Source organism: Schistocerca serialis, chromosome 9, assembly GCF_023864345.2.
Source record: "Schistocerca serialis cubense isolate TAMUIC-IGC-003099 chromosome 9, iqSchSeri2.2, whole genome shotgun sequence".
NCBI classification, from domain to species: domain Eukaryota; kingdom Metazoa; phylum Arthropoda; class Insecta; order Orthoptera; family Acrididae; genus Schistocerca; species Schistocerca serialis.
In genome coordinates, this window is record NC_064646.1 from 70271637 (window position 1) to 70415815 (window position 144179).

General features: G+C 43.9%; 1 protein-coding gene across 1 annotated transcript; it reads left to right on the top strand.

Moving 5' to 3' along the window:
- Positions 1 to 60290: 60290 nt before the first annotated feature.
- Positions 60291 to 120862, top strand: LOC126419374 (UDP-glycosyltransferase UGT5-like). The gene is made up of 5 exons (XM_050086562.1): positions 60291 to 60294; positions 62041 to 62453; positions 99950 to 100172; positions 107449 to 107683; positions 120775 to 120862. The coding sequence occupies exons 1-5, from the start codon at positions 60291 to 60293 to the stop codon at positions 120860 to 120862; spliced, it is 963 nt and encodes a 320-aa protein (XP_049942519.1).
- The last annotated feature ends 23317 nt before the right edge of the window (positions 120863 to 144179 follow it).

Below are 144179 nucleotides of genomic sequence, written 5' to 3' on the forward strand. Positions count from 1 at the left end.
CATATCTCTGTCTTTGTTCACATATTTACAGATATATTTGATGGATTTCACTGTATTCTACGTTTATGTGTGCTTGGAACATTTTGGAATGTAGTGTGTTATATGGTACTAGATTATCTATTTACAGTTCGTCGCTGCCTCGTATTCGCAGTTTTGCTGTGAAGCCACCATTTTTGGGTGATCATCTTCTGTATTTGGGCTAGCCATCAACTCCGGTTTGTGTGTCGTCCAAGTATGGTTTTGGGTACTTTTTTGTACATTTTCCACCACTCATACATGGCGAGTTGGCGTTTAACGTCCCGCATGGGCAGTGAATCATGTTTTTCATTATTACGAGGCTTGTTTTTTAAGTAAGTATCGTTTTCAAATTAAAAAAAGACGTGCTAAGATATCTCAATAATTTTATTTTTACATGAAAGCCTGTACCTTAATCTACTATTCTACATAATTTCCGTCAATATTGAGGCACTTGTCATGACGTTGTACTAGTCTTTGAATACCATCCTCCTAGAAGTCTGCCGCCTGACTTGTTTAACCACTCCATCACCACTGTTTTGACTTCGTCATCGTCTTGAAGACGCTGACCGCCCAGGTGTTTCTTCAAGTGCAGGAACAGATAGTAGTCACTGGGCGCAAGATCGGGGCTGTACGGAGGATAATCTAGAGCTTCCCATCGAAAAGATGTGATGAGATCTTTGGTCTGATTCGTCACGTGCGGACGGGCATTGTCTTGCAGCAAAACGTTGCCCTCGCTCAACTTACATGGACTGTTGCTTTGATTCTGGTGTGATTTAGTCCACCCATGTTTCATCGCCCGTAACAATTTGGCTTAAGAAATCATCACCGTTGTTATGGTACCGCTCAAGGAAAGACAATGCACTGTCTAAACGTTTGGATTTGTGCACATCCGTCAAAATTTTCGGTACCCAACGTGCGCACAATTTTCGGTAATTCAAATGCTCGGTCACAGTGCCATACAAAACACTACGAGAAACATTAGGAAAGTCATCCCGCAAGGAGGAAATCGTAAAGCGTTTGTTTTCTCTCACCTTATTATCCACTTCCTGCACCAAACTTTTATTAACGACCGAAGGACGCCCACTCTGTTGTTCATCATGTAAAGTTTGGAAGGTAGGAGACGAGATACTGCAGAAGTAAAGCTGTGAGGACCGGGCGTGAGTCGTGCTTCGGTAGCTCAGTTGGTAGAGCACTTGCCTGCGAAAGGCAAAGGTCCCGAGTTCGAGTCTCGGTTGGGCACACAGTTTTAATCTGCCAGGAAGTTTCATATCAGCGCACACTCCGCTGCAGAGTGAAAATCTCATTCTGGAAACATCCCCCAGGCTGTGGCTAAGCCATGTCTCCGCAATATCCTTTCTTTCAGGAGTGCTAGTTCTGCATGGTTCGCAGGAGAGCTTCTGTAAAGTTTGGAAGGTAGGAGACGAGATACCGGCAGAAGTAAAGCTGTGAGGACCGGGCGTGAGTCGTGCTTCGGTAGCTCAGTTGGTAGAGCACTTGCCCGCGAAAGGCAAAGGTCCCGAGTTCGAGTCTCGGTTGGGCACACAATTTTAATCTGCCAGGAAGTTTCATATCAGCGCACACTCCCCTGCAGAGTGAAAATCTCATTCTGAATAAATAAATAAATAAATACCCCCACACACAGACACTCACTCGTGCTTCCTACAGCCAAAGGAGCGACTGTGAAATGGGTCAAATTGTCGCCTTCCAAGTGGTGGTATGGTCCTTTCAGAGAATTGCCACGCAGTTGTGTAACGATACCGGTATGAGTTGTCACATGAACGCACTCACATCTCTTGATGTCCACGCAGCACAGACGCCCCCCAGGATCGTGCTATTGTAAGGGCAGCAGTGGCAGATTGTAAAGCTACCACAACTCAGACGAAAGGACTAGTGTGCCCAAAAGTGTCAACACGAACTGCCGCGAACCGGGTATTAGCATCTCTAGCCCTTCTTCCACTAAAGCCGCAGCATCGACATGCACAGCTCGAGTGATGCCATCAGACAATCCCTTGGAGAATGGAATGGCACGCTGTGATTTTCAGCTATGAAATCAGATTCTGCCTGCATGCAGGTGATGGTCATTTGCGCATACGATGTAGACCTGGTGAGCGCTGTCTTGTAGAGCACATTCATCCAAGACACAGTGGCCCCACCCCTGGCCTCATGATCTGTGTTGCTATGAGCTACAACTCTTGTTCACATTTGGTGTTTCTGGAGGGGAATACGAGGGGCGTTCAGAAAGTAAGCTCCGATCGGTCGCGAAATGGAAACGACTATGAAAATCCGATAAAGCTTTGCACAGATGTGTTGGGTAGTGTCTCTAGTATAACCCCAGTTAGCATCACGTCGCTCTTCTCATTTCTGAGCTCGCAGTGAGTGCGTAAAGATGTCTAGAAAATAGTGTCTGCCGCCAAGTACGAGGGCCTGGTGAGAAATTTCGCCTGAAGCTATGCAGCTAACATTACATAACTGTCGTGCTGTTTCGTCTTCACGACAATTCTCAGCCGCATTCTGCAGGGGCAATGAAGATGCTCCTGCATCGTTTTCAAATGGAAATGTTAGATTACCCACAATACAGTCCGCAATTGTCTCCCCCTGAGTTTCATCTCTGGTCACATGAACCGCTGTCTTTGAAGATAACATTTTGACACAGACAACGAGGTGTAGGCCAGCGTGGATAATTGGCGGAAAGCACTGGCGGCTGCCTTCTATGATGAGGCTACTGAAAAGTTGGTACAACGCTATGACAAAAGTCTAAGTCAGAACGGCGACTACGTAGAGAAGTAGCTGAAAGGTGTAGCTAATTGTTACAAGTAAAACATTTCTGATGTTCACTGTGGTTTCAATTTGGCAATCAATCGGAGCTTACTTTCTGAACAGGCCTCGTATAATCAGTTGTTGGTACGTGCAGAATGTTGTTTGACTCGTTCTTTTGCTGTTTTTGCAGCGGGAAGGTGATGTGTTGTTCCAACGGGATAATGCTCGCCCTCACATTGCCCGTGAAACTCAACGTGCTCTGCAGAACGTGTAGCAGATTCCCTGGGGAGCAGGATCTCTGAATTTGTCTCCAATCGAACACATATGGGATATGATGGGACTCATCAACCAACGACTCTTACAGAGCTACGTGAACAGGTCGAGCAGACGTGGCATAACGTACTTAAGGACAATATTCATCGTCTGTACGATCGACTGGATGCGAGAGTCAGCGCCTGCATAGCCGCCTAAGGAGGCTACACCACACACTAATATGGGTGTTTCATCTTGGGTCGATACCTGGCACCTCAGAACGGCTTTTGCTATTGATCTGGAAATGCAATCATTTCATGCACTCCATGTGCATTGTTGCAACATTAAGTCTTGATTGAAATGGAGATCTCTAAAAGGGTGTAACATTTTCTTGCAGCAATGTGTGTGTGTGTATGTGTGTGTGTGTGTGTGTGTGTGTGTGTGTGTGTGTGTGTGTGTGTGTTCCAACGGATCTTTTACGTTGGAATAAATTTATTTTATTTTTTATTAGATGTTTTCGTTAAATAGCTGAATAAATTGTAACTAGGAATAATTTAATTAAGCAGAGTAGAGAAGATAAAGTCAAAGAGATGTTCATTGGGCGGACATTGTCGTAATGTAACATCATTGCGTTGTTCGGTTGTCAAAACAAGTCGTTTGTGTTCCGTTCTGCTGTTTGGTCGTGCGCGTATCTGAAAAGAATTAATTCGGGAACTAGAATAAACGTTCACAAAATAGTTACGATTCGATGTTCCGACAAAAGGGGTTAACGTCAGTGTTAATTTGAATTGTGGGTGACAGGATTAGTTTTGACAGATACGTGAAAACGGACGTAACGAAAGTTGTTCGCATATCATCCTTGAACGTGACTTTTTATTTAATTAACGATTGCGGGCTCATTAAAAGCTATTATCTCATGATTGGGATCAATCCCTCGTTCCTCCTAGATAGAGATCATTCATTAATATTTACGTCATAAGAAAAAGGATTATTAATAAAAAGTGATGTTAAATGACAACTACGTGTTATTCCGTTAGCGTGGAACCGACGTAATATCTCTCAAATGACATTGATATACACTCCTGGAAATGGAAAAAAGAACACATTGACACCGGTGTGTCAGCCCCACCATACTTGCTCCGGACACTGCGAGAGGGCTGTACAAGCAATGATCACACGCACGGCACAGCGGACACACCAGGAACCGCGGTGTTGGCCGTCGAATGGCGCTAGCTGCACAGCATTTGTCCACCGCCGCCGTCAGTGTCAGCCAGTTTGCCGTGGCATACGGAGCTCCATCGCAGTCTTTAACACTGGTAGCATGCCGCGACAGCGTGGACGTGAACCGTATGTGCAGTTGACGGACTTTGAGCGAGGGCGTATAGTGGGCATGCGGGAGGCCGGGTGGACGTACCGCCGAATTGTTCAACACGTGGGGCGTGAGGTCTCCACAGTACATCGATGTTGTCGCCAGTGGTCGGCGGAAGGTGCACGTGCCCGTCGACCTGGGACCGGACCGCAGCGACGCACGGATGCACGCCAAGACCGTAGGATCCTACGCAGTGCCGTAGGGGACCGCACCGCCACTTCCCAGCAAATTAGGGACACTGTTGCTCCTGGGGTATCGGCGAGGACCATTCGCAACCGTCTCCATGAAGCTGGGCTACGGTCCCGCACACCGTTAGGCCGTCTTCCGCTCACGCCCCAACATCGTGCAGCCCCCCTCCAGTGGTGTCGCGACAGGCGTGAATGGAGGGACGAATGGAGACGTGTCGTCTTCAGCGATGAGAGTCGCTTCTGCCTTGGTGCCAATGATGGTCGTGTGCGTGTTTGGCGCCGTGCAGGTGAGCGCCACAATCAGGACTGCATACGACCGAGGCACACAGGGCCAACACCCGGCATCATGGTGTGGGGAGCGATCTCCTACACTGGCCGTACGCCACTGGTGATCGTCGAGGGAACACTGAATAGTGCACGGTACATCCAAACCGTCATCGAACCCATCGTTCTACCATTCCTAGACCGGCAAGGGAACTTGCTGTTCCAACAGGACAATGCACGTCCGCATGTATCCCGTGCCACCCAACGTGCTCTAGAAGGTGTAAGTCAACTACCCTGGCCAGCAAGATCTCCGGATCTGTCCCCCATTGAGCATATTTGGGACTGGATGAAGCGTCGTCTCACGCGGTCTGCACGTCCAGCACGAACGCTGGTCCAACTGAGGCGCCAGGTGGAAATGGCATGGCAAGCCGTTCCACAGGACTACATCCAGCATCTCTACGATCGTCTCCATGGGAGAATAGCAGCCTGCATTGCTGCGAAAGGTGGATATACACTGTACTAGTGCCGACATTGTGCATGCTCTGTTGCCTGTGTCTATGTGCCTGTGGTTCTGTCAGTGTGATCATGTGATGTATCTGACCCCAGGAATGTGTCAATAAAGTTTCCCCTTCCTGGGACAATGAATTCACGGTGTTCTTATTTCAATTTCCAGGAGTGTATAATTTGTGTTCAATACCGAACTGAGATAGGAAGTAAATTGAAATTAGTGAACATTTGATACTGAGACTATAGAAGCAGAAACGCTTAAGGTTTCTCTTCTCTAAAATGGCAAAATTGGTACGAACTTTAACTCAATAGTCGACATTAAGTATTGCAAAGACATTAGCATTTCATACTTATTTTGACTACGCGCTATTAAACAAAGGAACGTTGAGTCTCGGTACGAGTAATAAAATTAAATCTAAAAACATAATTGTTGGTTGTTTTTGGGGAAGGAGACCAGACAGCGAGGTCATCGCTCTCATCGGATTAGGGAAGGACGGGGAAGGAAGTCGGCCGTGCCCTTTGAAAGGAACCATCCCGGCATTTGCCTGGAGCGATTTAGGGAAATCATGGAACACCTAAATCAGGATGGCCGGACGCGGGAATGAACCGTCGTCCTCCCGAATGCGAGTCCAGTGTCTAACCACTGCGCCACCTCGCTCGGTCTAAGAACATAATTAATAACCGCGAACTCCGCTTTAACAAACTGTATTGCGTGTCGTCATCGGGCAATAGCTGCTCAATCCTGGAGATTTGTCTGGTGAAATTAGAAGTCGGGCACATAAAACAAACTTAAAAATCCATTCAAGCTACAGTGGAGTCGGCACAACACGACGTGGGCAGTTATAGTGTGTGTGTGTGTGTGTGTGTGTGTGTGTGTGTGTGAGAGAGAGAGAGAGAGAGAGAGAGAGAGAGAGAGAGAGAGAGAGAGAGCAAGGTAACAAAAGGGATAGTGACAGTTATTTCTTACCGCATGCCTGCCACTCTGATTTGGCCGAGGCAGGATACAGTCCTGCTCACTGAGTAAAAATAGACCCACCTGACATGAATGACAATGAGATGTTTTGCTCAATGTAATGGGCAGGCAGCTGTATCTAGCTGCAAGACAGCAAGTACGAAGTGCGTTTGTGTTGGAGTTCCCTCAACCACTACCAGTCATGATGTAATACGCAAGGACTACCAATGTAATATTTCTTACAGAAAGACTGAGATTATCGCTTTTAACAGAAAGATCCAAAACAGAACTAAATGATCATTTTTTAGAACTAGTTTCACATTTTAATTTCTGAAGTTGTGATCCAAGCTACCAGCCTGAAAATGATGTAAAAAATTAATTAAATAAATATGCAGATGACATGTGGCACAATACATAGAATGCTCTTCATTCAAGTGCAGGAAAGAACAAAAACAAATCTCAATCCTAATGTGTTCAGTCGTGTACTGTATGTGAAACAAGGAGCCACCCCAATATCCCAAAACCAAATCTGCAATCAGTAATATGGGTTGGCAAAGTTGGAATCTGCACCGAAAAACAAAAAAAAAAAGAGCCACAGTATCGTGACAATACCATATTTTGGCATATGGCGAAACTGCCTGTTTCTCACAGCTGCTCACACGTCAGTATTTCGTTATGTAGAGTGATGAAGCTGCGTCCATCCCGTCCGCCCGAAACATCGGCATCCCGCATGACAGAACAGAGATGTGGGATGCCTTCATCACAGCGAGTGAAACCAAAGCAGGTGTTTACGGTACGACCGAGATCGCTGCCGGTGACGAAAATACTGCAACGTAACGTTCCAGTACTGGTGGTGGTAAAACTCTGCCTAAGTAGGAAAATTACCGTCGTTTTGTCTTGTCTACAACTCCTGCAAGCTACCGTCTGTAGTAAATGGTTTCTTAAATTCTTGTGGTCCACGAAATTACAGGCCCCTGCGAGTTACTGTCGGGCATTAATAATTCCTAGCGGAAGGTTTTACCCAACCGGTAAAAATTTCAACCCAACGGATTAAAGCAATATTTTTTTAACCACTACAGAAGGGCTTAATAGGCAGTGTATAGCTTTTTATTTGCTTTCATGACCCAGAATTCGACTGTAGTACAGACTTTCACTTATTCTTTATGATGGAGGGAACAAATAATCAGTCGAGGGTAGAGATTAATTGATATTTATTCAGTACCGATGGTAATTCAACAACTAGTCGTGTTTCTCTTGCAATATACATCATCAAAACTGGTCTCTCTACTTAACATGGTTCAGTTTCGCCACGTAATCATGGAATGGGACAGGGGAGCGCAGACCTGGCTTCAATGTAATTTTATACAAACACACAATTATACCTAAACCCATGCTTATTACATTCAATTGCTGTAGGTACTCAGAACAAGTTCAGCAAAGACACTACAAGAAAAACTAGGTCAGGGTCGAAAGGTATTAGATTGTCTGAAATCTGCTCGGTAATGAAGTCCAGATGTTGAAATAAGGTGTGAGATGACCACTAAACCCCATAAGGAAATTTATTTTCATAATTTATTCGAACTTCAATAGAACTTTGCGTTTGTGCCTTGGTCGGGCCACGCACCATGGACCTTAAACTCACGGGCACATTATTGCTCTGTGCTTAACGGAAATTCGCTCATTCAATGTATTTTAATCTGATCATTCATTTATAGTAATATTTTGGGGGATTTTTATTTATTTTCCATATTGATGAAGGTTTCTCGGGTCTCCAGCCGGGTGGTAGCGTTGATATCTCGCGACGTTTCGGGAAGTGTCATACTACCCATCTTCTAGCGAAATGTCGAGATTCGCGGAGAGCGGGCTATTTATATGCGCGGTCACCCCCCCCCCCCCCCCCCCCCACTAGACCACGGGTGGCTGCGGTTGACCAGCGGCGTGCGCGCGGTGGTGGGGATGGCGGTCGCCCCCAGCGCCCGCGTTCGGTTCTCGGTGTAAGCTAGTGATGGGCTAAACTGCGATTTTCCGATATCAGTGATTTCTGTGAATGCTACTTTTCAGTATCTGTTATTCTTAACTGTGATTTGTCGCAGTTAAGGAACATGGGTCGTGTATCCTTCCGCCACTGCTATTTCTGCGATTTCTGCTACTTCTTCCGCGATTTCTGCGACTTCTGCTACTTGTGCGACTTCTGCGATATCTGCTACTTCTGCGATTTCTGCTACTTCTGCGATTTCTGTGACTCCTGCGATTTCTGCGACTTACCACCGTATGAAAAAGTTACATCTGTCAATACAGAAAATTGCATCTCAACAAACCTGTCATTGGCAAGTATGTTTTACGTTTTTTCTTCCGTTGGCTTTAATTTTGTATTAAAGAAACAACTGTGTAAATATTAATAGTGTAATTAACATGTAAGTAGCCGTACAGTACCGTAATAGTTCGTGTTTAGAAAATGAATTCTAACATATTGTTATGTTCACAGGTACCTGAACTACATTTCAGTCACTCAGTAAAGTGATAACTCAAAATATCATTGTCAACAGATCTGAGGAAATTGCCACTGCGTCTTTAGACCGTTTTCGTCAGACGAGAGGTTAGTTCCTAAGCGTTTCGATGGACTTAATTACTTCAGTGAGATTGTTCTTGCGAATGTGACATTCATTATAGCAAATATTAGCAATCTACTCTGTCAATTATATTGCTAGTAATTAGTGACAGCAAAAATTGTTTAATAATCCTTGTGTTTTTGCTGACGCAGTTCTGACTCTGATTACTGGTTGCTGTACGTATCTATCCATACCAAGGCTGTTGAGAGAGACTCGTGAATATTCAAGACAGCTCTTAGAGGATTTGTAGTTTAAAAGTGAAATAATTGTGAAATAAGTGTGTGAATGATTAAACTGTGTTTTATTGAAGTTGTTGTGGGATTTTAAAGGAATGATAAATGTTAAATACAGTGAGTGAATAATAAAAATCTCATTTTCCACATGTTAAGCCGTCCAGTACCCGTAATTGTCCGCCACTTACTTATTGGTAAACACTTGTTGCAGAGTGACATGCCGCCCCCCCCCCTTTCTCCACAATCTTGGTGTGACACTGACCTGTAACATATCCCGAAGTCTACAATATGCATTTTGAGGCTGTTGATATGAAAGTGGGAAGTACAGATCTTCCAGTTACATCAGGAATAGCTTAAGTGCATTACTTGAAAGTAACACAGGAAAAGCTTACTTATGTAGGTGGTAGTAGTGTCGGCAAAAAGTTCTTGTGTGTGAAGTTGCCATGTAGATCACCAGGTGTAAAACTTTTCTCCCGAGGCTTGAGCTGTGTCCGAACAAAAGTGAGACATTCATATGACTGTTTTCATTTCACTACACTTATACAGATGTCTGAGTTCTGATGTGTTAACATTGCAAAGTCCTGTAGGCACGTGGAATATTAACCAAAACTGTCATATTGGAAGCAGAATCAAACACATTTGTTACGTTACTTGATATTTTCAGGAGAAAAAGGCAATGTTGCTTCTTATTAATATAATACATTCAGAGTCACAGCAGTATTTGACCAACCATAACTGATGCTGAATGTGCATGTCGTCATATAATATGAAGGGCTTATTTCAATAGTGGTACAAGTCCATTAGCTCCACTTTTCTGTCTATAATGCTTCTGAAATTGTAGCGCCGGCAATGCACATCCTCCTATTTCCATCTATTGCACTGCAAATTTTTTTCCTTATTTTGTTACCTGAAAATACAACATTTCTGTGTCTTTGAATATTGTAATTGTTTTACTATTTGTATATATATGCATTTATGTCGATGTATAATTGGTTTGTTTTGTGAATATTATTTGTATTTATGCGCTGGGTCTGGCCTAGGCAAACTATACTATCGAACGAATACATCGATAGGTCGTGTGGAGAACAAAAGTGTTTAGGATCTTTGGTAGTGTTAACTCTGCCGCGTGGAGCGCGGGCTGAGCAGAAAGAGTCTGGCTGGAATAGTGAATGGAGCAGGTGTGTTGTGTGACGCTCCCGCGAGTTGCCGCGCGTTCGGGGTTTGGCAGCATGTAATTGCGCTCGACTTGCTATGTTAGTTTCTGACACGTTGTCACGGACGGGAAGCATTAGCTGGCGCACATCAAGAGCCCGTTTCGCTTGGTGACCGTGTCGAGAAAAAGGCGCGCCAACATCCAGCTTCTGCAACAGCGACGGCCGACAATGAGTGACTGTCGCCACCTCCTCGATCGACGGCTTCAATCAACCAACAAGGAAGACTGGAAGCACGTAAAGTTTCAGAACTGTATGGCAGACCTCAGCTTTTAAAATTGTTGCATCACAAAATTACAGCAACTTAGCATGAACCTTTGTTGCTCATTGTCCCAATTGCATTACCAAGCAGGGTCCCTTCCTTTTCCGAAATGAACCCGAGTGCCGTTGAAATTCAAACGCCAGCATTAAAATAATATAATTCGATTTCACTGCTTTAATTTCAAAGTTCAGTTAAAGTATTCATAGCTGGCTACAATATTTAGATTACACGAGCACAAATTAAGACTGCGAGTTTTGTTAGCATATTTTAGCTTACCTGTGACTGCAGCTCAGCTTGGTACGTACTAAATTTTACTATTGCTAATTGTTCAGAATCATTTATTTCAAGTTCGAAGTTATATCTCTTATTTCTAAATTGCGTAGATTCAAGTAGCTTTTGAAATGATTGTTGAGGTAGCCCAAGACTAACTGTATTTTACTGAATTTCGATATGCTTCAGAAACAAAGTTCACTATTAATTTCAGTCACTAAATTAACTTTCAATTTTCCGGTTTTATTAATTCTTTTGCTAAATTAAGTCAGAGTGTAGCGAAATTTATTACTTCTGACAAACTTTCAGTTTTCACACTACACGTGTCAACCTTCAGTGGCCACGCTTCTAGTGCTAATTATATGTGTAATAACCTTTCTTTTTCAGTTACTTTTTCAGTTACTACTGGCGACCGTGATTTCCCCCAGATCTCAAATATCTAATTACCGCTAGTTAATTGTTGACGTAACGGCCGCACATGTACTTTCTTTATTAACTTTACCCCTTTTCAAAATTAATTTCCACCAGTTTCATTTGCATTTTTCCTTTCATTTAGATGTAACCCTTTCCTCCCTCTTTACGGACAGATTAACTTCGGTGACGATTGCTTTTCCCAAATTTCCATTAGGTACACGCGGTTTAATTTTTCACTGTCATTAAGGTCGATAAGTGAGGGGGAGGTTACAAAATGATCCAAACAAACATAAATAAAGGTTCATCTCTAGCAAGAAGCCATATGCTTGAATATTTCCGGCATCTCAACTGCAGATTTTTCAGCGCTCAATTAACTTTACGACTCTGTATCTCAAAATGAACAAAAATGGACTTGTACCACTATTGAAATAAGCCCTTCATATGCACACATAGCACATCGATCTCGTGAGGCACAAGGCTCTCATAACGAAGTACGTACGTCGGTCAACAGATGGCACTAGGAAAAGTATGTTAACTGTGCTGTGTTGGCAGAAGAGCCAACACCGTATTGCTAGAGGAGACAGAAATGCACGCGTTTAATTACACGCAGACTGGCGTGAGGTCTGGAACAGGTCAGAGAAATGAGAATTTAGAAAAACGGACGCAGTTGCTGTAATACTTAACTTTAATCCATAATTGTAGAACATCGCTCTTGATGATACATGCTTCACAATATAATATCAATTGAATACGGCACCTTGCTAGGTCGTAGCAAATGACGAAGCTGAAGGCTATGCTAACTATCGTCTCGGCAAATGAGAGCGTAATTTGTCAGTGAACCATTGCTATGAACGTCGGCTGTACAACTGGGGCGAGTGCTGGGAAGTCTCTCTAGACCTGCCGTGTGGTGGCGCTCGGTCTGCAATCACTGACAGTGGCGACACGCGGGTCCGACGTATACTAGCGGACCGCGGCCGATTTAAAGGCTACCACCTAGCAAGTGTGGTGTCTGGCGGTGACACCACAAACTGCGCTTTTTAGTTTCTACTTGCGACTCTTAGTTGCGATTTGTCACAGAAATCGCAGTTTGACTCGGTAGCGAATAGCGTAGTATGAACTTTGCTCAACAGATGGCAGTGCTAACTGCGCTTTTTAGTTGCTACTTGCGACTAGTCACGGAAATCGCAGTTTGACTCGATAGCGTGTCGCAGAGATGAGCGTAGTACTAACTTTGGCGTACAGATGGCACTGTTAACTGCGCTTTTTAGTTGCTACTTGCGACTCTTAGTTGCGACTTGTCACAGAAATCGCAGTTGGACTCGATAGCGTGTCGCAGAGATGAGCGTAGTACGAACTTTGGCCAACAGATGGCACTGCTAACTGCGCTTTTTAGTTGCTACTTGCGACTTCTAGCCGCGACTTGTCACTGAAATCGCAGAAAGGAGTATGGAATTCGGCCCACAGATGGCTCACGGCGTTGAATGTGAAATGCTACTTCCGACTGCTAACTGTGACTGAAATAGCAGTTAGACTTTGTAAAGTTGTTATTGTGATATCTGTGACTTCTCAATCACTGTGATTTCTAACAGATACGCGATTTCCTGCCCACCACTAGTGTAAGCATTCTGTCTGCGTCCGCGGCGGAGGACGTTGACGGGCGCGCTCCCGACGGATTGCCGCCATCCCAGCGTTCCATGCTGCGCTGAGTTGGTACCCCTCGTCTCTGTTGACCAGATTCTCGTGAATCCTTATTTCTATGGATTCTTTGATAACGCTTTCCCAAAAACCAGATGCTCGGCACAGTACCTTCGTGTTTTCAAAGTTGAAGGTGTGTTCTTCCTTTATGCTGTGTGGCCTAGTCGCACACATCTGATATGTTCTTTGCAGCGTTTAGATATGCACCGCTGTGTTTGCCCAATGTATTGCTTTCCGCATTCGCACGGTATACTGTATACTCCTGGTGTGTTAAGGTTCAGTGCGTCTTTGGTAGAACTTAGGAGCTCCCTCGTCTTCGGTGGTGGTCGGAGAATGGTTTTGATCTTGTATTTTCCCAGAAGTCGTGCAGTTTTGGCCGAGAGCGGACTCACGTACGGAAGGAACGCGAGTCGTTTATCTTCTTCTTCTCCTTCATTATTTTCTTCTGGGGTTCTCACTGCTCCCTTCTTCCTTTTAAGCGCCCTGTTGATCTGCGTTTAACTGTAGCCATTTTGTTGGAAGACTTCCCTCAGGTGTTGCAGCTCGGATGGTAGGCTGCCATTGTCGCAGACGGCGGGTGCCCTATGTACCAGGGTGGTCAGTACTGTTTGTCTTCGTGCTGGATGGTGGCAGCTTGTTGCATGAAGGGGTAGGTCTGTGTGTGTCTTCTTCCTATGTACTGCATGGCCTAGTGATCCATTTGCCTTCCTCTTAATTAAAATACCAAGGAAGGGGAGGCATCCATTTTCCTCCATTTCCATTATAAATTTGATGTTCGGATGGATGCTGTCGAGGTGTTCAATAAACTCATCTAGCGCCTGTTTGCCATGTCCCCACACGACAAAAGTGTCGTCGACATAGCGGAAGAAGTGCTTCGGTTTCTGTCTGGCAGTTTGAAGGGCCCCCTCCTCGAAATGTTCCATATAGAGGTTTGCAATCGCAGGAGCCAATGGGGAGCCCATCGCCACACCGTCGATCTGCTCGAAGAATTCCCCGTTGCACTGAAAGTAGGTGGTTGTTAGTGCGTGTTCGACGAGGCTGACTGTTCGTGGTTCAAAATGCTGGGTTAAAAGTTCCAAGGAGTCTTGAAGAGGCACTTTCGTGAAAAGCGACGTCACGTCGAAGCTCACGAGTAGGTCCTCCCTTTGTAGTCGCATGTCCCTGAGTATTTTTACGAATTCGGCTGAGTTTCTCACATGGTGGCTGCAGTGTCCCACAAGGGGTTTGAGCAGTGTCGCTAGATATTTAGCAAGTTCGTAACGGTGAGAGTTGATGGAGTCCACAATCGGTCTCAGAGGTACCCCTTCCTTATGGATCTTGTGGAGTCCATAGAGGCGTGGTATCGCTGGAGCTCTGCGGTACAGTCGCTTCTTCATTTGCTCTGCTAAGTCCGACTTCTTCAGCAGAGCTATCGTCTTTCTACTCATCGTCGGGGTTGGATCCTTCTTCAGCTTCTTGTAGGTCTCGTCTTGTAGCAGAAGGTTTATTTTCTGCCGGTTCTCGGCAGTACTTAACAGCACTGTCGCGTTCCCTTTGTCCGCTGGTAGGATCGTTATATCAGGGTCATCTCTAAGGGACCAGAGAGCTGCACGTTCTTCCGCAGATATGTTATTTTTAGGCAATCGAGATTGTCGATTACTCTGCAGGTTTGGCGATGGGCTCCCCATTGGCTCAAAAAATGGCGTCTACTGAACGAAGGCCCAAACCATCTGACGCCTTAAGGGCAAAACAACCTTAATCTAAAAATCGGCTAGAAGCCATACAAGTAAAAACAACAAGAACAAACAAGAAAAGTCAGTACACCCAAGGGCGCTCAGAAGTTCCGAGGGTCGGCCTGGAATTCAAACACTAACGGTCGCTTAGGTGAGACAGGCAGTCGACCCAACCATTGTCGATCTGACAATAACCCAACCGACAGACAGTAACGGACCCACCAACAACATAACCTCCGCTTCACCTGACCAGCAAACAACAGGGATTTCAATGGAACAATGTAGAAGGTACTGGCGCCCACAACCAATTATACATTGAGCTGTCAAACTACACACAGTGCTGGACAGCGACAACAAGATGCTGGACAGCGACAACAAGATGATGAGCATACACTGCCTGAATCTATGTCAATGGCCAGGGCAGGTAACCGGAACGTTAACGGCCACAAGGCAGAAGATTCCGCTGCTGCACTTCAATTCAAATAACCAAGTACACCGGAGAGTGGCTAAAACTAGCCAACTTGAAAACACCCGTTGTTGCTCCCGGGAAAATCCCAACAGCCGACAACGAACTCCAAACGACACAATGTAAAAAGTCGTGACCTGCTGGTAGATTCAGTCAAAACTCAACTTTCATGTCCAAGATCAGTGAGCCACGAACCTCGTAGCAATGGGAACAGCACCACACACTACGAAACCGCATAGAGACCGCCAGCGGGCCGGCCAAACTACGCGCCGTGGAGATTTCCTCGCTACTCCCTGCCAACCGACCAACTGCCCAGGCCCAGAAACGGTGAAAGGACCAAGTATATGTCGGCCGATCACACGAACAACCAACCAACCAATGTTCGCCATGAAAACCACACAATGTAGCACCATACAGCGAGGCAGTCAGAGGTGGTGGTCCAGACTGTTGTACACACCGGTACCTCAAATACCCAGTAGCACGTCCTCTTGCATTGATGCATGCCTGTACTCGTCGTGGCATACCATCCACAAGTTCATCAAGGTACTGTTGGTCCAGATTGTCCCACTCCCCAATGGCGATTCGGCGTAGATCCCTCGGAGTGGTTGGTTGGTCACATCGTCCATAAACAGCCTTCTTCAACCTAATCCCACGCATGTATCGAGAATACGCTGGCCACTCTAGTCGAGCAATGTCGTTATCCTGAAGGAAGTCATTCGCCATATGTGCACGATGGGAGCGCAAATTGTCGCCCATGGAGACGAATGCCTCGCCAATATGTTGCCGATATCGTTACACTATCGGTCGGAGGATGGCATTGACGTATCGTACAGCCGTTACGGCCCCTTCCATGACCACCAGAACCGAAAGTCGACCCCACATAATGCCACCCCAAAACATCAGGGAACCTCCACCTTACTGCACTCGCTGGACAGTGTGTCTAAGGCATTCAGCCTGACCGGGTTGCCTCCAAACAAGGCCACGACGATTTTCTGGTTGTAGGCATATGCGACACTCATCGGTGAAGAGAACGTGATGCCAATCCTGAGCGGTCCAATTGGCGCGTTGTTGGGCCCATCTGTACCGCGCTGCACGGTGTCGTGGTTGCAAAGATGGACCTCACCATGGACGTCGGAACTGAAACTGCGCATCATACGGCCTATTGTGTACAGTTCGAGTCGTAACACGACGTCCTGCGGCTGGATGAAAAGCATTATTTAACAATGTGGCGTTGGTGTCAGATTTCCTCCGAGACATAATCTGTAGGTAGCGGTCATCCACTGCCGCAGTAGCCCTTGGGCGGCCTGAGCGAGGCATGTCATCGACATTCCTGCCTCTCTGTATCTCCTCTATGTCCGAATAACATCGATTTGGTTCACTCTGAGACGCCTGGACACTTCCCTTGTTGAGAGCCCTTCCTGGCAGAAAGTAACAATGCGGGAGCGATCGAACCACGGTATTGACCGTCTAGGCATGGTTGAACTACAGACAACACGAGCCGTGCACCTCCTTCCTGGTGGAATGACTGGAAGTGATCGGCTGTCGGACCCCCTCCGTCTAATAGGCGCTGCTCTTGCATAGTTGTTTACATCTTTGGGAGGGTTCAAATGGTTCAAATGGCTCTGAGCACTATGGGACTTAACTTCTGAGGTCATCAGTCCCCTAGAATTTAGAACTACTTAAACCTAACTAACCTAAGGACATCACAAACATCCATGCCCGAGGCAGGATTCGAACCTGCGACCGTAGCAGTCGCGCGGTTCCAGACTGCGCGCCTAGAACCGCTAGACCACCGCAGCCGGCTCACTCGGGAGGGTTTAGTGACTTCTCTGAACAGTCAAAGAAACTGTGTCTGTGATACAGTACCCACAGTCAACGTCTATACTCAGGAGTTCTGGGAACCGGGGTGATGCAAAACTTTTTTTGATGTGTGTATATGGCTGAAAGGTGTTTGATTTGACATCCTCCAATTGTCAATCAGTTCAGAAGACACCTGAAATGTGCACAAGGATTAGCAGCTGTGTCAAAATTTGGGAAACGTACACTCTCTCAAACAACAGTAAGAACAAGTGTTTCAATTTAATAAAGATAAAATTCTTCCACAATGTGAGCTAAACCTCGAACAACTTGCATGACAAGGCAGTAAACAAGAAACGGGCTGCGTCCGCCCGTTTCGTCGTATTAAGAACAAGTGGATCGTACGGTAGCTTAAGCTACGGAGCCAAGAAAGGATGACAGCTCTCATCAACACGCGCAGAAAGGGAGCAGAATTTATTTACCCTGTTTCAGAAGTTACCAGGATTAAATAGTCCATATAGACGAAACACAAGCGGTGAGTGAATTAGAGAATTCTTTTATAAACCACAAAATTTAAAAGGGAACAGTTCTCAAAAAAACATAATTATTACAGAAACCAGAAATACACTTAAAGCGAGGCTGAACTGTACCATATGCAAATTTGGCAGTCTAAAACATACTTGTCCGGTACCATAAAACCAAAATTATACCAGAATACTTAGCATTTCGGTTCAAGCCACGGAAAGAGTATGGATGTAGATAGTTTGAACACTAAAGTGCTTTATTAAACACTGCCCTACTGGGTGTGGTACGCTGATGGTTGAAAGAATTGGTCGTGCACAGAACTGTGTTGGTCCAATGCTACAACATGCCACACAACAAAGTTAATCACAACTGAAGTTCCAATATATGCACACCCGCAACAAGCGTCTGACAAGTTGCTGGAGAACACAGGTTGACGCCTTCCCCCAGTGGTAGAACTCCTTCGCTGCTAGTTGCTGCCCACAAGGACACTGTCAATGTGATGAACACCAGGCAGCTTGCTCCACTCAGCTGGTCCCATTCCCGTGTGTCCAAGTTGCCACGGCCAGCATGTCGTGCGTGCTCCAGGAAAGTCTTTGGCGACGAACCACGGACCCATACTGACTCGAGTCAGAATGAAATTGTCACCCACTCCTGGCTCTGCTCCTTAGCGAACCTCGCTATTCGACGGCTGATCTTCAAGACAGCGAGCCCCCTTAACGCTCATATCAGTTCACCAGCCACACTCTCTGACCAAAGATGAATGCACTTGAGATCCTAGTGCGACCTATCGATTAGTGTCACCGCTCGCTCTCCTTGCGGAGCATAGATGCGGATGGTTTGAACTAAATACAGTCGTACTGGATGTGGTACGCCAGTGATGAAAGGACTGGTTGCACAGCAATATGTCTTGCCCCAAGACCACAATGTGCACACAACGAACTTAACCACAGGGAAAATTCCACAACGTACTCACATTTAATAAGTGTCTGACAAAGTGGTAGAGAACACAGATTGACGTGGTTATAGGAGCCACCTCCTCCCAGTGGTAGAATTCTTTCGCTGCCAGCTGCTGCCCGCAAGCACGCTGTTAAGCTGGTGAACACCAGGCGGATTGCTCAACTACGCAGACCCCGTTCTCGCCAAGGCCACCACGCCCTGTATGCACCAGGAAAGACTTTGGCGACGAACCACGGACCCAGAGTACGAGGCCACTTGAGGCAACATGGAGTAAAACTGTGACTCACTCCTGGCTCTGCTCCTTAGCAAACCTCACTGTCCTACAGCCGAAATTCAAGAGAGCGAGCCCCATTACATCGTGGCATATCAGTTCACCAGGCATGAACTCTGGCCAAAAATGGATGCACTTGAGAGCCTGGTGCGACCCTGGTGCCTTTCACGGCACAGCGCACCCTAATTTCGGAGTATAAATGTAGATGATTTGAACACGATAGTGGTTCACCAGACACGGTATTACTGGACGTAGTCTGCCCCCGATCTTTGAACTGAGTTATCCAGACAGTCGTAGGGGGGCCTAAAGTGTGACGTCGACTTCGAACCAAAGGCTGCCTTGTATTTACAGTACAATCGGAATTGCTATACATCCACTATCCACGCCTGTCGTTCCTCTACTAGAGTGTTGGTGTGCAGTAGGGGATGTGCATCAGATAGGACTGACGGTGAGCATCGATATACACTCATGCTCATAAATTAAAGATAATTGCAGAATGTGGTGCCACACAACGTGGCACTACACAAAACTGGCGCTAACAGCATAATCACAAAGGGAACACACACGGCATTGGTGATAAGTGTTTGAGTATAATGACTTTTCTGGAGACTAGAAATCTACTCTGTAGGAATCAGCATGGGTTTCGAAAAAGACGATCGTGTGAAACCCAGCTCGCGCTATTCGTCCACGAGACTCAGAGGGCCATAGACACGGGTTCCCAGGTAGATGCTGTGTTTCTTGACTTCCGCAAGGCGTTCGATACAGTTCCTCACAATCGTTTAATGAACAAAGTAAGAGCATATGGACTATCAGACCAATTCTGTGATTGGATTGAAGAGTTCCTAGATAACAGAACGCAGCATGTCATTCTCAATTGAGAGAAGTCTTCCGAAGTAAGAGTGATTTCAGGTGTGCCGCAGGGGAGTGTCGTAGGACCGTTGCTATTCACAATATACATAAATGACCTTGTGGATGACATCGGAAGTTCACTGAGGCTTTTTGCGGATGATGCTGTGGTATATAAAGAGGTTGTAACAATGGAAAATTGTACTGAAATGCAGGAGAATCTGCATCAAATTGACGCATGGTGCAGGGAATGGCAATTGAATCTCAATGTAGACAAGTGTAATGTCCTGCGAATACATAGAAAGAAAGATCCCTTATCATTTAGCTACAATATAGCAGGTCAGCAACTGGAAGCAATTAATTCCGTAAATTATCTGGGACTAGGCATTAGGAGTGATTTAAAATGGAATGATCATATAAAGTTGATCGTCGGTAAGGCAGATGCCAGACTGAGATTCATTGGAAAAATCCTAAGGAAATGCAATCCGAAAACAAAGAAAGTAGGTTACAGTACGCTTGTTCGCCCACTGCTTGAATACTGCTCAGCAGTGTGGGATCCGTACCAGATAGTGTTGATAGAAGAGATAGAGAAGATCCAACGGAGAGCAGCGCGCTTCGTTACATGATCATTTAGTAATCGCGAAAGCATTACGGAGATGACAGATAAACTCCAGTGGAAGACTCTGCAGGAGAGACGCTCAGTAGCTCGGTACGGGCTTTTGTTGAAGTTTAGAGAACGTACCTTCACCGAGGAGTTAAGCAGTATATTGCTCCCTCCTACGTATATCTCACGTAGAGACCATGAGGATAAAATCAGAGAGATTAGAGCCCACACAGAGGCATACCGACAATCTTTCTTTCCACGAACAATACGAGACTGGAATAGAAGGGAGAACCGATAGAGGTACTCAAGGTACCCTCCGCCACACACCGTCAGGTGGCTTGCGCAGTATGGATGTAGATGTAGATGTAGAAGTTGAGAAAACCGTCCCGAAACACATGTACTACAAAACGCCACTGTTTCCTGCGCATGCACCCCGACATCAGTACCATGAACACGTTCACAGGCCGCACAACGGGTTGGCAAACTCTGGATCAGGTGGTCGAGCAGCTGCTGGGGTATAGCTTACCATTCTTGCACCAGTGCCTTTAGGAGCTCCTGACGTGTCCTAGGGATTTGAAGACGTGCAGCGATACGTCGACCGACAGCATTCCAGACGTTTCGATGGGGTTTAGGTCTGCAGAACAGGCAGGCCACTCCATTCGCCTGATATCTTCTGTTTCAAGGTACTCCTCCACGATGGCAGCTCGGTGGGGCCGTGCGTTATCATCGATCAGGAGGAAGGTGGGACCCACTGGACCTCTGAAAAGGCAGTCATACTGGTGCAAAATGACGTTCCGATACACCTGACCTGTTACAGTTCCTCTGTCAAAGACATGCAGGGGTGTACGTGCACCAATCATAATTCCACCCCACACCATCAAGCCACGATCTCCATACAGTTCCCTTTCAAGGACATTAAGGGGTTGGTATCTGGTTCCTGGTTCACGCTAGATGAAAATCCGGCGAGAATCACTGCTCAGACTATACCTGGACTCGTCCGTGAACTTAGCCTGGAACCAGTGCTCCTATGACTATGTTCTGTGTTCTTGACACCAGGATTTACGGGCTCTCCTGTGACCAGGGGTCAGTGAAATGTACCTCGCAGGTCTCCGGGCGAATAAACCATGTCTGTTCAGTTGTCTGTGTCTGTGTGTCTGGAGACAACTGTTTCAGTGGCTGCGGTAAGGTCCCGAGCAAGGCTACCTGCAGTACTCCGTGGCCGTCTGCGGGCACTGATGGTGAGATATCGGTCTTCTTGTGGTGTTGTACACTGTGTATATCCCGTTCTGTAGGGCCTGGACACGTTTCCTGTCTGCTGGAATCTGCTACGACCTGCTGTGTTTGACCAGACTCCAATCGCCCTAGTATTCTGCCCCTCACAACGTCATCAGTATGTGTTCTTTGAGCTATTTTCAACACACAGTTACTATTAGCACGTCTGAAAATGTCTGAACACTTTGTAATGTCTCTTGCAGCGGTCTCTCCGCGATATTTTTAGAAATTTTATAAATTATGTAACTCAGTACATATCTCGAAATATCTCTTCTTATCTTACCGATTATCAATGCAAAGTAGTTTCAAGCCCAATTATTCCTCGGAGCGTCCATTTACTCCATGGAATAGCTGCTCTGCTATCTATGTTTTCTCTTATCAAAAGAATAGAGGACTTCTTGCCGTTTAGTCGTGAAAGGAGGATGTATATGTATGTATTGTTGGGCTAGTCGCCATTTTGATGAGATTGTGTATGAGAAGGAATTTAATACATGAACTAAACTAAAGTAAGTGTGTTCGCGTATTATTTAACTGTTTATTATTGACAGTGTCTGCTTACTACGCTGTGTTGCACGGGATCAGTGGGGAACGTCTGATTTACACTTGACGAAGCTGCCGTTTTGTATGCTCAAGATATCCAGTTACTTCAAATAAATGGGCTAACACGGTCTTACCGGCAGATCTCCGGTCTTCCCCACGTGATCACCGAAAGTTAATAATTATTACAAATGTTTCCAGGAGATCGACTGACAATTTTCGTCGCACCGAGACTTCGAAATTGCTTCACTGCCTTATGGAATTTAAGTTAAGCTCAATTTAATCAGGATAGAACAGTATTGAACTGTGTGAATGTGATAAGCCTGCTTTGTCAATGAAAATTCCCTTAATATACGCATGTTTTTACTATCCTGATCAGTGAAGCTAAATCAGGCCGGTGTGAGAGAGGTTTTTAAATTTTAGATCACACACAAAAAATATTAAATTTGGCTTCACTGTGACAGGACTCATTTTTGAGCATTACTTAAACATTGTGTGAATTTTATGTTGCATGTGCACGAGAGAAAAGAAGACGAGGCCTGTTCCAGAAGTCACAATTTCGCTACAACCTACGAGAACGTCGTTCAGGCCAGACAATATACGATTAAAATTTTGTAGATAGAAATTTAGAATAACTATTTAAATGTCTATCGGTTTGAATTAGATTGATTAAGTGAATGTTGGGTTGAACTTTAGACAGGAAGTGTTTATTATAAGTGAGTATTATGCAAAGTTTAGGTCAGTGACATTACTAACTCAGATGCGAGTGACTTTATATATTTGTTGTTCTGTGTATTAATGGTTCTTACTAGGGCGGCTTATAAAATGGCAATGCAACAGCAGAGCGAATCACAACAACCCTCAGCTGTTTCTGAGGTTAGTGAAACATTAGACGCTAGCTTAACTGAAGTAGTGCCTCGCTGCAGCATTAGTCAGGCCCCACAACAAAGCTTAAGTGTTTCGATGTTATCTGAGCAGGACGAAATAAACCCATTGACTGTAATCATGCAGCAGTTAACACTGTTAGCCAAAAATGTAACAGACTTAACTAAAGCGCAAATAGAGACTAAAAGGGAATTAACTAAAGCGCAAATAGAGATTAAAAGGGAAATGAATGAACAATTAGCAGCCAATCAAGTGAAAGTCCAGGAGCAATTAGAAGCTAATCAAGCGGAATTAAATAATAAATTAGTAGAGAGTTTTCAGAAACTTGATGATAAATTAAATAAAACTGCGGAAGAATTGAAAATTCAGAATGAAAAGACAGAATTAAAATTAGCTGCTCAAATTGAGCAAGTCACTCAGCAGTGTAATGAAAATGCATAGAAGTTACGCCTAGAGCTAACTGAGTATGTTGCTACTAAGCTTGATACTATTAAAGAGCAGGTCGAGTCAGTCCCACAGATAGTTCAAGTACAAGAACAGATGCAATGTTCTATGGCGGTAATTCCGGTATTAGTTGAAGTTCAAGATTAATTAAAGCAACAAGTAGATGAGATGTAAGCAGATATGCAGGATTTGAGACAATCACAAGACAAGATCCCGAAGGACATCCAAAATTTGGATAAATCCATTAATAACATAAAGGAGAGACAAGATGAGGTTGATCATAAGGTAAACATTCTCGCGGGAAAATTCTCGCAGTTAAGTTTAGAAAGGCAAAGCATTTCTTCAGACGATGTCGAACATACGGTCAGAGCAGCTATACAATCTATGACTGAGAGTTCTGAAGAAAATTCATTTAATGAAGGTTTTCGAGAAGACAAAGAACATCTAAGCGAAGAACTTCAACAATGGAAAGAAAACAATGAGAGATCTTTAAAATCTCGAGAAGATTTGTGTTTCACGCAAGGAAATGAAAGAACATCTAGGCAAAGAACTTAAACAATGGAAAGAAAACAATGAGAGATCTTTAAAATCTCGAGAAGATTTGTTTTTCACGCAAGGAAATGAACCCATAACAAGATCTATCAATGAAGCTACATTATTTACCCGACCAAGTACAGACAGGGAAAATTTATTTAATAAAGGTTTTCGAGAAGCCAAAGAACAACTAGGCCAAGAACTTAAACAATGGAAAGAAAACAATGAGAGATCTTTAAAATCTCGAGAAGATTTGTGTTTCACGCAAGGAAATGAACCCATAACAAGATCTATCAATGAAACTACATTATTTACCCGACCAAGTACAGACAGGGAAAATTTATTTAATAAAGGTTTTCGAGAAGCCAAAGAACAACTAGGCGAAGAACTTAAACAATGGAAAGAAAAAATGAGAGATCTTTAAAATCGCAGAAGATTTGTGTTTCACGCAAGGAAATGAACCCATAACAAGATCTATCAATGAAGCTACATTATTTACCCGACCAAGTACAGACAGGGACATTAATGCACACGTTCGTTTTTGCAATCAACATCAATCACAACACTATGAGGGCAGTCATAATGACTGTAATTGTAAAAGCAATACTGAGGAGAAAATGCTGAAACAACGTCAATTCCAGATCTACAACCCAGACAAGAAAAATGTTCATCCCGTAGTGTTTATAAGAAGTTTTAGGGGAGTATTGCCAAAAAATTGGAGTGAGTGGCAAAAGGTTAGTTTCGTGACCGGTTATATTCAGGGGTCAGGAGCTATATGGGCATCTGATATGATATCAACTTGGGACACATATGAAGATTTTGAACGAGCATTTTTATCCAAATACTGGTCTGAAGGAGTACAAGAACTTTTAAGGCAGGAGGTATTATACCCGGAACCTTTTTCCTTTTCACGTGGGTCTTTAAAGAAATACTTTGAGAAATATATAGCCGGCCGCGGTGGCCGTGCGGTTCTGGCGCTGCAGTCCGGAACTGCGGGACTGCTACGGTCGCAGATTCGAATCCTGCCTCGGGCATGGGTGTGTTTGATGTCCTTAGGTTAGTTAGGTTTAAGTAGTTCTAAGCTCTAGCGGGCTTATGACCTAAGATGTTGAGTCCCGTAGTGCTCAGATCCGTTTGAACCATTTTTAGAAATATATAAACAAATCGCGGTATTGGGATAAGCCAATGTCTCTACAAGATGTGATTGGCATATTAAAATCTCGACTTCCGGCCAGCATCAGAAATAGAATGCTGTATATTAATGAGCTTGACACTATAGATATGATCGAGGAAGATGAACATCGGCCAAGACAACCGGTTATGCAGAGGAGAGCGATTGAGGCGCCAAACGCAAACCGGAACGGAAACGGATTTAATAATTACTATACTAGGAATAGTCAGAGATGCAACGGAAATGGAAATTTCAATAACAGTGCTGCGAGGGGCAGATTCAGAGACAATCGAACGGGTTGCAGATACAACCCAATGTTTGGAAATGCAAGAGATTACCAGAACCAGCAGTCTTCAAATAATAATAATGCGTACAGAAATTCTGACCCTAGATTTGAAGCAAATAACACAACCAGTCATCAACAACAACCAGTCATAACAGAAGTAGTAGATGATTCAAGAGGAAATACTAATCGACATATAAACTGAAGAGGGCCGCTTTATGCTCCGTAAAGTCGGCCGGGGAATACAAAAGGGGCAAACCTGTTTTAAACGAAATTAATTCCGTGGCAATGTTGAGATATAATGAAGGCGAATTAATGACAGATGAATTGACGAGAGACTTAGAGTCCTGTGTAGTAGAAGATAAAATGGTTCCTGTGTCTGAGATCATCACAGAAGTGGGAGGAATTTTAACCAATGTTGTATTAGACACAGCTTCATCTACAGACGTAGTGTCCGGAACTTTGTTTCGCAGAATTAGTAAAATTAAGAAAATCCCTGTCCTACCAGTACAAAATTGCCGAGTTATAGGTGCAGTGGGAGCAAAATCCCGGAACGTCAAGATACAAACGCTTATAGAGATAAAATTGGGAAATGTAGCTAAACAATGCACATTCCTTGTAGTGGAAAAGTTGTTGGTAGATTGTATTCTTGGCATTCGAACTTTGCAAGCCTGCTATTGCAAGTTGGACTTGGTAGAAGGAAAGGTGCATTTTAAAATCGAAGATCAATTTGTTACACTGATCTTACTGAGAAAGGAGGCAGTGTATGAGCGATATTTCCGTGGTGCTGCTGTGCAGTTGATTTGTGCTGAAAATAATAATATGTGCCGACTACCGATCAATTCAATTCAAGTAGAGGATTTCAGACAAACAGTCGAACAGAAGATTGCTGAGTCAGATTGCCTAACGGATAGTCAGAGGGAACAATTATTCAATATATTAACAGAATTATTAAAGGATATGTTTGTACATTACAGATTAAGCCCCATAAGACATTTTGCCGCACACACTATCCCATTCCCCGGCGATTAAAACAACCAGTTCAGGAAGAGATACAAAAAATGTTAAACTGGAATCATATTGAACCGTCGAGCAGCCCATATTGTTCTCCGTTGCTTGTTGTACCAAAGCCAGGAGGAAAAGTTCGATTGGTATTAGATGCAAGGGAAATTAACAAAATTATAGTACCTGTGCGCACAGATCCGGAGAACATCGATGAGTTAATACAGAAATTTCAAGATGTATCCTATTTAACCAGTATTGATTTGAGAAGTTCGTTCTGGCAAGTCCAGTTAGACAAGGACTCAAGAAAATATATTGCTTTTATATATGGAGGGAGAAGCTATCAGTTCAAGGTCGCTCCGTTTCGTCTCAATATCAGCTCTGGAGTTTTTATTTCTGCGTTGGACTATGCCCTAGGACCAGAACTACGTAGTCGAATAACAATTTTTGTGGACGATCTATTAATTGCCTCTAAAACTTGGGAGGAACATGTACAACTTATTAGGAGGATTTTTGCTGTGTTCAAACAAACTGGTATAACGGCAAATCTAAAAAATATCCCAATTTTCTCTACAGAGAATTAAATTCTTAAGACATATGATTAATGCAAAAGGCATTCTTCCAACAGAAGCGGTCTCTCCGCGATATTTTTAGAAATTTTATAAATTATATAACTCAGTACATATCTCGAAATATCTCTTCTTATCTTACCGATTATCAATGCAAAGTATTTTCAAGCCCAATTATTCCTTGGAGCGCCCATTTACTCCATGGAATAGCTGCTCTGCTATCTATGTTTTCTCTTATCAAAAGAATAGAGGACTTCTTGCCGATTAGTCGTGAAAGGAGGATGTATATGTATGTATTGTTGGGCTAGTCGCCATCTTGATGAGATTGTGTATGAGAAGGAATTTAATACATGAACTAAACTAAAGTAAGTGTGTTCGCGTATTATTTAACTGTTTATTATTGACAGTGTCTGCTTACTACGCTGTGTTGCACGGGATCAGTGGGGAACGTCTGATTTACACTGGACGAACCTGCCGTTTTGTATGCTCAAGATATCCAGTTACTTCAAATAAATGGGCTAACACGGTCTTACCAGCAGATCTCCGGTCTTCCCCACGTGATCACCGAAAGTTAATAATTATTACAAATGTTTCCAGGAGATCGACTGACAATTTTCGTCGCACCGAGACTTCGAAATTGCTTCACTGCCTTATGGAATTTAAGTTAAGCTCAATTTAATCAGGATAGAACAGTATTGAACTGTGTGAATGTGATAAGCCTGCTTTGTCAATGAAAATTCCCTTAATATACGCATGTTTTTACTATCCTGATCAGTGAAGCTAAATCAGGCCGCTATGAGAGAGGTTTTTAAATTTTAGATCACACACAAAAAATATTAAAACTTACTCGCTGCACCGTACTCTGACATGCACCAACACACCTCTGCGTATGTGGACTGCTGCCAGCACCACCGTATGACGACTGCAGGTCAAATACACCGCTTGATCATGCCCCGAGGTGACTTAAACCCGCAAACCGCACACCAGAGCGTTGTTTCACCATGTATTAGCATTATCCTTAATTTACGAACATGAGTGTAGTTCAAAGCAAAGCACCTTGTTTTGTATTATCGCAAAATAGGGGGAGAGAGTATTCAAAACATTTTCAAATGGCTCTGAGCACTATGGGACTTAACATCTGAGGTCATCAGACCCCTAGAACTTAGAACTACTTAAACCTAACTAACCTAAGGACATCACACACATCCATGCCCGAGGCAGGATTCGAACCTGTGACCGTAGCGGTCACGCGGTTCCAGACTAAAGCGCCTAGAACCGCACGGCCACAACGGCCGGTGGGAGAGAGTGTCACAGATATGATATGATAGTTGGGGTGGCAATCACTAAAACAAAGGCGTTATTTACCGCGGTGAGATCTTTTCACGAAATTTCAATCGCCTACTTTCTCCTCCGAATTCGAAAATATTTTTTTACGCTAACTACATAGGGAGAACTTTCATCTTAATTCGCTCTGAAAGATTTAAGTGTTCCTTTTTCCTAAGCGCTGTTCCAGAGTGGAATGGTAAAAAAATAGTGTTACAGTAGTTGCTGTGCAGTAAGTGGCCCGCATCAGAGGGGCTGACGGAGGGAATCGATGTAGTTGAAAGAAAGGGAGCTTGTTTTGTATTATCACCAAATAGAGGGATACGATATGCGAATTGGAGGGTGTAATAGAACATATTAAAGGCTTTAACTTTACCGAAGTATGTGATACCCGCCAAATTCAACCAGTTTAACGAGTATTTATGATTATAGAAAAGTTATTGTGTATGTTAACAATGATTGCACAACATGTCTCCATAAACAGTCAACCCATTAAATCATACTGAATAACTGACCCACACAAAAGTTAATATCACTTGATCACTGATACAGCAAATGTCATCATGTAAAAACACTAAGTTTATCTTAAATAATTAATATGAAGTACGAAAAATAGTAGCCAACTTAGGTATTTTGGATCTCCTTAAATAAAAATCACCCAGTGAAACCTATTTGTTCACTAGGAGTGTTTTCACTCAGTATTCACGTAATCAATCCTATTTTAGACGAAAACCAATGTAATTCTTAATAATTCATGTTACTTACTTATTTATGCAAATTAGAGAAGTCAATTGACAAACTTCTAAAAAATGGCCTTTTTGTAACAGAGAATTATTCTGTCAAGTCAACAAATCTGTCTGTCATTTTCATAACATGTTAAATTATGTCACTCGATGCAAATTAATAACTTATCTGCACAAATTATGATAACAGATGTACATGTGACTTATAAACTATATCTCTTTTTAGTAGTTCTTTGACAATGTTATAAATACAAGCAGCAAGAAGGGTCGAGGAGGCAGTCGGAATGTCACTCTGGTAAAGTGTGTTTGTGTGTTATTGTTTGAGGTGGATAAACAATGCAAAGATCATGTAATGGAAGTACTACTTTGTGTTGTGTCATGGTCTTTGGTAGACAGTGGAATTAAGATGGCCACCATAATAAATATTTGAAGGTTACATATTTGTTGGTTTCGCTCGTTCTTTATCATCAAAAGCACATAAAAAACACGGGACCTCATGTTTTTAACCCTAGACAACCAGATTTAGAGCCAGCATCAGCATCGAGACACAGCAGCGATCCAGCAAGCAGCAGCGATTACTACAACGCATTTTAATGGTGCCAATCTAACATCAAGTGCTAACAAGCTCCGTAAATGGGAGTGAAATAGTGCGATTACAGCAATTAGCTATATCAACGACTAGGCGACCATTACAAAAGTGGGGGCTCGTCCGGGATCTTTAAGTGCATCGATGATAATAGTGCAGCGATAAATTTCGTAAGTGCTTAGCACTTCAAAAAAAAAAAGTTTATTTGTGCAGTGTGGCAACAGTGAAGATATGTCAAAGTGAAAAACAAAAAAAACGTGTGTATGTGAGATTACGAAAAACTATCATCACACCGCTCGGAAGATTAACGTCTGGATTGTCAATGGAATTCATCAATCAAGATAAAACCGAATAGATGTGAAAAAAGCTAACAAGAACACCGATCACATCAGAGTATAGCTACATAAAGCAAGGTATTTTGTTGTTGTCATTAAAAAAAAAAAAAAAATTTATAGTTAACATGTCTCTACCTGAGACCGTAGGAAATGTAAAAATTGAACCAGGGGATGGTGAACAATTAAACTTAACAGAGTGGCTAGCAGAGTTTGCAACTCAAATAAGCTCGCAACTTAAACAATCGAGTGAACAAGTAAGTTTGAAACTTAAAGAAAACACAGATAGACTGGGTAAGTTAAGTTTGAATTTTGATCTATTAACTACTCATCTCAATGAGAAGTGTGAGGAAATTAAAACTACCCTCAGTAAGGACACTAGCGAACAGCTGATACACTTCAGAAAAGAATTTCAAATTAAAGTTGAAAGTTTAAATGAAAATATACAAGCTAACACAGACAGTATTGCTGTCATCTACAACAGAGTAGATACTGAAGTTGAAAGATTAGATCAGAGAATAGACAAAACATCAGAAAACCTTAAACAAGAGTACAACCTGTATACCACTAATGTAGATACAAAAGTAGAAAAGATACACACTAAATATACACAATTGGAAGATGCATTGATGTCAAAACAAATGTTTTACAATCAAAATACAATGTATGGGCACATCCAAGTGAAATGCTTTCCTGGTGAAAATCTGCACCCTATTGACTTTATTCATCAATGTAAGGATATGTTTGTTGTAGGAATGATAGATAACATAAAAATTAAGTTAGTAAAACGGTTTCTAGAAGGGGAGGCCCTATCCTGGGCAAATGAGAATAATGATTCTTGGAATACTTTTGAAGAGTTTGAAGCTAAATTTATTTGCAAATTTTGGTCACAATCCATACAAGCCAGATTAAAGTCAGAATTTCTAAATGGACCAGTGTATAGAGGGAAAGTAGGGGGAATGCAAAAATTTTGCAGAGATCAATTGAAAAAACTTGCTCACTTGAATAACTCTTTTGATATTATGACACAAATTGATGTTTTAAAAAGAAGGTTACCAGAGAGACTGCAGTGGGAATTGGTCCATGGACCAGACGATTCAATGGAAGAGTTCCTGAAATTTGTAGATAGATTAGATAGGGCCTTGGAAAGAGAGAATAACCAAAGTTTTGGCTCTGGCAACAATCAGTATGGGGGGTGGAACAGGAATGTAAATAGAGATTATTATGGGAGGAGAGACTTTGAAAATTCTGGAAATAATGCTCCAAATAGGGGAGATAGGAGATATGAAAATGATTTCAGAAACAATACACAGGAGAGAGGATGGAGGAGAGATAACAGGAATGATAGAAATAGGTATTGGGGAAGAGAACAAGATAGAAGGGGGTTTGTTGAAACTAGTGAACAAAACGACAACTACAAATGGACAGACTGAGGGAACCAGCCGGGAAACGGTGGACAGTCCCACTAGATGTCCGTAGTTTTGGGGCTAGACAATATTATGATAGGACAACACATAACCGAAACTGGAAAAGGAGAGGATACAATGTAAAGAGTAAATACCATGAAAATACTGATGTTGTTAGAATGAATAAATTAGAATTTAATAAAAGGTTTTGGGATACTATGAGTAAAAGTGATACAGTTAATAAAAACAGTGTTCAAGCACAGGTAGTTAGTGAAAGTGCAGAAGTTGAAGGTATTGCAGAGTTCCTTAGTTGGGCTGAAAAAGATACTGGTGTTAATAACAAGTCAGACACACCACAAATAGAATCTATTTTGGGGGGTTTATTTGATAAGAAGGGGGATGCCGAAGTGTTTAATGGAGCCAAAGGCCCAATTGCTGAGATTCAGATACATAGGGGGGAAACTGAAGATGGGGTTGTTGTGGAGGAGGAGGAAGAAGTAATAGAGGGACATTTAAATAATGATCCTAAATCAAGTGATGTTATTGATGAGAGTGTGGAGGAAGAAATAAAAGTATTTGTAGAATTGAAAAGTGATTATGTAGTAAAGGTAAGTGATGTGACAAACATGGGTAATAATGAGGTTAATTTAAGTGAAATGCAGACTAGGGAATGTGTATCTGAGGACAAGCTATTGCCTATTGGGAACTATGAAACACTAATCTATGAGAATGGTAATAATAATAAAGAAAATATAAAGGGATGGAATGTAAATGTGTGTTTTCAAGAAAAAGGGGAAAAGTTTTTGGAAGTTTTGTGGAACAACTATGGAAACTGTATAAACAAAGATGCCTTTTGGAAAGAATTAGCAAAGGTAAGTGCAACCTTGTATCCTACATGGTGGACAAGAATCCGTAGTGGACTTTATAAAAAATGGGGTGAAAACAGTAGTTTGTTAAGTGACAACACAGTGTTAAGAGGAACAGATGAAAACAAAGGTTTATGTTTAAATGTCAATGCTTTGCAAACAGAGAGGGATGTGTCTAAGTGTAGGAAAGAGACATTAGACTTAGGAACTAAAGAAATTGAAAATGATCTATTGTTTGAAAATACTGAAATAGACAAAGATGTTGAGCTAGGTTGTCCATATGTTAAAGTAAACATTGACAAGTGGGAAGGAAGAGTGTTAGTAGACACAGGAAGTCCTGTTTCTGCCATCACTTCTAGACTTAGAGATAAGCTCAGAAATTCTCAACATTTTCCTGAGATGCCAGTTGTTGGATTAAAAGTGAAAGGAGCTACAGGCAGAGCCAGTAAGGTAGTTAAGAAACAAGTGTTACTTACTTTTAAAATTGATAACCTAAATTTTGAACATGGATGCTTAGTAGTAGATGACCTGAATGAAAATTTCATTTTAGGTATGGATTGGATATTAAAAGTGAATGCTGGGTTTAATTTTACAGCAAAACAAATGTGTATTATAGAACCTGTTAAGCAACAAAGCTGTGTAGTGAATTTGTTAATTTTAAACTGTGGTGACAGCTGTAACCACATTCAATCGGTGTATCATGAAAATGATGATGTTTATTACCCGGATGAGAACTTAGGGGATGATGCAGAGGGTCAAGAGTTTGAGAAGTTAGTAGAGAAAAAACTGGGGGAAGCTGAAAGCCTAAATAGTACACAGAAGAAAAAATTAAAAGAGTTATTATGGGAATTCCAGGATGTGTTTGATGATAGACCTGGTAGAGTGAAATATTATCAATGTAAATTACAGTTAAAACCTCATGAGCCTTTCTTTATAAAACCGTATGGAATACCATTTGCAAAAAGAGACGCTGTGGAAAAAGAAATACAAAAAATGGAAAATTGGGAAGTTATAGAAAGAAGTTGCAGTGCCTACAACAACCCGTTGGTCATTGTAAAAAAGGGAGAGAATAGCGTTAGGATTGTATTAGACTCCAGACATCTGAACAAGTATCTCATCAGAGAAAGCGACCACCCAGAAAGTATAGATGAGCTGTTAGGTAAATTTGAGTGTGTCAAACATATGACAAGCCTAGATCTCACCGCTGGTTTTCATCAAGTTGAACTTAGTCCTGATTCGAGAAAATATACAGCCTTTTTATATAATGGTAAATGCTATCAGTATACAGTCGTTCCATTTGGTCTCAATGTATCAGTTGCGGAATTCATCAGAGCATTAGATTTTGTACTTGGTCATGAGACTAGTTCAAAATTAACCATTTATGTAGATGACATTTTAATCACTGGGAAAACTTGGGAAGAACACCTTGAACTATTAAGGGAGGTATTTATAAAACTCAGAAAGGGAGGAATGACATTAAAATTAGAAAAATGTAAATTTGGGCTAGAGGAGTTAAAATTTTTGGGACACATCATTACAGAACAAGGGATTTTGCCAGACAAAGACAAAATAAAAGCCATAGAAAATTTTCCAACACCTAGAAACAAGAAACAACTCAAATCATTTTTCGGCTTCACAGGATTTTACAGAAAATTCATCAGTAATCAAGCATTAAATGCAGTTTGTTTGTATAACTTACTTAAAAAAAATGTAGTGTGGGATTGGACACCAGAATGTGAAGATGCTTTTAACAAAATCAAAACGCAACTATGTAACAGCCAACTTCTACATAGACCAGACATGTCAAGTGCTTTCTGGCTAGCTACTGACAGCAGCGATGCAGGGTTAGGAGTACATTTATTTCAAGAAAAGGAAGTAAATGGAAAAATGGAACACCGAACAATCGCATTGCCAGCAGAATTCTTCAAAAACATGAAAAACACTACACAGTAACAGAAAAGGAATTACTAGCTATACATTGGGGTTTTACAAAATTTAGAAATTACCTCTTGGGACATAAAGTAATAGTACAGACAGACCACAAAGCATTAAGCTATCTCCAAGAGTGCAGGTTATACCATAACAGACTTACCAGATGGGCCATGTTTCTCCAGCAGTTTGATTACGAAGTGAGGTACATTCAGGGAAAACAAAATGTGGTAGCAGACGCTTTATCAAGACTACCTTTGGGAAGTGATTTGGAGGGAAGTAGTGGAGAGGATGAGAAAATTTTCAAAATTATGTATCTAAAGGGCATTAAAGAGGAAAAGGAAATACAAAAAATCTGTAACGACATTAGGAGGTTTCAGAACCACGATGAAAACTGGAAACTAGTCAAAAGTTACATAGGAAAAACTGGGGGAAAAAAGGTAGAAGCATACTATAAAGTACACAAGGGGATACTATTCAGAAGACCTAAACCCAATTTAGACTATTGGAAACTGTGTTGGCCTGAGCAACAAATAGATACGCTCATTACTTATGTACATGAAAGCTTTGGCCACTGTGGCACCACTAAGTGTATTCAAAAAATACAGGAGAACATTTATTTTTACAACATTAGCAGAAGAGTAACGAAAAAGTTATCAACATGTGACAGATGTGAGAGGGTAAAAGTGACAAACCAAACAACCAGGGGAATAATGCAGAACATATTACCCACAAATAAACTCGATCTCGTTGCAACTGACATCTACGGACCGTTACCCAAGACAAGGGGGGGTTACAGTTATATTTATGTCATGGTAGACATCTTCTCCAAATTTATAAAGCTTTATCCCTTAAGGAAAGCTACCAGCAAACAAATAGTTTCAAAAATTACAAGTAATTATTTCAACACTGTGGGAAAACCTAAGGCAATACTTTCAGACAATGGGTCTCAGTTCACCTCTAAATACTGGAAAACTTATATTGAAGACACGGGAATTAAACACAATTTTAATATCTGCTTACCACCCATCAAGCAATCCGGCTGAGAGATACATGAGAGAGATTGGAAGACTGTGCAGAACCTACTGTAGCCAGAACCACACTAATTGGTTAGAGTACATAAATAGTTTTGAAGAAATAATGAACAGCTTACAGCACTCTTCCACTGGGTTTTCCCCACACGAAATAATGTACAACCAATACCCTGCTAGTTTCTTCACTGAAAACATAGAGTATCCACCTTGCAAAATTATGTCGCCACAAGAAAGAGAAGACTGTGTACGGGAAACCATGAAAAAACAAGGGGAATTGAGAAAAAGGCGACATGCAGCCAAAGGAAAAGCTACACAGTTCAAACCAGGGGACCTTGTACTCGTCAAGACACAAGAGAAATCAAAATTATTGTCAGCCGAACTTAAAAAGTTTTTTGATATTTACATTGGTCCATTTGAAATAAAAGAAAGCCCACATCCTAATGCATATAGACTTATCTTTCCCAGATCAAGAAGGTTATTTGGATTAAGAAACATCACTGAATTGAAACCATATAAACATGATTAAGCACATTTCCCTGTTTGAATACAGTTACTTACCCATTTTCCGTAAAGCATTTTATCAGCAAAGATTTTTACTGCGTGTGTCAAATAGCAACTACCACTCATCCTACAGACCCTGGAAAAGTTCCAGATCTCTGAGACAATGTTTTTATATTTTTATTGTCACTATTGAATATTAAATTTGGAGACATCTTCTTTACTTGCAAGGGGCAAGTTTAAACATGCACCCAAAGAGGTGACAAACATTTATTACTTTCTGTTTGTATTGTTGAATATGGGACATACTTGCACCAAATATAAAAGACAATGTAAAAATTGTTGTGCAAGACCCATCATTTTGTTACTATTTTCTTAAGCATAAGATTTGTGTACAATTTTCTACAGCTAATCAGATGTTCACCAAGTTTGATGTTTGTGTTATGTTGTGACCAATTTAAGTGTCCAATTTTAGTATTAATATGTTCTTGTACTATCTTGACTGTCTCAATGGGAGACAAGTTTTTTAAATATTTTCTTTTTTTTAAAATGCATATTATATTCATACATGTGACTTCTCTAGTGTTTGTGTTTATATATCATGTCCATACTTCTAATTATGTTTTTTGTTTTCATTTCCTTTATGTGGCTCAAAAAGAGCAGACAGTTGCAATATTTTCCTATGGACATCTGACCTGTCCATCTATGTAATATAATTATGTTCCTTCTATTATCTTGATTATTCTGTGACTCAATGAGAGCTGGCTTTGAAATAATTTACATATATTTTTTTATATATCTTAAGATCGCATGTGATATATTTGTGTCTGTTTTTGATCATTTTCCATGTGGCTCACTGGGAGCAAAGATTAAGTTTTTTTTTACTTTCATATATTACTGAATATTTTTATTATGCTGTCGTACTGAGAGCCATAACACAAAGTGCATTTGAAAGAACATAACTAAAATATTTGCAGGAAAAAGTCATTTTGAAACGGTGTAACGGTCATGGTATACATACACATTATGCATAGTAAAACAAAAAAAAATTATTAAAGTAGTACTTTTCCAAATTTTAAGCATTTGACACATTTGTCCTAGTCGGCTAATATCATTAACATTCTGTAAATGATATTACCCGAGGGGGGTATTGTAATAGAACATATTAAAGGCTTTACTTTACCGAAGTATGTGATACCCGCCAAATTCAACCAGTTTAACGAGTATTTATGATTATAGAAAAGTTATTGTGTATGTTAACAATGATTGCACAACATGTCTCCATAAACAGTCAACCCATTAAATCATACTGAATAACTGACCCACACAAAAGTTAATATCACTTGATCACTGATACAGCAAATGTCATCATGTAAAAACACTAAGTTTATCTTAAATAATTAATATGAAGTACGAAAAATAGTAGCCAACTTAGGTATTTTGGATCTCCTTAAATAAAAATCACCCAGTGAAACCTATTTGTTCACTAGGAGTGTTTTCACTCAGTATTCACGTAATCAATCCTATTTTAGACGAAAACCAATGTAATTCTTAATAATTCATGTTACTTACTTATTTATGCAAATTAGAGAAGTCAATTGACAAACTTCTAAAAAATGGCCTTTTTGTAACAGAGAATTATTCTGTCAAGTCAACAAATCTGTCTGTCATTTTCATAACATGTTAAATTATGTCACTCGATGCAAATTAATAACTTATCTGCACAAATTATGATAACAGATGTACATGTGACTTATAAACTATATCTCTTTTTAGTAGTTCTTTGACAATGTTATAAATACAAGCAGCAAGAAGGGTCGAGGAGGCAGTCGGAATGTCACTCTGGTAAAGTGTGTTTGTGTGTTATTGTTTGAGGTGGATAAACAATGCAAAGATCATGTAATGGAAGTACTACTTTGTGTTGTGTCATGGTCTTTGGTAGACAGTGGAATTAAGATGGCCACCATAATAAATATTTGAAGGTTACATATTTGTTGGTTTCGCTCGTTCTTTATCATCAAAAGCACATAAAAAACACGGGACCTCATGTTTTTAACCCTAGACAACCAGATTTAGAGCCAGCATCAGCATCGAGACACAGCAGCGATCCAGCAAGCAGCAGCGATTACTACAACGCATTTTAATGGTGCCAATCTAACATCAAGTGCTAACAAGCTCCGTAAATGGGAGTGAAATAGTGCGATTACAGCAATTAGCTATATCAACGACTAGGCGACCATTACAAGGGGCAGTCACTAAAAGGCGTTATTTACTGCGGCGAGATCTTTTCACGAAATTTCAGTCACCAAATTTCTCTTTCGAATGCAAAATAATTTTTGACCCCCACCTACATAGGGAGAATTGTCATCGTAATTGACTTTGAAAGTAAATGTTCCTTTTCCCATGCGCTGTTCGAGAGTGGAATTGTAGAAAAATAGAATGAAAGTGGTTCGATGAACGTCTGCCAGGAAATTTAGTGTGAACTGCAGAGTAGTCATGTGGATGTAGATGGTGCAACTCAGAAGTGACAAGTGATAGATAAAAATCCTAGGAGTGGCCTGGGGTTGAACCTGTGACTTTGGATTTGTAGTTACCACTGAATCGAATTACATCAATCTTTTGATGCTTTAGGAATACACGCAAGCAGAAAACGAGTACGCGTATGGCTGCAAAAGTGTTTCGCGTTTCCATTCAAGTCTCTCTTTTCGAAAAGCAGGTCCCTAAATTCATATATAATCGTAGATCCAGATGTAAAGGTAGATTCCGTCTCCCTGGATGCCCGAAACGCGTTCGACGCCGCTGCACATCGTCGGCTCCTAATGGAGACAACAGCGTGTGGCTTACGGAATAGGGATGGGAAAAACTGGCTGGTTCAAACCGATATCGGTAGTTAAGTTCTGAATATTCGGTATTTTTCGGTTTTTGTTTTGTCTCGTTTATAACAGGTGTTTCTTTTAATTTTTTACTAGTAACCGAGTAAAATACTCGAAATATCAATTCGCCACAGCAGTAGCGCTAAATTTTTTCGTTTCTAAATAAACCTTTTTTTTTTAAAGGAGTAATTTTTATTCATAAAGTTTGCATTGATTTTAAATACTGCATTATTATAGAAAATGGGGAAAGTGATCAGTGCTATTTTAATAACAGTCCTGCAAACGAGCAATAAACACATGGTATAAGAATTGCTACAGTACTGCTGGGACCATAACGTCCCTGTTGCTGTTTGTCGTGGCTTAGGGTACATCTGCATGTGCAGTGTGCAATGCTCGCCGCCACCTTTTCTATACGGGAGTTTCTCACTGTCGTTGTCGGACATCCATCTACGTCTACATTTATACTCCGCAAGCCACCCAACGGTGTGTGGCGGGGGGCACTTTACGTGCCACTGTCATTACTCCCCTTTTCTGTTCCAGTCGCGTACGGTTCGCGGGTAGAACGACTGTCTGAAAGCCTCCGTGCGCGCTTGAATCTCTCTAATTTTACATTCTTGATCTCCTCGGGAGGTATAAGTAGGGGGAAGCAATATATTCGATACCTCATCCAGAAACGCACCCTCTCGAAACATGGACAGCAAGCTACACCGCGACGCAGAGCGCCTCTCTTGCAGTCTGCCACTTGAGTTTGCTAAACATCTCCGTAACGTTATCACGATTACCAAATAACCTTGTGACGAAACACGCCGCTCTTCTTTGGATCTTCTCTATCTCCTCCGTCAACCCGATCTGGTACGGATCCCACACTGATGAGCAATACTCAAGTATAGGTCGAACGAGTGTTTTGTAAGCCATCTCCTTTGTTGATGGACTACATTTTCTAAGGACTCTCCCAATGAATCTCAACCTGGTACCCGCCTTACCAACAATTAATTTTATATGATCATTCCACTTCAAATAGTTCCGCACGCATACTCCCAGATATTTTACAGAAGTAACTGCTACCAGTGTTTGTTCCGCTATCATATAATCATACAATAAAGTATGTAGAGTGGTACGAGCCCTAATCTGGAAATGTTTTTACGAAATGATGCACCGTCGAGCTGCAATGTTTCATTTGCTTTGAAAGATTAAAGATTTGTCCGCCATTTCTATGAAATAGTAAAGAGAAAGAAACTATAGTCACAGTAATAAATTAAAAACTTACCAGTTCGTTCACGGTATAGAACAAAAATAGAAAGTTGGTGTTCTGCTGCCTGTGTCTACATAACATGCCTTTATCCGCTTGCAACACTTGATTCAAAAATGGTTCAAGTGGCTCTGAGCACTATGGGACTCAACTGCTGAGGTCATTAGTCCCCTAGAACTTAGAACTAGTTAAACCTAACTAACCTAAGGACATCACAAACATCCATGCCCGAGGCATGATTCGAACCTGCGACCATAGCGGTCTTGCGGTTCCAGACTGCAGCGCCTTCAACCGCACGGCCACTTCGGCCGGCGCAACACTTGAAAACGGACAAATTGGCTCGAGAAACAGAGTTCTTGAACCTTAGTTTTCATCCTTCAGCACTGACTATTTGTAATTCCCAAATAGTGGTATGACCCCCGATTACAACATCATTTTTGAGCAGAGTTTCAATTAATTAGGATCGACAGGAGAATACTTGGAGATTTTTTTTGTAGTATTCGACCACAGGCAAGTTTTCTTTATTTGCCTGTTCAGTTTAATACTTTGCTTCTATGTATCTTTGTTCGATTTCAACGTTTATCAAGGAAATAATAGGAATTTAAAAAAAACATCGTTTATTACGTAAACCGGTTATTTTGAGTGGCCTTAACACTCAGGTTAAACAGATGTAATAACAATATAAACGAAAACCGGTTGTTTCCAGAATAACGGCCCCAGAACGTGGAGGGATGCGTAGCACATTGTTGGCGAAGATGAGCACTGAGAAGATTTCAGTGCCAGGACTCCCTCGACTGCGCGCCGTCCGCTTGTGACGTCACTGGCAGGTAGATCGAGGCCAACGAGAAAGACTCTCGTTGGCCTCGCAGGTAGATAAGCGCACGCCTGTGGACGTCAGTGGAGGCTTGAGACAGCAGATATCTTGAACCGTTACAAGAGTGCGTAAGCACGAATTCCATGTGGGTAGTGCGCAGGCGTGGACTGGCTAGCCGCTTGACGGCGGGCGCACACGGTAGACATTTTGTCGCACAACTGTTAACGTCTGTCCCATAGTCTGTACAATGATCCGTAGGGTAACTCATGGAGCGACAGGTGCTGTCTGCGCTTGTCTCCACTCCCACACTTCAGTACTACCCGTCCACATGGACAACAGTTTAATTGCAGAAGCAGACTCATATTTAAATTTTAGCAGGTGACAGCAGGTCCCAGAAGTGTGTCTAACTCGTTAAATTGCAGGGTGTTACAAAAAGGTACGCCCAAACTTTAAGAAAACATTCCACACACACAAAGAAAGAAAATATGTTATGTGGACATGTGTCCGGAAACGCTTACTTTCCCTGTTAGAGCTCATTTTATTACTTCTCTTCAAATCACATTAAGCCGGCCGCGGTGGTCTCGCGGTTCTAGGCGCGCAGTCCGGAACCGTGCGACTGCTACGGTCGCAGGTTCGAATCCTGCCTCGGGCATGGATGTGTGTGATGTCCTTAGGTTAGTTAGGTTGAAGTAGTTCTAAGTTCTAGGGGACTGATGACCACAGCTGTTAAGTCCCATAGTGCTCAGAGCCATTTGAACCAAATCACATTAATCGTGGAATGGAAACACACAGCAACAGAACGTACCAGCGTGACTTCAAACATTTTGTTACAGGAAATGTTCAAAATGTCCTCCGTTAGCGAGGATACATGCATCCACCCTCCGTCGCATGGAATCCCTGATGCGCTGATGCAGCCCTGCAGAATGGCGTATTGTATCACAGCCGTCCACAATACGAGCACGAAGAGTCTCTACGTTTGGTACCGGGGTTGCGTAGACAAGAGCTTTCAAATGCCGCCATAAATGAAAGTCAAGAGGGCTGAGGTCAGGAGAGCGTGGAGGCCATAGAATTGGTCCGCCTCTACCAATCCATCGGTCACCGAATCTGTTGTTGAGAAGCGTACGAACACTTCGACTGAAATGTGCAGGAGCTCCATCGTGCATGTACCACACGTTGTGTCGTACTTGTAAAGGCACATTTTCTAGCAGCACAGGTAGAGTATTCCGTATGAAATCATGATAACGTGCTCCATTGAGCGTAGGTGGAACGAAACTAAAATGAGCTCTAACATGGAAATTAAGCGTTTCCGGGCACATGTCCACATAACATTTTTTCTTTATTTGTGTGCGAGGAATGATTCCTGAAAGTTTGGCCGTACCTTTTTGTAACACCCTGTATATTATACTCTCCCAGAAGTGTGTCTAACTCGTCAAATTATATTACACTCGTGCAGAAATAACAGAAGAATCTCACCGTGCCTCGGCAGTATGCCGCACTGTGCGTCGTTCGTTACATCTACATCTACACTCCGCAAGCCATCTGACGGTGTGTGGTGGAGGGTACCTTGAGTACCTCTATCGGTTCTCCCTTCTATTCCAGTCTCGTATTGTTCGTGAAAAGAAGGATTGTCGGTATGCCTATGTGTGGGCTCTAATCTCTCTGATTTTATCCTCACGGTCTCTTCGCGAGATACGTAGGAGGGAGCAATATACTGCTTGACTCCTCGGTGAACGTATGTTCTCGAAACTTCAACAAATGCCCGTACCGAGCAACTGAGCGCCTCTCTTGCTGAGTCTTCCACCGGAGATTATCTATCATCTCCGTAACGCTTTCGCGATTACTAAATGATCCTGTAACGAAGGGCGCTGCTCTCCTTTGGATCTTCTCTATCTCTCCTATCAACCCTATCTGGTACGGATCCCACACCGGCGAGCAGCATTCAAGCAGTGTACGAACAAGTGTACTGTAACCTACTTCCTTTGTTTTCGGATTGCATTTCCTTAGGATTCTTCCAATGTATGTCAGTCTGGCATCTGCTTTACCGACGATTAATTTTATATGGTCATTCCATTTTAGATCACTCCTAATGCCTACTCCCAGATAATTTATGGAATTAACTGCTTCCAGTTGCTGACCTGCTATATTGTAGCTAAATGATAAAGGATCTTTCTATCTATGTATTCGTAACACATTACACTTGTCTGCATTGAGTTTCAATTGCCATTCCCTGCACCATGCGTCAATTCGTTGCAGTTCATCCTGCATTTCAGTACAATTTTCCATTGTTACAACCTCGTAATATACTACAGCATCATGCGCAAAAAGCCTCAGTGAACTTCCGATGTTATCCGCAAGGTCATTTATATATATTGTGAATAGCAACGGTCCTACGACATTCCCCTGCGGCACACCTGAAATAACTCTTACTTCGGAAGACTTCTCTCCATTGAGAATGACATGCTGCGTTCTGTTATTTAGGAACTCCTCAATACAATCACACAATTGGCCTGATAGTCCATATGCTCTTACTTAGTTCATTAAACGATTGTGAGGAACTGTATCGAACGCCTTGCGGAAGTCAAGAAACACAGCATCTACCTGGGAACCCGTGCCTATGGCCCTCTGAGTCTCGTGGACGAATAGCGCGAGCTGGGGTTCACACGATCGTCTTTTTCGAAACCCATGCTGATTCCTACAGTGTAGATTTCTAGTCTCCAGAAAAGTCATTATACTCGAACATCGTTACGATCAACATAAAATCTTTCTGGTTTTCTTTTCAATTAGAGGGAAGTCATCTCCTGACTGCGTATAATTTAATTATTTAATTATGACTTTTGCGGTTGTTTAGCCGCCTAGTGTAACTCTTTTTATTTGACGCCACTTTGTCGACTTCCGCGTCGATGATAATGAAATGATGATGACACCACAACTCCCAGTCGCCGAGCCGATTAAATCTACGACCCGGTCGGGATTGGAACCCGGGCCCGGCTGCCCGCTGCTCGGGCCACTCACCTAAGGACACGAGAAAACACAGGATCTTCCACATTCTTATGTTTCATTCACCCATACGGACAGATTTATTCCATCTTCCTGACGTTTAATAACGGCGCAGTTTAAATCAAAACTTCTTCTTCCGATGTGGCGTGCAATTCTCTTTAGAGGGTACCGTGCCTCAATCGGTAAAAACGTACCCTTATAGGATCACTTCGTTGTCCAGTTGCCTGCCTGTCTGTCTGTCCGAGGGTGTCAGGAACCCTTTTTTCTCAGCAACGGACTTATCAAGTTGAAATTTATGTTACGTATTGATTGCTACTATCCCTTGGTGGTGTAAAAAATTTAAGCTTGCAAGTAAATGGAGCCAGAAGACGCGGCAATTTATGTAATATATTTTGATACTCGCAAACTCACTCATCAAAGCCTTTAGTGTACTCACCGTTGACATAGAATCTTGAAATTCAGCAATAAGCAAGATTTCACAGTATAAGTAAATGAAAAAATCCGAAAATTTTTAATTTGTGCTTGTATCGCATGAAAAAAGTATTTGTTTATCGTTGGTTATCCATCTGCCTGTCCGTCTGTTAAACCCCTTTTTCTCACGAATTACAACAGCAAAAGCGAAATTACACAAAAAAGTACTTAAAAATTAAAATTGAAACATTCTCGAAAGTCGTTGTATACCAGGGGCCGATATCTTGCCATTATCGATGTTGATAAAAGATAAGAATAAAAAAAATCGATTATCGGGATGGATGAACTATCTATATACATAATTAAGTTTGTACGGAACCCTCAGAAGGCGAATTCTATTCGCATTTGGCCAATGTTGTTCCCTTATTTCTTTTTTTTCTTTTTTTTCTTTTTTTGTTTGTTTTAAAAAGATGTGGGTACTGTCTAGTTCATAGGCATTTCACTTTCTGACTTCTTCCAAGATTGTATCCAGTGGAAGGTGAGCAGATTTTTGCTCGTAATTTCTTCCTTCCCCTGTTGCTGGAAGCGTCAATGACCCACATCACTCTTATGAACCAAGTGTGTCGACTAAAAGGAAGAGTAACAGGTTCCAACCATGAACTCCTTCACTTTGATCCCAGCTGGGTAAAATCCATTTACATTATTTTTTCCCTGTGTTTTCATATGCCGTTTACCGGTTGATTTTTACATACAAGCGGCGTTGAAAATGGTACCAACGAAACGAAAGTTTACAGTTACAAGTGTCACCATACCGGTGACCGAATTTTCGTTCCATTAGTACAACTTGCGACACATCTCAAGCCGATGAATGAATCATTACTGCCGGCCGGGGTGACCGAGCGGTTCTAGGCGCTTCAGTCTGGAACCGTGCGAACGCTACGGTCGCAGGTTCGAATCCTGCCTCGGGCAAGGATGTGTGTGATGTCCTTAGGTTAGTTAGCTTTAAGTAGTTCTAAGTTCCAGGGGACTGATGACCTCAGATGTTTAGTCCCATAGGGCTCAGACCCAATTGAACCATTTTTTTTAATCATTACCCACCGTTTCAGTTACTTCTCTCCATGAAGCGAAGTCACTGACTTTTTTGATACTCTACTTCGTGCTACACTAGTTAGATATCGGAAATATGCTGGAAACCCTGAATAATGTGTACTTTCCTCGAAGCTGTGAAGTCACAGAAGAGAGCAGTTAACAGCAACCTTTATGTCACGAGATGCGTCGATTTGTCCTTCATGCCGCCGAAGGGCTGACACCTGATTGAATACTGTGTTACACAGATTCTCATGTTTTCTTTATTGTCTTCGCCACAATTTCTTCTGCCTTGGAAGGATGCGCTCTTTTAACATACCTCCCAAACCTCTTGTAGAGTTTACGTCAGTGTTGACATACCGCATACGTACGGAGTCGATTAAGATATCACCGTGCGTCACAAGTAAATGAGAGCGACAACGTTCGCGCATGCGCACTACAGGAGTGGCGCGAGGTATATATGCTACCTCTAGCTGTTGTATAATACGGTGGTTAGTCACCCGTTGATCAGCGCGCGTGTTGTCAACAGTTGCGGCGGTGTGGATACGGTTGTGTGGTGCCTCGCTGTGTGCTGCCCGACATGAAGGTCCACGTGCAGGTAAGTAACAGAGGCTGTCTGACTCACTGCTGCTTCACACTGACGGCCATCTGTCTTTAGCGAATATAACACCAAAACACTGAAGAAACACAATTTGCCTCATTTCCAAGCTTACATCTGCCTCTACATACATAAGGAGCATGGTAGACTGCACTCTGTGTTGTTGTTGTTGTCGTCTTCAGTCCAGAGACTGGTTTGATGCAGCTCTCCATGTCACTCTATCCTGTGCAAGCTTCTTCATCTCCCAGTACCTACTGCAACCTACATCCTTCTGAATCTGTTTAGTGTATTCATCTCTTGGTCTCCCTCTACTATTTTTACCCTCCACACTGCCCCCCAATACTAAACTGGTGATCTAATGCCCTCAGCATCACCCGACTTAATTCGACTACATTCCATTATCCTCGTTTTGCTTTTGTTGATGTTCATCTTATATCCTCCTTTCAAGACGCTATCCATTCCGTTCAACTGTTCTTCTAGGATCGTATTCATGAACACGAAATTTTTGTCGTTGTTTAGCGTAAATACACACACACACACACACACACACACACACACACACACACACACAAAACAACAGCTGCATAGTGAATTCCAACCCGGGTTTTGTTCTGAGTCTTTAGTAAACTCCACCACAGATACCTCTTCATAATAAGTCAAAAAAGGATTGAAATGGCTGTAAGCACTATGGGACTGGAAGCGTGTTTCTACACTACTGGCCATTAAAATTGCTACACCACGAATATGACGTGCTACAGACGCGAAACTTAACCGTCAGGAAGATGCTGTGATATGCAAATGATTAGCTTTCAAGAGCATTCACACAAGGTTGGCGCCGGTGGCGACACCTACAACGTGCTGACATGAGGAAAGTTTCCAACCAATTTCTCATACACAAATAGCAGTTGACCGGCGTTGCCTGGTGAAACGTTGTGATGCCTCTTGTAAGGAGGAGAAATGCGTTCCATCACGTTTCCGACTTTGATAAAGGTCGGATTGTAGCCTATCGGGATTGCGGTTTATCGTATCGCGACATTGCTACTCGCGTTGGTCGAGATCCAATGACTGTTAGCAAAATATGGAATCGGTGGGTTCAGGAGGGTAATACGGAACGCCGTGCTGGATCCCAACGGCCTCGTATCACTAGCATCTTATCCGCGTGGCTGTAACGGATCGTGCAGCCACGTCTCGATCCCTGAGTCAACAGATGGGGACAACAACCATCTGGACGAACAGTTCGACGACGTTTGCAGCAGCATGGACTATCAGCTCGGAGACCATGGCTGTGGTTACCCTTGACGCTGAATCACAAACAGGAGCACCTGCGATGGCGTACTCAACGACGAACCTGGGTGCACGAATGGCGAAATGTCATTTTTTCGGATGAATCCATGTTCTGTTTACAGCATCATGACGGTCGCATCCGTGTTTGGAGACATCGCGGTGAACACACATTGGAAGCATGTATTCGTCATCGCCATACTGGCGTATCACCGGCGTGATGGCATGGGGTGCCATTGGTTACACGTCTCGGTCACCTCTTGTTCGCATTGACGGCACTTTGAACAGTCGACGTTACATTTCAGACGTGTTACGACCCGTGGCTCAACCCTGATTCGATCCCTGCGAAGCCCTACGTTTCAGCAGGATAATGCACGACCGCATGTTGCAGGTCCTGTACGGGCCTTTCTGGATACAGAAAATGTTCGACTCCTGCCCTGGCCAGCACGTTCTCCAGATCTCTCACCAATTGAAAACGTCTGGTCAATGGTGGCCGAACAACTGGCTCGTCACAATACGCCAGTCACTGCTCTTGATGAACTGTGGTATCGCGTTGAAGCTGCATGGGCAGCTGTACCTGTACGCGCCATCCAAGCTCTGTTTGACTCAATGCCCATGCGTTTCAAGGCCGTTATTACAGCCAGAGGTGGTTGTTCTGGAGACTGATTTCTCAGGATTTGTGCACCCAAATTGCGTGAAAATGTAATCACATGTCAGTTCTAGTATAATATATTTGTCCAATGAATACCCGTTTATCATCTGCATTTCTTCTTGGTGTAGCAATTTTAACGGCCACTAGTGTACGATTATCAGCACTTCATTGAGCTAGAACGAGATGGTGTGGTAGGGCTACGAGAAGCTGGATGTTCCTTCTTCAATACTGCTGAAAGACTTGGCAGGAATGTGGCCGCTGTACACGGTTCTTGGCAGCAGTGGTCACGAGACTGCAATGTCCCAAGAAGACCGGGCTCAGCACGGCCACGTGGCACTACCGAGAGGGAAGACGACCGTGTTTGGCGTATGGCTGGTGCATCATACTGCATCTGCAGCGGCAATCTGAGCAGCAGTTGGTATCACAGTGACACAATAAACTGTTACAGTCGCTTACTTCAAGGACAGCAGCGTTCATTCCACTGACCGCAAACCACTGCCATTCGCGACTTCAGCGGTGTCAAGCCAGAGCTGAATGTAGGACAGCTTGGGGGGTCTGTAGTGTTTTCTATTGAAAGCTTATTCTACCTCTGTGCCAGAGATGGATGCGTGTTAGTTAAAAAATAGACCATTTGAGGGCCTGCAACAACCTATCTGATTGCTAGACACACTGGACCTACACCTGTAGTTATGAGGTGTGGTGTGATTTCGTATTTCAAGTGGAGCACTCTCGTGCTTGTCCCATGCACCCTGACTGCAAATTTGCACGGCACTCAGTTGATTCGACTTGTTTGTGCTGTCATTTCTGAACAGCATAAATGCTTCAAATGGCTCTGAGCACTATGGGACTCAACTTCTGAGGTCATCAGTCCCCTAGAACTTAGAACTACTTAAACCTAACTAACCTAAGGACATCACACACATCCATGCCCGAGGCAGGATTCGAACCTGCGACCGTAGCGGTCGTGCGGTTCCAGACTGTAGCGCCTTTAACCGCGCTGCCACTCCGGCCGGCTCTGAACAGCATACCACTGGGTGTTTTCCAACATGCGTTACAGAGTGTCAACATGTTGACTTGGCGTGCCCGGTTATCTGATCTGTGTCCAATAAATTGAGCACATATGACACATTATCAGACGACAACTCCACAAACAGCATTAACTGTTCCTGTATTGACCAACCAAATGCAACAGTCCTGGAACGCCATCCCAAAAACTGACATCCGTCACCTGTACAACACAATGCATGTTCGTTTGCATCTTTGTATTCATCGTTCTGGCGGTTGCACCGGTTATTAATGTCCAGCATTTCACATTTACAATGTCTTATCTCACGCTTACTTTGGCCTGTGGTCTTGCAATCGCTTAAAATGTTACCTAGACAAATGTATTCCTGATATTACATTACCCTACATTAATTCCTTCTTGTGTTTGCGATATGTTTTTCCCTCCTTGTGCTTCAGAACTAACTTACACTTGATTTGCAGATAATATTAGCAAATAAGGTGCTCCGTAAAGTGTACTGCTTATTCTCCTGCGAACTGAATTTCCACTAGCATCTGTTTGCATTTCCGAAAAACAAGTACCGCATGGTGATGACTGGAAGCGAGTGGCAGACTACTAATAAGACACCCCTCAATGGATTAGACTTTCATTCATGTTAATTGCAAAGTTGTGGTCGCCGCTGGAGTGGAGGTCGTCGGCACAGTGAGACAGCCTGGACAATGGTGTGCAGGCAGTGTCACCCTCTGGCATTAGAAGGACCACGTGGTCGACAATATGAATAGCATCAGCAGGATGGAATGGGCAGCAATGTGACTAGGCAGCATCACCTGCTGACATCAGAAGGACCGCCTGGGCACTGGTGTGCATAGGTACCATCAACCACTGTCATCAGCAGGACAGCCTGGGCAGCGGTGTGCATAGGTAGCACAACCCACTGGCGTAAGCACGACCGCCTGCAAAACAAGTCTGCGTAGACAGAGTCACACCCTGGCATCATAGGCACTGCCTGGGCAGTTGTGTTTATTGGCAGCGTCATCTGCTGGTGTCAGAAGGACCACCTGGGCAGGAGTTTGAATAGGCAGTGTAGCGTCACCTGCTGGTGTCGGCAGGGCCACCTGGGCAGCCGTGTGCGTAGGCAGCGTCACCCCCTGTTGGGCAGCAGTGTGCATACGCAGCATCACCTGCTGGTGTCAGCAGGACCACCTGGGCAGGAGTTTCAATAGGCAGTGTAGCGTCACCTGCTGGTGTCGGCAGGGGCACCTGGGCAGCCGTGTGCGTAGGCAGCGTCACCCCCTGTTGGGCAGCAGTGTGCATACGCAGCATCACCTGCTGGTGTCAGCAGGACCACCTGGGCAGGAGTTTCAATAGGCAGTGTAGCGTCACCTGCTGGTGTCGGCAGGGCCACCTGAGCAGCCGTGTGCGTAGGCAGCGTCACCCCCTGTTGGGCAGCAGTGTGCATACGCAGCATCACCTGCTGGTGTCAGCAGGACCACCTGGGCAGGAGTTTCAATAGGCAGTGTAGCGTCACCTGCTGGTGTCGGCAGGGCCACCTGGGCAGCCGTGTGCGTAGGCAGCGTCACCCCCTGTTGGGCAGCAGTGTGCATACGCAGCATCACCTGCTGGTGTCAGCAGGACCACCTGGGCAGGAGTTTCAATAGGCAGTGTAGCGTCACCTGCTGGTGTCGGCAGGGCCACCTGGGCAGCCGTGTGCGTAGGCAGCGTCACCCCCTGTTGGGCAGCAGTGTGCATACGCAGCATCACCTGCTGGTGTCAGCAGGACCACCTGGGCAGGAGTTTCAATAGGCAGTGTAGCGTCACCTGCTGGTGTCGGCAGGGCCACCTGGGCAGCCGTGTGCGTAGGCAGCGTCACCCCCTGTTGGGCAGCAGTGTGCATACGCAGCATCACCTGCTGGTGTCAGCAGGACCACCTGGGCAGGAGTTTCAATAGGCAGTGTAGCGTCACCTGCTGGTGTCGGCAGGGCCACCTGGGCAGCCGTGTGCGTAGGCAGCGTCACCCCCTGTTGGGCAGCAGTGTGCATACGCAGCATCACCTGCTGGTGTCAGCAGGACCACCTGGGCAGGAGTTTCAATAGGCAGTGTAGCGTCACCTGCTGGTGTCGGCAGGGCCACCTGGGCAGCCGTGTGCGTAGGCAGCGTCACCCCCTGTTGGGCAGCAGTGTGCATACGCAGCATCACCTGCTGGTGTCAGCAGGACCACCTGGGCAGGAGTTTCAATAGGCAGTGTAGCGTCACCTGCTGGTGTCGGCAGGGCCACCTGGGCAGCCGTGTGCGTAGGCAGCGTCACCCCCTGTTGGGCAGCAGTGTGCATACGCAGCATCACCTGCTGGTGTCAGCAGGACCACCTGGGCAGGAGTTTCAATAGGCAGTGTAGCGTCACCTGCTGGTGTCGGCAGGGCCACCTGGGCAGCCGTGTGCGTAGGCAGCGTCACCCCCTGTTGGGCAGCAGTGTGCATACGCAGCATTACCTGCTGGTGTCAGCAGGACCACCTGGGCAGGAGTTTCAATAGGCAGTGTAGCGTCACCTGCTGGTGTCGGCAGGGCCACCTGGGCAGCCGTGTGCGTAGGCAGCGTCACCCCCTGTTGGGCAGCAGTGTGTATACGCAGCATCACCTGCTGGTGTCAGCAGGACCACCTGGGCAGGAGTTTCAATAGGCAGTGTAGCGTCACCTGCTGGTGTCGGCAGGGCCACCTGGGCAGCCGTGTGCGTAGGCAGCGTCACCCCCTGTTGGGCAGCAGTGTGCATACGCAGCATCACCTGCTGGTGTCAGCAGGACCACCTGGGCAGGAGTTTGAATAGCCAGTGTAGCGTCACCTGCTGGTGTCGGCAGGGCCACCTGGGCAGGCGTGTGCGTAGGCAGCGTCACCCCCTGTTGGGCAGCAGTGTGCATACGCAGCATCACCTGCTGGTGTCAGCAGGACCACCTGGGCAGGAGTTTCAATAGGCAGTGTAGCGTCACCTGCTGGTGTCGGCAGGGCCACCTGGGCAGCCGTGTGCGTAGGCAGCGTCACCCCCTGTTGGGCAGCAGTGTGCATACGCAGCATCACCTGCTGGTGTCAGCAGGACCACCTGGGCAGGAGTTTGAATAGCCAGTGTAGCGTCACCTGCTGGTGTCGGCAGGGCCACCTGGGCAGGCGTGTGCGTAGGCAGCGTCACCCCCTGTTGGGCAGCAGTGTGCATACGCAGCATCACCTGCTGGTGTCAGCAGGACCACCTGGGCAGGAGTTTGAATAGGCAGTGTAGCGTCACCTGCTGGTGCCGCAGGGCCACCTGGGCAGCCGTGTGCGTAGGCAGCGTCACCCCCTGTTGGGCAGCAGTGTGTATACGCAGCATCACCTGCTGGTGTCAGCAGGACCACCTGGGCAGGAGTTTGAATAGCCAGTGTAGCGTCACCTGCTGGTGTTGGCAGGGCCACCTGGGCAGCCGTGTGCGTAGGCAGCGTCACCCCCTGTTGGGCAGCAGTGTGCATACGCAGCATCACCTGCTGGTGTCAGCAGGACCACCTGGGCAGGAGTTTGAATAGCCAGTGTAGCGTCACCTGCTGGTGTCGGCAGGGCCACCTGGGCAGCCGTGTGCGTAGGCAGCGTCACCCCCTGTTGGGCAGCAGTGTGTATACGCAGCATCACCTGCTGGTGTCAGCAGGACCACCTGGGCAGGAGTTTGAATAGACAGTGTAGCGTCACCTGCTGGTGTCGGCAGGGCCACCTGGGCAGGCGTGTGCGTAGGCAGCGTCACCCCCTGTTGGGCAGCAGTGTGCATACGCAGCATCACCTGCTGGTGTCAGCAGGACCACCTGGGCAGGAGTTTGAATAGGCAGTGTAGCGTCACCTGCTGGTGCCGCAGGGCCACCTGGGCAGCCGTGTGCGTAGGCAGCATCACCCCCTGTTGGGCAGCAGTGTGCATACGCAGCATCACCTGCTGGTGTCAGCAGGACCACCTGGGCAGGAGTTTGAATAGGCAGTGTAGCGTCACCTGCTGGTGTCGGCAGGGCCACCTGGGCAGCCGTGTGCGTAGGCAGCGTCACCCCCTGTTGGGCAGCAGTGTGCATACGCAGCATCACCTGCTGGTGTCAGCAGGACCACCTGGGCAGGAGTTTGAATAGGCAGTGTAGCGTCACCTGCTGGTGTCGGCAGGGCCACCTGGGCAGCCGTGTGCATAGGCAGCGTCACCCCCTGTTGGGCAGCAGTGTGCATACGCAGCATCACCTGCTGGTGTCAGCAGGACCACCTGGGCAGGAGTTTCAATAGGCAGTGTAGCGTCACCTGCTGGTGTCGGCAGGGCCACCTGGGCAGCCGTGTGCGTAGGCAGCATCTCCCCCTGTTGGGCAGCAGTGTGCATACGCAGCATCACCTGCTGGTGTCAGCAGGACCACCTGGGCAGGAGTTTCAATAGGCAGTGTAGCGTCACCTGCTGGTGTCGGCAGGGCCACCTGGGCAGCCGTGTGCGTAGGCAGCGTCACCCCCTGTTGGGCAGCAGTGTGCATACGCAGCATCACCTGCTGGTGTCAGCAGGACCACCTGGGCAGGAGTTTCAATAGGCAGTGTAGCGTCACCTGCTGGTGTCGGCAGGGCCACCTGGGCAGCCGTGTGCGTAGGCAGCATCTCCCCCTGTTGGGCAGCAGTGTGCATACGCAGCATCACCTGCTGGTGTCAGCAGGACCACCTGGGCAGGAGTTTCAATAGGCAGTGTAGCGTCACCTGCTGGTGTCGGCAGGGCCACCTGGGCAGCCGTGTGCGTAGGCAGCATCTCCCCCTGTTGGGCAGCAGTGTGCATACGCAGCATCACCTGCTGGTGTCAGCAGGACCACCTGGGCAGGAGTTTCAATAGGCAGTGTAGCGTCACCTGCTGGTGTCGGCAGGGCCACCTGGGCAGCCGTGTGCGTAGGCAGCGTCACCCCCTGTTGGGCAGCAGTGTGCATACGCAGCATCACCTGCTGGTGTCAGCAGGACCACCTGGGCAGGAGTTTGAATAATCAGTGTAGCGACACCTGCTGGTGTCGGCAGGGCCACCTGGGCAGCCGTGTGCGTAGGCAGCGTCACCCCCTGTTGGGCAGCAGTGTGCATACGCAGCATCACCTGCTGGTGTCAGCAGGACCACCTGGGCAGGGGTTTGAATAGGCAGTGTAACGTCACCTGCTGGTGTCGGCAGGGCCACCTGGGCAGCCGTGTGCGTAGGCAGCGTCACCCCCTGTTGGGCAGCAGTGTGCATACGCAGCATCACCTGCTGGTGTTAGCAGGTCCACCTGGGCAGGAGTTTGAATAGGCAGTGTATCATCACCTGCTGGTGTCGGCAGGGCCACCTGGGCAGCCGTGTGCGTAGGCAGCGTCACCCCCTGTTGGGCAGCAGTGTGCATACGCAGCATCACCTGCTGGTGTCAGCAGGACCACCTGGGCAGGGGTTTGAATAGGCAGTGTAGCGTCACCTGCTGGTGTCGGCAGGGCCACCTGGGCAGCCGTGTGCGTAGGCAGCGTCACCCACTGTTGGGCAGCAGTGTGCATAGGCAGCATCAGCTGCTGGCCTCAGCAGGACGACTGGGCAGCAGTGTGCATAGGCACTGTCAAAAAAATGGCTCTGAGCACTATGGGACTTAACTTCTGAGATCATCAGTCCCCTAGAACGTAGAACTACTTAAGCCTAACTAATTTAAGAACAGCACACACATCCATGCCCGATGCAGGATTCGAACCTGCGACCGTAGCGGTCGCCCAGCTCCAGACTGTAGCGCCTAGAACCGCTCGGCCACCCCAGTCAGCAGGCACTGTCACCTGTTGGTGTCAGCACGCCTGACTGGGCAGCCGTGTGCCTAGACAGCATCACTTGATGGCAGCAGCAGGAATGCAGTAGCTGACAGGGACTGTGTGCCAGGGACAGTGAACGGCAGCCAGGTCCAGGCTGCATGCCTGCCTTAGACCAGAGAATACAGTATATGGAACGATGCTATTGAAACCATAGCTCACAGCCTGTTCGACATCAAATGCATTTGCTGCCCTGCGTGTTGGTCAGCGACTAGTTGGTCCTCGTGGGCTGGCGTGGAGAGAGAGGGTACTCTGGCAACTACCAGTCTGGACTTACACACACGTCCCACATGTGGATGACCTCAGACCCACTAGGTGACTCAAATTCAGATGCCAAGTAACCCTGTACATTCTTCTGCACAAGTGGATGCCTGTAGCTTCTCTAGCCTAATCCAGAGTATGTGGCTACCTGCATCACTGTGAACTTCGTATGGTCTTCATGTCGACCTGAAGGATGGCACTGGCAGCGTAGATCAGCATCACCTACACAGCTATACATCAGCCGTGTACATCCCAGCACACTGAGAGAGGGAGTGTGAGATTCAAATACTACACTCCTGGAAATTGAAATAAGAACACCGTGAATTCATTGTCCCAGGAAGGGGAAACTTTATTGACACATTCCTGGGGTCAGATACATCACATGATCACACTGACAGAACCACAGGCACATAGACACAGGCAACAGAGCATGCGCAATGTCGGCACTAGTACAGTGTATATCCACCTTTCGCAGCAATGCAGGCTGCTATTCTCCCATGGAGACGATCGTAGAGATGCTGGATGTAGTCCTGTGGAACGGCTTGCCATGCCATTTCCACCTGGCGCCTCAGTTGGACCAGCGTTCGTGCTGGACGTGCAGACCGCGTGAGACGACGCTTCATCCAGTCCCAAACATGCTCAATGGGGGACAGATCCGGAGATCTTGCTGGCCAGGGTAGTTGACTTACACCTTCTAGAGCATGTTGGGTGGCACGGGATACATGCGGACGTGCATTGTCCTGTTGGAACAGCAAGTTCCCTTGCCAGTCTAGGAATGGTAGAACGATGGGTTCGATGACGGTTTGGATGTACCGTGCACTATTCAGTGTCCCCTCGACGATCACCAGTGGTGTACGGCCAGTGTAGGAGATCGCTCCCCACACCATGATGCCGGGTGTTGGCCCTGTGTGCCTCCGTCGTATGCAGTCCTGATTGTGGCGCTCACCTGCACGGCGCCAAACACGCATACGACCATCATTGGCACCAAGGCAGATGCGACTCTCATCGCTGAAGACGACACGTCTCCATTCGTCCCTCCATTCACGCCTCTCGCGACACCACTGGAGGCGGGCTGCACGATGTTGGGGCGTGAGCGGAAGACGGCCTAACAGTGTGCGGGACCGTAGCCCAGCTTCATGGAGACGGTTGCGAATGGTCCTCGCCGATACCCCAGGAGCAACAGTGTCCCTAATTTGCTGGGAAGTGGCGGTGCGGTCCCCTACGGCACTGCGTAGGATCCTACGGTCTTGGCGTGCATCCGTGCGTCGCTGCGGTCCGGTCCCAGGTCGACGGGCACGTGCACCTTCCGCCGACCACTGGCGACAACATCGATGTACTGTGGAGACCTCACGCCCCACGTGTTGAGCAATTCGGCGGTACGTCCACCCGGCCTCCCGCATGCCCACTATATGCCCTCGCTCAAAGTCCGTCAACTGCACATACGGTTCACGTCCACGCTGTCGCGGCATGCTACCAGTGTTAAAGACTGCGATGGAGCTCCGTATGCCACGGTAAACTGGCTGACACTGACGGCGGCGGTGCGCAAATGCTGCGCAGCTAGCGCCATTCGACGGCCAACACCGCGGTTCCTGGTGTGTCCGCTGTGCCGTGCGTGTGATCATTGCTTGTACAGCCCTCTCGCAGTGTCCGGAGCAAGTATGGTAGGTCTGACACACCGGTGTCAATGTGTTCTTTTTTCCATTTCAAGGAGTGTATATTAATTACGTACAACGAGACACAGAGACGATATCTACTTCAGGCAGTATCCGGGTACAGATTGGGTTTTCAAGATACTGATAAGAGACTTTCTCAAAAGACAATAATTGTAACAGAACATCTGATTTCTCTTGCACTATTCCCCCTGCCCCCCCCCTTCATTTTGGTTCCACTCGATGTAGAAATGAGCTGTGTGAATATAGTTGTATGAGCAACGTTCTGGGAATGCTTTATTTCCATGTTAGGGCTCAGTTCTACAACTCTTCAACACATTAATCACGGGAAACACCACCGAGCGAGGTAGCGAAGGTGATAGCACACCGGACTCGCATTCTGCAGGACGATGGCTCAAATGCGCGTCCTCCCATCCTGATTTACATTTTCCATGATTTCCCTAAATCTCTTCAGGCAAATTCCGGAATAGTTACTTTGAAAGGGCATGGCCGACTTCCTTCCTCATCCACCCAAAACCCGATAGATGACCTCGCTGTTTGCTCCCCTCCCTAAAACCATCCAACAAACGGGAAACATACAGGAAAAGATCGTATCAACACCGTGTGAAACACTTTTCATAAATTAAATATTCGAACTGCCCTCCGTTAGCAAGGATACATGCATCAACCCGCTGTCGAATTGAGTCCTTGATGTGTTGATGTGTACCTGGAGAACTGCGTTTGTTTTCACGGCCTTCCACATTATGGGCACGAAGGCTATGCTAATCTTCGACTGGGGTTCTGTACAGAGGCGCTTTCAAATGCACTCGCAGATAAAAGTGTATTGGGTTTATGTCCGCAGTGCGCGGAGAAATAGCGACTGGTCAACCTCTATCCATCCACAGGTCAATTAATCTACTATTTAGAAGCCTAGGAACACTAAAGATGAGATGAAGAGGAGCTCCATCGTGTATGAAGTTCATGTTTTGTCGCACATGTTCCAATAGAAAAGGTACAGTATTCCCTAAGAAAGCATTGTAAGTTTGTCCCGTGTAGCTTGGGTGGAAGAACAAGAGGCACTAACAGTCACCAACAATGCTGACCCGAACGTTAGCAAAAAATCTTTGTTAGTGACGTTGTTGCACAATTTCGTGAGCGTCCTAGAAGGCCCTTATGTGCTGACTGTGCAAATTTACAGTCTGATTGTAACAACAACGACTCTGTACTATTGTACATATAAGTAATTTTTTTCTTCTGATTTTTCGATAAACTTGTGTAATTGATGTTCTGATTTCATTTCTTTCTTGTTTCATGTCATTATGTTAAGAAAATTGTAAATAAGTTTCAATGTGAATATTAATGCTTATGTCAAATGTCAAGCAATATTGTAATAGAATTGAAATGTATCAAATGTTGAAACTGTTGTAAGATGTTTAAAATTGTAACTGTGCGTCTGGTCCATACGTAGGCAATGTGTTAGGATATGTAGAATGCAAAACCTCGGGTGAATACCCGGTCTGTCAGGGAGCGGTAAAAGGTGGATGGCAGGCGAGCGCGAGAAAATGCGCGCGGGCACTGCACGGCACAACGGGCTCAGTAGTGGTAGTTGGAGTTTGGCACTGGTTTCAGCAACACCTTCTGGAGTGAGGAGGCCCTCCTGGAAGACATAGCTTCACTGAGCCTCGGGTATGCCGTTCCAACGCCCACACAGCATGGAAAAATTCCATAGGCACTAAATGGAAAGGTATTGCGACGCTAAGAAGAATTAAAGTGCCGATACGTCAAAAGCCATAGCTGTGGTTGTGTGTGTGCTCTGTGCCTCGTCATCTCGCCGCCCGCCAACCGCCGCATCGATACTAGCAGGTTGAAACTTTTAGTACTGTATTGGTATGGATCAGAGAGTGAACTGTGTTTGTTTGGTGCAATAATAACCTAAATTTTACCAGAACTTTTCCATCATTTAAGTATCCTCACAACTAACCTAGACAGGGTCCTTTCCAAATGTTGTGCAATCCGAGTGTCCTAAAATGAAAATTAAAATTTGTGTTAATAATAATTATTTACAGAACTAGCTATGTTAGAATGGTGTTTAAATAAATGTTTTGTTAATGAACCAGTAAATGAATAACGAAGGTCTAACGAAGTTGAAAGATACCTTTAATATTGATATAGTAATGAAGTTTATTATTTCGAGACAGATATAAAGGTATTTAAATGAGCAGTAAATAAGATGAAAAGAGTAGTAACTTATATACTGGAAATCTTGAACGCATAATAAATTCAGTAATCATTTTTTTTAAATACAGCGGTCATAACAGTTTCAGGGTCCCCCCTCATTCATTTGAATTCTGATGTGTTCTAAATTGGTTTGACCAGCAAAAGTTAAAACCAATATAAAATTCAAAATTTATCAGTGTTTTCTCTTTATCAAAATTGACATTTTGTGCGCGACACGAAAGTGCTATTTCTTGGGTAACCTATGCCCGATTTTAATCAGATTAATAGACAGTATAAAGTTTTGTAGTATACATTATAGTGTAGTGTTATGTATTCATGGTTTTCCATAGCAGTACAGAACTTGAAACTATCAGTTCAATAGAATTTTTGGTTCTAAAATTCTACTGTATTATGCAGTGTTACTACTTGTTGTTTTGCGTGAATATATACCAACTTGTACAGGGAAGAAACTCAGTTAATGCCTAATTAGGCTGGCGACCGTATTATTAACTAATCGGTAGCATCTTCAGAGTTGCTTTTGGTCCATCCTGACGTGTAATTGCATTTCGAACTTACTTGACGTATCATTGTTATCACAGAGTGGATGTAAGTCTGATTTGCCACCATTCAGGTTCACACGCTCGATATCTATACGAAAATCCTTTCTCATAAGGTGAACCCCGCTCACTTACCATAGTATAGGCTTTAACGAGTAATGTGTGCCACACAGATTACATGATCACGTGAAAATAAAGCGTCATCCTTGACAGCACGTTTACACTAAAGTGAGGGTTGACACATTGTTGAATAAACCATTCGTAGAAGTGTACCCGTGAACAAAAGTTTAGCTGCCGGCAGTGGCTGCGCACGCCGTACATGGTACCTGTAGCAACTGTCTCGCACTGACGCTGGGATTGTCGTCAACTTCAAGAAGAATTTCCTCCTCCAGATGAGGTGTCGCCGTCCTAGGCCTCCCACAATGGCGAGAAGTAGACTAAATCGCCCCATGCTCCCTACGACGCCAATCAGTCGTTTCAAACGTCCTGGTACAGCGACACAGTCGTTTCGTAAACCACTCCCGACAGAACCGTTGAGCGCCACGTTCATTACCGTCTGTTAATCCGCACTCAAAAGGGCATCTGCAATTCCGCATTTGAGTACACTTTCATTGCAGTGTACTGGAAACCAAGTCCACGAGAGATACTATACAGCTGGTGCTACGTGCTTGATGCTAGTAGAACAATTATGTCAGTCCAGTGGCACAATGAACACTCGCGGTGGACCTAACAATTACGACTTACTGTACATTCTAACCCAATGTAACTAGAGGGTCTCTAGAACATTTAATGTAAGGAAACGTTTCATGTAGTGCAGGTACGTTCTGTTTCTATGTTTCCCTTGATTAATGTGATTATGAAGAGAGGTAGAAAATGAGCTCTAGTATGGAAATAAAGCATTTCCGAATTAATGTGCATATAACACCTTTTATTCCTCTACTATCGAACTCGACAATCCTTCAGAATTGCTAAATATGTATGACTGTTGGATATACAGCCTAAATTCCTTGCCCCCTTCCTCTCTTTCTGCCCTTTTCGTCCTCCCCCTGTTTGTCCACCCCTCCTCCTCTAATCCCTCTCTCTGTGCATCACCTCCTCGCCCCTTTGTTTGTCTATCACCATTTCCTCCAACTCACCCCGCTCTCTCTGTCTTCTTACCCCTCTCTCTGACCTTGAGCCTTGTTTATTGTTATTGCAAAGAAATCTTCATTGGTAATTGCAGTCACGTAAAATGAATGGGTAAACTGACAGCTGTGTGAGACTGATCACAGCACCTGGTGGCCATAGTTGCAACTGGACGTCGGTGTTGCGATGCATGGAAATCAAGCATCCCATAGTCTGGACATTGATGCTACCAGGTTTGCTCCTCATACAGTTATTGGTTTCCATGTTATAAGGTTTAAATAGGGAAAGCTGCTAGCATGAGTTTCTTAGAAGTAGATACCTTAGGGGTTGCGAAGCAACTCAAATCGCTTGATACGGGCAAGTCTTCAGGTCCAGATTGTAAACCGATTAGGTTCCTTTCAGATTACGCTGATAAAATAGCTCCCTACTTAGCAACCATATACAACCGCTCGCTCACCGATAGATCTGTACCTACAGATTGGAAAATTGCGCAGGTCGCACCAGTGTTTAAGAAGGGTAGTAGGAGTAGTCCATGGAACTACAGACCTATATCATTGACGTCGGTTTGGAGTAGGGTTTTGGAGCATATACTGTATTCAAACATTATGAATCACCTCGAAGGGAACCATCTATTGATATGTAATCAGCATGGTTTCAGAAAACATCGTTCTTGTGCAACGCAGCTAGCTCTTTATTTGCACGAAGTAATGGCCGCTATCGACAGGGGATCTCAAGTTGATTCTGGAAAGCTTTTGAGACCGTTCCCCACAAGCGACTTCTAATCAAACTGCGGGCCTATGGGGTATCGTCTCAGTTGTGCGACTGGATTAGTGATTTCCTGTCGGGAAGGTCGCAGTTCGTAGTAATAGACGGCAAATCATCGAGTAAAACTGAAGTGATATCAGGTGTTCCCCAGGGAAGCGTCCTGGGGCCTCTGCTGTTCCTGACCTATATAAATGACCTGGGTGACAATCTGAGCAGTTCTCTTAGGTTGTTCGCAGATGATGCTGTAATTTACCGTCTAGTAAGGTCATCCGAAGACCAGTATCAGTTGCAAAGCGATTTAGAAAAGATTGCTGTATGGGGTGGCGCTAAATAACGAAAAGTGTGAGGTGATCCACATGAGTTCCAAAAGAAATCCGTTGGAATTCGATTACTCGATAAATAGTACAATTCTCAAGGCTGTCAATTCAACTAAGTCACTGGATGTTAAAATTACGAACAACTTCAGTTGGAAAGACCACATAGATAATATTGTGGGGAAGGCGAGCCAAAGGTTGCGTTTCATTGGCAGGACACTTAGAAGATGCAACAAGTCCACTAAAGAGACAGCTTACACTACACTCGTTCGTCCTCTGTTAGAATATTGCTGCGGCGTGTGGGATCCTTACCAGGTGGGATTGACGGAGGAAATCGAAAGGGTGCAAAAAAGGGCAGCTCGTTTTGTATTATCACGTAATAGGGGAGAGAGTGTGGCAGATATGATACGCGAGTTGGGATGGAAGTCATTAAAGCAAAGACGTTTTTCGTCACGGCGAGATCTATTTACAAAATTTCAGTCTCCAACTTTCTCTTCCGAATGCGAAAATATTTTGTTGAGCCCAACGTACATAGGTAGGAATGATCATCAAAATAAAATAAGAGAAATCAGAGCTGAACAGTTAGGTTTAGGTGTTCGTTTTTCCCGCCCGCTGTTCGGGAGTGGAATGGTAGAGAGATAGTATGATTGTGGTTCGATGAACCCTCCTGCCAAGCACTTAAATGTGAATTGCAGAGTAATCATCTAGATGTAGATGAAAGTTTAATTGTAACCATCCGGCATACACCGGTACAGCAACGGTGTTTTTCTCTTGCTGGCAGAGTTTGACTTCGTGGAGTACGGCTCGCTTTCGCCATTCACGCAGCAGACGGTGGTGTCAGGTATCGGCAGGGACGTGTGCCGGCGCCTGATGGACGACCCGGGAGTTCGCTACCTCATAGACTCCCGGCAGCGGACGTACGACCTGCTCATCACGGAGGGCTTCTTCTACGTCTGCTTCCTCGCCTTCTCGCACAAGTACCGGGCGCCGACCGTGCTCACGTGCGCCTTCGGCGGCGGCGGCAGCTGGAACAACCATCCGATGGGCAACCCGTACCCTCTGGCGTACTTGCCCGAGGCCGGCTTGGCCTACAGCAGCAGCATGAGCCTCTTCCAGAAGACCTACAACACCCTGTTCTCGCTCGCGATCAACCTACACCGAGTCCTCGTCTACTTCCCAGTCATGGACGAGATGGTGCGCGAGCACTTCGGGGATCCCAGTATGCCCCCCCCCCCCTCCCCCCCCTGGCGGAACTGGAACGCAACGCGTCCCTGCTGCTGGTCAACAAACACTTCAGCTTTGACTACCCGAGGCCACTGCTGCCGAACACCGTGCAAGTAGCTGGGATGCACATCAGGCCCCCTAAGGCACTCCCGAAGGTAAGGACTACGAGTACCGAGCAGTGTTGCCAGGTATTTTTTACCCTATAAGGGACTGAACCATCAATTAGGGCGGTTCACAAACAACTCAAGTACACATGTTATTCCAAAACGTTATCGTGGAAGTAGGGGCCAGGAGGTGCTGGTGAAATAACACACACTACTAAAGATACCTTTTTATTTTAAAGACTTTCTCAATAATACATTTTTAAGTATGACATTTAAAAAAAAAATTCAAAAACAATTTCCAATAGCTGACAAATTTTCTTTATGAAAAGGAGATTGCAAGATATGACTTTAACAACTTCCCAATAATAAAATGTTATTAACAACAATTTAAAAAAAAACTCTTAAATAGCTGGCAAATTTTCTCTAAGTAAAGGATATTGCAAGGTATTACGTTAACAAATTCCCAATAATAAGATTTTAAACTTATCATATATACCGGGTGATCAAAAAGTCAGTACAAATTTGAAAACTGAATGAATCACGGAATAATGTAGATAGAGAGGTACAAATTGACAGACATGGTTGGAATAACATGGGGTTTTATTAGAACCGAAAAAATACAAACGTTAAAAAAAATGTCCGACAGATTGCGCTTCATCTGATCAGAATAGCAATAATTAGCATAACAATGTAAGACAAAGCAAAGATGATGTTCTTTACAGGAAATGCTCAATATGTCCACAATCATTCCTCAACAATAGCTGTAGTCGAGGAATAATGTTGTGAATAGCACTGTAAAGCATGTCAGTAGTTATGGTGAGGCATTGGCGTCGGATGTTGTCTTTCAGCATGCCTAGAGACGTCGGTCGATCACGATACACTTGCGACTTCAGGTAACCCCAAAGCCAATAATCGACGGACTGAGGTCTGGGGACCTGGGAGGCGAATCTTGACGAAAGTAGCAGCTGAGCACACAATCATCACCAAACGACGCGCGCAAGAGATCTTTCACGCGACTAGCAATATGGGGTGTCTTTTTTTTCGTTCTAATAAAACCCCATGTCATTCCAAGCATGTGTGTCAATTTGTACCTCTCTATCTACATTATTCCATGGTTTATTAAGTTTTCAAATTTATACTGACTTTTTGATCACAATTCCTTAAAAAAACCTTTAAGTAGCTAGTTTGTACTAAATTTAAAATAGTTGTCTCTTGCCAATTAAATAACTTATATACGCCTGTCAGTTGTTACAAGATAAATGTGAATAAGCCAGCATACAAACCTTCTCTAAAGGGGCCCAGATCGCAATAGTCGGAATAGGTATTGGTGGTCTACAGGGCCACAGCAGATCAGCACCAAAACTTGCATTACAAGCCACCATCTCCCCGAGTTACCCAAAACCAGAAGATGTGGCAAGGGCGGTGCCTGTACAGACTCTGAACCACAGAGACACACGGCACCGACCCTAAATCACCCAATCGAGGTGTGACTGAAACAGCCCGACCAAGAAGCAATTACCACATTCCCGCGGACAGGCAAACGAAAACTGTGGTGGGAAGACCCCTACAAAACCACTGGTGAAGAAACTCATACACTTCACTAGAACTTGAAAAACCCCTTAACTAATTCTGTTACGTAAAAACAGTACTCAACTTGTCACACTCCACCACAACGCCGGGAATATGTTGCACTTCCAAATGCAGAGCCAATCGCTGCCAGTGGTTTCAACGGCGGGTAAGAAGACATACGGTCCCACGCGCCGATCTCCTGTACCACGGCTTCTAAGTTTCATGAGCCACGTACATGCGGGTAAGGCAGGCTTAGCCCCTGACAGCCAAGAGGTCAAGCAAAGCACGTGGCGAGCAGTTGACGAACCCCAACAACAGAGCCACGCTCGCGCCACCACCTCTCTCGGTCACCGCCCAGTACGCACTCCTCAATCGTCACGCGACCCTACACTTGCTCCACCTCCCGCCAGAGGGCGGTAGCGATCCAAACAGCGCGCCAAACCGAAAGCGCCACCGCAAAACACTACACGCAAAGCGAAGGCACTCCGCCTGGCGCGCTTTTCGAAGAGCCGGACACAACTACGGCTCAGGGACAAATGTGTACCTGGGCAAAAAAACGGGATTTCATTTTTTTTTTACCCGAGGCTAATGAAAAACAAAATCATTTTTTTGAGAAAAGCATAGTTGCTACCCACCATATAGCGGAGATGCTCATCCAGTATTGATTTAAGTGTCAGGAAGTCATTTCTGAAAGTATTCGTATGGAGTGTATCCATGTATGGAAGTGAAACATGGACGATAAATAGTTTAGACAAGAAGAGAATAGAAGCTTTCGAAATGTGGTGCTACAGAAGAATGCTGATCATGTAACTAATGAGGAAGTATTGAATAGGATTGGGGAGAAGAGAAGTTTGTGGCACAACTTGACCAGAAGAAGGGATCGGTTGGTAGGGCATGTTCTGAGGCATCAAGGGATCACCAATTTAGTATTGGAGGGCAGCGTGGAGGGTAAAAATCGTAGAGGGAGACCACGAGATGAATACACTAAGCAGATTCAGAAGGATGTAGGTTGCAGTAGGTACTGGGAGATGAAAAAGCTTGCACAGGATAGAGTAGCATGGAGAGCTGCATCAAACCAGTCTCAGGACTGAAGACCACAACAACAAATTCCATTTTAAATCACTCCTAATGTCTACTCCCAGATAATTTATGGAATTAACTGCTTCCAGTTGCTGACCTGTTATATTGTAGGTGAATGATAAAGGATCTTTCTTTCTATGTATTCGCAGCACATTACTCTTGTCTACATTGAGATTCAATTGCCATTCCATGCACCATGTGTCAATTCGTTGCAGATCCTCCTGCATTTCAGTACAATTTTCCATTGTTACAACCTCTTAATATACTACAGCATCATCCGCAAAAAGCCTCAGTGAACTTGCGATGTTATCCATAAGGTCATTTATATATGTTGTGAATAGCAACGTTCCTACGACACTCCCCTGCGGCACACCTGAAATCACTCTTACTTCGGAAGACTTCTCTCCATTGTTATATAGGAACTCCTCAATCCAATCACACAATTGGTCTGATAGTCCATGTGCTCTTACTTAGTTCATTAAACGATTGTGGGGAACCGTATGGAACGCCTTGCGTTAGTCAAGAAAGGCGGCATCTACCTGGGAACTCGTGTCTATGGCCCTCTGAGTCTCATGGACGAATAGCGCAAGCTGGGTTTCACACGATCGTCTTTTTCGAAACCCATGCCGAATTCCACAGTGTCTTGCTTCCGAAAATATTGTCTTTTATTTTTTGCTCAATCTTTTCGCGAATCCCGTGCCGTTCAGCATGTATCTCAACAACTGACAGAGAATTTGATTCAGTCTTCTTCATTGTTGTTTCTGCTGAAAACATTACGCTATACAGAAATACGAAAACGCCAAAGTTTTTTTTTTTTCTCTTCTTCTTCACATGTGATTATCTTTTCTAGGAGACAAGGACATTCACCGCGGAGTTGCAGAAAATGAAATTTTAGTGCAGGGCATTTTTAATACTCTTTCGACAGCAGGACCAAGATATAAAAATCTCGTGGCCACATGGTTTTTTTTTCCATTACACCACATGCGCTTCAAATTGGAGTTGAAAGTACGCTCTCCGTTTCGCAGAGCTACTGAAGTGACTGTATATTTGCACTATCAAACTTTTCTACATCCACTTCCAGTTTATCAGTACTGTATTTTGCAGCATTGTAGAGAATGTGGACGGGGAAACCAACTCTGACAATTTACCATTTTCAGCTTAAAGAAGCGTATAAATGGAATGGTTTCTGCCGTCGTTTACTTAAGCGTGCCAGCAACGAAAGCCGAAACGCTATTTAATAATTTCGAAACTTGATATGCAAGTTCATCGTTACATTTTACAAATTCCAGTTGACCATATACAATCCCAGAATGATAATCAAAGATGCGTAAGCAAACGGGAAACATTTTTCGATTTTTTTCCTTACTTGCATCTGCCGCTGTAGAAAAGATTTTTTTTTTAATGGTCCATAAATTATTTTGAATAGATTCTTTGGCCAATACTTCGCATGCAGCAGCTTCCACTTTTGTTCTTCCGCTGCTAAAACTTTGGTCGATTTTTGAATCACTGCAGATGTATGGTAATAATTTGTGTGAACAATCTACACCCTTGTAACTAAGATAATGCTTTACAGTGTGATAAACAGACGCGTGTTTTCGAGCAGTAATCTTGTCCCTCTCCGAGACGGATGGTTTACGCTTCGAGAAATATTAGGATAAGGTGCTTGGTGCTCTGTTACTAACAAACAGTCTAGTGAGTCCAGTAATTAAAACTTCCGGGCTAAGAGGCCGTGGTCCAATAGTAGAAATACTTCTCCCTGACGTTTCGTTGCCAGCTGCGGGCAACATCATCTGAGGTGAGTCTACGACTGTCGTAGACTCACCTCAGACGATGTTGCCCGCAGCTGGCAACGAAACGTCAGGGAGAAGTATTTCTACTATTAGACCACGGCCTCTTAGCCCGGAAGTTTTAATTACTGAAGACGCCGGCCGTGAAAGCCTCCACACGAGTCTAGTGAGTCTTAGTAGAAGCATGTTGTTTCACTTCAGCAACGCCTCCATGAGCACACGAGGAATCTTTATTGCACAGGCGTCAGTACGCCTTGTGTGAGATTTCTTTTCTATTTTCCTTATTCGGATTATACTTAGTAAGCCTTTTGGCTTTCGTAGAAGGTATTCCATCACTTCTAGACGAATTATCTGAGCCACTGTCACTTACATCACTCATTTTGTCTACAGCTTTAGAAATAATTCACAAGCGTAACACGTTCAACGCTCGGCAGTTCTCGAAAAACAATGAACGATGGAAATTTAGCGCGGACATCAAAGCGAGAGGCGTATAATAGTTTCCACAACGAAACTTTGTCTCAAAACCTAGCAGAAAATCCAAAGAGACTATCTCCGTATGTGAAGTAGGCTAGTTGCAAGACACAATTTCTGCCTTCTCTGCGCGATAGCAATGGAAATACTATCGACGACAGTGCTGCCAAAGCAGAGTTACTATACACAGCCTTTTGAAATTTTTTCACAAAGAAGACGAATTAAATATTCCATAATTCGAATCAAGAACAGCTGCCAACATGAGTAACTTAGAAGCTGATATCCTCGGAGTAGTAAAGCAATTTAAATCACTTAATAAAAGCAAGTCTTCTGGTCCACACTGTATACCAATTAGGTTCCCTTTAGAGCATGCTGATGCAATAGCTCCATACTTAACCATCGTATACAATCGCTCTCTCTACGAAACATCCATACCCAAGGACTGGAAAGTTACACAGGTCACACCAATATTCGAGAAAGGTAATGTAACTACAGGCCTATATCATTAACGTCGATGTGCATCAGGATTTTGGAACATATATTGTGTCCGAACATTACGAATTACCTCGAGAATTCTTGTGAAACACAACTAGCTCTTTCCACACACTAAGTGTTGAGAGCTGTTGACTAGGGAATTCAAATTGATTCCGTATTTCTAGATTTCCAAAAGGCTTGTGATACTGTACCACACAAGCGGCTTGTAATGAAACTGGGTGCTTATGGAATATCGTCTCAGTTATGTGACTGGACCCGTGGTTTCTTCTGAGAGAGGTCAGAATTCATAATAATTGATGGAAAGCCACCGACTAAAACAGAAGTGATTTCTAATTCCCGTAAGTAGTGTTAATGGACCTCTCTTCTTCCTTATCTGCATAAACGATTTAGGAGTCAATCTGAGTAGATGTCTCAGTTCGTTTGCAGATGATGCTGTCATTTATCGTCCTGTAAACTCATGAGAAAATCAAAATAAATTCCAAAAGATTTAGAAAAGAGATCTGAATGATACGAAAATTAGTAATTGACCTTAATAATAAAAAGTATGAGGTCATCCACATGAACGCTAAAAGGAATCCATTGAACTTTGGTTACACGATAAATCAGTCAAATCTAAAGACCGTAAATTCAACTAAATACCTAGGAATTACAGTTACGAGCAGTTTAAATTGTAAAGAACACATAAAAAATGTTGTGGAGAAAGCAAATCAAAGACTGCGTTTTATTGGCAGAAAACTTAGAAAATGTAAGAGATCTACTAAAGAGACTGGATACACTACGCTTGTCCATCCTCTTTCGGAATACTGCTGCGCCGTCTGGGATCCTTACCAGATAGGATTAACAGAGTACATCGAGAAAGTTCAACAAAGAGCAGCAAGTTTTGTATTATCGCGAAATATGGGAGTGAGTGTCACTGACATGATACCGGATTTGTGATGGGCACCATTAAAACAAAGGCGTTTTTTCATTGCGGCAGAATATTATCACGAAATTCCAATCACCAACTTTCTCCTCCGAATGCGAAAATATTTTGTTGACGCCGACCTACATAGGAAGAAACGATCATCTTAATAAAATAAGGGAAATCAGAGCTCACTCTGAAAGATATACGTGTTCGTTTTTTTCTCGCCAACCTAGTCGTACCTTCATGTGGTACGCGTGTAGATAATAGGTACTTGTCAGCTGACCGGCGAAATATTTGCAATAAATAGCAAACAAGGTTGAAATACGGGACACAGCCTTTCCCGGCGGGACGTTTAAAATCATGCCGGACATATGGGACGTCCCGGGAAATATAGCAACGCCAGTACCGATGCACGGTGTCAAGAAAACTGAAGTACTTTACAATGCTATCTGCCTCAACCTTCGTTACCAATGTGTGGCAGCTATTTATAAACAAAATCTTACTCTCCCTAGAACACACATCGACAAAAGTGCTGTATCACTCTGGTATGTCGTGCAGGTGCATTGTTATTTTGATTGTCCCTGTACCGATCGGAAGGGCAACCCTGTCGCCGTTTATAAACGTATGCGCAGTTACTGACCGCACAGTTTTTCTGGGACCCTCAGCGAAGGATACTGGGAGTGGAAGCTTGTAATCGGCTCTTAGCGCATGGGCTGGTGAGATTAGGCCAGCCTCCTTCTCCCAGAGCAGGCTGCTTACAGTTTATAAAGAAAACGAACGTGTAATGGATTAATGCGTCGCAGATGTGACATGAAAGTTGATGGCGAGTTTATTTATTTACACGTCAAGTTCCTTAGGACCAAGTTCAGGTCATGGAACGTGTCACTATATGCAATTACAACATAAAAGTAATAATAGATAAAAATAAAATGTTTATAAGCCCGAAAAAAATCAATCCATAAGTTCAAGTAAACGCAATCAACAATACAACAAGAATCAGCTTAATTTTTCAAGGAAATCCTTGACAGAATAGTAGGAGTAACCCTTGAAGAAACTCTTCAGTTTCGATTTGGAAGCATGTGGATTACTGCTAAGATTTTTGAATTCGAGTAGTGGCTTATTGAAAATGGATACATCAGTGTACTGCACACCTTTCTGCACAAGACTTAAGGAAGTCCGATCCAAAGGCAGGTTTGATTTCCGCCGAGTATTAACTGCGTCAAAGCTGCTTATTCTTGGGAATAAGCTAATATTGTTAACATGAAATAACAGTAAGGAATATATATATATATATATATATATATATATATATATATATATATATTGAGAGGCCAATGTGAAAATACCCAGACCCGTGAACAGGGGTCGACAAGAGGTTCGTGAACTTACACTACTTATTGCCCGAACCGCCCGTTTCTGAGCCAAAATATCCTTTTAGAAAGGGCAGAGTTACCCCAAAATATAATACCATACGACAAAGCGAATGGAAATAAGCAAAATAGACTAATTTTCGTGTCGAACGATCACTCACTTCAGATACCATTCGAATACCACATGGGCTTTCCACAACAACTTTACTATCTATCTGAAAACCTAGAAATTTGGACTGTTCAGTGTCATTAATCACATGCCCATTCTGTGAAATTAAAACATGAGTTTTTGTTTAATTGTGTGTTAGAAACTGTAAAAACTAAATCTTACTGTGATTTAGAGTTAGTTTATTTTCTACGAACCAAGAGCTCAGGTCATAAACTGCACTTTTTGAAACCGTGCCGATGTTGCACACAACATCCTTTACTACCAAGCTAGTGTCATCACCAAACAGAAATATTTTAGAGTTATCCGTAATACTAGAGGGAATATCATTTATATAAGTAAGGAACAGGAGTGGCCCCAACACTGATCCCTGGGGCATCTCCCACTTGACCATACCCCACTCAGACTCCACATCACGGCCATTCTCAACATCGTGTATATTGATGTTTTGCTGTCTGTTGCTAAAGTGACAGGTGAACCCATTGTGAGCTACTCCCCGTATTCCATAATGGACCAACTTCTGCAGCAATATTTTGTGATCAACACAATCAAACGCCATAGTTAAATCAAAAAATATGCCTAGCATTCGAAACCTTTTGTTTAACCCATACAGTACCTCACAGAGAAAAGAGAATATAGCACCTTCAGTTGTTAAACGAGTTTTAAAGCCGAACTGTTCATGTGACAGCAAATCGTGTGATATAAAATGATCAATTATCCTTACATACACAGCATTTTCAATAACTTTAGCAAACACTGATGGCATAGAAATAGGTCCAAAATTATCTACATTATCCCTTTCTCCCTTTTTATAGAGCGGCTTTACTACTGAGTACTTAAATCGTTCAGGAAACTGACCATTCCTATAGGAAAAATTACAAGTATGGCTGAATACATGGCTAACATGGCCAGCACAGTACTTTAATATTCTGCTAGGCACTCCATCATAACCATGAGAGTCCTTAGTCTTCAGTGATTTAATTAATGACTCAACCTCACCCTTGTCACTATCGCAGAGGACTATTTCAGACATCAATCTCGAAAAGGCATTTGCCAAGAGAGTTATATGACTCCCCGTAGAAACTAATTTTTTATTTAATTCACCAGCAATCCTCAGAAAATTATTGTTAGAAACTGTACACATATCTCATTTATCAGTAGCAGAAATATTTTTACTATGAACTGAACTTTATATCTTGGACCTTGTGCTGCTGACCAGACACTTCCTTCACAACTGACCACATGGCTTTAATTTTATCCTTTGAATTAGCTGTTCTGTTTGCATACCACATACTCTTTGCCTTCCTAATAACATTTTAAGCACCTTACAATACTGTCTGTAATGGGCTACTCTAGCTTGATTGTAACTAGTTCTATCATTTTGATATAATTCCCACTTTGTTCTACATGATATCCATATCTCACTAGTCAACCACCTGGGCTGCCTATTACTGCTAGTACCGCATTTAGAACATTCTAATGGACAGCAACCCTCAAAGAGTGTGAGAAATGTGTTCAATTCAAATGGTTCAAATGGCTCTGAGCGCTATGGGACTCAACATCTGAGGTCATCAGTCCCCTAGAACTTAGAACTACTTAAACCTAACTAATCTAAAGACATCACACGCATCAATGCCTGAGGCAGGATTCGAACCTGCGACTGTAGCCATTGCGCAGTTCGAAACTGAAGCGCCTAAAACCACACGGCCACATCAGCCGGCTGAAATGTGTTAAGGGAAGCATTATATTTATCATCTATGTTATCAGCACTATAAGCATCCTGCCACTCTTGTTCCTTGACAAAGTTTAAAAAATTCTCTGTTGCTGTTGGATTAAGTTTCCTACATAGTTTGTAATTATATGTGACATTTGTATGAGAACAAAAGCCGTTTAGTGTTAAAATTTGTGCATCATGGTCTGAAAGGCCATTCACCCTTTTACTAACAGAACTCCCATCTAGTAATGAAGAATGAATAAAAATATTGTCTATGGCTGTGCTACTGTTCGCCTGCACCCTAGTTGGAAAAAACAGTCTGCATCAGATCATATGTATTTAGGAGATCTACCAACATCCTTTTTCTTGCACCATCATATATAAAATTTCTACTGAAGTCACCACATATGACTAATTTCTGGTACTTCCTACAAAGTGTATCAAGAACCTTCTCTAGCTTGAGTAGAAATGCTCTGAAGTCAGAGTTAGGGGACCTATAAACAACGACAATTAATAAGTTTAGTTTCACTAAATTCAACTGCCCCTACACAACATTCAAATATCTGTTCAGTGCAGTGCCGTCGTATGTCTATGGACTCAAATGGAATACTGTTTTTTACATACATAGCCACTCCCCCACACCACAAGGAACTCCTTGAAAAACAGCCAGCTAATCTGTATCCTGGTAAAGGAAGCCTCTGATTTGTCAAATTATTTAAATGGTGCCTCAACATATCAATAATTTCAGAGTCACTAACTTTATTTCTAACACCTCTTATATTTTGATGAAATATGCTAATTCCTCCTCTACTTGGAAACATGACTTTGTCTGAAGGTGAGCCCTTAGTTAGAGGGACTTCCTTTAAGCAGGTATACCTATCAGCTGACTTCAGTCTAAAAACGGTGCAGCTCTAACACTAACTACTACAGAATTTTTTTCCATCAGTGTTCACACCACCACCCACTACACTGTCACCTATAAGCTTTGCCAGCCTCCCCTTCCCATACTTTTGAGGTGCAGGCCATACCTAGTGAAACCCGATCAATTGGTGGACCCAACCGGCACCACTGAAATGTGAGCCACACCCTCTGCCATCAGCAACTGCCCCAGCCCCATGTTAATGTGCCTCACAGCCACATTAAGATGAGGCCGACCATGGTGCTGAAACAGTTGCTAAAAGTGCACATTAGTGCCACCAGTTTGAGCAGCTATCTTTACAGTCTCACCACCTACACCATATTCCCGATCCCTGTCAATACTGTTCCCTGCTCCACCCAGTTTCACTACCTAATCTTCCTTCGTAAAATTCCTACATAACTCCTCTATGCTGTCAGTCACCTGGGCCAACCCTGCACTTGGCTTCACAGTGCTGCTGCCCTTGTACTCGATAAGCGAACCAGAGACAGCGTCTTAACCAGTGGTGGCTCATAAGTAAACATTCTGGGTGTTCACAAACTTTTGAATTCAGATAAATATGAGAGTGTGAAATTAATAACACGTGCTGTATAATGGTTATGGTTATCAACATTTTCATACAACTTCAGCCATTGTCAAGAATAATAATAATAATAATAATAATAATAATAATATGAATAACTTGTCTGAAAAAAGAAACTATTGCTTTTGTGCAATTTTGTTGTTTTGTACATAATTAACTATAGTTTATGGCAAGAACGAAATAATGTTTATGCTTTCACTACTCTCCATTCCATGTTTTTGTGCAAGTGGGAGTTTTCATCCTTTTTTAACTTTTTTGGACAAATGCACAAGATTCCTAATACATCTAATTAAGAGAGGACAAGTTACTCTCTCACCTATATTTTGTATATGGAAAATTGTCAAAGATTTTACTACAACCTGATGCACCTTGAGCGAGACTCTAGAAAGTTAACGGCCTGAGCAGATGCTGATGGAACCTGGTAGGGCGCTTAGATCATGACGTATTCTTATGGGTCTTAGCTCATAGAAATGGCATGTTTAGAGTTGAAAGCAATTGGTAGCGATCCCATCCCTCAGTAAATCTTGCTGGACAGGTCCACAGCTGTACAGGGCAGAAGAACAGCCCCTCATTGAGACAAGTCTCCAGCAGAACAATGTCATGATACCTGCATTGGTGCCAGCCGAAGGCTGGGCTGGGGGCGACAGACTGAAGGGACGTATCTATACAGTGGAGGTTGAGCCCTGTGTAGCTTATGTTCCCATCATCATGTATTTAACACCCTGTTTTTAACGTACTTCCACCTCACTACGTTAATTTAAGTTACTGGTGTCACTGAGTTGCTGCTTTGCTTGACCGTGAGCAGTGCTAACAGCACGTATCTATATATCCACTCTCATAGTATTTTTGCTCAACTGCTATGACTTCCTGCTCGTTGTCTGTCGTAAGGAGTTTGGGTCACAAGTTCAGGCTGCCAGTCAGTTGGAACGCATCTGGAGTGCAGTCCAGACCTGCCAGTCGGGGAGTTGCAATGTGGCACTAGTGCAGTCGGGTTGGAGAAGTGAGGTCTGCGTCGACATGGCTCTCCTGACCATTGCCACCACGCATCATTTGAGCCAGGCCACGGACTTGGAGGATAGTCGGTTGGTCGCCCCACCGGATGACGCGTTTTGGCTCGCTGATCGTTCATGAATTGGCTGTGTGTGTGTGTGTGTGTGTGCATCGACTCCTGATTTGTCTTCTTGCATGCTTAGTTACTGTTGGGTATCGTTTAGGTCTTCATGCAAGTGTTTGTCAGGTTGTGTATGTAGTTGGCGTTATTTCCACTGATGACTATTTTAGAAGTTGTCGGCATTCTGAGGGCAGTCGGTTGGTTGGTGCGGACAGGGAGGGTATCTCCGTGCGGTGCAGTTAGCTGGGTCCACTGGCGGTCCCTGCACAATGTCGGAGTGTGTGTGGAGCTGCCTGATCGCTACGACCTTCGTGGCTCACTGACCCAGGACGTCAAAGTTCAGTGGTTTGTTAAGTGCCCAAGCCACATCCGTTCATGTTGTGTCGTTCGTTTCGGTGGTTCACTGTTGGGGTGCTTTTCCTGTGAGCAACACCAAGTGTTTGTAGCGGTGAAATCGCGTCGCCAAGCGGTGGAATTAACTATATTGGTTCACTGCAATTCAAGTGCACCAGCGGAATTTTCTGCCTTGTGGCCGTTAGTGTTCTGGTTACCTGCCTTGTGCCCTGGCCACTAGCGAATTTCAGGCAGCGTCCTTTCCTCACCCGTTGTCGCTGTCCAACATGGTGTGTAGTTTTGCCAGCTTAATACATATTTCATTGTGGATAATCACGTCCATAACAGTTTGGTCTTCGAGTTTCTATGTACCAATTGGTGGCTAGCAAGTTGTTTGGTTGGTCAGTCTGTGACTGTCTCTTGGTTGGGTTACTGACAGATCAAGTGTAGTTGGGCCACCACCTGTCTCACCTAAGTGAACGTTAATGTGTCAATGGCAGGCCCACCCCCACCCCCCACTGGAGGCATCTGAGTGCCGTTGTCTATACTGTCCTTTTCATGGGTGTTTAATGGTCTGTTGGTAATCTATTATTGCCAATGCTTTAAAGGAAAAACATTCATGGTGTTTTATGCAAATCAATTGAAGTAAATCAGTTGTGGGCCTTCAGCTACTTAAAAACTTATTCTTAAATTTAGTTATTGTCATTGGGTTGCTTTTTCATTTAGTGTGTGTTTGGCCATTGAAAACTTAAAGGTTAAAGTATTTTTGAATTTTTGGAAAATCAACTGTGGGCCTACAGCCGCGTAAAGCCTGATTCTCAAAATTTCCACTTAAGCGAAAATATTGTGGCCTGATGCCTTAAAAGATTATGGTGATATATTTTAAAATTTTGAAATTTAATTGTGGTCTTCAGCCATTTGTATTGCACCTTGTATATGTTTGTTCTATCCAGCTGTGATATATATATATATATTTGCAATTTTAACTGCATGTCTCCAGTCACTTGAAATTAATCTTGCTGCTTTTTAAGATTTCTTGTTTGGAGGCCTTCAGCCATGAAAGTATTGGATTTTGAAACTCGTAGTTGTAAAGGTTTGGCTATGTGCCATTTTGGTTTAAGGGCGTTATTAAATTACAAGAAATTACAATTTTGGAGTGAAACTGACTGACACCTTATTTGGCCCTTTCCACAATCCTAATCACGGGCGTCTCAGAGTTGTAAATCGAGCATTGTGTGGAGAGGCACAGGTAATAAAAATTCACAAGTTTTCGTGTTCGCCGATACTGCAAATAGGCCTGTGACCCACTTCCATTAGCTGCCTCGGTTGTATAACAAACTCTGGCGTTTCAGAAAAGTGTAGAGATAGAATCTTTATTACACCTCACAGCTAGGACTAACAAGCTCCAAGGCACAGGTGATTTAGATAAAGATCTTTAAGATTGTATCTGGTTGCTTGTTGGTGTGGGAAGCGATATGACTTCGGAGAAAAGCACCTTCCACCTCTGCAAAAACTTTAAAAAAGCCAGTAATTGGCGGTTTCGTTTTTTTCAGAGATGCAGGTTTAACTCTTGCCCTGGTTCGACAGAGCTTTTGCTGTCATGTGGGAGGGGAGGTTTAGCACCTCCAGAGCCCTATGATTGGCTCAAGACAGCGTGAAGGCAGTGTTGTTCGTGCACTTCGTGGGAAAACGGATTTTTTTCTGAAGATATGCAAGGTACTCGGATGCTGGAGTTTGGTCTGGGAGAGGATTTCTGGTCGATGCGCTGGAATGTGTGGTTGGTGCTTGGGACCTGTCCTGAGACTGACATCACTTGCGAGTAGTTAGACTGGAGAGCCTGTGGTGAAGTTCTTACTGCACCGACAGTGTGACTTCAAATGTCTTGGACTACTCATTTGCCGAGGGCACACTTATTCGTTTTTGGTTTACCAGTCTTGACGTTTGGTATCCTTGTGCATTCCATTGTATAAGTGAGCCAAATTGGTCTTGGTACGAACAGTGAATGGGTGTGTCACTCACTGAAATCTACTGTTATTTCAGGGCTCTGGTGGAGAGTAAACTGCGATCCGTCTGCCTGATCGATAGACCGTCAGATTTTGCATTTCTTTAATGGCCGCGATCGATTCACAGGTGCCGCCTCACGTCTCACCCCCGCAACACCCATCTTGCTAGCTGCAAGTTACATTGCCGCACGAAGCAAACAGGGTAACGTACTGCTGCTCTAGTATTGTCAGGGCGTACAGATCCCAATCGCTCTAAGCTGCACCTCTGTAATGAAAACATAGTATATTTAATCAATCAAAGTCTGCTCAGCATCACATCAATTCAGATTGCGTTACCCACATTTTTAGGACCAGAGTACTTGACTCACTACTGCCACCCAGGATCCTTGTCCATTGTACTCTTAAACCAACTGTTAGTTGTTTACAGTATTCAATCAATAACTTGTTTAGCATAATTTATGTCTGTCTATGTTTTGAGAAAATATATGTTGTTAGTAAATGTGCGCGTGGGCTCTTCTTCCCGTGGTGGCTCATTGGAGTGTGAATGTATAGTGCGAGAGGACTTACTGTCCTCCCCGTGTTTCCACTCACAATAACTAGACGGAACAAGTTGTCTGTTATAAGTATTTATTACATTAAACTTTACAACTTGCACAGGCAGCATGCTGACTGCGGCTCCTGGCCTAGCTGGAAGACATACACGCCCGTCTGCTACGGGGTCTCACAGCTACCTGCTCAGCCGTTACAACGGCTAATCCTACCTGTGTGCACAAAGGACCGGGGAGGTCCACTTCCACACGTAGGTTGCAAATTCTTCTGACAGGGAGCAGACTATACTGGACAATCTGACCTGCCCAGTTTGAAGCTGCCACTAGATGGCAGTTGGAGTGAGTAGCAGAGTCCAAACAAACTCCCACTCTAAAATGAGTTTTCTCATTTTACAAATACCAATATTTTAACAAACAACAAACCAAAACAAATAAACAATAAAAATATAACTAGACACAATATCAATGCACATAAAACATGAATACACTAACATTTTTTACAAATAACCAAAATTTTAACAAACAACAACACCAAAACAAGTAAAGAATAAAAATATGACTAGACACAATATCAATGCACATGAAACATGAATGCACTAACATCTGGGATGCCCACATCACCAAAACACCACTGTCATGCTGCATGTGAAACACGATGGGTACTAACATGCAGAACACAAAACAATAAAGTATTAATATTATACTGCATAAAAACATGAAATCAATACTAACAGCAGTTAGTCCACAAGAAACATCCACAGCTTCCCAAGCTGATTTTATGAATTATGAGGTTATTCCAGTAAATGGCAATTTGGCAGTGGCTCTGTATCATACACCACTACACAGATCTGAGGGATCACTTAACTGATTCACTGTTCAGGTAGGGGACACAATTTTGCTATAGGCCTCTTAATCTGCCCATTAGCAGTTTTTACCATTACCACATGCACACACTTATCAGGACCGGGAAACAGCTGGTCAATGACACCCAGCCTCTGCACCAAGGGAGGCAAATTATCCTCCTTGACCAGCATATGATCGCCGATCTGGGGTTGCCATGCTCCTTCCGATGTCCATGTTTTGTGTTGCTGCAGATCATGTATGTATTCTGTGGACCACCTCTTCCAAAAGGACTGATGCAACTGCTGCACAAGTTGCCATCTGTGCAACTTGTTGGCGGGAACCTCAAGGACAGAGGGTTCAGGATGAGCACAAAGAGGCTGTCCGATTAGGAAATGACCAGGAGTGAGAGAAGCAGGAGAATCTAGGTCATCAGAGAGAAGACACAATGGCCTTGAATTCAAGCATGGTTCTATCTGAATTAATACAGTAGTCAGTTCTTCAAATGTCAGCACTGCATTGCCGATGACACATTTGAGATGCGACTTCATGCATTTGAGTCCTGCCTCCCAGAGTCCACTAAAGTGAGGGGCACGAGGTGGAGTGAACCTCCAACTGATTCCCTCTGAGGTCGAAAACTTCACCACACCTTCAAAAGTAACATCGTTGGATAGAAAACGTTTAAACTCATTGTCTGCACCTACAAATGTGGTGCCATTGTCACTGTACATGTGAGAAGGGTTCCCTCTTCTTGCAATGAATCTCCCGAGGGCAGCCAAAAATGAACTTGTTACCAAGTCACTAACTAATTCTGAGTGGATGGCCTTGGTTGCCATGCAAATGAATAAAGCAATATAAGCCTTGGTGGTAACTTTACTTCGTCTTCCACCATGCTTTACAGCAATAGGGCTTGCATAATCTACTCCACAGTGATGGAATGGATGAGACTGGTTTACTCTAGCTGCAGGTAGCTGACCCATGAGTTGAACTGCTGTCTTGGACTTAAGCCTAAAGCATTTTAAACATTTTCTGATAACTCCCTTGACTGTGTTACGCCCATTGGGGATCCAAAACCTCCTACGCAACATAGCCAACAAAAGTTGTGACCCAGCGTGCAACAGATTTTCATGTTCATCTATAATGAGAATTTTTGTCAAATTATGCTTAGGTGGTACGATAATAGGATGGCGCTCATCAATGGCACATCAGCATTCATTACTCTCCCTCCCACTCGTAAAATTCCTTCGGCATCAACATACGGGTGCAAATCCCTTAATTTGCTATTATTGGAATAGGGGAGCTGGCGTTCAACAAAGCAATCTCATTACCATATTCACTGTGTTGAGCTGCGCCAAATGCCCTTTTGATAGCGTTGTGGCATTCCTGTGGAGTGAGTGGCCCAGTTATACTGTCTGATTTCTGAAGCCTAGTGTTATTAGCGAACCTCAGTGCTTAGGCCAAAATTCTGTAAGTTTTTTTGAATGATGAATATTTACACAGCAGTTCATCATCAAGATTAATGACCGACACCAAGGATACTTGTGTACACCTTCTCTCGGGCACATCTTCTACACTAAGTGGAGTGCAAGTGTTGCAGTCGAGGTCGCAAGTGGATAGCCATGACAGGCCAGACCACCACTGAACAAGTGAACTCAAGGCAACTGGATTAATGCCACGTGATAAGTGGTCAGCAGGATTATCCTCTGATTTGACATGTCTCCAATTGGCAACCGAACTCAGTTCCTGGATTTCAGAGACTCTGTTAGCAACAAAGGTTTTCCAGTGACAAGGACTACGCTGCAGCCAACAGAGAATTATTGTGGAGTCTGTCCACAAATGAATGTCGCCACTATCTATCATGCCTAAGGCATTGGACACCTTGTGAATGAGTCGGGCAAGAAGCAGCACACCACACAATTCCAGTCGTGGAAGAGACTGTTGTTTTACAGGGGCAACCCCAGATTTGGCTGCAGCCAATGAGACCAACACACTGTTATTGGGAAGAACACATCTGACATATACACACGCACCATATGCCAAGTGTGAAGCGCCCATGAATTCTAATTTAACATGCTGGGGCAAGTAATGATCTTCCTGTTAATGAAAATACAGTACCATTTAGGGAAGGGAGTTGCACACAAACAGCATTCCATTCATCAGTGAGGCTGGATGGAAGAATTTCATCCCAATCAAGGCTTAGTTGCCACAAGCGCTGCAAGAACAATTTACATCTTATGACTGCTGGACCTAAAAGCCCCAGTGGGTCATAGATTGATGCTATTGTAGACAGGACACCTTTGAGAGCTGAAGACTCTTCAGCTGTACATGGCACTGGAAAGTGTCAGAGCCAGGGTGCGATAATATCCCTAACGTTTTTATAGCTTGTTCACCAGTAAGATGACAAGGCAAAGACGTTTCTATGTCCTGCACAGGAATTTTTTCCATGACCTTGTGACTATTGGAACACCATTTTCTCAGTGGAAACCCCCCAGAAGCAAGTAGTTGAGTCAGCTGGATTTGAAGTTCCTGAGCTTCAGCTTCCGAATCTGAGCCACCCAAGAAGTCATCCACATAAAAGCTAGACATCAAGGCTTTCGATGCCATTGGAAACCTGTTTTGATTCTCCAAAGCCAACTGTTGAAGACATCTTGTAGCAAGAAAGGCGGCAGGAGCGGTTCCATAAGTGAGTGTACACAGTCTATATTCTTGCATCAGTTCAGACGGTGATTCTCGCCACAGAATTCTCTGGGAGTTCCTTTCATCAGGATGGAGCGACACTTGGCGATACATTTTTGCTATGTCAGCTGACAGAGCAACATTAAATGAGCGAAATTTTATTATAATGGAAAATAAATCTGGCTGGACAGTGGGACCAACCATCAAGATATCATTGAGAGATACTCCATTAGAAGTGGCAGCAGAGCCATCAAATACTACCCTCATCTTAGTAGTGGAGCTGCATTCTTTGAAGACAGCATGATGTGGAAGGTAACACCTTGGACCAATAATACCTTGAGGATTAGAGATCTCCATGCGCCCCAATTCGACATATTCATGCATGAATGCAGCATATTCCTGTAGATTCGGTTGCCTTTTAAACCTCCTCTCAAGATGCGCCAGTCTCCGAGATGCTTGTTGTCGTGATTCGCCTAATGATTTACAGTCCAGTTTCACTGGTAGTCGAACCACAAATCTCCCTTCTTCATCTCATGCCGTGTGGCGCTGAAAGTGAGCCTCACATATTTTATCCTGCTTACTCATCGTTTTCGTAGACAGTTCCTCTAACTCCCAAAACCTTTGCAGTTTGGCATTTAAATTGTCACCTCTAACAAAGCACGAGGTCACTGTAGAACGAGCCATGTTGCATGAAGCCGAAGGCATCCTACTAGACAAAATCCAGCCAAATTTTGTTTCGACCAGTGAGGGATGACTTGGTTTCACCAGCCTTTCCTTTCAAACAACGTCAAAGAAAACCTCAGCACCAAGAATTAAATCTACTGTGGCAGTCTTGTTGAATTCTGGATCAGCCAGTGGAAGATTACATGGGACACTCCCGGACCTTGTGTCTATCTTGCTCGCTGGTAGGTCACAGGTGACATGATCTACGATAGCACAAGTGGTTCTGACATGAAAGTCGTTGAGCCTAGACGACAGTTCAACATCACAAGTGTAAGACACTGAGGCTGCAAAGACATTGTTTATGCCTTTCACAGGAAACGAATGTTTACTTCGTTTCAGTTTTAATTTCTCTGCCATGCCCTTAGATATAAAGGATAGCTGACTCGCACTATCTAGCAGAACTCTGCAAACCGGCTGTCTACCCATGCTGTCTTTCTACATCTACATCTACATCTATACTCCGCGAGCCACCTTACGGTGTGTGGCGGAGGGTACTTATTGTACCACTATCTGATCCCCCCTTCCCTGTTCCATTCATGAATTGTGCGTGGGAAGAACGACTGCTTGTAAGTCTCCGTATTTGCTCTAATTTCTCGGATCTTTTCGTTGTGATCATTACGCGAGATATATGTGGGCGGTAGTAATATGTTGCCCATCTCTTCCCGGAATGTGCTCTCTCGTAATTTCGATAATAAACCTCTCCGTATTGCGTAACGCCTTTCTTGAAGTGTCCGCCACTGGAGCTTGTTCAGCATCTCCGTAACGCTCTCGCGCTGACTAAATGTCCCCATGACGAATCGCGCTGCTTTTCGCTGGATCATGTCTATCTCTTCTATTAATCCAACCTGGTAAGGGTCCCATACTGATGAGCAATACTCAAGAATCGGACGAACAAGCGTTTTGTAAGCTACTTCTTTCGTCGATGAGTCACATTTTCTTAGAATTTTTCCTATGAATCTCAACCTGGCGCCTGCTTTTCCCACTATTTGTTTTATGTGATCATTCCACTTCAGATCGCTCCGGATAGTAACTCCTAAGTATTTTACGTTCGTTACCGCTTCCAATGATTTACCACCTATGGCATAATCGTACTGGAATGGATTTCTGCCCCTATGTATGCGCATTATATTACATTTATCTACGTTTAGGGAAAGCTGCCAGCTGTCGCACCATGCATTAATCCTCTGCAGGTCCTCCTGGAGTACGTACGAGTCTTCTGATGTTGCTACTTTCTTGTAGACAACCGTGTCATCTGCAAATAGCCTCACGGAGCTACCGATGTTGTCAACTAAGTCATTTATGTATATTGTAAACAATAAAGGTCCTATCACGCTTCCCTGCGGTACTCCCGAAATTACCTCTACATCTGCAGATTTTGAACCGTTAAGAATGACATGTTGTGTTCTTTCTTCTAGGAAATCCTGAATCCAATCACAAACCTGGTCCGATATTCCGTAAGCTCGTATTTTTTTCACTAAACGTAAGTGCGGAACCGTATCAAATGCCTTCCTGAAGTCCAGGAATACGGCATCAATCTGCTCGCCAGTGTCTACGGCACTGTGAATTTCTTGGGCAAATAGGGCGAGCTGAGTTTCACATGATCTCTGTTTGCGGAATCCATGTTGGTTATGATGAAGGAGATTTGTATTATCTAAGAACGTCATAATACGAGAACATAAAACATGTTCCATTATTCTACAACAGATTGACGTAAGCGAAATAGGCCTATAATTATTCGCATCTGATTTATGACCCTTCTTGAAAATGGGAACGACCTGCGCTTTCTTCCAGTCGCTAGGTACTTTACGTTCTTCCAGCGATCTACGATAAATTGCTGATAGAAAGGGGGCAAGTTCTTTAGCATAATCACTGTAGAATCGTAAGGGTATCTCGTCTGGCCCGGATGCTTTTCCGCTACTAAGTGATAGCAGTTGTTTTTCAATTCCGATATCGTTTATTTCAATATTTTCCATTTTGGCGTCCGTGCGACGGCTGAAGTCAGGGACCGTGTTACGATTTTCCGTAGTGAAACAGTTTCGGAACACTGAATTCAGTATTTCTGCCTTTCTTCGGTCGTCCTCTGTTTCGGTGCCATCGTGGTCAACGAGTGACTGAATAGGGGATTTAGATCCGCTTACCGATTTTACATATGACCAAAACTTTTTAGGGTTCTTGTTTAGATTGTTTGCCAATGTTTTATGTTCGAATTCGTTGAATGCTTCTCTCATTGCTCTCTTTACGCTCTTTTTCGCTTCGTTCAGCTTTTCCTTATCAGCTATGATTCGACTACTCTTAAACCTATGATGAAGCTTTCTTTGTTTCCGTAGTACCTTTCGTACATGATTGTTATACCACGGTGGATCTTTCCCCTCGCTTTGGACCTTAGTCGGTACGAACTTATCTAAGGCGTACTGGACGATGTTTCTGAATTTTTTCCATTTTTGTTCCACATCCTCTTCCTCAGAAATGAACGTTTGATGGTGGTCACTCAGATATTCTGCGATTGTTAAGCAAATATATTTTCCTTCCTTTCTTGGCATTTCTTATTACACTTGTAGTCATTGATGCAACCACTGACTTATGATCACTGATACCCTCTTCTACATTCACGGAGTCGAAAAGTTCCGGTCTATTTGTTGCTATGAGGTCTAAAACGTTAGCTTCACGAGTTGGTTCTCTAACTATCTGCTCGAAGTAATTCTCGGACAAGGCAGTCAGGATAATGTCACAAGAGTCTCTGTCCCTGGCTGCAGTTCTGATTGTGTGACTATCCCATTCTATACCTGGTAGATTGAAGTCTCCCCCTATTACAATAGTATGATCACGAAACTTCTTCACGACGTTCTGCAGGTTCTCTCTGAGGCGCTCAACTACTACGGTTGCTGATGCAGGTGGTCTATAGAAGCATCCGACTATCATATCTGACCCACCTTTGATACTTAACTTAACCCAGATTATTTCACATTCGCATTCGCTAATAACTTCACTGGATATTATTGAATTCTTTACTGCTATAAATACTCCTCCACCATTGGCGTTTATCCTATCCTTGCGGTATATATTCCATTCTGTGTCTAGGATTTTGTTACTGTTCACTTCCGGTTTTAACCAACTTTCCGTTCCTAATACTATATGCGCACTATTTCCTTCAATAAGAGATACTAATTCAGGAACCTTGCCCTGGATACTCCTGCAGTTTACCAATATTACGTTAACTTTTCCTGTTTTTGGTCTCTGAGGACGGACGTTCTTTATCAACGATGATAATGTCCTCTCTGGTAAGCCGTCAGGTATTTTATCGTTTCGCCCAAGGGGGGATCCCTCTAACCTAAAAAACCCCCGTGTGCACGCCACACGTACTCTGCTACCCTAGTAGCTGCTTCCGGTGTGTAGTGCACGCCTGACCTGTCTAGGGGGGCCCTACAGTTCTCCACCCAATAACGGAGGTCGATGAATTTGCAACCATTATAGTCGCAGAGTCGTCTGAGCCTCTGGTTTAGACCCTCCACACGGCTCCAAACCAGAGGACCGCGATCGACTCTGGGCACTATGCTGCAGATATTAAGCTCAGCTTGCACTCCGCGTGCGATGCTGGCTGTCTTCACCAAATCAGCCAGCCGCCGGAAGGAACCAAGGATGGCCTCAGAACCCAAGCGGCAGGCGTCATTCGTTCCGACATGTGCTACTATCTGCAGCCGGTCACACCCAGTGCGTTCAATAGCTGCCGGAAGGGCCTCCTCCACATTACGGACGAGACCCCCCGGCAAGCACACCGAGTGCACACTGGCATTCTTCCCCGACCTACCCGCTATTTTCCTGAGGGGCTCCATAACCCGCCTAACGTTGGAGCTCCCTATAACTAATAGGCCCGCCCTCTGTGACTGTCGGGACCTTGCCGGAGAATCGGCCACTGGCCCAACAGGCGAGGCATCCTGTGGTGGCTCGGAAACGATGTCATCACCACTAGGAAGCACCCCGTACCTGTTGGAAAGGGGTAAGGCAGCTGCCACGCGGCCAGATCCCACCTTCGCCTTTCGACCAGGCACGCGCGAGCCCACCACTGTCCGCCATTCACCCTGGAGTGATGGCTGACCGGTAAGATGCTCACTGCCGGAAGACGCAGCGACATCAGGGGTTCCATGTGATTCCAAGGCCACCGAAGTAGGCATAGGTCTCACCACAGTTGCCCCAACGCCACTACGAGCCGACGCCTGCGCCTCGAGCTCGATGAGCCTAACAGACAAAGCCTCCACCTGCCCCCGAAGAGTGGCCAATTCTCCTTGCGTCCGCTCACAACAACCACAGTCCCTACACATGACTATGTTTACCCTACTCTATACGGTGACAAATTCCCAAGATAATCTTCTGATGAGCTACTCTGATAATCAAGAAACACTCACTGAAATACGAGACGCGAAAACTACGCTAGGTTTTCCCAGAAAAACTATTTAAAACTAAGCGCAGCAAATAAGTACAAAAACGCTTTATACAAACAGTACTCGCTGCTGCTGGTGCTCTCGCTCAGGCTGTCACAAGACAACTGCTGATTCAAGTGACTAGTGGCTAACGGCCGCGAAACAAACAAAAGACGGTTTTAGGGCGCTTTCTGTTCTAAACGATCAAGAAAACACTAAGAAATCTAACACGAAAACTACGTAAAGTTTTATCAAGAACTGTTAGTTACTATGCAGAGCAGATAAACACAAATAGAATCCCTTCCTTAGTGGAAGGTCGTAAACAAAATTCAAAATAAACGCTTTATACAAACAGTACTCGCTGCTGCTGGTGCTCTCGCTCTGGCTGTCACAAGACAACTGCTGATTCAAGTGACTAGTGGCTAACGGCCGCGAAACAAACAAAAGACGGTTTTAGGGCGCTTTCTGTTCTAAACGATCAAGAAAACACTAAGAAATCTAACACGAAAACTACGTAAAGTTTTATCAAGAACTGTTAGTTACTATGCAGAGCAGATAAACACAAATAGAATCCCTTCCTTAGTGGAAGGTCGTAAACAAAATGCAAAATAAACGCTTTATACAAACAGTACTCGCTGCTGCTGGTGCTCTCGCTCTGGCTGTCCCAAGACTGTCTTTAATGTTGACAACAGCTGTTGCCAACAAAACATTACAATGGATGTTTGCTTTCCTGTTCATAGCTTGATGGGCCAAGGAATGGCCTCCTGGTTCACTATTCTGCCCATTCCTTGGTTCAGCAGGCTTGTGGAGCAGTATGTTGTGCCTTCCCTTACAGGTCTTACAAGGAGAAATCCTGCATTTAGTCGAGAAATGACCAGAGCAGATGCACAAAAAACAAAGCTTACTTTTTGTCACATATGCCCGCCGCTCATCGACATTTAGTGCTTGAAACCCTTTGCATTTAGTGATAGTATGAGGTTCACTACAAAAATTACATGATTCCTCAGCATCAGCATTAGCGAGATGAGCCCTCCTCACATGTCTTGTTTGATTTAAATTATTGGCATTTCCTTGCAAATCCCTTGAGGTGTTATCCCTGAACCTGATCAACTCAAAGGCCTAACATTTTGTTTCAAAAAATCTATTAGTTGATTTAATGTGGTGAATGTTGACCCAGACACCTTTACCTCCCACTCATGACGATCTGTGGGTCGCATATTAGTCAGAATCTCTTCCGAAAAAATTTCACGAAGTGGAACATCAGGTTTGAGAGCTTCTAAGGCCTTCAAATGGCTGCATACGTGATTAATTAGTTGCCTATAATCGCTCGCTGCGCCATGGCCGACTGTAGGCAAGGCCAACAAAGCCTTAGCATGTCTGGCTGCAATTATTTTTGGGTTATTATACCTCTGCGTAATAACTCCCCAGGCTATCGCTAGATTTCCTGCTGTGACAGGTATATGTTTCAAAAGGTCTTTAGCTTCACCTCGCAAAGGCGAATTAAGGTAGTGAAGTTTTTGAACGTCATCAATTGAATTGTTATTCATGATGAGACTCAAAAACGTATCCCTGCACGATGACCACTTAAGGTACTCACCTTCAAAATTTGGCGAGTTAATAGCGGGTAGTTTCAAAGAACTGACACTGCCTGATGGATTCGAGCCCGAAGGCTGTGGAAGTTGGGCGTACCTCTTCATTGAACCCTTGATAGTGGATTCAACAAAGTCCCACGAATCCTCGAATTCTGCCCTGTCCTTACTATGATCTGCTGATTCGTCTTCAATTTCCAGCCGTGTTTGAGACGACTCAAAATCAGTCTGAATCCGAGTCAATCGACTTAATTTTGATTCCAACATTTCAATGTCTGCAGACTGCACAAAGCTCGCTAAGCGCGCGAGAGCGGTCTTTGCTACACCTCTCTGCTTGACTAATTTTGTTTTCTCTGAGGGCTCCATTTTAGGACCAGGAAGATGATAGTAGGAAGCCAACAGTTGCACTTACCAGGCTGCAGCGGCAATACGAGGCAGTGCGGACAGGAACAGCAGTGGTGTCACGGTCACGGGCAGTGGCAGCTGGCGTGGCAGGCAGGCGCTGCAGTCTCCGACGGCGCCAAGTTTCGGCGGGAGCAGGAGGTGACGTCACCGATGATGCTGGCACCGACGCGTTTCTGAGCCTCTCGCGTTTGAATTAGAGACACATTAAATGTTCACAAATATGTCCCCGATCGCCGTTGTTAAGGCTGTTATTGTCGAAGTCCCGAACAGGCCTTGGGACAATTGATAGCAGTCAACAACGAAACCGATAACGTGCGCAGCTCACACGTGGTTTTTTAGAAGTTCACAAATACCGAAAAACAAATCCGCGCGAACGTAAGTTCCGCGTGGTCACTGTATATCCGGCCCGGAGGACCGAAAAATGTGCGCGCGGGCTTTTCTTCCCGAGGTGGCACATTGGAGTGTGAATGTATAGTGCGAGAGGACTTACTGTCCTCCCCGTGTTTCCACTCACAATAACTAGACGGAACAAGTTGTCTGTCATTAAGTATTTATTACATTAAACTGCGGCTCCTGGCTTAGCTGAGAGACATACACGCCCGTCCGCTACGGGGTCTCGCAGCTACCTGCTCGGCCGTTACAACGGCTAATCCTACCTGCATGCACAAAGGACCGGGGAGGTCCACTTCCGCACGTAGGTTGCAAATTCTTCCGACAGGGAGCAGACTGTATTGGACAATCTGACCTGCCCAGTTTGAAGCTGCCACTAGATGGCAGTTGGAGTGAGTAGCAGAGTCCAAACAGTAAACTAAATTTTGTACACATTCTCAGTCATTATATATAGTCCCCATGGGGTTAACTTTCATATTAGTTAACAAATTAACTTTTGGGCTGAAAATCAGACATTCTTACATGAATGTCTCACATGGCAGCTTACGCTTATTTACACACTTCTATGTTAAATGTTCGCTAGTAGTCACACTTATTTGATTTTGTTACTTCCTCAGACAACGGATCAGCTCTGGGAGGCCCCAGTTCCTTCGCGGCTAACTTTTCCTTGTCATTTTCTTTTCTGTTAGCTCTTACAACGTACTCAGCAGAGTTCATACTGACACTGCACAGGATTTCCTATTCCTGTACAATAAACAACTAACTTCAAACACAAACTGCCATCTGCGGAAATGATTAAATTCAAGTAGTACTCTGTACCAACATGGTCACTTGACTAGAATACAAATGAGGCGCAGCGAGGCACTAACGCCCAAAAGTACACCTTCTTCGGCCACACACTTACGTGAATCTTAGAGACACCAGTGAGATAGTTTTTCATGGATGTTCATATATATGTACAGTGTGGGCCTACAGTAAAGATGAACCTGACCAACCGTAAGATCAACAATTATCAGAAGCATTAATAAATGCTACAGTTTCGCAATCGACAATGATGTACTTTATGGTTGTCAGCGCCTCTTTGATAAAGTCCAAAACTTAATATAGTGTAGCTCATTCAAAATCCCAAAAAATTGGTTTTTCTATCAGTATATATATAACATATACTGATATCCAATCTAATATTACCATACAGTAAGTGAATTGGCATATCTAAGGAGTATGCTACTGTGTAGCAGGATTTATGTCAAACGAATGGGGATAAAAGTCTGCTGCACTCTGCTACCAGCTGGTGGCACTAGTGTAAACTTGGAGGTGAGTGGTCAGAGCTAGCTGAGCACGCCATGAACCGCGCAGGGTTCGATTCCCGGCGGGGTCAGGGATTTTCTCTGCCTCGTGATGGCTGGGTGTTGTGTGATGTCCTTAGGTTAGTTAGGTTTAAGTAGTTCTAAGTTCTAGGGGACTGATGACCATAGATGTTAAGTCCCATAGTGCTCAGAGCCATTTGAACCATTTTTTTTTTTTTTTGAACCGCGCACATTATGCATCAGATCCTATGTATTTGGCCCGTAAGCGAGGCCCACGAAAAAGACAGACCGCAGTGCGTACATCACAAAGGTAGGCTGAACTCGCTCAACTCTGCAGACAAACTGTGTTTCTACACCTGTTAACTCGTAACTAGGTGTGTGTGTACAAACAAGAACTGCATCTTCTACTAGAAGCCACTTTTATGGAGCATAATTGTTGTTAGTCCTACAATCATAGGAAGCCTACCAATAATTTATTACAGTTATACTCTGGTATAAATAAAATTAAAATCATTCCCAAATGATTATCTGTTGCATAAGGCCCCAAATCTTGAATGATATGTGGACTGTTAACCAGAAGAGACTAAACGTTACAAGCAAGCTTTTATACCATTTGTGTCGAAAATTGATCTTAAACTTTGTTGTATGACTAGTAATAGTAAGACCTCATAATAGAAGATTCCAGTAGAAGATGCAATTCTCGTTAGTATGTACACACCCAGTTGCGAATTAAAAGGTTCAGAAATGCATTTTGCCTGCGGAGTGTGTAAGGTGTAAGGTGGCAGAATAAATTGTCAGATTCACACCTTACATGAGACCTTTATACATCACAACGAGAAGGTGAAGATACCTAACGTAATTCGGCGGTTATGAGAACATTTGCCTATCAGTATGGAATGCTAAAAGGGATGACAGCCAATTGACAGTAATTAATACACCATTCCTATATAATGCATGTCTTTGAGTGGAAGGTGGAACAGGCAACACAAGTCGCTTTTAGTTTTGAAAAGCCAGCCATACAACGGCATAGAAAAGGCGTGTTAAGACGGAAACCACTTAAAGGGGTGGCAGGAGGAAGGTCAGCGACTCCAGGCCAGGTGATTCAGGACGGAGGAATGCGTGTAGCGGCACATCTGGACAAGAGACAGAGAAAAAGCTTTATAAAGCTGCGTTTCAGAATTCCAACGGGATACGAATGGAAGTCAGTGACGCATTTCGTCCAGCGAGTGCGACACACAGAAAGGCCAATGTACTTTCGCGGTCTAGAAGGGGCACAGAACGTCCGATTGGCGGAAACGCACTAGGAAGGAGAAAAATACTGAAGTTTCGACACGGTTTAATAGAAGGGACATTGCGATTGGTAGAGAGATTTTCTACAAAGTAAGAGGAATGCTCCTATTGGTCAAAAAAAGCTGTGACGTGAAAAAGGAACCCAAGTGGAGGGAGGTAGTTCTGCCATGAGTAGGACAAGGGAGAAATTTTTGGGGTGACTCTTCTCTGAGGTGGCGTCAAGTGAGAACGGAGCACTTAACGATCCGTACGACACAGAGAAGAAATTTGTGTGGACACTGCGTTCACAGCGACTGCACCCTAGCTACAAATTAGCTGTAGCAATTTTTAGCTCCAACTGTGGAGAAACATACCAGCCAAATTAGTTAATTGTTCTTGTGAGAACTGAAAGGGCATTATAATATGCATGCTGTTCCAACCAATCGCATGTACCTACAAAGACTAGGGATGATTACATGTGTTCTCGCATAACGAGAAACATAGGGAAAGTTTCTGCTGGAAAGTTCAGCAAAGGTCAGATTAGTTTTACAGGAATTTCAGCGGGAGAAGTGGGAGAGAGCGGCCTTGCAGACAGCAGCACTTCACAGCTTAAGGTAAATATCGCACACAGAGGCGTAAACTCTGTTGGTTCACCAGCTTGCATCCACTGTATACTCGAGCGGCCTTGGGTAATCCAGCGCTCAAATTTGTCACATAACTAACCATCCACTGTAGACTTGATCGTCATCCTAAATAGTACCGAACTTTGAACTGGAATCGGACGATTTTCGTAGTACTGACCAACATCATAACGTACATGTGGGAACAATTTTGTAAAGAAAATTCAAATTAAACTTTCATAATATTGTGTTTAGGATTAATGTTTTTTTCAGAGAGTTAATATTTCACATTGTTGTGTATAAAATTATTTCACTTTTTGATGTTGGCAAGATGCATTATCCATTGCGCTGTTTTTATGTTGTCAAGTTGAAAACTGTGTAAAATCGTGTAATTTTGTGAGAAAAATTGCGTCATTAATCTTGTCATTTCACTTTACACAGTTGTTCTCAATTCTAGAATAAGCAAAACCGCACGTTACAAGTGGAGCGAGCGAGCTCAGGCCTACCTTCGTGACGAACACGCCGCGGCCTGTCTTTCTTGTGGGCCCCGACCATTAGGTATACAGGGTGTTACAAAAAGGTACGGCCAAACTTTCAGGAAACATTCATCAAACACAAAGAAAGAAAATATGTTATGTGGACATGTGTCCGGAAACGCTTACTTTCCATGTCAGAGCTCATTTTATTACTTCTCTTCAAATCACATTAATCATGGAATGGAAACACACAGCAACAGAACGTACCAGCGTGACTTCAAACACTTTGTTACGGGAAATGTTCAAAATGTCCTCCGTTAGCGAGGATACATGCATCCATCCTCCGTCGCATGGAATCTCTGATGCACTGATGCAGCCCTGGAGAATGGCGTATTGTATCACAGCCGTCCACAATACGTGCACGAAGAGTCTCTACATTTGGTACCGGGGTTGCGCAGGCAAGAGCTTTCAAATGCCCCCATAAATGAAAGTCGAGAGGGTTGAGGTCAGGAGAACGTGGAGGCCATGGAATTGGTCCGCCTCTACCAATCCATCGGTCACCGAATCTGTTGTTGAGAAGCGTACGAACACTTCGACTGAAATGTGCAGGACCTCCATCGTGCATGAACCACATGTTGTGTCGTACTTGTAAAGGCACATGTTCTAGCAGCACAGGTAGAGAATCCCGTATGAAATCACGATAACGTGCTCCATTGAGTGTAGGTGGAAGAACATGGGGCCCAATCAAAACACGCTGTACATGGTACGGAAACAACTGGTTCTCCCGTAGCACTCTCCATACAGTGACGTGGTCAACGTTACCTTGTAGAGCAGCTACTTCTCTGACACTGACATTAGGATTATCGTCAACTGCACGAAGAATTGCCTCGTCCATTGCAGGTGTCCTCGTCGTTCTAGGTCTTCCCCAGTCGCGAGTCATAGGCTGGAATGTTCCGTGCTGCCTACAACGCCGATCAATTGCTTCGAACGTCTTCCTGTCGGGACACCTTCGTTCTGGAAATCTGTCTCGATACTAACGTACCGCGTCACGGCTATTGCCCCGTGCTAATCAATACACCAAATGGGCATCTGCCAACTCCGCATTTGTAAACATTGCACTGACTGCAAAACCACGTTCGTGATGAACACTAACCTGTTGATGCTACGTACTGATGTGCTTGATGCTAGTACTGTAGAGCAGTGAGTCGCATGTCAACACAAGCACCGAAGTCAACATTACCTTCCTTCAACTGGGCCAACTGGCGGTGAATCGAGGAAGTACAGTAGATACTGACGAAATTAAAATGAGTTCTAACATGGAAATTAAGCGTTTCCGGACACATGTCCACATAACATCTTTTCTTTATTTGTGTCTGAGGAATGTTTCCTGAAAGTTTGGCCGTACCTTTTTGTAACATGCTGTACATGTCATGTCAGTTTCACATGCAAAAAGCTCCTTAAAATGTGCACAAATGATGGTGGAGGTTGGTAGGTTTCTGGCAGTATGTGTATGCCGTCACACAGATCATGCATTTCAAGTAAATTAGAGGTTAGCGATTCGAGGGCGCGGACAGCATCAGACAGCATTCCAAATGTATCCCACTGGGTTCAGACCAGACAAATTTGGTCAGACGTCAACGTGTATTCACTATCATGCTCCTCCAAACCACCATAGCAAGATTCTGCCCTTTTGAGACAGACAGTTACCGCTGGGTCAACATGGCAACACGCAGGGGACATTTTCTGTGGAGCCCACGTTCAACTGTGCGTTCTGAGCGATGTACTTTGAGACACAGCACTCTACTCTGTCGCCATATCTGTCACAGATGTCTACCTATGCTTCTTCACAGAGCGGGCAAGCCTCCGTATTCCATGTTGTGTGACAAAGCGTGAACACCGAACACATCGTCACCTATTGGTAGTACCATCGTCCTTCAAACCACGTTATGTAGATGCTCGTGACAGTAGCACGCAAACAGCTGACCGACGTCACCGTTACCGACATACTCGTTCCCAGGCGCCAGGCCGTAAAAATCGGCCCTCTGTCACAGTCTCTCATGTCAGCAGATTTCCCCATTTGTGGCCAGTGTAACCGCTGGATCATGCTGTTCCAGCTCGTCGGCTCCGTTGTGAGCCGCGGAGCGCTCCCTGCTCCAGGGAGCCGTGCCACTCGCTGTGACCATTCAAGTGGGCCGGCACGCGGCACGGCTGGCTGAGGCAGGCGGCAAGGCAAGCGTTTTGATGTGCCAGCTAGAGATGGGGGATCCACTCCTGAACTAATTCATAGAGTTGAATCTTTCAAAGGAGTGAACAATCAGTGATTCAGAAAAAAAGAACGGTAGCTCCAAACGTTTCCCCACAGCAGAGAGAGAGAGAGAGAGAGAGAGAGAGAGAGAGAGTCTGAGCAGACCAGTGGGGCCTCTGCTGGTCAGAGCACACTGCACGCCACATAACACAGCCAGCGCCGGCCTCTACCCTGCTTCTGCCTTGGCTGCCTGCATTGTGCAGTGCCCCATTGGATTTTGTGTTTCACACATGCCGTGCCGTCACTGTGCTTCCTCTGCCGCGTGCAGTGTCTGGCGCACCTTTATCTTAGCATCGCACTCCGTCAGCGATCGTTTCAGTCGCACGTCCTGCCCTCTGGGCAGTTGATGCGAGCAACAGGACAGAGAGCCTCCTAGCGGAGAACATAAGAACTACTTGCAACAACCTGCTCGCAAGAGAACGGACGATTTGTCTCCGAGCGGGTGAGTGGTGGCCGTTCACCGCTCCCCCCACCCTCGGAACTCGCCCGCTCAACGCTCACCCCACCGTTCTCGACTCTAGCCAGAGCGTTGAGCAAAGCAACTCAGGTGTCATACTGGTCTCTGCGGTCTTAGCTCACGCAGTAATACAGCTCAGCTCGCGGCTCGACCTGCTTGACTCAGCGCCTCTGCATCGGAATTCGTCTCTACTGGATATTGTTCTTCATAGTAATACCGTTATGTATATTACATAATTATGTTATGTATACATCATTTGTTTTTATTTTAATTTTATTTGTATAAACGGATCAGATTAGGTTCCTGATGGCTCCTCTTACTATAGGATTTTTTATTATGGTCACTCGAATTTACACTTTAATTACGAGCGAACCGATAAACGTATAGCAAAAGTGATACACCAACTTTTCCTTGTTTTATTCTGCGGAAGGCTATATGCAGCACTTTGGTCTTACAGTCAAATTTATGTATTTTTTTCTTATTGTAATACGGATTTTGCGATTTTAGGCGTCTTTGGAGGGAAATGTTCACTTTAAAAATATATGGCTTGCGATGTATTTGTACGAGGTTAATGAAATTTTAATACATTATAGCCAAATATGTTGTTAATGTAAATCTCAAGTTACAACATTTTCCGATCACCCAAAAAACCACGATAGTGCAAAATAAATCAATAATCAAAAACTTTGTCATATCGTGGAAATTTCAATAAACAATACAAAATTCTTACTCATTATCTGTGTTACTTCAAAATAGGATCAAATAAGATCAAAATACAGGTGTAATACTGGAATAAACCAAGTTTAAAGGGCAATGTGCCTTCCATTTATTTTCTGTTGTGAATGAGTGGTGAGTCATGAAAAAGAGCTAGTTCATTTCAGGGAGTGAACAGTTCTGATCCGTTCTCTGAAAAGAACAGTTTTGCCCATCTCTAGTGCCAGCTGTGTCATACTCTTAACTGCTAAGACGTGGTGACATGCTACACAAGGAAATACGATGTTCAGGAAATAAATAAGAAACAACTGTTTTACAAGAAATTGCATATTAAATTTATTGGGCCTCTGTAGCTTCACATTTTCTTTTCATTACAAGATCGGCAATATCAGTTGTCAAAGTGTTCACAGCGGTAATGCGAAGGATGGCCTTCATTGTTGCATCCTGAAGAAACGATCATTCCTTACTTTTTACTCTTTTCATTGCTGAGAAAAGGTGCTCACAACAATACGTAGATCCAAACATGCACATGATCTGAGCGGCACTGTTGTGAAGCTTGGGAAATGTTTTTTGCTGTAATGAACGATAACATCGTGACAAATCCAACGTTTTGTAGAACCAGGTCTGATATCCATTTTATATCTTTCAGACAACGCATTTCTTCCCCTTTCATTTCGAGAAAAAGGGATCTTTCCTCACGAATGGCAAAGAAAACATCAAGAACTTTTCCCCGACTCAACCAACGAACTGTACTGTGGTAAGGCATACCCCCATACTCCGCTTCCATATCTTTCAGGAATCCTTTGAATTGGCGATGATTCATACTGTGACGCTGCACAAAATTCACACATTTCACGACATCTTTCACTGCGCCATCTAGCTCTACTGTTTCAGCACACAGTGCCTCTTGATGAATAGAATAATGAAGAGTCAAAATGTCTTTCCCGAATTCGTCCCTGACCCTTCTACCTGATCGTAGTGCGCTGCGTGAAGACGTGCATAAAGTCGTTGTGTATTGTACCTCTTCGCATAATTAAATACTTTATGACATATAAGACACTGCGGACGACCATCCCTCTCAATGAATAGAAAGGTATCCTCCAATAGAGGTACAGGGCTCCCGCGACTAGTCATAGCTGTCACTGAACACGGATTATTGCGTCAGTTGCGGCTGTATGCGGCCAGGGCGTAGTGAGTTCGCTTTCCCCCTCCACGCGGGCTCCGACCTGCCACAGTGAGCGCTCCGGACCGCTCCTGCTCCCTGGAGCTCGGTTGGAACAGCCTGCGCTGGATGATTTGCCATTCCTCTCAGCTCCGCTTATTACTTTCCTTACCGCATCACACAGCTGCGACACCAGCAGGCGGCCTTAAACCTCGTGGTGAGCAGTGGTCGTAATATTCTGCCTCATCAGTGTACAATGAGGTGACAAAAGTCATGCGATACCTCCTAATATCAGTCCGGACCTCGTTTTTCTCGGTGTAGTACAGCAACTCGACGTGGCAAGGGCTCAACAAGTCGTTGGAAGTCCCCTGCAGAAATATTGAGCCGTGCTGCCTCTATAGCCGCCCAGCATTGCAAAAGTGTAGGCGGTGGAAGATTTTGTGCACGAACGGACCTCTCGATTACGCTCCACGAATGTTCGATGGGATTCATGTCGGGTGATCTGTGTGGCCAAACCGTTCGCTCGAAGTGTGCCGAATATTCTTCAGGCAAGTCGCCAACACTCGTTGCTCGCTGATGTGGCGCATTATTATCCATAAAAATTCCGTCGTCGTTTGGCAACATGAAGACGACGAACGGCCGAAAATGGCCAAGTAGCAAAACACAGCCAGGGTCGAGTCCATTCAGAGTAAACACAGCCCACACCATTATGGAGCCACCAGCAGCTCGCACAGTCCCTTGTTGACAGCTTGGATCTATAGCTTCTTGGGGTCTGCGCCACACTCGAACCCTACCAACAGCTCTTACCAACTGAAAACGGGACTCACCTCTAGGATCCAACCGAAATAATCACGGGCCAAGGAGGGGTGTTGAGGCGACACCGTGGTGTTCGCAAAGACATTCTCCTAACGAATGCGTTCGTTCGACGTTCCACATAGATTTCTGCAGTTATCTCACGAAGTGTTGCTTGTCTGTTAGCTCTGACAACACTACGCACATGGCGCAGTTCTCGGTCGTTAAGTGAAGGCCGTCGGCCACTGTATCGTCCGAGGTGAGATGTAGTGCGCGAAATATGGTATTCTCGGCATACTCTTGATACTGTGGTTCTCGGAATATTGAATTCCGTAACGATTTCCGAAATGCAATGTAGCGTGCATCTAGCTCCAACTATCATCCCTCATTCATCGTCTGTTAATTCCAGTTGTGCGCCCATATATCACGTCGGGAACCTTTCCACATGCATCACCTCAGTACAAAAGGCATCTAGAACTATGCGCTGTCCTTTTGTGTTCGCGATACTACCGACATCCGTGTGTGTACATGTCGCTATCCCATGTAACCTCAGCATATATTGACTTTCAGCTCCATTTTTCATGCGCTACTGGCCATTAAAATACCTAAACCACGAAGATGACGCGCTACAGACGCGAAATTTAACCAACAGGAAGAAGATACTGTCATATGCAAATGATTAGCTTTTCAGAGCATTCACACAAGGTTGGCGCCGGTGGCGACACCTACAACGTGCTCACACGAGAAACGTTTCCAACCGATTTCTCACACACAAACACCAGTTGACCGGAGTTGCCTGGTGAAACGTCATTGTCACGCCTCGTGTAAGGAGAAGGAATGCGTACCATCACGTTGCCGGAAAGTTTACAACCGATTTCTCATATACAAACAGCAGTTGACCGGTGTTGCCTGGTGAAACGTTGTTGTGATGCCTCGTGTAAGGAGGAGAAATGCGTACCATCACGTTTCCGACTTTGATAAAGGTAGGATTGTAGCCTATCGCCAATGCGGTTTATCGTACGCGACATTGCTGCTCGCGTTGGACGAGATCCAATGACTCTTAGCAGAATATGGAATCGGTGGCTTCAGGAGGGTAATACGGAACGCCGTGCTGGATCCCAACGACCTCGTATCACTAGCAGTCAAGATGACAGGGATCTTATCCGCATGGCTGTAACGGATCGTGCAGCCACGTCTCGATCCCTGAGTCAACAAATGGGGACGTTTGCAAGACAACAACCATCTGCACGAACGGTTCGACGACGTTTGCAGCAGCATGGACTATCAGCTCGGAGACCGTGGTTGCGGTTCCCCTTGACGCTGCATCACAGACAGGAGCGCCTGCGATGGTGTACTCAACGACGAACCTGGGTGTACGAATGGCAAAATGTCGGATGAATCCAGGTTCTGTTTACAGCACCATGATGGTCGCATCAGTGTTTGGCGACATCGCAATGAACGCACATTGGAAGCTTGCATTCGTCATCGGCATACTGGCGAGTCACCCAGCGTGATGGTATGGGGTGTCATTGGTTACACGTCTCGGTCACCTCTTGTTCGCATTGACGGCATTCTGAACAGTGGACGTCACATTTCAGATGTGTTACGACCCGTGGCTCTACCCTTCATTTGATCCCTGCGAAACCCTACATTTCAGCAGGATAATGCACGTCCACATGTTGCAGGTCCAGTACGGGCCTTTCTGGATACAGAAAATGTTCGACTGCTGCTCTGGCCAGCTCTTCTCCAGATCTCTCACCGATAGAAAACGTCTGGTCAATGGTGGCCGAGCAACTGGCTCATCACAATACGCTAGTCACTACTCTTGATGATCTGTGGTATCGTGTTGAAGCTGCATGGGCAGCTGTACCTGTACGCGCCATCCAAGCTCTGTTTGACTCAATGCCCAGGCTATCATGGCCGTTATTACGGCCAGAGGTGGTTGTTCTGGGTACCGATTTCTCAGGATCTATGCACCCAAATTGCGTGAAAATGTAATCACAAGTCAGTTCTAGTATAATATATTTGTCCAATGAATACCCGTTTATCATCTGCATTTATTTTTGGTGTAACAATTTTAATGGCCAGTAGTGTATATGTGTATGGAACCCCAAGAAAAACTTAGTTCGAACAAGAAAAGACACAGTGGTGAGCTGGGTTTCTCGTGCGCAGGACCTGCAGGAGTTCATGGACGCTGCCGCTGAGGGTGTGATCTACTTCAGCATGGGCAGCAACGTGAAGAGCACGGACCTGTCGGAGGAGGTGCGCGCCGTCTTCCTGAAGACGTTCGCACGGCTGAGGCAGAAGGTGCTCTGGAAGTTGGAGGGCGACTCGCTTCCGAACCAGCCGGCCAACCTCAGGATCAGCAGTTGGTTTCCGCAGAGCGATCTGCTCGGTAAGTTGGTCGGTGAAAAAATACAAATAACTTCTTTTTCATAATTCAGAACACAATTGCCATCGAGCACAATATTTTCTGACGACAGCTTCTCTCAGAATATTGCTTTATTTATCGCGAATCTCTCGCCCAACTGACAGTCCCAAACGACTGCAAAAAAGCGCAGGTGACACCTCTGAATAAGAAGGATATAAGAACGGACCTGCAAAATTACAGACCAGTATCCTTAACATCATTTTGCTGCAGAATTCTAGAATATACTCTGAGCTCGAATATAAAAAATTTACTTCACAAAGAAAAGCTTCTGTCCACGATACCAGCACGGTTCTAGAGCGCATCGTTCGTCCGAAACTCAGTATGCCCTTTTCTCACTTGACATACTCCGAATTGTAGATGGAGGGCAACAGGTAGGTTCCATATTCCTACAGCGTCCCATTGCGGATTGTTAACGAAGGTGCGACCACATGGAATAGGTTCCTAGATATGTGAGTGCCTCGAAGACCTCCGTCATTGTTTCGACTACCTTTCGCGATGCCCTGAAATGAGGAACGTCCTACCCACAGTGCGGTGTTCCACTGCCTACCCAATTTACGCAATATCTTGGTCCATCCTGCTCCTGACCCTCTGCACAGTGGCTGATACCCTGTGGAAGTCCGAGGTGCAAAACCTGTGCAATGCTCCACCGACTTTCACATCCTGCTCTAGCCTGCCACAGGCTTACCTTACTCTAAAACCTACATGACACGGAGTATGATTCCCCGTGAGCTTACTTGCTGGTTTTAGCTATGGAGCGGCATCGTCGACTGTTAGGTTGCTTCCCTGCAGGGAGCTTTACACGTTTTCACGTGATAGCGCCAGAGCTATTTCTCTTGTAGGGTTCACTGCACCCCAACTGCGCTGACCAGTCAGGGGCACCAATGTCAAAAAAATTCACCAACAGCCCTGTACTTTTAGATATTGTTTTATTTTATTGTGAAGGCTACCAGTTTCAGCACTTCATTGTGCCGTCTTCTGGTCCCATACGCATCTGTCCACATAATCGAACTCGTCGTATAGCGCCATCAATCACTGGAAATCGTGATCCAGTGATTGGTGGCCCTAATCGACAAGTTCGTTTATTTGTATACAAGCGAATGGGTCCTGAAGATGACATAATAAAATGCTGAAACTGGTAGCCTTCACAATAAAATAAAATAGTATCTTAAAGTACACCGATATTGGTGAATTTTATTGACATTGACATTAACCAGCCGACGCCCCCTGGCCGTGATGGACCAACAGAGAAGTCAGGAGTGCTGTCAGCATTTGTCATCACAAAACTGGAAACCGGTGTCTCACGGCAACCGCGGCCATAATGTGGACGCACTCGGCTGCAACATGATGGACCAACGACTCACTGTACCAGACAAGTATCCTAGTATCCGAATAACCATTAACTGACCTGCCAGATCACCTGACCTAACGTCTTTAGATTTCTGTTTATGGGGCTGGTTAAAGGGGGATGAGTACGCTACGAAGGTGGATACACGTGAAAAACTTGTACCTCGCATCACCGACACTGTAGCCCGCATTAAAGCCCGCCATGATGATGTTCGATGGGCAACACAACAAATCCATATGTCTCCAAGGAAAACCGAATAAAGCGTTATTGCATTCAGTGATTCATATTGTTGTTAAATGCTGAAAAGCTGAGAGGAAACTCCCACTTATTGTAACAAACATCCGTACTTGAAGCGGACATTTTGCCACAGTGCTTCGCAGAGAACGATCTATTGACACGTAGTCAACACGGTTTTAGAAAACGTTGTTTTTCTGAAACACAACTGGCTCTTACTCACATGAAGTGCTGAGTGCTATCGACAAGGGCTTTCAAATTGATTTCTTGATTTCCAGAAGGTTTTCATCGTATCTCACAAGTGGATATCGTCTCCGTTATGCGACTGGATTCGTTATTTGACGGCCGCTGTGGCGGAGCGGTTCTAGGCGATTCAGTCTGGAACCACGCTGGTTCTATGGTCGCAGGTTCGAATCCTGCCTCGGGCATTGATGTGTGTGCTGTCCTTATGGTAATTAGGTTTAAGTAGTTCTAAGTCTAGGGGACTGATAACCTCAGATGTTAAGTCCCATAGTGTGTGGAGCCATTTGAACCATCTGATTCGTTATTTCCTGTCAGAAAGGTCACAGTTCGAAGTAACAGACGTAAAGTAATCGAGTAAGACAGAAGTGATTTCTGGCATTCTCCAAGGTACTGTTATAGGCCCTCTGCTGTTCCTCACCTATACTAATGATTTAGGAGACAATCTGGGCAGTCGTTTTAGGTTGTTTGCAGGTGTTTCTGTCGTTTATCGTCTAGTAAAGTCATCAGAAGATCAAAACCAATTACAAAACTATTTGGATAAGATGCCTGTATGATGCGAAAAGTGGCAATTGATCTAAATAACGAAAAGTGTGAGGTCATCCACATTCCTTTTAAGGAATCCGTTAAATTTCGGTTACACGATAAACCAATAAAATCTTAAGGCTGTAAATTCAACTAAATACCTGAGAATTGCAATAGCGAAAATCTGAAATTGGAAAGGACACACAGAAAATGTTGTGGAGAAGTCGAACCAAAGACTGAGAAGCGTTCTTGAAAATGTACCTCCACAAAGGCATTTGGGTTTTCTTTGGAGCATCGATGTGAACAATGAGTGTTATTGACACCACCAAGAGTTGAAGTCGTTTCATCAGTAAACAGTGTTAATGGAACTCCTCGCAGTTTAGTGATTAGCCTACGGCAAAATTCCAATCGCCTACCTTCATCTCTCATCCAGCTTACTTCATCTCGTCGTGTTTTCGTTAGTACGTGATATTCGTGGTTGGTATGAATTGTTATTCAATGTCTTTAGCCGAGCGGGGTAGCCGCGTGATCTAGGACGCCTTGTCACGGTCCACGTGGCTTCCCCCGTCGGAGGTTCGAGTCCTCCTTCGGGCATGGTTGTGTGCGTTGTCCTTAGCGTAAGTTAGAATAAATTAGATTAAGTAGTGAGTAAGGTTAGGGACCGATGACCTCAGCAGTTTGGTCCCATAACACCTTACCACAAATTTCCAGTTTTTCTATTGCTTTGCTACTTGCCCTTTGTTATTTGTTGTAGACTGAAAACAGTTGAGGACAGCTACGCAAGTTGAGATCACGTGACTTGACTTGATGTGAGGAGACGAGCGGGACTGTGTGAGTACAATCTGATGGGATGACGTCATGACGTGACAGTGTGAACTGGCCTTAAACGTTCTTGAATGTGGCGCTCTACTGTTAGGAATTCGTCACTGCATTCTCTACTCGTAGCAACAACGGTGCTACTACTACAAAACCCGTACACAAATACCATATCAACATACTCAGCATCTACACTCATACTCATAAATTAAGGATAATTGCAGAATGTGGTGCCACACAAGGTGGCACTACACAAAACTGGCGTTAATAGCATAGGCACATAGGGAACACACACGACACAGATCTGTAAGTCCACGGTATTGGTGATAAGTTGAGGAAACCGTCCCGAAACACATGTGCTACAAAACGCCACTGATTCCTGCGCATGTACCCCGACATCAATATGGGATATGACCACCATGCACACGTACACAGGCCGCACAACGGGTTGGCATACTCTGTATCAGGTGGTTGAGCAGCTGCTGGGGTATAGCCTCCCATTCTTGCACCAGTGCCTGTCGGAGCTTCAGAAGTGTCGTAGGGGATTGAAGACGTGCAGTGAAACGTCGGCCGAGATCATCCCAGACGTGCTCGATGGGGTTTAGGCCTGGAGAACAGGCAGGCCACTCCATTCGCCTGATATCTTCTGTTTCAAGGTACTCCACCATGGTGGCAGCTTGGAGAGGCCATGCATCATCATCGATCAGGAGGAAGTTGGGACCCACTGCACCCCTGAAAAGGCAGACATACTAGTGCAAACTGACGTCCCGATACACCTGACCTGTTACAGTTCCTCTGTCAAAGACATGCAGGGGTGTACGTGCACCAATCATAATCCCACCCCATACCATCAAACCACGACCTGCATACAGGTCCCTTTCAAGGACATTAAGGGATTGGTATCTGGTTCCTGATTCACTGTCCAGACTATAACTGGACTCGTCCGTGAACATAACCTGGGATCACTGTTCCAATGACCATGTACTGTGTTCTTGACACTAGGCCTTACGGGCTCTCCTGTGACTAGGGTTCACTGGAATGCACCTTGCAGGTCTCTGGGAGAATAAACCATGTCTGTTCAGTCGTCTGTAGACTGTGTGTCTGGAGACAACTGTTCAGTGGCTGCGGTAAGGTCCCGAGCAAAGCTACCTCCAATACTCCGTAACCGTCTGCGGGCACTGATGGTGAGATATCGGCCTTCTTGTGGTGTTGTACACTGTGGACGTCCCGTACTGTAGCGCCTGGATACGTTTCCTGTCTGGTGGAATCGTTGCCATAATACTGAGATCACATTTTGTGACACATGGAGGGCCCGTGCTACGACCTGCTGTGTTTGACCAGCCACCTGTCGCATTAGTATTCTACCCCTCATAACGTCATCAGTATGTGTTCTTTGAGCCATCTTCAACACACGGTCACCATTAGCACGTCTGAAAACGTCTGCACACTTACTCGCTGCACCGTACTCTGATATGCACCAACACACCTCTGCATATGCAGACTGCTGCCAGCGCAACCGTGCGACGATCGCAGATCAAATGCACCGCATGGTCGTACCCCGAGGTGATTTAAACCCGAAAACCGCCTACCAGAGCGTTGTTTCACCATGTATCAGCATTATCTTTAATTTATGAGCATGAGTGTATAAATATAAGCAGCATGCATAAAAGATATAGTAGCATTTGTCAACAAATCACAATCGCAATGACAGTTGAAAAATTCTGATATATAACTTCAAGCACAACTTCACAACTTGACTTTCAAAACAAAAATGACAATCGATAAATAAACCCATGGTAATTGGTGTACCAACACGCGAAATGAAAACTTACCTCTGTGAAGGGCTGTATCTGCGTAACCAATAAAACTTTGATGTATGTTATATTTAATATATATTTCTAATCAGTGTGTAGTACCACCTCCTAAAATATTTATTATTCCAGACATCCCTGTATAGCGGTGTAAGAGTAGCCAAAGCCTGTTCTAATAGCATCCACTGCACAGCTGGATTGTATGATGTCATTCAGAACAAACTGCTGTGGATGTCTGGACGTTATGGCCAAATAATATAGTTAAACTGCCTGGGAATACTCCAGGTTTTAAGCCTGTAGGCAGACCGATAATTCTGATGTCTCATAAAATCACAGTAGGATATTGGAAGATCCTCCAAATCCCTTACATTGGTAGACATGAGTGAAAATCAGTAGTGACATTCGTGTTTCAGCTCTAATATCATTTCCCGAATGTCTACAGTCACATACATGACTACATCAGTGCCAAGGTTTAATTAAAATAAACATGTTAAGCAATTAATATTTCGTCAGAGGATTATGTAGTACTGTCATTAAATATTGTTATCTTTAATGTTATGGTCATCGTCTGCCTTCCGGAGTGGCCAAGTGGTTCTAGGCGCTACAGTCTGGAACCGCGCAACAGTTACGGTCGCAGGTTCGAATCCTGTCTCGGGCATGGATGTGTGTGATGTCCTTAGGTTAGTTAGGTTTAAGTAGTTCAAAAAAAAATGGCTCTGAGCACTATGGGACTCAACTGCTGTGGTCATCAGTCCCCTAGAACTTAGAACTACTTAAACCTAACTAACCTAAGGACATCACACACATCCACGCCCGAGGCAGGATTCGAACCTGCGACCGTAGCAGTCGCACGGTTCCGGACTGCGCGCCGAGAACCGCGAGACCACCGCGGCCGGCTAAGTAGTTCTAGGAGACTGATGACCTCAGAAGTTAAGTCCCGTAGTGTTCAGAGCCATTCGAACCATTTTTTGGTCACCGTCTAGCGATTTACTGAGAAGTCCAAGGTTGTATTTTTAAAACAGCAGAAATGAAACGTTGTCTTGTAACACTAGTTCCATAATATCGAAAAATTTGTTCACATCAGCTTTTTACACTGTATTGGTTCCAGTTTCTCTATTACTGCTACAACAACTACTACTTTCTATCATGCAAGTAACACTCGCCTAACTTACTTCTGAGTACACTGACTTGAGTTTGCCTTGTACTAGCCCTTTAATAACACTGAAATAATATACTCATGTAGTGTAAATTATGAGAATACATACAGTTACAAAGTTGGAATTATGGGTTGTGTTTTTCCAAAAGTTCACGTATGCCAATAACTTTTACTGTGAAGACTTACCGAATCAACATTATTTATTTCGACGAACTAATTTTATTCATACAAATTTTCATAAAATTTGCAATGTCAACAATTACTTTTTGAAAAGATGCAGATTTCTGCTAAATTATGTCGTTCTTTTGATTACCAACATTTACATATGTGCCAACTCTAAATTTCATTACTAATTACTCTTTGCTTAGCCATGTTGATTTTCTGATACTTCCTAAGGGATAATTTCACACAAAAGGCAGCATTTTAAAAATTGTGTAGTTAATCTTTTTAATTTGACCATCTTTTTTTAACTGAATATAAACTCATAAATCGTCATTTCTATACACTGCAAATCATGTTTTTGTTTATGACGGGCAACACTCTCTCTCTCTCTCTCTCTCTCTCTAACGCGACACGGCCGTTGATCTCTTCAGTGCAGATGCACACCACCCTCGAACTCTTACGGGAATCGGCGAAATGCAGCGATTACTGAGAATAATGGACAATGGGCACTGCATTAGCGGTGTCTGGATAATTTGAGAGCTTGGGTCAGACTGGAGGCGTGCTGGGGTAGTCCATGCAACTGCAATGAGCAATGTGTCCAGAGTGCTCAGCAGTCAGACCATCTGCCTAGTAAGCACCAGACTCGGGTTCCAGTCTGTGTCCAGAACAAATTTTCAGCTTTCCCCATTGATTTCAGTCAGTGCCCGCTCGCAACCAAAATATGCAATTCCTTTGTGCCTTATGACACGTTTGACCGTATTACAAAGATAATGCAATTCTCCCAAATAGCACTAAATAATGAATGATACATCTGAAAGAAATTAGTAGTAAAGTAATCATTTGATAACATGCTTCTCACAATACGTATCAGGTAATAAACTAAAAGCTGTGTGTCGTGTACTCATATACTAAGTTTAGGGCTGTTACGTTGTACGCCGCACTACTGAGCAGGCGTGGCTGTTGCAGCTCACAGGAACATGCGTCTCTTCATCACGCACGGCGGCATGGTGAGAGTGCTGGAGGCACTGTACGCTGGCGTCCCACTGCTCGGCTTCCCCATATTTGGCGACCAGGTGTGGAACCTCCTCAGGGCCCGCGACTCGGGCTATGGTCTGGTGCTCCACCTCCGCAACATCACGCAGGAGTCGTTCGACTGGGCCGTCAATGAGCTGATGACTGACCCGAGGTAATGCTAGCACACGGTACTGGGTTATCTTACAGTTTTATTGTCTCGCCAGCGCTAAGACTGTGGTGGGTTATCGCATTTGATTCAGTCCTTCACGCATCCACCCATTTATCCATTCATTCATTCATTCATCTCCTATCAATAAGGAGAACGTTCAGGGATGTGGAACGAGTCAAGGTATACGTTAACACGAGATAAAAGATTCATAGAAACATCATCTGGTCAAGCTATAAACAACAAACCATCATTTTACTTCGAAACGCTATTCATACCATTGAGTCTAACAGAGCTTGGATGGCGTGTACAGGTAGAGCTGCCCATGCAGCTTCAACACGATACCACAGTTCATCAAGAGTAGTGACTGGCTTATTCTGGCGAGACAATTGTTCGGCCACCATCGACCAGACGTTTTCAGTTGCTGAGACATCTGAAGAATGTGCTGGCCAGGGCAGCAGTCGAACATTTTCTGTATCTAGAAAGGCCCGTTCAAGAACTGAAACATGCGGTCGTGCGTTATCCTGCTGAAATGTAGGGTTTCGCAGGGACCGAATGAAGAGTAGAGCCACGGGTCGTAACACATCTGAAATGTAACGTCCACTGTTCAAAGTGCCGTCAATGCGAACAAGAGGTGACCGAGAAGTGTAACCAATGGCACCCAATACCATCACGCTGGGTGATACGCCAGTATGGCGATGACGAATACACGCTTCCAGTGTGTGTTCACCGTGATGTCGCCTAACACGGATGCGACCATCATGATGCTGTAAACATAACCTGGATTCATCCGAAAAAATGACGTTTTGCCATTCGTGCACCCAGGTTCGTCGTTGAGTACACCATCGCAGGCGCTCCTGTCTGTGATGCAGCGTCAATGGTAACCGCAGCCGTGGTCTCCGAGCTGATAGTCCATGCTGCTGCAAACGTCGTCGAACTGTTCGTGCAGATGGTTGTTGTCTTGCAAACGTCCCCATCTGTTGACTCAGAGATCGAGACGTGGCTGCACGATCCGTTACAGCCATGCGGATAAGATGCCTGTCATCTCGACTGCTGGTGATAAAAGGCCGTTGCGATCCATCAGGGCGTTCCGTATTACCCTCCTGAAGCCACCGATTCCATATTCTGCTAACAGTCATTGGATCTCGACAAACGCGAGCAGCAATGTCGCGATGCGATAAACCGCAATCGCGATAGGCTACAATCCGACCTTTATCAAAGTCGGAAACGTGATGGTACGCATTTCTCCTCCTTACACGAGGCATCACAACAACGTTTCACCAGGCAACGCCCGTCAACTGCTGTTAGTGTATGAGAAATCGGTTGTGAACTTTCCTCATGTCTAAACGTTGTAGGTGTCGCCACCGGCGCCATCCTTGTATGAATGCACTGAAAAGCTAATAATTCGCATATCACAGCATCTTCCTCCTGTCGGTTAAATTTGGCGTCTGTAGCACTTCATCTTCGTGGTGCAGCAATTTTAATGGCCAGTAGTGAACTTGTCATACAGCTTTATTATTGAACTGGTGCAATAGTTCGCAACATTTTCCGTAAGTTTAATAAACACAACACATATTCATAACAGAGTCTTTAGTCATTACTATTACATTCTTCTTCAGTATTTACAACAGTCTGCCAAGGCTGGCCAACTTTTCGATTCCGCGACTGTAGAAATCACGTGGTTTTGAGGCGAAGAGTGCGTTGAACTACATTCGGAGCCCATTTAATCTGGAAAGGAACTTCCTTGAAGATTGTTCGATAGAGAACGGAAAAGGATGAAATCTGAGGGAGCAAAATCATATGGATAAGGTGGGTGCATAATGACTTTGCAACGCAACTCGTGTCTAGCGTTTTTTATCAGCCTAGGAGAATGCAGGTGGGCCTTATCATGGGGTAGCATCAATTCACAGTCTTTCTGGTTGTTGTTCTTGGACTGCGTCTGTAAGATGTCTCAGTTGATGACAACAAATGTCAGCAGACATGGTCACAAATGGTTCAAGAGGCTCTGAGCACTATGGGACTTCACTTCTGAGGTCATCAGTCCCCTAGAACTTAGAACTACTTAAACCTAACTAACCTAAGGACATCACACACATCCATGCCCGAGGCGGGATTCTAACCTGCGACCGTAGCGGTCACGCGGCTCCAGACTGTAGCGCCTAGAACCGCTCGGCCACCCCGGCCGGCGACATGGTCACACCTCTGGGAAGCAGTTCGTAGTACATCACACCGTTGCTATTCCACCAGATGCGTGACACTATCTTTTGTGCACGTGCGCACGTCTTTATATGAGGAGTTTCTGCTTCGCTTGGGCTCAAGCATTCCTTTCTTTTTCTTTTGTAAACATAAAGAAGACACAATTTCTCGTCACCAGTAACAATACAGGATAGGAACGGTGGGTTTTGCTCACAGGCCAACTGGTGACAAGCGAGCCGAGATGCACATATGGTCACCGACAGTTTTTTGTGATTTGATCTTAGAGCATGCGGTACCCATACACCCGATTTTTGGACCCTCCTCATTACATGCAAATGTCGCACGATGTTGGAATTATCACAGTCCATCACATCCGCCAGCTCTAGAGAACACTGACATGGATCATTGTGGATTAATGTGTTTAAATGATCTTCATCGAACCCCAAAAATCTTCATGAACATGCAGAGTCACTAATGTCAAACCGATCCTCCTTAAAACTACACTACTGACCATTAAAATTGCTACACCACGAAGATGACGTGCTACAGACGCGAAATTTAACCGAAAGGAAGAAGATGCTGCGATATGCAAATGATTAGCTTCTCAGAGCATTCACACAAGGTTGACTCCGGTGGCGACACCTACAACGTGCTGACATGAGGAAAGTTTCCAACCGATTTCTCATATACAAACAGCAGTTGACCGGCGTTGCCTGGTGAAACGTTGTCGTGATGCCTCGTGTAAGGAGGAGAAATGCATACCATCACGTTTCCGACTTTGATAAAGGTCGGATTGTAGCCTATCCCGATTGCGGTTTATCGCATCGCGACATTGCTGCTCGCGTTTGTCGAGATCCAATGACTGTTAGCAGAAGATGGAATCGGTGGCTTCAGGAGGGTAATACGGAACGCCCTGATGGATCGCAACGGCCTTTTATCACCAGCAGTCGAGATGACAGGCATCTTATCCGCATGGCTGTAACGGATCGTGCAGCCACGTCTCGATCTCTGAGTCAACAGATGGGGACGTTTGCAGGACAACAACCATCTGCACGAACAGTTCGACGACGTTTGCAGCTGCTTGGATTATCAGTATCGGAGACCACGGCTGCGGCTGCCCCTGACGCTGCATCACAGACAGGACCGCTTGCGATGGTGTACTCAACGACGAACCTGGGTGCACGAATGGCAAAACGTCATTTTTTCGGATGAATCCAAGTTATGTTTACAGCATCATGATGGTTGCATCAGTGTTAGGCGACATCGCGGTGAACACACACTGGAAGCGTGTATTCCTCATCGCCATACTGGCGTATAAACCGGCGTGATGGTATTGGGTGCCGTTGGTTACACTTCTCGGTCACCTCTTGTTCGCAATGACGGCACTTTGAACAGTGCACGTTACATTTCAGATGTGTTACGACCCGTGGCTCTTCCCTTCATTCGATCCCTGCAAAATCCTACATTTCAGCAGGATAATGCACGACCGCATGTTGCAGGTCTAGTACGGGCCTTTCTGGACACATAAAATGTTCGACTGCTGCCCTGGCCAGCTCATTCTCCAGATCTCTCACCAACTGAAAACATCTGGTCAATGGTGGCCGAGCAACTGGCTCGTCACAATACGCCAGTCACTACTCTTGATGAACTGTGGTATAGTGTTGAAGCTGCTTGGGCAGCTGTACCTGTAGACGCCATCCAAGCTCTGTTAGACTCAATTTCCAGGCGTATCAAAGCCGTTATTACGGCCAGAGGTGGTTGTTCTGGTTACTGATTTCTCAGGATCTATGCACCCAAATTGCGTGAAAATGTAATCACATGTCAGTTCTCGTATAATATAGTTGTCCAATGAATACCCGTTTATCATCTGCATTTCTTCTTGGTGTAGCAATTTTAGTGGCCAGTAGTGTAGAAAATCATTTTGTTACCACGCTCTGTCCAATTTCATTATCACCATAGACGGCGCAAATGTTTCTGTCTCCCACCGCTGCTTTCAATCCCCCATTGAACTCAAACAGAAGAATATGTCGATAAAGTTCTAATTTCTCCACTTTGCACTCCGTTTTCTAGCGTCCACTACTCCGTTCACTGTCTCCAAATAACAAAATGATAATAAATAAACTCAAACAGCATCAGTGAACTGCAAATAAAAAATTAAAGTCGATAAATAAACCCATATCAATCGGAATACGAGCATGCAAAACGAAACGCTATGAACTTGTGCACCAACTTAATATAAACACTCCTACTCGCCATGTACCTAAAATAACTCTTCACTCCCTAAGTCTAACTATTCAGTTGATTTGTAGAAAAATAGATAATGAGGTATGCCTTTAATTTCATTTTGAACTGGCAGGGATTCCCAATTTCTTGCTTTATCGTAGACGAGATCTAGTTGAATATCTTGCCACCAAACTACATAATTTCATTCTGAACCCTGCACAAGGAGTCAAACATCACATAAAAATTCTTTTTGTGTCTTGTGATGTGCTTATGTATATCACAATTCAGCTGAAACTCGGTTTTGTTATTAGCAATATAAACCATTAAGGAGTAAATACAGAATGACAATTCTGGAACTATATGAAAAAAAGCTAAATTAGTTACAAATTACGGCGTGCACACACTTTATTGAACATGTAAACGTCACTACAGATAATCGGATTTACTTTTGACATGTGCCATATGCCTGCCATCATTGGCGATGATGTGGCGCAGACGAATAGCGAAATTTTGCGTGACCCGCTGATGTGTTGGGACATGGATGCTGTCGATGACCTCCTGAATGGCTGTTTTCAGCTCAGCAATGGTTTTGGGGTTACTGCTGTACACCTTGTATTTAATATAGCCCGACAAAAAGGTGTCGCATGTGTCCAGTTCCGGAGAATATGGCCGCCCATAGAGGCCTATGCCAGTGGCCTCTGGGTACCTCAGAGTCAGAATGCGGTCCCCAATGTGCTCCTCCAGGACATCAAACACTCTCCAGCTTCGATGAGATCGAGTTCCGTCTTGCGTGAACAACATCCTGTCGAAATCAGGCTCACTTTGGATAATGGGAATGCAATCAGCTTCCAGAATCTTCAAGTACCGTTCGGTAGTCACCGTGCTATCAAGAAATGTCACACCGATTATTCCGTGACCGGAAATTGCATACCACACAGCCACCCGTTGAGGGTAAAGACAATTCTCGATCGCAAAATGCGGATTCTCAGTCCGCCAAATGCGCCAGTTTTGCTTATTCACGAACCCATCCAGAGGAAAATGGGCTTCGTCGCAAAATCAAACCATACAGCGCATTGATTTTATCTTGGGACTCTTCCATTTGGTCCGTGTTTGCATATAAAACATTAATATCAGAAATTGAGTCCGCCTTGATGCAAAACACTTTGTTATTCGTTTATTTCTTTTTATCCCAAACTATGTAAGTCTGCAGGCTTTCGTGGCCGTTGTCACTGAAGTTAAAATCTTCTGGATTATTAGGCCGCGTCATGTTTCTTCTAAAATGTTCGACGTTCCGACCCCTCTGCTGGAAACTTCCTCTGGATCTTTCTAGCAGTAGTGGACACCAAAAGATTCTGAGGAAGATCCCAGTAGAGGGGTTGAAACGTCGAATACTTTAGAAGAAACATGACGCGGCCTAATAACCCAGAAGATTTTAACTATCCCAAACTAGTTTCGGCGACAAATATCATCATCATCAGTACGGTTTTTTTAATCTAAAACATGATGTCCTTAGGTTAGTTCTAGGGGACTGATAACCTCAGCAGCTAAGTCCCATAGTGCTCAAAGCCATTTGAACCATTTGAACTACCGAACGGTACGTGAAGATTTTGAAAGATGATCTCGTCCCCATTATCCAAAGTGACCCTGATTTAGACAAGGTGTGGTTCATGCAAGATGGATTCGACCTCCATCGAAGCAGAAGAGTGTTTGATGTCCTGGGGGAGCACCTTGGGAACCGCATTTTGCCTCTGGGGTACCCAGAGGCCACTGAGATGGGCCTCGATTGCCGGCCATATTCTCCGGATCTGTGCACATGCGACTCCTTTTTGTCGGGCTATATTAAAGACAAGGTGTACAGCAGCAACCCCAAAACCATTGCTGAGCTGAAAACATTCAGGAGGTCATCGACAGCATCCATGTCCCGACACTTCAGCGGGTCACGCAAAATTTCGCTATCTGTCCGTGCCACATCATCGTCGATGATGTCAGGCGTATCGAACACATCATAACTAATTCCGAATATCTGTTGGTTGTTTGATTTGGGGGGAGGGCTTCAAATGGCTCTGAGCACTATGGGACTTAACATCTATGGTCATCAGTCCCCTAGAACTTAGAACTACTTAAACCTAACTAACCTAAGGACATCACACAACACCCAGTCATCACGAGGCAGAGAAAATCCCTGATCCCGCCGGGAATCGAACCCGGGAACGCTACCGCACGACCACGAGCTGCGGACTGGAGGGGGGAGGGGACCAAACAGCGAGGTCATCGGTCCTATCGGATTAGGGAAGGATGGGGAAGGAAGTCGGTCGTGCCCTTTCAAAGGAAACCCTCCCCCTCCCAGCATTTGCCTGAAGCGATTTAGGGAAATCACGGGAAACCTAAATCAGGATGGCCGGACGCGGGTTTGAACCGTCGTCCTCGCGAATACGAGTCCAGAGTGCTAACCAGTGTGCCACCTCGCTCGGTCCGGATATCTGTAGAGACGTTTACATGTTGAATAATGTGTGTGCACGCCGTAGTTTGTAAATAATTTATGTTTTTTTATATAGTTAAATAATTGTCGCGCTGTGGAAACAGTTGTACTCTCATTATTGAAACAATTAAATCACTTAACTACCAATCGAAAATTTACATATTATATAAGGTTTCTTACACTGTGTAAAATCAGCAAGTGAAATAAATCTTCTGTCGTTAGTATTGTTCAAGTTTTCGCATGAAATTAACTTAAAGGTTGTTCTCTGTACAATTACTTTGCATAATGCTTTAATTACATATTGATTACTTTAGTGAGATTGTCAATAACATATTTTCAGTTTTTGTGTTTGTTACGAATTCTATTCTGTACAAATCTTTTAACACCTGAAGACAGGAAGTGCTGACAAGACGATGTTACTAGAACGTTTAAAGGGGGGTAGGGCGCCAAACGGACCGACTTGGAGCAGGAGAGGCCCCACAGGACATTTTAATTTTCACTATCTATAGTTTTACAAATACATTCAGAAAACTTTGTCAGCATTACCAGGAAGCATTCTGGATTCACACTCATAGCAGTGGAAGTTCAAAAACATTAGAAAATAACTTTTTTTACATGTGTGATTTCATCATTTTTTCACTTATATTGGCTGCGTTTGTTGGTATAGGTACACTTTTCTTCATAAGTAAGAGAGATCCTCCGACGAATTTTGCACAGCAGTAGAAACCATACTTACAGGTGTATGAAACTCTAGAATTTTCCACATCTATTAAATATGGGCCAAAAAATAAGAGAAATAAAAAATTTGAGTTTTTTCTAAACATGATGTTTAAAATGTAACAACTCATTTATTTTCTCTTAAGTGAAATAAATGGTAGAGTTTCTTACATCTGTAAATATAGGTTGTATGCTGTGAAAAATTCATCGAAGAATCTCTGTCACTTATGAAGAAGAGTTTACCTATAGCAACAAATACAGGCAATAGTAAGTGAAAAAAATGATGAAACTTCACATGTAAAAGAAAATTATTTTGTTATATTTTTGAACTTCCAAGGATATGAGTGTGAATCTTCAATCCTTCCTGTACGTGCTGACAATGTTTTATGAATTTATTTGTAAAAGTATAGTCAGCAGAAATTAAAAAGTTCTGTGGTGCCCCTCCTGCTCCAAGTCGGCCCGTTTAACGTGCTATCCCCCTTAAAGAAGATTAACACGACACAAAAGTGTCTATAAGGTTGGTAACAGAGTGGATATGCAAATATATAACACAGCAGTTGCTCAAAATGTGTGAGGAAAGTGCGCCAATGTAGGATCCAATAACTCACTAGTCCCAGCTTCGGTCGTTTCGGTAAGTGGTGTTGTGCCGCGCTAAGTATCCACGGTCTGAATTTTGCAGGTACGCAGAGAACGCGCGAGCGAGTGGATATGTGAACAGATAAAACAGCAGTTACTCAAAATGTGCGAGGAAAGTACGCCACTGTACGATCGAATACACTGCTGGCCATTAAAATTGCTACACCACGATGATGACGTGCTACAGACGCGAAATTTAACCGACAGGAAGAAGATGCTGTGATATGCGAATTATTAGCTTTTCAGAGCATTCACACAAGGTTGGCGCCGGTGGTCACACTTACAACTTGCTGACATGAGGAAAGTTTCCAACCGATTTCTCATATACAAACACCAGTTGACCGGCGTTGCCTGGTGAAACGTTGTTGTGATGCCTCGTGTAAGGAGGAGAAATGCGTACCATCACGTTTCCGACTTTGATAAAGGTCGGATTGTAGCTTATCGCGATTGCGGTTTATCGTATCACGACATTGCTGCTCGCGTTGGTCGAGATCCACTGCCTGTTAGCAGAATATGGAATCGGTGGCTTCAGGAGGGTAATACGGAACGCCGTGCTGGATCCCAACGGCCTCGTATCATTAGCAGTCGAGATGACAGGCATCTTATCAGCATGGCTGTAACGGATCGTGCAGCCACGTCTCGATCCCTGAGTCAACAGATGGGGACGTTTGCAAGACAACAACCATCTAATACAACTTGACATCAACTTCACTTTTAGCGTGCAACTTACGCCTTCAGTAACTATATCAATGAAGTGTATTAGATCTTGTAAAGCTATCCTGATTTGATTACATCGCTTTAGCATAACGTCAAAACCACAGTAATTCTGAGGAATATAGCATTTCAAAGGTGTCCTTCTCAAAATTTTAAAAGTACATGTATCATGCCGCTTATTTGGGAACTCTAAAACTCTAACAGCACCCAAGTCTCACAACTTTAACAACAATATAAATACCACGATATAAAACGGAAGTGTGCAGTCCATAACACCTTATTTCACTCAGCACTACGACCGTGAATACAGGTCTGCAGTCGATGACAACACAGTCATGTAACAGAGGGAAATGCTGTTTCTCCAGTTGCTTCCGTCTACATGTGGGAAGCAGATCTTTCCAATAATTTTTTCTCTTCATGAACAGTCCTTTTCTCATGCACTTTCCTGTGATTTGTCAGTTCTATCTGTGGACTCACGAACTGTGTTGGACTCGAAGTTGACAGCAGGGAGTTTGTGGATTTACCTGCATGAAATATCATCGGCTTCGCAAAAACCCACCGTGGGCAGACATTTACTCAAGCAATGGGACAGAATGCTGTGTTAAACGTAGTTTGCAATTTCTAGAACTCCTTGCCACTTTAGAGGCACTACTCTTCTAGTTCAAGTTTGTTTTTCGCAAGGTAGCTGCAAAATTGGGAAATTAACGCATATAAATTACAAGCGCTTATACTAAAAATGGTGTTATGGAAGGGGATATGACCCCCATGAATCTCTCTTCCCACTGGATACGCACCTGTCTTTGTCTACGCTACTTCTTACAAAGAGGCGACATAGGTCATGGGATATTTCGAGTGATCTGGACTGCCAAATCATACGCTCGAATTGCCAGAATGGTCAATCCCAAATATTTGTGACCCGGTGACATGGCGCATTGTCATCGATAAAAATTCCATTGTTGTTTGGGAACATGAAGTCCATGAATGGTTGCAAATGGCTCCAAGTAGCCGAACATAGCCATTCCAGTCAATGATCGGTTCAGTTGTAACAGAGGACCCACTCCCTTCTATGAAAACACGGATCACACCATTATGGAGCCACGACTAGATTGCACAGTGCCTTGATGACAGTTTACTTTCATGGCGTCGTGGTGTCTGTGCGACACTCGAACTCTGCCATCAGCTCTTACAACCGATATGTTCGCAAGCCCAGTAGAGGCGATGCAGGCGATGTCGTGCTCCTAGCGTAGGCACTCTCGTCGGTCGTCTGCCGCTGTAGCCCATCAACGTCAAATTTCGCCGCACTGCCGTAACGGAAACGTTCGTCGTACGTTCCATCGTATGTCCCACTTAAAATTCTGCGGTTATATCACGCAATGTTACTTGTCTGTTAGCACAGACAAGTCTACGCAAATTCTCCTGCTCTCGATCATTAAGCACTTGTCTGCCACTGAGTTATTCATGATGAGAGGTATTGCCTGAAATTTGGTATTCTCGACAAATTCTTAACACTGTGGGTCTCGGAATACTGAATTCCCAACGGATTTCCGAAATGGAGCTCCAGCTACCGTTCCGCATTCAAAGCTTCTTGGTTCTCATTGTGCGACCACATTCACGTTGGGAAATTCTCATACAAATCATCTGAATACAAAAGACAGCTCCGCCAAAGGAGTGGCGTTTCATATCTTGCGTAGGCGACATGGGCGCCATCTGTATATGTGTATATCGCTACCCCGAAGCTTTCGTCACCTTAGTGCATATCGTCCGCGCTTCGTTCGTCATGCGTTAATTTGCTTAGACAGGCAGCAGAATTGCTTCATTGTGTCTAGTATCCGAAGTCAAATCCCAAATATCAGTGTCTGATGATGCGAGAGCATGTGACACTGTTGATTTTTGGTGATTTGTCCGTCGGATATGTATACACTACTGGCCATTGGGATTGCTGCACCACGAGGATGACGTGCTGCAGACGCGGAATTTGACCGACAGGAGGAGGATGCTGTGATGTGCGGGTGGTTGGCTTTTCGGAGCGTTCACACGGGGTGGGCGCCGGTGGCGGCGCCTGCGGCGTGCTGGCGTGGGGGGGGGGGGGGGGTTTCCAGCCGATTTCTCGTACACGGGCGGCGGTTCACCGGCGTTGCCTTGTGGGGCGTTGTTGTGATGCCACGTGTAAGGAGGAGAAATGCGTACCATCTCGTTTCCGACTTTGATAAAGGTCGCATTGTAGCCTATTGCGATGGCGGTTTATCGTATCACGATACTGTTGTTCACATTGGTCGAGACCCAATGACTGTTAGCAGAATATGGAATCGGTGGGTTCAGGAGGATAATACGGAACGCCGTGCTGGATCCCAACGGCCTCATATCACTAACAATCGAGATGACAGGCATCCTATCTGCATGGTTGTAACGGATCGTGCAGCCACGTCTCGATCCCTGAGCCAATTGACGCAAGGTGCAGGGAATGGCAATTGAATCTCAATGTAGACAAGTGTAATGTGCTGCGAATACACAGAAAGATAGATCCTTTATCATTTAGCTACAAAATAGCAGGTCAGCAACTGGAAGCAGTTAATACCATAAATTATCTGGGATGGTCGCATTAGGAGTGATTTAAAATGGAATGATCATATAACGTTGATCGTCGGTAAAGCAGATGCCAGACTGAGATTCGTTGGAAGAATCCTAAGGAAATGCAATCAGAAAAAAAATGGAAGTAGGTTACAGTACGCTTGTTCGCCCACTGCTTGAATACTGCTCAGCAGTGTGGGATCCGTACCAGATAGGGTTGATAGAAGATATAGAGAAGATCCAACGGAGAGCAGCGCGCTTCGTTACAGGATCATTTAGTAATCGCGAAAGCGTTACGGAGATGATAGATAAACTCCAGTGGAAGACTCTGCAGGAGAGACGCTCAGTAGCTCGGTACGGGCTTTTGTCAAAGTTTCGAGAACATATCTTCACCGAAGAGTCAAGCAGTATATTGCTCCCTCCTACGTATATCTCGCGAAGAGACCATGAGGATAAAATCAGAGAGATTAGAGCCCACACAGAGGCATACCGACAATCCTTCTTTCCACGAACAATACGAGACTGGAATAGAAGGGAGAACCGATAGAGGTACTCAAGGTACCCTCCGCCACACACCGTCAGGTGGCTAGCGGAGTATGGATGTAGATGTAGATGTAGATCTGCACGAACAGTTCGACGACGTTTGCAGCAGCATGGACTATCAGCTCGGAGACCATGGCTGCGGTTCCCCTTGACGCTGAATCACAGACAGGAGCGCCTGCGATGGTGTAATCAACGAAGAACCTGGGTGCACGAATGGCAAAACGTCATTTTTTCGGATGAATCCAGGTTCTGTTTACAGCATCATGATGGTCGCATACGTGTTTGGCGACATCGCGGTGAACGCACATTGGAAGCGTGTATTCGTCATCGCCGTACTGGTGTATCACCCTGTGTGATTGTATGGGGTGCCATTGGTTACACGTCTCGGTCACCTCTTGTTCGCATTGACGGCACTTTGAACAGTGGACGTTACATTTCATATGTGTTACGACCCGTGGCTCTGCCCTTCATTCGATCCCTGCGAAACCCTACACTTCCGCAGAATAATGGACGACCGCATATTGTAGGTCCTGTACGGGCCTTTCTGGATACAGAAAATGTTCGACTGCTGCCCTGGCCAGCACATACTCCAGATTTCTCACCAATGGAAAACGTTTGGTCAATGGTGGCCGAGCAACTGGCTCGTCACAATACGCCAGTCACTACTCTTGATGAACTATGGTATCGTGTTGAAGCTGCATGGGTAACTGTACCTGTGCACGCCATCCAAACTCTGTCTGACTCAATGCCCTGGCGTATCAACGCCGTTATTACGGCCAGAGGTGGTTCTTCTGGGTACTGATTCCTCAGGATCTATGCACCCAAATTGCGTGAAAATGTAATCACATGTCAGTTCTAGTATAATATATTTGTCGAATGAATACCCGTTGATCATCTGCATTCCTTCTTGGTGTAGAAATTGTAATGGCCAGTAGTGTAATTCATTAGTCCCGGTATCGGTCGTTTCAGTATTCGGTACCCCGTTCTGCCGGGCTAAGTGTCCACGGTGCGAACATTGCAGGTACGCGGAGAACGCGCGGAAGTTGTCGCGGCTGTTCCACGACCGGCCGGAGCCGCCGCTGGAGACGGCGGTGCGCTCGGTGCAGTAGGTGCTGAGGCTCGGGGGCGCGCGCCACACGCGGCCCGCGGCTCTCCACCTCGCCTGCCACCACTACCTGCTGCTCGACGTCGCCGCCTTCGTCCTCCTCTCAGCGCTGAGCTCCGCCGCCGGCGCAGTGCTCGCCGTCAGGTTCCTTGTCGGAACATTTTTCAGAAAATCCGCTGTATCGGCTTCGTCAAAAAAGATGACTGCGAAGAAAGACTGAGAATGTGGCGCTCTCATTGAAACGGATATTACCAAAATGTAGAATGAAATTTTCACTCTACAGCGGAGTGTGCGCTGATATGAAACTTCCTGGCAGGTTAAAACTGTGTGCCGGACCGAGACTCGAACTCGGGACCTTTGCCTTTCGCGGGCAAGCGCTCTGCCGACTGAGCAACCCAAGCACGACTCACGCCCCGTCCTCACAGCTTTAATTCCGCCAGTACCTCACCTCCTTTGTTTCAGGAGTGCTAGTTCTGGAAGATTCGCAGGAGAGCGTCTGTAAAGTTTGGAAGGTAGGAGACGAGGTACTGGCGGAATTCAAGCTGTGAGGACGGGGCGTGAGTCGTGCTTGGGTAGCTCAGTCAGTAGAGCACTTGCCCGCGAAAGGCAAAGGTCCCGAGTTCGAGTCTCGGTCCGGCACACAGTTTTAATCTGCCAGGAAGTTTCATATCAGCGCACACTCCGCTTTAGAGTGAAAATTTCGTTCTAGAATCAACCCCCAGGCTGTGTCTGAGCCATGTCTCCGCAATATCCTTTCTTTCAGGAGTGATAGTTCTGCAAGGTTCGCAGGAGAGCTTCTGTAAAGTTTGGAAGGTAGGAGACGAGGTACTGGTGGAATTATAGCTGTGAGGACGGAGCGTGAGTCGTGCTTGGGTTGCTCAGTCGGTAGAGCACTTGCCCGGGAAAGGCAAAGGTCCCGAGTTCGAGTCTCGGTCCGGCACACAGTTTTAATCTGCCAGGAAGTTTCATATCAGCGCACACTCCGCTGTAGAGTGAAAATTTCGTTCTAGAATCAACCCCCAGGCTGTGTCTGAGCCATGTCTCCGCAATATCCTTTCTTTCAGGAGTGATAGTTCTGCAAGTTTCGCAGGAGAGCTTCTGTAAAGTTTGGAAGGTAGAGACGAGGTACTGGCGGAATTATAGCTGTGAGGACGGAGCGTGAGTCGTGCTTGGGTTGCTCAGTCGGTAGAGCACTTGCCCGGGAAAGGCAAAGGTCCCGTGTTCGAGTCTCGGTCCGGCACACAGTTTTAATCTGGCAGGAAGTTTCATTACCAAAATCGTTAACTGAATAATCGTGGTCTCGAAAGTAGTATCCACGAGACGAGACAAGACCCACAGCTACGAACCCAGCTGACTGTCCCGTCCTTTCCTGCCAAATGCAACAGCGTCAGCTTGTGTAAACTGCCACCCCCTGTCCCCTCTGTCCGTATCCTTTCTGTGAAATCCAGGCCACCCCAACCCCCCATTCCCCCTAACTGGCGACGTCTACATTACCTTTCCGAACAGCTGTCTTCCAGCCGCTATGAATCACAACGTCAGCACATCCATCACATAAACCAGTGCAATCACCAGCAACCAACAGCACAAATATTGTAACAGCCATACTGTAAAACATTGACCAAGTTATGTATTAACAGTATATCATTGTTGTACATAAATTTTTATTTTCCCACCTTTTGCTGAGTTACGTAGCTAGTGTAATTTTTATTTGTTTATGGATTCTTCCGCTACTTCTTCATGGAACAATTCCACATTTGAGACACTGTTTTTGTTCTACTGATTGAACACGAACGTAGTTGGAGACTACATAAGTCAGATTCCACCTTTGCCGAACATGTGCTGAAGGAAGGACACAAATACCAAGTCCACACAGAAGTACACAACAAAGGAAGAAAACTAAGACTGTTAGAACTGCTTGAGGTAAACAGACATTTAGCTCAAAATCCCCATCTGGTTGTAATCTCCCCCCTCCTTCCTTTTTTCATCTATTGTCCACATTAAAGTCTTTTATGATAGACATGAGGGGAGCTTACTTAGCTTGTCATGTTGAGATGGCTCCAGTTCTTCTTGTCCTAGGAGTCTCATTCTTGGAACTGAAAAATGTCACATCAGGTCGTCACGGTTGGTTTGAACAAAATAAATTTAAAGATTGTTGCTGCAGCATTTTTTTGTTACGGAAACATATTTACTCACATTTTAGTATATCATAGAGTATTTTGATTTTTCACATTAACAAAGCCATAATTACATTGTTCGCACCTATTACACAAAAATACGTCCAGTAACATCAGAGGCAGGCTTACCACTCTCACACTCTTAGGAAATAACAATATTCCAAAAGGTTCACAATTTTTCGAGACAAATGTATTTCTATTAGCTTCCATTATATTATTAATTTTGATTATTATTTCATAAATGAATCCAGAAAAAATGTAGTAAACAGTACAGGATTGCGTAATTAATAATAGAAAATTTAAATGTGCAAAAATTCGTAATTTCAAATATTTCAAAAAAATAATTTTAACTGTACATTATAAAATCGACACTAAAATTTCTATAAAGTAATTTCTTTTCATAAATTTTAGCTTTAAATATAACATACTGTGTATAAAACTCTATGAATGTTTTCAGAAAAGCAACTGAGATAATACTGACCTGTCGAAAATTCGAAAAATAATACTGGTATCGACAACTACTGTTGATAAAAAGTAATGCTAGAGGAGAATGTCCCGTTCCATGGTTCTCACTGATCAGCTGCAGCTGAGCATATCCCCACTTTTAAACTTATCATGACGCAATCAACCAGGCACATACCTGCAAACGACCACAATGACACACTTTGCTACACAAAATCAAAACATAATAGAATTTCCTATTCCTTACCTTGCTTAGCCCACAGACTTCAACAATATATCTTGTAATACTTTGATATTGTATATTTTAACCACCTGCTGTGTTTAACATTGCCCATTGAATAAAAGTGTTATTTACAATGTAAAACATGTTTTTTGCTCAACATAAGTTACTAGGGCTCAGTTAGATAGTTCTCAACCTATGTCACAACCTCGCAAACTACGGCATCATAGTCATATAACCTGTAATACTATAACATTATGTATTTCAATTGTTGTGTATATTTCTGAGCATCGCCTAAAGTTTAGTTCACGATGTTGAAAAACATGTTTGTTGCACAACATAAATGAAGAGTGCTCAGTTTAACAGCTCCTCAGACAATGTCATTACATTTATCGTTTTCCATGGATCCCTCGAAAGGGACTCTCTTGGATATGGAGAGTCAGAGTTTTTTTCAGACACATGGATTTGCACAAATTCTAATGCAGACAGAGTTATGAGCTATAATCCTTGTGAAGTTATTCATCGATGGAGTAGGAGGAGTTGGCCAACAGGAAGTTCTTTAATTCACTCTGAAACCGATCTTTATCATATCACTTACGAGACCTTTGATATGCTCTGGTATGTTGTTGAATATATGAGTACCCATGTACTTGACTCCTTTTTGTACTAATGTTAAGCTTTTATAGTCCTTGTACAGAAGAGTTCCGAAGAAGCGTCCGCGGCTAACCGACAGCTTTCCACGAAGTGGGGCCGGGGCTGTTCCTCAGCTAAGTAACGTAGATTGACATGGTACCATGGTGCTTTAGCTTTTTATGTTTGACCGTGCCTTATTCTGGCATGTATTAGTTTATTTTATGCTTCTGAAGAAGGCTAGATTACTCTAGCTGAAACCTGGGTAAAGACCAGTAACATTTCGCAACTGAGGCGGATTTTTGACGTAATAATTTATCACAGCTGCTAACAGGGCTGCAACATGTTAAAAATTCTTAGATTAAAATCAATAACAGGAATGAAACAGGACCTACATCAATAGAATGCAAACATCGCATAGTCTATTTTGCACATCCTGATACAATAATAATAATAATAAATTGGATTATTGCGACCTGTCAGTTCAAATTGATCAGACACCAATCTGCACTCTCTGTTTGTATAATCAAATTTTCTCCTCTTTCTCTTGTCTCCATGTTCTGGAGACATCTGAATGTTGTGCCGAAAACAGAATGTCTCGTGTGAGCTCTCTGACTATGGAAAAAATTTATCGGTTACTAATGAGCAGCACTGTGAAGGTCTAAGCTGCTCAACTATACGGAAAAGTTAACGCCATTGGAGGACGATATGACATTTCACACGGCCCCGACTCCATTCTTTTATACAAACAGAAGAGCCTACATTCACTATCCCCATACATTTGTATATCGGACAGTACCGAACCAGAAGTCAGATCCTGTGCCCTAGCTCTGATTGTGCGTGGGGGCTTAATTAAATAAAATGCAAATATTTTTGGTAGCTGTTTGTCCGATTACGCTGTCTCGTAAACGGTTGGCCCTGACTAGTATTTGTCCGCAATCTGACAGCATAGAATAACAACAAAGAATGAAAGAAAATTTTCGCTAACACAGTTAATTAATTAAGTCCCCAGCAACTATAAAACCAACGCAACAACAAGCACAAGAGTAACTGTTCTGGGTGTGGAAGTGTGATTCAATGTACACATCTGGCACGGTTCTTCTTCAACAAGACAAGAAATTTTAAATACCATTTATACTGAAGTAACTAAAAAATAGAAATACTATAATTGCGTAAGGAAAGCAGAATTACACTCTAATACAAGAACATAAGCCAGATGCTTTGTTGACTGAACCTGTAATGACGCATTATTCAGGACATTGAAATAATGAGAAAAAAAAGAAAAGTAGTTTGTTACCTTAATTTATATTGATGAAAAGCACTCTAAACATTACAATCTCTCCACACCGACTCGCTACTACCACATCTCAACCAGAACTCTCCAATATCACATCTCAGCAAGCACTGCCTACTAGCACATCTCAACAAACACTCTACTACGAGCTCTCCCCAAGAACTGACTGCCACGAGTCCTCGACAGGCACTCCACTACCACGAGCTCTCCCCAAGCACTGTGTAGGAGGCTTAATAATACTCTTTGGCGCAATCTCTGGCGCAGTGGCTCAGTGTAGCCACCTTTCATATGCCCTTCCTCCACAGGCCAGAATTTGATGGTATTTTTGCCAGCATTGGTGGTGAAAATACCACCAAATTCGTCCACAAAAATACAGACAAATGATATCAGATAATTGTTATATTAACTATTACAAATGCTCAAATATCAGTAAACCTATAATATTTATGGGTGTCAGTGCAAGCCACTACAAACAAATAAAATAATATTTAGGAGATAGGTTGGGACTAATTATTTGGGATTAGGAAAGGGAAACACACAAAACACACTCACTCATCTTTCATCCACATTAAGTACTACTGTGTAATTGAATAGTGTTAACTGTGTAAATGCAATTCTGTCAAAATTTGATGTTCATCTTGTGTATCAAGTAGTAGTGGCAGCAATGTATAACAGTCAATAATAGTTAGTCAACGTCATAGTCATCATGTCAAGACCAATGTTTGCCAAGCCAAATCAAATGTACTGTTGCTGAACAACTGTCAGTGAGCCAAGATATGCAATTACTTCCTCTCTCCAAAAAAAAGTATATACTGCTTAGTGATTTAACAAAGTGTGTGTATAGACTATCTTCCTTCTACTTGAGTGTTCTAGTCTGCTATCTCCATCCTCCTTGTTCCATATAGACCAACAAAAAAAAAAATATGCACCTCACTTACTTCACCACTTATCCACCAAAACTCCAATAATCATCAGCATCACATAATCTCAATACTTCAATAATACCTCTTACGTCGATACATATAAATCTTATCATCAATATCATTTACCTTACCTCTTGTCCACAAAAACTCCAATAATCATCAACTTCACATAATCTCAATAATACCTCTTCAATACGTCGATACATATAAACCTTATTACCAATATCATTTCACTTCCATAACAACTCTTTCCTCTAGTCAGTCTCCTCGAACAAGTACAGATAAAATCCTAATGCAAACCTCATCATCCCATACAATCCGAAGACACATTGTCAACACACAACCTCTGTGTAATCCATCTGACCCAAATCTTCTACTCATTATGAATTATAAACAAAAGAAATGCATACATGACCTCTAACAGACTTAGTTCGAATAACTCTCAGTAATTAAGTACAATTACGGAGTGTGAATGATCATAATATTTCACAGTGTGTACACCACTACAAGAATTATGGCAAACAGAAGCAAACATGTGGAGTATCTCTTGTGTTAAGTGTCACTTCCTATTTCAATTGCTCACGAAAAATGCAGTGTAATAACTGTCAATGGTCTAAACCTAGTGTTGGTATGTCACGTCGTTAGCTTCCTTCCTATTAGCATAAATTCATACAGCTTCCATAAAACCTCCAGCTCATGTGACTTCTATGAAGTTTCTTGTACTAATGTTGTTCGTCGAATTATAGCAGTTCATTTTCTTATCTTAACAATATAAGGCACTGAGCGTAAGCAAAACAAGCAATAGCGAGTAAATATACCAGTAGTGAACAGAATGTCAAAAAGTGGATGCAGCACAAATCCTACAACGAGGCTCTGCCAAGCGAACAATCTATAATTAATACAATAGTGTGGCCTAAACTCTATGTTCATACACAGTATATCAGCATTTCTATATATCAAATTAAAGAGTAGTTGTGACGACAAACAGAAATGTATAAATATGCAATCCATACGCATAGCAGTAAACAAATATCTTACGTAATAAACAGGTCATTGGCATCATATCAGCATAAGCAAATAAATGTTCATATGTCATCTCAATAAGTAAACATGAAGGCGCAAGCAGATAAATCACAAAGTATAACTTACATACATATCAGCACAACTAATCAGGTGACAATTATAATTTAAATAAATAAGCACAGCAGGCACATAATTAAAAAATATGACATCAGTGAAAAAGCAGTGCAGCCAAGCGATGCATAATATACACAAGTTACAACCCAGTTCATTAATAATCATTGTCAAAATCAGTTAACGTACGCAAGCACGTCGCTTCACAAGTAATTTCATAGAACATGAAATTTAGCACAAAGTATGAATCGCGTAATCGCGAGCAGCAAATTACGTCTAAAGACGTACCTAAGTGGAAATATGTTACCTGAAAAATGAACTCAATTAATAGTTACCTTTTTCAGTTTATTAGTTTCTTCTTGGAAATTACATTCTTTCTGAAATTTTCTCGATAGCAAGTCCTCTTAACGTCAGAGATACACAGAATTTACCTGAAGTTCTTAAATATTTTATAGAACCGTATCCTGAAAAATACTGAATGTTAATAACATAATTCATCAAGTCACTATAGCTTTATACTGAATTTAAACGGAGAGATTAGACTGTGTATTTGTTTACAGCTGTCAGTGCATTCGCACTGAGCGCTCGATCAGCTGTAGGCGCGTGACGTAGGAAGCAATTGTTTGCGGTCAACGACTGCCTTGTGCGGCGCGCCCGGAACCATTTCAAAATTTTTCTCAATCAGAAAATTCACAGAATACGAGATTAACGATAGAAGATTCTGAAATAGTATCGAACACAGATAGCCTTACAGCTATGACAAAGGAAGTTGGTTTTGTGGGAAATGTTAGGGGCGAAAAGAATTTCGAACAAGTTAGTACAGAGCAGTTGATGAATGCAATATTAAATTTACGATCTGTATTAAAAACAGATAGAACAATGGAAACACAGTTTAGATCTGAATTAAAAACACAGATGGGAACAATGGAAACACGGTTAGACTCATTGGGATCACAAATAGGAACAATTAAAACAGAGATAGGAACAATTAAAACCGAGATGGGAACTTTGGGATCTGAATTAAAAACTGATATGGGAACACTGGAAACACGGTTAGACTCACGAATAGGGACATGTTTCAAAAATATGAAAGATGAGTTAAAGAAAGAAATCAGAGAAGAAGTACAGCCGATTTTGAATTCTCACAATAATAGATTAATTGCAGTAGAGATTAGACAAAGGGAACAGGATAGAGAACAGGAAGAAAGAGATCGCGTGATAGTACAAAAATTTTCAGAGTTAAATTTACAACGTGCACACGATAAGAAAGAAATATTTGAGAGTATCGAGGAATCCGTACCAAATGACAGAATAAATAATCTAACACAAAAATAAGAACAGTTAACTACCAAATGTGTCAATACTGAAACCCGAGTCGCGACACTTACGGAAGACGTAAATAAACACAAAGAAAAAATAGGTGATTTAGCGGAAAGAGTTGAGGAGATTTCAGATAAATTGACAAATCTTAGTTTACATGGGGACAGAGATGCGGATGATACAGCTCCATTACCATTCGCAGAAACCGAAGAGTACCAGAACATAAATAAACATGTTGAAAATCAGGGAAAATTCAATGAACGCGTCAAAAGGGAATTTGAGGCATTACGAAAGCAAGTCAAACAAATTGAAGGCGAAATAGTAGGAAAAGACAGTAGAAGAAACTTAGAATCACAGATAGCAGAGGGCTTTGAAGAAAATAATTTATTTCATTTACGGGATGCAACAAGAGAGCGCCAGGCGCGCGAACTTTACAATAATCGACATTCGGACTGGGACAGACGGGGTAGGTCTTTGTCGCCACGAGGCGAAAACTTTGACTATAAACACTTTTTGACTGTTCGGAAATTTAAGATCTTCCGCAATTCTAAGAATGATATACATCCATGTTCATGGTTAGATCAATTTATGTACGCACTCCCACCAAATTGGCCACTAAGTCACAAACTGGAATTTATGTGTGGATATTTAGAAAACGAACCGGCGACGCGGATGCGCGCACTCATTAGAGATTGTAATAATCTGAATGATTTTTATCATGCATTTCAATCGGCATATTGGTCCGAAAACACGCAAGACAGAGTCAAACACAGTCTTATTATGCAGCGTAATTTCAAACAGTCGGAGTTCCGCACGCCAGCAGAATATTTTGAAGACATGATTCGAAAGAATCAGTTCCTCTCCAACCCTTACAGCCCGACTGAATTAATTCGCATTTGTTTAACTAAGCTGCCACAATCCATAACACAAATTGCTTCAGCCGGAAGATGTAAAGACGATATTGAGACTTTTAAGACTTTGCTACAAGAACTCGAGTACGACAATGACGACGGGACTTCCTGTAATTTTTTCAGTAACAGTAATTACAATAGATTTTCAGAGAAAAGGGATAGTGATCGGAACGGGCGTTATATGGGTAACTTTGAGAATGACAGACGAAACAGACAGGACAATAGATACCAGCCTTATGACAATAATAGACGTTCTAACAGAAATTACACAGACAGTTATAATAACGGTAATTCCTACCGGAATGATCAATCATACGGAAACAGTAATCGGTACCATCAAGACAGAAATTATTCATACAATAATAGGAATTCTTTCTACAGAAATAACCAGGGTAGTAGATACAACAATAATTTCAGAAGTGACAGTAGAAATTATATAAGGAGTAGTCATGCAGACAGACAGGAAAATAGAAATTTTTATAACAGACACAACCAAGAATTTGCATCTAACAGACAGGAGGGACCTAATTGGCATCCTCCACGTGACAGAACTTCAGAAAGACAAGTGCAAATAGTAGAAATTGATCCGCGAAATGACGCGAATAATCAAAGACGTGACGCAAATAATCGACAATGACTTGTAGCTTCGCCTTCTGGCAGCAATATAGACGGTTCAGAAAGTAATGACACTACGACTTTACACTACGTACGCCTGGAAGACATGAGAGACATTTTGTTAGACGAAAAGGAAAATAATGTAGACGCATTTTTACATCCTGTTTTTGAAGTATGTGTGGGTAAGAATAAGTTCACTGCAGTATTAGATTCTGGGAGCCCATTGAATGTCATTAGTGAATCAGTTTTTCGTATATGTGTAAGAACTATTGCTTGCCCTGTGTTACCTGTTTCTAAAACTACAATTCGAGGCGCTATTTCTGGAAAAAGTGTGGAAGTTAAACAACAGACCAACTTAAATTTCATTTGTCAAGGATACGAATTTTCTGCTAATTTTATTATTGTTCCATTACTCAGTACACAAATTATATTAGGTATGGAGTTTCTTAACGCACATAAGGCAATTTTGAACTTTAAAGAAGGAAGTGTGAATTTTACTGTTGCCGGAATGCCGAAAAGTTTGAAATTTTTCGAGTGTTTAACAAGATCTGAGTCAGATACAAAATGTTTAAGGTTTCTTACTTCTGATGTTTTCGTTGAGCATTATGACGACAGTGTGTTTATTCATGACAATGACAATAGATACAGAGACGCGATGGATGATATAATTAATAGCGAAGAATTAATTAATGAAAAGGTTAAGAAAGCTGAAGTGCCAGATGACGTTGCAAGAGAAGAGCTGCACCACATTTTGACTTCACATGCTACAGTATTTAGTCATCACACAGGAACTATACAAGGCTTACAATATTTATTTAAAGTAAAAGAACACACACCATTTCGCGGGAAAACGTACGCTATTCCTTTGGCTTACAGAGACAAGGTTAAGAATGAACTTCAGTACATGTTAGATCAGGGCATTATTGAGCCTGCAGTCAGTCCTTATACTAGCCCATTACACGCTGTTCTAAAAAAGGATGGGTCAATTCGTTTGGTTCTGGATTCCAGACAGATAAATAATATCATCAATCCTGAAACTGACCGCCCACAAAATTTAGATGAACTTCTTCAACATTTCCATGGAATTAAAGTTTTATCCACGATTGATATGCGCGCAAGTTTTTGGCAAATAGAACTCCACCCTGATTGTAGAAAATATACTGCCTTTTTAGCCTTTGGTAACTGTTACCAGTTTCGGAAATTACCGTTTGGACTTACTGTATCTTCAGCAGCATTCATTCGTAGCTTAAATGAAATTTTACCTGTTTATCTTCGTGACAATATTACTTCATATGTTGACGACATTCTTATTGCTAAACATTCTTGGCGTGAGCACAACAAAATTTTGGATTCATTATTACGTATCTTTGCAAGAGTTGGCATTACTGTGAACTTGGAAAAATCTGAATTTGGTCATTCAGAGGTGAAATTTCTCGGTCACATTATTTCTACAGAAGGTATTCTTCCTGATCCAGAAAAATTAGACGCTATTCGTAACTATGCTGTTCCTACCACAAAACGTGATGTTCGTAGTTTCCTTGGTGTCTGTAATTTTCTTAGACGCTTTGTTAAATTGGACAATTTGGCCACACCTCGTTTATGTGAACTATCCGGAAAGAATTCTAATTGGTGTTGGGATGAGGAAGCTCAGTCAGAATTTGAACAACTCCGTGATGCTTTAGTTGCTGCTCCACTTCTTTCACATCCGAATTTATCTAAAGATTTTTGTTTGGCGACGGACTCATCATACAAAGGCCTAGGTGCACATTTATTTCAAGAGATAGAAGAAAACGGCGTTGTAGTACAAAAGACTATTGCATTTGGAAGTCGTGTTCTTTCTAAATCAGAAAAGAATTATTCGATTACGGAACTTGAAGCTTTGGCTGTTGTTTGGGCTTTTACAAAATTTCGCACATTTTTGTTTGGCAGACATACTAAGGTTTACACCGATCATCGAGCTCAGGAATTTCTTATGTCGACAAAATTAACTCATGGCAGATTGTCACGATGGGCGTTGTACCTACAGGAATTTGACTTTAGTATTGTTTACATACAGGGTTCTTCAAATATTGTTGCCGATGCATTATCACGTGCACCTATGGGTTTGAAACAAAGTGCTGAAGAGGAGTGCATAGAAAACAATTATTGTTTGATGTATATTCAAGGTGTTGCGTTTGAGAACTTTATTTCGTCTTCGCTCCAGGACATCGCTAAGGAGCAAAATAAGGATCCAATCTGGAAGGACATTAAGGAGAAGTGGAGGAGAAAGGAAAGCGTAGCGATTAGACAGCATTATTTAGTTCGCAATGACATTCTTTTTAAACGAAAATCGGTCGACAACTCTGTTTGGTTAGTTTGTATTCCTGATGAGTGAGTTAATAAGCTGATTTGGTATACGCATTTCAGTTATGCGCACTTTGGTCCCAGAAAATGCTTTCATAAATTACGGGAAAATTGCTACTTCAGTAATATGGAAAAACGTATTCGATCTGTTCTGGCCAAATGCAAATTATGTTAAAAGGCTAAACCGCCAACAATTTCTCACAGAGCACCGTTGTTTCCTATCATTCCAGCGAAATTAAAGGAGATGGCTGCAGTCGATTTGTTCGGTCCAGTGGTTCGTTCTACTAATGGTTTTGCGTACATTTTCGTAGCAGTGGAGTTGACATCAAAATATGTGTGTTTTACACCATTACGCAAAGCAACAGCTTGTTCAGTATCTAATGCTTTCATTAACCATTTTCTTAAAGAAGTGGGTCATGTTGATAAGGTTATATCAGATAATGGATCACAGTTTCGTTCTAAAATTTGGCTTCGTACTCTACAGCATCGTAGAATTAAACCAATTTTCATTTCACTTTTTCACCCTCAATCTAACGCTTCAGAGAGATGGATGAAGGAAATCAATAAATTGTGTCGTCTTTATTGTCATCAGAATCACAGAACTTGGGATCAGTATCTTCATATTTTTCAAAACATTCTGAATGAACTTCCTAATGATTCAACTTCTTTACCGCCAATACTGATATTAAAAAACAAAGCACCGACAAATCGCATATCTGAAATCGTTCCTTTTCCACCTACTCGGAAACTGCGTCATTCTGAAGTTGTCAACCTGGCTCTGTGAAATATTGCATCAGCGGCTGCTAGAAGAGAAAAATCAGCTAAACATCCTGGCAGGGTCGCCACGTGCATGGGGGCCTAATTATTTTTTGATGAAAATACTTTTTAAGTTTTTAGTTTGTAGCTGTCTGTCCGATTACGCAATCTCGTAAACGGTTGGCCCTGACTAGTATTATTATGCAATCTGACTGTATAGAACAACAACAAAGAATGAAATGAAAATATCCTGTTAACACAATTAATTAATTAAGTCCCCAGCAACTATAAAACCTACGAAACCCAAGCACAAGTGTAATTGTTCTGTGTGTGGAAGTATGACTCAACGTACACATCTGGCACGGTTCTTCTCCAATAGGACAAGAAATTTTAAATATCATTTATACTGACGTGATAAAAAAATAGAAATACTATAATTGCGCAAGAAAAGCAGAATTACACTCTAATACAAGAACACAAACCAGATGCTTTGTTGACTGAACCTGTAATGACACATTATTCAGGACATTGAAATAATGAAAAGAAAAGAAAAGTAGTTTGTTACCTTAATTTATATTGATGAAAAGCACTCTAAACATTACAATCTCTCCACACCGACTCGCTACTACCACATCTCAACCAGAACTCTCCAATATCACATCTCAGCAAGCACTGCCTACTAGCACATCTCAACAAACACTCTCTGCTACGAGTTCTTAACAAGCACTGACTACCACGAGTCCTCGACAGGCACTCACTACTACGAGCTCTCCCCAAGCACTGTGTAGACGGCTTAATAATACTCTTTGGCGCAATCTCTGGCGCAGTGGCTCAGTGTAGCCACCTTTCAATTATAGTTTTTGAGAAACTTCCCTCATTCGTCAAGTTCATCACGATACCAGTAGTTAGTACCTGTGTACCATTGGCAGCTGTCGCCATTTCTTCTGAATTACGTGCATGTCTTCAGCATTAGCAGGTGAGCTAATCTTAACAAATGAGTGCTTTTGTGAGCCAGTCTTCCGATTCGCCATTGACAAATATGATCTTATCAGCGATGTACTGTTCCGTGTCCAGAGACAAATGACATGTCATTCGATGAAGTCCATATCAGTTCAGTAATTGTGGGTGGGGAGAGTGTATTTCCACAGCCTCAGAAGTTGTTTGCATTTAAAATATCGTAAAACTCAGAACGAAGTAAGAAAATCCACTTACTTTCAATTTCTCCAAATGAATGCTTAACAGTGACTCAGGCTGCTAAAGATTATGTCTCGATAGACATTTCCACACCTTTATGGCAAAATATGAAAATTCTCTATCTCTACATTGCTACAAGGTGTTTTTTGTTTTTTTGTTTTATTTGAAAGACAATAGTTTTCTTAATAAAATTATGTCCTCACTTAGGATATACTCTGTCCAAGTTCTTTCACTGTAGCTGTTTACATTTTTTACTTCCATCCAAAAGCATTTTTTCTAAAACATGCTAGTCCCAAATATTTTTTATATGTTTGCAGTTGATCAGCTGCGTAGAGTGCTGAGTTCTCTGAATATGAGACTTTCTAGTTTTCGATTTAACAAGTTTTATAAATTATGTTCATGTTTTAATTTCAGGTTCGAATTTCTTTATTGTAGCTGTTTTACAATTCTCTCATCTCCAAACCATCAAATTCATATATTCTGAGAATTTTAGGTGAGCTACATATTCAAGGATACTACATATTATTCTGAAGAGTCTTTGGATAGATATTTCAAATTCCTCAAAATTCTTTAGAACAATGTGAAAACTTCTAATTAATTCCGGAATGTAACAGAACCTTCTATACCATTCTGGAAAACTACAAGTGAAAAAGTAATGACATGTAAATAATATTGACAACCAATGAATATAATCGTTGTATTATTTTTATCGTTGTGATTTTGAAATAAAAACTGTTTTTCCAGGTGATTTCAGAATGTAACAATACATCTACATCTACATCTATACTCCGCGAGCCACCTTACGGTGTGTGGCGGAGGGTACTTATTGTACCACTATCTGATCCCCCCTTCCCTGTTCCATTCACGAATTGTGCGTGGGAAGAACGACTGCTTGTAAGTCTCCGTATTTGCTCTAATTTCTCGGATCTTTTCGTTGTGATCATTACGCGAGATATATGTGGGCGGTAGTAATATGTTGCCCATCTCTTCCCGGAATGTGCTCTCTCGTAATGTCGATAATAAACCTCTCCGTATTGCGTAACGCCTTTCTTGAAGTGTCCGCCACTGGAGCTTGTTCAGCATCTCCGTAACGCTCTCGCGCTGACTAAATGTCCCCATAACGAATCGCGCTGCTTTTCGCTGGATCATGTCTATCTCTTCTATTAATCCAACCTGGTAAGGGTCCCATACTGATGAGCAATACTCAAGAATCGGACGAACAAGCGTTTTGTAAGCTACTTCTTTCGTCGATGAGTCACATTTTCTTAGAATTCTTCCTATGAATCTCAACCTGGCGCCTGCTTTTCCCACTATTTGTTTTATGTGATCATTCCACTTCAGATCGCTCCGGATAGTAACTCCTAAGTATTTTACGGTCGTTACCGCTTCCAATGATTTACCACCTATGGCATAATCGTACTGGAATGGATTTCTGCCCCTATGTATGCGCATTATATTACATTTATCTACGTTTAGGGAAAGCTGCCAGCTGTCGCACCATGCATTAATCCTCTGCAGGTCCTCCTGGAGTACGTACGATTCTTCTGATGTTGCTACTTTCTTGTAGACAACCGTGTCATCTGCAAATAGCCTCACGCAGCTACCGATGTTGTCAACTAAGTCATTTATGTATATTGTAAACAATAAAGGTCCTATCACGCTTCCCTGCAGTACTCCCGAAATTACCTCTACATCTGCAGATTTTGAACCGTTAAGAATGACATGTTGTGTTCTTTCTTCTAGGAAATCCTGAATCCAATCACAAACCTGGTCCGATATTCCGTAAGCTCGTATTTTTTTCACTAAACGTAAGTGCGGAACCGTATCAAATGCCTTCCTGAAGTCCAGGAATACGGCATCAATCTGCTCGCCAGTGTCTACGGCACTGTGAATTTCTTGGGCAAATAGGGCGAGCTGAGTTTCACATGATCTCTGTTTGCGGAATCCATGTTGGTTATGATGAAGGAGATTTGTATTATCTAAGAACGTCATAATACGAGAACACAAAACATGTTCCATTATTCTACAACAGATTGACGTAAGCGAAATAGGCCTATAATTATTCGCATCTGATTTATGACCCTTCTTGAAAATGGGAACGACCTGCGCTTTCTTCCAGTCGCTAGGTACTTTACGTTCTTCCAGCGATCTACGATAAATTGCTGATAGAAAGGGGGCAAGTTCTTTAGCATAATCACTGTAGAATCTTAAGGGTATCTCGTCTGGTCCGGATGCTTTTCCGCTACTAAGTGATAGCAGTTGTTTTTCAATTCCGATATCGTTTATTTCAATATTTTCCATTTTGGCGTCCGTGCGACGGCTGAAGTCAGGGACCGTGTTACGATTTTCCGCAGTGAAACAGTTTCGGAACACTGAATTCAGTATTTCTGCCTTTCTTCGGTCGTCCTCTGTTTCGGTGCCATCGTGGTCAACGAGTGACTGAATAGGGGATTTAGATCCGCTTACCGATTTTACATATGACCAAAACTTTTTAGGGTTCTTGTTTAGATTGTTTGCCAATGTTTTATGTTCGAATTCGTTGAATGCTTCTCTCATTGCTCTCTTTACGCTCTTTTTCGCTTCGTTCAGCTTTTCCTTATCAGCTATGATTCGACTACTCTTAAACCTATGATGAAGCTTTCTTTGTTTCCGTAGTACCTTTCGTACATGATTGTTATACCACGGTGGATCTTTCCCCTCGCTTTGGACCTTAGTCGGTACGAACTTATCTAAGGCGTACTGGACGATGTTTCTGAATTTTTTCCATTTTTGTTCCACATCCTCTTCCTCAGAAATGAACGTTTGATGGTGGTCACTCAGATATTCTGCGATTTGTGCCCTATCACTCTTGTTAAGCAAATATATTTTCCTTCCTTTCTTGGCATTTCTTATTACACTTGTAGTCATTGATGCAACCACTGACTTATGATCACTGATACCCTCTTCTACATTCACGGAGTCGAAAAGTTCCGGTCTATTTGTTGCTATGAGGTCTAAAACGTTAGCTTCACGAGTTGGTTCTCTAACTATCTGCTCGAAGTAATTCTCGGACAAGGCAGTCAGGATAATGTCACAAGAGTCTCTGTCCCTGGCTCCAGTTCTGATTGTGTGACTATCCCATTCTATACCTGGTAGATTGAAGTCTCCCCCTATTACAATAGTATGATCACGAAACTTCTTCACGACGTTCTGCAGGTTCTCTCTGAGGCGCTCAACTACTACGGTTGCTGATGCAGGTGGTCTATAGAAGCATCCGACTATCATATCTGACCCACCTTTGATACTTAACTTAACCCAGATTATTTCACATTCGCATTCGCTAATAACTTCACTGGATATTATTGAATTCTTTACTGCTATAAATACTCCTCCACCATTGGCGTTTATCCTATCCTTGCGGTACATATTCCATTCTGTGTCTAGGATTTCGTTACTGTTCACTTCCGGTTTTAACCAACTTTCCGTTCCTAATACTATATGCGCACTATTTCCTTCAATAAGAGATACTAATTCAGGAACCTTGCCCTGGATACTCCTGCAGTTTACCAATATTACGTTAACTTTTCCTGTTTTTGGTCTCTGAGGACGGACGTTCTTTATCAACGATGATAATGTCCTCTCTGGTAAGCCGTCAGAGATTTTATCGTTTCGCCCAAATGTGTGTGAATTCCAAAGGGACCAAACTGCTGAGGTCATCGGTCCCTAAACTTACACACTATGTAAACTAAATCATGCTAAGAACAACACACACACACACACGCGCGCGCGCGCGCGCGCACACACATGTCAAGGAAGGACTCGAACCTCTAGCGCGAGGGGCTGTGCAATCCGTGACATGGCGCCTCAAACCGCGTGACCACTCATCGTGGCAATACCTTCTAGAATAATATGAAACCATCCAGATAATTATGTTTGTGTGGCCTCACATATATAAGACAGAATACGTGAATTGACACTTCAGATGTTAACAGCAAAAATAGGCAGCAGTCATCAAATTTGTAGTCATGTGGCACCTGTAAACATTTGTGATCTTTTTTTAAGGATTATGTTTGGGGCCAAGTGTGTTTTTTCTTGTTTCAGTGAAAGAGTGATATATGATACAAAGTGAGCCAGACTGGACTCCCTAGTTTCAAACAATCACTGAAGAGCGCACACGTAAAGTAGCAGAGTGGGAGTAGTGGCGTCAGGTGGGGGAAACGACGCCATTTTCAGTAGTCACCATGCCGTGGTCTGGTGAGCATCTAGGCTTTGTCGTAGAAACGTTCTTTAAAAACGATGATAGTGTGGTGATGACACAGAGGGCTTTTTGTAGGTGGTTTGGTTTGAATCATTATGACAGGATTCCTGAAGCTAAAACCATTAAGAAATGGATTACTAGTGTTAGGGCGACAAGGGGTGCACTACCTTGGCAACCAGCTGGCAGACCTTAAAGTGTGAGGACATTGTAGCAGTGAGAGCGCCCAACGAACAGCCTCCACACGATCTGCATGGAAACGTGTTGCTGCTCTTGGAATATCGTCCAGAAAGATAAGGCAAATTTTACACTCTGGCCTTCACTTTCGCCCCTACGAGTTCATGGTTGTTCAAGAACTTTGTCCAGAAGACCGGTGAAATGTATAGATTCTTGCAATGCAATCTTAGCCGCTATGTAACCCGCCATTATTCTGTGGTCTAGCGATGAAGCGCATTTTCACCTACACGGCTCAGTAAATAAGCAAAATTTTCGTTGCTGGGCTACTGAAAACCCCCATGAACTTCACCAAAGAGCTCTGCACTGTACCAAAGTGACAGTTTGGTGCGCCATGTCCGCCATAGGCATTACTGAACCTTACTTTTTGAAATCTCGAGGTGCAACTGTTACTGTGAACTCTATGGGCTACTGTGACACGCTGGAAAAAATTTTTGCTACCCAAAATGGAAGAATATGGTGAGGAATAAGCCTTTTGGTTTCAACAGGATGATGCCATGGCTCATACTGCCTGTCGTTCAAGCCAAATTCTGCAAGAGCAGTTTCCTGGCCGGCTGACCTCATTATGAGTGGATGTTCCATGGCCCTCTCGCTCCCTGGATTTGAGCCCCTGTGATTTTTTAATCTGATGATACCTCAAGCAGAAGTTTACAAAGTTCAACCAAGGACCTGGGAAACTCTTAAGATGACAATTACAGATGCCATCGCTGGAATAACGCAAGACATGCTGAGAAGAGCTTGCGAAAACGTTTTTGAACGACTCAGTATGTGCATCGCTCGCCAAGTTCGCTGTCTGTGTGATATAATATCAAAACCTAATGAAAAATAAAATGGCACTGAATGTAGTTTCCACAAATAAAAACCTTTATTAATTATCTTTGTTAGTTTTTTTTTACAATTCACCCATCAAATCCGGGAGTCCATTTTGAGCCACCTTGTACTAGCAAAAAAACTCAATTTCTTCAGAATGGGCCAGCCGGTGTGGCCGAGCGGTTCTAGGCGCTACAGTCTGGAACCGCGCGACCACTACGGTCGCAGGTTCGAATCCTGCCTCGGGCATGGATGTGTGTGATGTCCTTAAGTTAGTTAGGTTTAAGTAGTTCTAAGTTCTAGGGGACTGATGACCTCAGCAGTTAAGTCCCATAGTGCTCAGAGACATTTGAACCATCTTCAGAATGGGAGTATCATCGGTCATTTCAACCTCTGTTTAAAACTAATAATCTTTCTAATAGAGATTCTCTATGTTCTCTTACACACTGGCACAACCTGTAGACGCCAATGCTACTGCCCAGGGCTGGGGTCACATTGTAATCAAGAAGTCGATTGAGGTGTGAGAGTGAGTGATCCAGCAGGCGCCAGTGATACAGCAATACCTGCAAACTCTTTTACTGATCGAGCAAAGCTTACAAAGGTTAGCTTCTTGAAAGCTGCAGGTGGTGGCCAGACACATGTGGCGCAAAGTAATGATGATGCCTCGTCAGTGCTGCCACAACTCCTTGCCTCTACTGCATGCAGAGCTGGAGATGGTGGCACGCAAGACATGCACGTCCCTCAGGACTTACTGTGGTGACCTAGATCAGCTACCATCTCATCGCTCTCGATGATCGCCCCGTCATGTGCTCAGGTGAAATCTGCCAACTGTGGTCCGAGATGCTGGTTGTTGTGCAGAATGTGCAGTCACCCACCACGTATCGACCAAGACTGCAGCAGATGCTCACCCTGCCACGATTGGCCGGTGAGAATATTGCAATTCGTAGATCATCCGTTACGACCCAGAGGAGGAGGAGGGCTGGCTGCTCACCACGCTTGTCATCTGCAAGGACCCAGTGGGCAGCAATGGCAGACCACAGCTGTAGTATGCACCTGGCTTGGCTGCCTCGGTGTTTGTCAGTGAGCAGGTAACGGGCTGGTCATCATCTAACAGATCGTCGTGGTTTCACTGAAACTCGTTAGATCGTCATTTTGTCTGGTTCTTTGACATGGACATTTGTTCCCATGTACCAGAACTGTCAGCACTCGATGCCACGCTCTGGTAATTTTAGTAATGAATCTAGGTCAGGCTGTTCCAGCTCGTGGGCTCCGTTGTGAGCTGTGGAGCGCTCCCTGCTCCAGGGAGCCGTGTCGCTAGCTGTGACCATTCAAGTGGGCCGGCACGCCCGCAGGTGGCACGGCTGGCTGAGGCAGGCGGCAAGGCAAGCGTTTTGATGTGCCAGCTGCGTCTTACAAGATCGACAACCTCACACTCTTAGCTGCTAAGACGTGGTGACGTGCTACACCAGGAAATACGATCTTCAGGAAATAAATAAGAAACAAATGTTTTACAAGAAATTGCATAGCAAATTTATTGGGCCTCTGTAGTTTGAAATTTTCTTTTCATTGCAAGATCGGAAATATCAGGCGTCAAAGTGTTCGAAGCGTTAATGCGGAGGATGGCCTTCATTGTTGCATCCTGAAGAAGCGATCGTTCCTTACTTTATAACAGTTTTCATCGCTCAGAAAAGCTGCTCACATCAAAACGTAGATCCGAACATGCACATGATCTGAGCGGCATTGTTATGAAGTTTGGGAAATGTTTTTTCTGTAATGAACACTACCATCGTGACAAATACAACGTGTTGTAGTACCTCTCTTTCAACAAAGTTGAATTTTGCAAATCAATAATCTCCAATTGAAGTGACGATGGCAATCATCGGTGGAAACTGAAAAAGGAGTGCTGAACACCTTAAGTTCCATTTCCAAACTAGTGAGGTCTCGGAATCGTGTTTCAAACGACGTGATGAGTTGCTTTAAGTTTGCTTGGTAATCGCCGAAAGTAGTACCTTCAGGTAGTTTTAAAGAAGCAAGATGATTGAAGAACGTTAGATGTCCATTACTCATCTGCCTCTCAAATAAACGTAACTTTTCCATGAACACTTTGATCTGGTCGTGCATGTCAACGATTAGCTGCCCTTTGCCCTGCAATGACAGATTTAAATTATTCAGATGCATAGTTATGTCAGCTAGGAACGCCAGGTCTGATATCCATTTTATATCTTTCAGACAACGCATTTCTTCCCCTTTCATTTCGAGAAAAGGGGTATTTCCTCACTAATGGCAAAGAAAACATCAAGAACTTTTCCACGACTCAGCCAACGAACTGTACTGTGGTAAGATATATCCCCATACTCCGCTTCCACATCTTTCAGGAATCCTTTGACGCCGCACAAAATTCACACACTTCATGACATCTTTCACTACGCCACCTAGCTCTACTGTTTCAGCACACAGTGCCTCTTGGTGCATTACAGAACACGAACTATGTTGCATGTTTTGATACCCTCCGTATTACGAATCCGTTTTTAAACATACGTCTACTGGTATGTCGTTCTTAAGCCTGGCTACCAGTTCTCTGCGTGTAACGCCTTCTACCTGACTGTATTTAATTCTGTATATTGTACCTCTGCGCAGAATTAAATACTTTATGACATACAAAACACTGCGGTCGACCATGCCTCTCAATGAATAGAAAGGTATCCTCCAACAGAGGTACAGGGCTCCCGCGGCTAGTCATAGCTGTCATAGAGCACGGATTATTACGGCTGCATGCGGCCAGGGGGCAGAGAGTTCGCGTTCCCCCTCCACGCGGGCTCCGAGCTGCCGCAGTGAGCGCTCCGGAGCACTCCGGCTCCCTGGAGCTCGGTTGGAACAGCCTGATCTAGGTCGTCGAGATAAGTTTTTCCATCAACATATGACCTTGCAGCAGTGGTCAGACTTGAAGTTACATAATCTTACCTCATAATGCCTTGCTAAGTAGTCCAGAGGTGTTAGCACTTCTGCCGGCCAGGGTGGCCGAGCGGTTCTAGGCGCTACAGTCCGGAACCGCGCGACCTCTACGGTCGCAGGTTCGAATCCTGCCTCGGGCATGGATGTGTGTGATCTCCTTAGGTTAGTAAGGTTTAAGTAGTTCTGAGTTCTAGGGGACTGATGACCTCAGAAGTTTAGTCCCATAGTGCTCAGAGCCATTTGTTAGCACTTCTGTCTTTCCTGTTCTCGTTCTTAGTTGCATTGGCAGTACACCATGTTGATGTAACAGTTGGCACACCAGTTCAGCTCCAGCCTACTCTGTTCTGAGCTTGTCTGATACAATGTTAATAAAAATTTTAAGCTGCACCATAAAATTATGCTGCTGTCTATCTCTCAAAGTATAGAAACCAGAGAGGTTGCATTATAAGAGAGTTATTTCACTGTATCGAAGATGGTAAAGTGTTCATAGCTCTAAGGGTGTTCACTTTAGAGCTCATATTTACTGGACTTTTTTTCTTGGGCCGGTCGAAGTGGCCGTGCGGTTCTAGGCGCTGCAGTCTGGAACCGCGAGACCGCTACGGTCGCAGGTTCGAATCCTGCCTCGAGCATGGACGTGTGTGATGTCCTTAGGTTAGTTAGGTTTAACTAGTTCTAAGTTCTAGGGGACTAATGACCTCAGAAGTTGAGTCCCATAGTGCTCAGAGCCATTAAAGCCAATTTTTTTCTTGGTTTGGTCCTTACTAACATCATTCCAAGAAAGGAAATCAAAGAGCTTGCAGTTGAAGAGATTCGTTTCATAGTATCGAAGATGAAGTGCTCATACCTCTTAAGATGTTCATTTTAGAGCACATGTTTACTAGACGTTTTTACTTCGAATGATCGTTCCTATCACAACCCTGAACGCTGACCATTCCTCCTGGGACAACCTTTATACAGGAAGTTTATACAGTCGATTTCTCATTTAGAAATCACATTTGAATGTTGTGTAAAGTGCCTTCCACATGTACCAATTCCTCGTCCGACGAACCGGCTACCCTATTTCGTGGCAGCCCACTCATATCCTGACCAGTAGCACTCAGAAATTGCAGCACTAG

What these genes read in the sequence shown, in the direction of transcription:
- LOC126419374 (XM_050086562.1), top strand. An exon ending in TCCCAGTCATGGACGAGATG is followed by an intron (nt 62,454 to 99,949) that starts GTGCGCGAGCAC and finishes TCTCGTGCGCAG; the next exon opens with GACCTGCAGGAGTTCATGGA. An exon ending in TCCGCAGAGCGATCTGCTCG is followed by an intron (nt 100,173 to 107,448) that starts GTAAGTTGGTCG and finishes ACTACTGAGCAG; the next exon opens with GCGTGGCTGTTGCAGCTCAC.